The sequence below is a fragment of the Heterocephalus glaber genome, unplaced genomic scaffold, assembly GCF_053883595.1.
Source record: "Heterocephalus glaber isolate CG9 unplaced genomic scaffold, H.glaber_assembly_v1.0 deba00001444, whole genome shotgun sequence".
NCBI lineage: Eukaryota > Metazoa > Chordata > Mammalia > Rodentia > Bathyergidae > Heterocephalus > Heterocephalus glaber.
Genome location: NW_028258297.1, coordinates 31,764,224 through 31,906,040, shown reverse-complemented (window position 1 = coordinate 31,906,040; position 141,817 = coordinate 31,764,224). Strand labels below are relative to the sequence as shown.

The 141,817-nt window shown below is 50.7% G+C and overlaps 1 protein-coding gene, 1 long non-coding RNA gene and 1 pseudogene across 5 annotated transcripts; 2 read left to right on the top strand and 1 right to left on the bottom strand.

Annotated features, from left to right (window-relative positions):
* Positions 1 to 55,035: 55,035 nt before the first annotated feature.
* Positions 55,036 to 60,132, bottom strand: LOC110346645 (uncharacterized). Its single transcript, XR_002390806.2, has 2 exons — positions 59,455 to 60,132; positions 55,036 to 59,293 (listed from the first exon to the last, which is right to left on the bottom strand). It is a non-coding gene; the product is annotated as an uncharacterized LOC110346645 (long non-coding RNA).
* A 376-nt stretch (positions 60,133 to 60,508) lies between these two features.
* Positions 60,509 to 140,939, top strand: Prmt8 (protein arginine methyltransferase 8). Of its 4 annotated transcripts, none has more exons than XM_004869350.3 (10): positions 60,509 to 60,964; positions 93,717 to 93,902; positions 105,251 to 105,406; positions 108,439 to 108,502; positions 119,161 to 119,303; positions 119,874 to 119,961; positions 129,295 to 129,410; positions 133,877 to 133,964; positions 139,302 to 139,423; positions 140,074 to 140,939. In XM_004869350.3, exons 1-10 carry the CDS (start codon positions 60,890 to 60,892, stop codon positions 140,155 to 140,157), a joined length of 1,122 nt encoding a protein of 373 aa, XP_004869407.1. In that variant the 5' UTR covers positions 60,509 to 60,889; the 3' UTR covers positions 140,158 to 140,939. The 4 variants fall into 4 exon arrangements, with proteins under 4 accessions (XP_004869407.1, XP_004869406.1, XP_021103820.1 ...); XM_004869349.3 differs by having other exon boundaries at positions 60,521 to 60,964; positions 133,814 to 133,964; XM_021248161.2 differs by lacking the exon at positions 60,509 to 60,964 and adding an exon at positions 61,083 to 61,439 and having other exon boundaries at positions 133,814 to 133,964.
* On the top strand, positions 124,021 to 129,288 carry LOC110346625 (myb-binding protein 1A pseudogene; annotated as a pseudogene).
* Positions 140,940 to 141,817: the final 878 nt, after the last annotated feature.

Below are 141,817 nucleotides of genomic sequence, written 5' to 3'. Positions count from 1 at the left end.
CTTCCCTTTCAATTTCATTGAGGAGTTTAAACAGTGGCAATAGTTCCTCTCTAAATGTCTTGTATATATATATATCCCAATCAGATACAGATACTAACAGCATATCACAGATCTAGAAAAAAAATCCCAAAATTTATACGGAACCAGAAGAGACTCGGACTAGCCAAAGCAATCCTGGGCAATAAGAGCAAAGCAGGAAGCATCACAATCCCAGATTTCAAATCATATCACAAAGCTACAGTCATAAAAGTGAAATGGCACTGGCTCAAAAACAGACGTGAGGATCAATGGAACAGAACAGAGGATGTAGAAACAACTCCAGGGACACTGTCATCTGATCTTTGACAAAGGGCCAATAACGTACACTGGAGGAAAGAGACTGTTTAACAAATGTTGTTGGGAAAACTAGTTACACACATGCAGAAGATTAAATCTAGACCCATATCTATTACCACGTGCTAAAATAAAATAAAAAAGAATGAAAGACCTGCATAGTAAAACAGAAATAATCTGCTGGAGGGTAAAATATGTAAAACTCTGCAATATACAGGCAGAGCATTTTTTGAATAGAACACCAATTATGCAAGAAATAACACCAAGAATCAACAAATGGGAGTCTATCAAATTTAAAAGTGTCTACACAGCAAAAGAAACAAAGAACAAAGTGAGGAAAAAAATCCACAGAATGGGAAAAATTTTTTTTAGATACTCCTTGGACAGAAGACCTATGTCTAAAATTTATAAAGAATTCAAAAAAATCACCCCCCCAATAAACTCAATCAAAAAAATGTGCAAGTGAAATAAGTAGACACTTTTCAGTAGTACAAGTGGCCAATAAATACATGAAACAATGTTCGTCATTTCTGGCCACTAGAGAAATGCAAATTAAAACAACATTGAGACTCCATCTTTCTTCACCAAGAATGGCCATCATCAAGAAATCAAATAATAGGGGCTGGGGATTTTAGCTCAGTGGTGCTGCTGCCTGCCTCTGCAAGTTCAAAGTACCAAGTTTGATCCCCAGTACAAAAAAAAAAAAAAAGAAATCTAATAAGAAATGTTGGTGAGACTGTAGGGGGACAAGGGGGTCCTCTCTGCTTCTGGTGAGAATGTAAACCAGTATATCCACTGTGGCAATCAATATGGAGAGTCCTAAAAAAAAAAAGAAAAGAAAAGAAACTAAAACTAGAAATTCAATTTGACCCAGCTATTTCCCTTCTAGACATCTTCCCCAAAATCTTAAAAGCATAATATCACAGTGATACAGCATGCCCATGTTTATAGCCGCACAACTCATAATAGTTCAATCTTGGAAGAAGCCTATATGTCCACCAAAAAATGATTGGATAAATAAAATGTGGTATTTATACTCAATAAGATAGTACTCTGCCATAAAGGGGGATAAATATGAGTCTTTTGTAGGAAAATAAATGCATCTAGAGACCATAATATTAACATATAAGTCAGACACACAAGCTTAAGTATTCATTTTCTTTTACATGAGAAACCCAAACTATAAATAATTTAAAGATCAAAATAAAAGATGTGTGATAGGAATCAGGGAGATAATTTTTTGCAGATGGGATAGGGCTCTAGAGATGGGGGAAGGGAAGGGTAAGTAAAAAGAATTAAAATGTGTTGTGTACTTACATTAACTCCCTAAGATGAATACAATCTCTGTGCATGGCAAACATCTCCAACTGAAAAAGAAGAAAGTCCCATGTATTTACATGGTAAAAATAAGTAAATTAAAAACAGAGCAAGACCCTTGAATCAACAGGTGGAAGGCACCATCCCACTCCCAGAAGAAATGGTCAGCCAGCGGAAACGCTGCTGTCCCCAAACCAGGCTGAGGGTTTAGGAGGAAGCTGATGAACCCCAAGAATTTAGGGGGAGACAAGGAAATTGGATTTCAGCTGGAGAGAAGTGGGAAATGGCAGGTGGGAAAGAGGTAGGTGCAGACCAATCGTGCACGGGCTGAGGGAGGGAGGGACCTTCTGGACAGGGCACAGCCTCTCCCTGTGTGGCCAAGATGAACAAATTGTGCTGTGTGCGGCAGAATCTGTGAGCCAAGTGAAAGAGCATCAGAAACAGCCATTATAATTATCTTCCAGGAAATATGACAGGCTGTTGTAAGGCTGAAGCAGAAACAAGTGGTTGGCGGTCCACCTGTGAATTCTGGGCTTCACGATTCTAAGACTGATGTAAAGTACTCAGCACATGAGTGGAATAAAAGAGTGGCCACACCTGAGAAGGGACTTGAGGGGCCTGCAGATGGGCTTCAGGCAGAGAGGACGAGTGAGGGAAAACCCAAGAGAGGGGGCATAGAAGAAGGAGGAATGTCAAGATCCACAGCAGAAGAGAAAAAAGAAAAGAAATTGCAGAAGATAACTGCAGACAGATATTGCAGAAGAGAAAAAAGAAAAGAAAAATATATGCATATACCTGGAGATTTTCCAGAATAAGAATATTCCAATTATAAGAGTCATAGAAAGCTGGGCAATATAGCTGAAAATACAGAAATTTAAAAAAACTCACTACTAGACACATCTACAGTGAAATTCAAGAACATAAAACTTCCAGAGAAAAAAGACAGACAACTCAGAAAAAATAAAAACAAAACAAGAATCAAATTAACATGCACTTTCTCAACAGAAACACTGGCTTGCAGAAGAAAACAAAATACTATTTCAAAGTGCTAAAAGGAGCTGGAAGAATAAGAGGTCAATCATAGCAACTCTAAACTGCAACCAAGGAGGCAGAGCTTAAAAAATTAACTTCTCCCCAGAAAAATCTCTGTGTAAAGAGGAATATATATGAAAACACAAAATATAATGAACAACAGTGGAAGCACCACAAGTTGAAATGTGGAGGACATAGCTAACAGACACCTTGAGGAAAGTTTATAGCTTTAAATAATAGATTTATCATCCAGTAAAAAAGATTGAAAACAAATGACCCAAGCACCCAATTCAGAGATTTAGAAAAAGACCGACAGAATTATAGGTGTAAATAATACAAAATAAAATAGTAAAGATGAGGACATGATCATCGAAATGATGTATCAAACTAGAAGTGTGTTCTCTGAAAAGCAAATCTCTGGCAAAAATGACCAAGAAGAGATGACATACAAGAAAAATGAAGTACTAAAAAGAGGAAATAACTGCCTACACAACTGATTAGAACCACAGAAAGCAAAACATTTGAAAACCTGCATACAATTTTGAGCTGGATGTATTGTCATGTAATGCAATGAATAGAGAATCTGAGCAGAACTACTACCATGGATACTATCGAAAACTAACAAAAACTATTCCCATCCTCCTTGGAAAACAGGCCCAAACTACACTTTTACAGGTTGACTCCATCATAGGTTAAAGAAACCAAACTTTCAGAAAAGAGGGGGTGGGGAAGAGAGAGAGGAGAGAGGAGAGAGGAGAGAGGAGAGAGGGGAGAGAGAGAGAGAGAGAGAGTGGAGAGAGAGAGAAGAAGGAGGAGGAGAGGGGAGGGAGGGAAGACTCTGCCTTATTTCAGGGACAGGGGCACTAGGGATGAACTTGAGACTCAAGAGGGCTGCTCCACTGAGCTAAACCTCCGGCCCTTTCAATTTTTATTTTTGACGTAGGGTCTCACTAAGCTGCCAGGCTGGCCTTGACCTTGCGATCCTCACTCCGCAGCATCCTGAGTAGCTGGGATTACAGATATGTGCCACTGTGCCAGGGGCCTGACTTATTTTTATGATGATAATATAGCCTAAAAGCCAAGATCAGATAAGAATGGAAAATCACAGTCTATTTTATTTGGATTTCCTAATTAAATATTAACTCACTGAACTTATGAATGTATTTAAAAGTGTATAATGGACAAGAATATTCACTCTAGAAGTAAATTTAGGCACGAAGATCACTCACAATCATAAAATATATAAAAGTAAATGGCCATACAACTGGGAATAGGACTTCTAATTTGGTGAAGTCGTATATACGGAAAATTGACTGTGAACATATACACCAGCAGGGAAACCATTAATTACTTTAAAAAGTAAAGAAGAAGGGGACAGCAAAATACTGTTGCTTTTCGCTACACTGCTGGAGGTCCTGGTCAATGCACTAATTTAAAAACAGGGACTAAGTAAAAAAAGAACAAGAGTGGAGGAGGGAGCAAAAAATCAGCTTAAGACAATAGGACCAAGAAGCAAATCACTACACTGACAGGAAACATCAGCAAAATTATTGGCTACAAAGGCAACTTAGGAAAGTCAACAATGATCTTTATAATTATAATCTAGAAGAAGACAAAAGACACCATTTTCAGAGGCAACAATGACTATGAACAATCTAGGCAAGTGTCTTAAGAAAGAATGTGCAGCACTTTAAGGACAAAGGTTGCAATCACTTTTTTTTTTTATGCTGCTGGGGATTGAACTCGGGACCTTGTGCTTTCGAGGCAGGCACTGGAACCTCTGAGCTAAATCCCCAGCCCTGCAATCACTTTTAAAAGGTTATTATAAGACTCAGGTAATGAATAGGTGAACCATGTTTATAACTTAATATTAAAAGTACAAATTTTCCTCACACTAACCCATAAATGCAGTGACTCTTCAGCAAGAATGTACAGTAGAATTTGGGGACTGGCCTAAAGCATGTATTCTAAAATGTGGGTGAGATAATAAGGGTCTGTCACTTCCTCAGACAGTTTGGAAAAAGAGAAAACAGAAGGTTCACCCTACTGCTTGCTGTGGACGTGCTACACCTACCAGGCTGCTGTCCAGGTGGGCTGCTAACTCAGACAGCAGACATGACCCCTGAGCAGCGACTCATGTACCGTTTGTGTGTACACTGCACCCATGCTTACTCAGGTGAGTCTGTGACTTGCAATCCTCCTGCCTCAGTCTCCTGAGTAGCAGGTGTGTATACCATGCCTGCAGATTGTGATAGTATTGAAGATATGTGTAACTTTAAAACTGATGAGGAATAGGGACTACCGCAAATCAGGAAGGAGACGACACTTCAGAAAACTAAGCAGAGGACAGGAATTCGCAGAAAGTTGCCAGATACACAAAGAGATGCTCAGCTTCACCAAAGACGTGCAGAACAAAATGAGACACCACCCTCACCCAGAGGCGAGCAGCCAGTGGAGGCCCCATGAGTGGCTGCCCAGTGCTGGGGAGGAGGATGGGAGCTCTGGAGACTGAGCAGCCCAGAGCAGCCGCCGGAGAAAACTCAACCAGGGATGGCCACTGCCACCCTGCTTCAGATTGCAAAGTGCTGTATGACTGAGAGACCCCTCACCAGGGCGTGGAGAGGTAAATCAGGCCAGCTTGGCCTTTTCCTAAGCACTTACTATGTGCCACGCATTTCCCAAAGATCTTTTGATGCATTAAAACTCATTTAATTCTGCAATGTAGGAATTGCTGCAGTCTCACTTATGTGTTAGGAACCTGAGGCACAGAGTGGTTAAGTAACTTGCCAAGCTCACACAGCTAGTGAGTGGTAGAGCTGGGACACGATGGAGGGAGCATGGTGGACACACTACTCCCATCCCCATCCGCAGTTTTTATTTCTTGTGGTTTCAGTCACTCCAGGTCAATAGCAGTCTGAAAATATCAGTGGAAAATTCCAGAAATAAACAGTGCATATGTTTTGAACTGCCAGTCTGTGAGTAGCACCCTGACAACTTGTCTTGTCGGCTCTGTCGCCCCTGGGAACCGAGTTGTCCCTCTGTCCCAGCTGTCCATACTGTGTCCCCTGCCGCTGGGCCACATGGTGGCCATCTGGGTTATGGCACTGGAGCATCGCAGTGCGTGTTTAAGCCACCTTTCTTGGTGGCCTACGCCGTGCCGCGGTGCTGCCCCCCTGGCCTGGCCCCATCTCATCACAGATGCTGCAGCGTCTCACAGCAGCTCACAGAGAGGCTGGCTGAGGACTGTGAGATACAAGGCCACATTCACATTGCTTTTCTGACAGTGTGTTGGCATGGTTATTCTGCTTTGCTATTCGTTATTGTTAATCTCTTTCAGTGCCTAACTTGTAAATGAAACCTGAACATTGGTTTGCACATCAGCAAAAAGACACAGTCATTCTGAGCTCCGTCTCAGGATGCATCTCCCAAGGGGGCACTGGGCTCCTCTGCTGCCTGTCGGTCAGAAACCACGAGCTAGGTTTAGGACATCTTAAAACCGTACTATTGAATGAAAAAGTGAGATGCCTAATGTAATACCACGTTTTTCTGTTTTCTTTTCTTTTTAAAATTTATGTTTATTAGCATGTGTTTGTTACATGATTACACTCACGGGGGGAGTTGGTGACAGCACGCGTAGTCACAAAACAGCGGCAGGATGGAATTCCAAGGATGGGCATTTGAATGGGTCCACCTAGGTGGAGCGGAGGAGGAGGATGAAAGAAAAAGTGCCATCACGTCAGGTGACATCAGGACTCGGACAGCATGGCCCAGGAAGCCACCTCCATTCGAACCCACGTGAGGCATGTGAGGACCCCAGCCAGATAACTCAGAGAGGAGGAGTCTGACCAGAGTTCCCCTCCACTGACCCATCCACTGGGCGTGAACAAGACAAGGCGACAGCCGAGTGCAGATCCTGTCAATTCCTGTTCACTTTGAAGTCTGTCCCCGTGCACAAAATCAAAAGCAGGCCAGCGTTCTCCTTACTGTTCTAAAAAAGGCTTCTGGGCCTCTTTCTTCACTGCTATTTCCTGTACATGCTAATTTTAACATAACCCTGAGCAGCACGAAATTAGGGAGCAAAGCTATTTAAACACACACACCACGAAGCGGCTCTGCTTCCAGATGCACCGCCGCTTTAGGTGTCTTTCCCCCTCAACACTCAGTGTGGCTGATGTCGCAGACATTTTCAAAAGATGCGGCGGATGGCAGACTGCATGGAAGCGGGTGTCTGGGGAGTGTGAGTGTGTGAGTGTATGTGTGTGTGCAAGGCCCGGGGTTCTGAGTGTGGCTGGGACCCCATCAGCTGAGACTCCCCTGAGGTGAAAGGGTTTGCACACAGCCAGTCTGAAGTGCGGGCGAGCTCAGACCGTGGGGGCAGCACCTGCTGCACAGGCCAATGCTGCAGCTCCGCAGAGGCCCTCGCTCTCGAGCCACAGAGGAGTCTGCACTGGCAGCCACTCTGGACAGAGTGCATCGCCCCGCTCTCTCCCTTGCATGGGAGAGAGCGAGGCTGGGGAACAGCCTTTCCAGGGCTTGCCGTCCCTGTCCCCAGTCTGTCTTTTAAGCACTGCCTGCCTGGTGCAGGAGGGAGATGAAGATGTGTGAGGCTCAGGACGCCCAGCCTGGAGGAGTGCTGCCCACCTGTGCAGCGCCATATGGCTGTGGGCAAGGACACTGACGCGTCTCTCCAGCTGCACCTTCTCTGAACCTCACGGCTCTTGCGTCCTGTCCACCTCCTGGGGTGGGCAGCCATGCATGTTTCTGCTATGGAAAACCAGGAGATTGGTCCCAGATGAACCCTGTGTCGCCAAGAACAGACATCTAATGAACTGCTTCTCAGGGGAGTGATTCTGGGGTGTGGGAGGCAATGTTTGGGTGCAGGGTGCAGAGCCCGCAGCTGGGGCTGGCAGAGGTGTGGCCTCCGTGTGCTGTGACTGTGAGTGAAGGGCACTGGCCTCCTCTACTCGCCTGGGACAGCTCCTTGCCTGTCCTCGCCCCTCCCCGTTATTTTGTGGTGATGTTTGGGACCCAACTGGGACCGACTTCATCTTAAAGTCTCAGAGGGACACCTGCCTTTCCTTGCTGCACTTCTCAGTCCAATTTGTCTTTGAAGCTCACTTGATTTTTAAACACCTTCCTACAAATACTGTGGAATACGAGTGACTTTCAAGTTCATGCCTTTGAAAGGCAAAAGCTTTCCATCTTTTCAACATCCATCAGAGCCCTGGTAGCTGTGCTCTCCACCCCCCCCTTTTGTGAGCTGCTATTGTCAGAGTGTAGGCGCTCTCTATTAATAGACTAAAGATTTCATGTCTCCAGTGATTTTTCTAAGAGGAGACTGTCACGCAGCCGATGGGTTCAGCCGTTCCTTCTCGCCCTGACAAGTTTGGGCTGGGGGTGCACAGCCGTAATCGGGTTAGGGGGCTGCTAATATGATTGGGCTGCCTGGAAACACAGAAGCCATGAGTCAGTTCGACATCAAGGTAGTTATTTCCAGCCGATCGATGGCAGCTTCTCCCGACCTCTCTGGGCCTGGGTGATGGGAGAGGTGTGCTGTGCAGCCAGCTGCTCGTTCTCACCTCTGGGGCCTCCTCTTGGTGGCAGGGGACCCTTTGTCTTTGGAGGCACAGGCTTTGCACCCCTGCTCCTGGGCAGCCCGGCTGGTGGGGCATTCTCCATGGATGGGGAGGGCTTGGTGGCTCAGTTCCGTTTGACTCAGTTCGGCAAATTCGGACTCACCTCCTGATGTCTTGTAAGTTAGGAATATGAAATATGCTTATTCTGGAGACGTGAGTAGGAAGGAAGGCCATCTTTCTCCTCCTTCTGTCCCTCACCCACAGGATATCCAGTGTTGCCCTGGTACTAAGGTCTATGCTTCTGCAAACAGATTCACAGATGTAGGACTTTTATCAGAAGAAAAATGGGATAAGACACATCTATTTGTTGCAACTTCTCCTTCACCCCTTAATCATATAACAAAATTTTCTAGGCTCATTGGCCTGGTGTGGTGGCACACGCCTGCAATCCCAGCACTTGGGAGGCTGAGGCAAGAGGGTTGTGGCAAGTTTGAGGCCAGCATAGGCTGAACTGCACAGGGAGGCCTGTCTCAACAAACTGAAAGACTTTTTTCCAGGTTCATAGCATATAAATCAGGCTCATTTCCTTTTTAATATCTGCATTTAATTATATACTGTCAATATAATATACATAATACACTGCTGGTGTACGACGAAGTTATTTCAAGGTGGTATTTTTTCTGCCTCAGCTACTCTTTCTAGGAGTAAAGTAAGCTTATGATATAGCTTTGGAAGTACACAGAACTGCATTTGAATCTCACCTTACAGGCCTTCTCTAAGATCCTCTAGTCTCTGTATCTTTGGATGTAAAACAACGGCAGCCATAGGCTCACAGTGACACAGTGAGGATCGAAGGAGGTGATGTACACCAGCTGTCTAAGACGGAAGCAACTCGGGGTTTGCAAATTATCCTCCAGCCTGCCGGAACCCTCACTGCTGCCCCTCCAGGGCCTGGGGCTCTCTGAGAGATACAGGCCTCGCTTGACCCGAGTCCACGGTATCTGCAGACACAGGCACAGCCTCCTTGGAGGGGTGGAGCCTGGGGGAGTTTTGGGCAGCCTAGGAAGGAGGTAGGTGTCCAGCCTCTGCAGTCTGAGGAGCCCACTCTGAGGGGTCCTGCTTATCGCAGGGGGGAACGTTGTGTTCAAAGACATGGAGCTTTGGAGAAGGGGTCTTATCTGAGGTCTTCATGCAAGGAGCACCCCTTGCTTAGTCATGGTTTCAGGCACCAACTGGCACACTTGTCACGCGGCTTGTGGGCTGCAGCCATCGCCACCCTTGGTGTGAGTGCCAGAGCCTCTCGTGTTCTCCGGAGGGCTGCTGTTGTCATCTGCCTAGGTGTCCTTGATTCTCAGTGATTCTCTGTAACTCTCAAGCGCCATAGACGTGGCCTTGCTCTGTCAGCCCTCTCTGTCGAGGAACGAAGAACACAGAGTCTGGCTATCAGCCCCTGCCAGCTTGCTGCCCTCCTCCCGTGCTTGTGTGGGCCACCTTCCCCCACTGCCGAGGCATCACCATGGTGATCTGGTAGAGCATCTTCCCGCCACGGTCAGGGGGCAAACTGGGTTTCCCCACGGTCTCACTTTTTCTCCCAGAAGGCCTGGGAGCATCAGAGAAGGGTCCCCTTGGAGGCCTCCGCTGCTGCCCAGCTGCTTCTCCATGCCTGTACAGATGATGCCCCTGCTACCAACGTGCTCAGGCTGATCTGTGTGCTCAGGATGTTTGGGATCAGTGACCCAAATAGTGGGCCACAGACTGGTTTCAGGGGCTTGTTCATGGTGAAATGAGAAAATATGAACAGGGTGATGAATTTTCATAAAGCTAAGCACATTCAATTTATGGGGCTGTTCTTTAGCTTTTGAGATTCAGAGATTACTCTTTTGGCATGAAAGTGTCCTTTAAAAACGTTGGTGGTTTCTTTTACAAATGGAAGCATTTAATTTTTATTGATATTTTAAAGTTAATTTCTGTGATTTTTTGGCTCAAGAGCCCTGTTCATATTACCACTGGACGTTAATGCTTTTCATATTGACTTGCAAGATATTTTTATACTTGAAAACCATTAACCCCTAAGGAAAATATTTGCAAAAATAACATATATAACACTTAATCGTGTGTGCTTTTTGATATGTACTTTCCATCATTTGCATTCACCTTCAGTTCTTTAGATAATAGAAGCAGTAAAAATAAATCTAACTGCATTCTAAATTTCATCTAAAAATGAAATTCTTGTATGGTTTGTTTTCACTTAACCCTTGGTAAGCCTTAAATTTATTGGGTCCCTTTTCCTGCATATCTTTATGTCCTTACTTGGACAGATTAAAAAGTAAGCACCCTATGTGGAGTTCCAAATTTTTAGGTTTTAATTTTCTGTGAAATTCAAGTGTGGTCAGCACCACTCTAGATGATGCATTTACCTTCCTCCTGGGGCACACAGAACTCAGCACATTGTCTCTGGTCTGTGCACCTCGTGGAGACTCAAGGGATGCTACTGACACAGCCAGCTGTGTGGCCCTTTACTCTGTGATCCATTAAAAACAAACCAAACTAGTGTATCTTCTAATAACATCCTCATTTCTCTAGAACCTTAGACTTGCTCTTTCACAACCTACATGCCAGCATCTTTCTTCCCTTTAGAAAGACTAGTATGTTTGTGACACTAATAAATATGCTCACCGTGGGTAATTACAGGTACATATTCCATCCTGACCTTTTCCTTCAACTGCCCTCCTTCCGTTCTCCTCCCATCCCCAGTCCCCTTTTCCTGGTTGATTCATGAGCATAAAATTCCATTGTTAGCTCATGGTTTTAATGTTCATACTCACCAGTTGCTATTAAAATTTGCACTTTGCAATGGTCACTAATTCAGTGTTATAACTTCAGTTGCAGAGACCACTGTCGCCATGGACCCGAAGTGGCTCATGTGAGAATCAGGTGGGGTGACTTCCAGGTGGTAACCAAAGCACAGTGACTTCCCCTTGGCCTTTGTTGCTAGATAAATCTGCTCTCATCCACCAGACTGCTCTGTCATGTGAGACTGTTCCCCTTGCTTAGAAACATCTGCGTTTCTCCCCTGGAACCGGGGTACATAAGCAGGGCTGGAGCAGGGAGTGTAGGTATGGAGCAGAGTGCCTGGGCTCCGCTGAGCCTGAGACAGACAAGCAGTGGGCAACCAAGACAGGGACCCGATTAAACTGCAAAGAGCCCCGGGAACATCAGAACACATGGGCAGAGGGGCCCTGAAGTGCCCTGGGAAGCTGGGGGCAGGGGCAGCGGAAGTCTGTCCCCTCATGCCAGAGGCCCAGCAGCCATATGGCCCACACTGTTTCATTGTCTCACTTTTGCTCACACACCAAAGCAGTCCACGAGCTCACTGAAGTCTGGCTATGAAGCCCTGAACTTGGACACCTCCAGGGCGCCCTCCCTTGGAGTCCCTCTCAGCTAGCTAGAGCTCTTTTGTGTTATTTCTGATAAAGTGTGCTAGGCTTCTTCCCACTGCTCTGTCTGTGGGCTTCACACTTCATGGCCTTCAGGACAAGAGCCCAGAGGAAGGGCAGGGGCGGCTGCACCACCTAAGTGGAGAGAGCCCTGACGTGTGGCCCTGCAGGCTCTGTCCCTGGCCGGCATTCTGGCTGTGTGGCCTGGTTAGTCGCCTCTTTGCCAGCCTTACCCTTCTTCATGTGGCCAACAAATGGGTTGGTCTCCGTACAGTGGGAGCGCACAGAGCTCCGAGGTGCGAAGCCAAGATGTTAGTGCTTTTGGGGATGTTTTATCTTCTAAAGAACTGATCTGGACTGTGACGGGCGCCTGTGCCAGGCAGTCACTTAGGGTTTGCTATGTGCCACTGTCGATAGTGGCTCCTGGCCAGTTCATTGGGTTTCAGCACATGGCCACAGTTTGCAATTCAGCTGTGCTCCAGCAAGATGCCACATCTGCTTGAACCAAACTGACCTTCAAAAAATGGATTCCTGGCTTAAAAGATTCCCACAAAGAAGTGTATGGGTTGAAGAAAATAGTAATTATGAAAGGATGAGGAAACAGCAAGACAAACTTGCGTGAAGTTTCACACCTGTGATCCCAGCTCTCTTGGAGGCTAAGGCAGGAGGATCACAAGTTCAAGCCCACCTGGGCAACTTAGCAACTTAGTGAGACCCTGTCCAAAAGTAGAAAATAAAAAAGGGCTGGGGTTGCAGCTCAGTGACAAAGTCCGGGGTTCAATCCCCAGCACTGCAAATAAATTAAACAAACAAATAAAGAAATAAATGCACTTCCTCTTGTTAACAACGCAGTCTGTGTGGTGTACCTACTGTGGCATCGAGAGTTCTTTTTCAGCTCTGACAGTCATTAAAAGAAGGCATGAAAATAAAGGGAGTTTTTGCATCGATGCTTCAAAAACACAATATTTGAATTGATACATCTCAAAGTGTAACTCCAAGGTTTTAAAAAATGATACAAATTCTATCACTTGACTGTTGCTAGGGGTAAGACTAAGGGCTCGGTGGGGCTTCCGTCTTTTCCATCAGAGTGCCATGGGGAAAGCTCTGTATCATACAGAACTAGTTAGTGCTGAGCTGCTGCTGATGCAATCGTCTCTCTGTTGCTTTCATTGACAGCCAAGTTCTGCCTAAAATCCCGGAAACCGCTAGTGGCAACCACCTGTCATGGATATCTAGGGAGGAGAGCAAGCTGAATCCCACGCCAGGCACTTCCGCAACACTCAGGGTCTGGGACAGCTCCTGTTGATGCACAGCCGGAAGGAGTCCCTGCCAGGGGCTCCAGGCTGCCACAGCACACCCTGCACTACCAGAGCCAGTGAAGATCACCACAAGCCTGCTGGCTGCTAGGAGGGCTCCTCCCAGATGTGCCTGCCTGGCGGGGAGGACAGAGTGAGCCAGAGCTCCTGGGCCCTCCACCTTGGGAGCCCACTCCCTGCCCTCTATTTGCTCTTCTCCCTGGCTGGACTGCTGGGCTCTCACCACTCTCTGCAAGCACACGTGAAGGGCCCAGCCCTGAGCAGGCTGAGTCCACCCCACCTGCCTGCGGAATGAATGGGTAGGTGAGCAAAGGAGGGAATGAATGGAGGGTCACACCTTGTGCCCTGCAGGCAGCCAACAGAGGGTCCATTAGGAGACAGCTCCTGGATACAGAGAACATTAGCAACAAAACTGAAACATTTAGCAAGCATTTCACATTGGGTGGCCATGTATGCCATTCTTCAAAATTTGCCCTATGGGTTTTCCCTAGGGATTCTTTGCCCTATGTGTGTAATCCATAGGGCAAGAACTGTGTGGGAAATAAAATTCTCTTATGGACATCATTTTCTTTAACGACGTTTCAGTAAATTTAGAAATAAGCAGCAAGAATGGAAGTAAAACTCAGCAACTGTTTTGCACAAATATTTATATAGAAATTACAAGCAGAGGTCTGTGCATGCCCTACAGAGGTCCTGAGTCACGTGGAAGACGCCAAATCACCCCGCTGCAGACAGGCAGCCACCTGCTTACACACTACAAAGATGCAGAGGACACCAGACCACCAGACCAAGGTACTGAGTCCGACTGCTTCCGGCCCAGAGGTAGGGGCTTCTGAGCCACCATCCCACTGCTCCTGGTCCAGAGGAAGGGGCTTCCTGGTCACCATCCTTCCCGCTGCTCCCAGCCCACAGGAAAGGGCTTTTGGGTCACCATCCCTACAGCTGCTCCGGCCCCCTGTCCCACCTCTCCCAGCTCAGAGGAAGTAATCTGTGCAGGTGCTAACAGCCCCCTGCCCCAGTCGAAATGAGAAAACATGTAAATAAGTCTCAAAACCAGACTTCCAGATCACCTACAGCAACCCCAAAGGGAAATGAGATGGAACACTCTGATACTCAACCACCTGGACCTACTGAACTGGCAACAAAAGGGGATCTGGAAAAAATGAAATCAGAAATAATTTCTCAGATAACAGGAGAAATTGTGCCCCTAGTGAAAGACATGATTAATAAATCTAGAGAGGAGCTCAGGAACATGATGGAATCCCAACATAAGAAACAAATAGAATCCATAAAACAGATGCAAATAGATTTCCAGGACATGAAAAACTCCATTGAAAGACCACACACCAGAATGAGCCAATGTGAGGACAGAATTTCAGATATAGAAGATAAGATTGCAATTAGTGACCAGGAAAAGAAAAATTGCTTCAAAATTATAAGGGAACATGAGAAATCAATCCAGCAGCTGCTAGATGATGCAAAGGAGAATAACATAAGAGTGATTGGGCTCAATGAAGAAACAGGAGAGAGTGGAGATGACATAAAAAAATCTCTTCACAGAAATAATGGCAGAAAACTTCCCAAGCAGGGGAAAAGAGCTTGACATACAGATAAGTGAGGCATATAGGACTCCAAATAGCCTTGATCAAAAAAAAAATCTACACATAGGCATATCATTGTTAAGATTCCAGAAACACGACAGAAGAACAAAGTTCTCCAAGCAGTCAGAGAAAAGAAACAAATCACATACAAAGCCCATCAGAATCACAGCAGACTTCTCAACGCAAACCATCAAGGCAAGAAGAGCTTGGAGTGACATATTCCAAGCCCTAAAAGAAAACAGCCTCCAACCCAGATTGATGTACCCTGCAAAACTAGCTTTCAAAATGGATGGAGAAATAAGATACTTTCATGACAAACAGCACCTTAGGAACTTCATGAATATCAAACCAGCACTCCAAAGAATTTTACACAATATCCTAGGAAGAGACATTGAGGGTCACAACCCCAGGAAGCAAAGCAGAATGAATCCATCTGGCATGACAAGAAATTAAATGTAAAGGGGGAGAACCCAACAAAAAGAAAAAGTCATGGCAGTGACAAGTCAATACGTTTCAGTTATAACCATCAACGTTAATGGTCTCAATTCACCAATCAAAAGAAATAGACTGGCAGAATGGGTCAAGCAGCAAAATCCAACAATATGCTGCATACAAGAAACACACTTAATTCAAAAGGAAACTCATAGACTGAAAGTTAAAGGGTGGAAAACAATACTCCATGCAATAGGAAGCCGAAAAAAAGCAAGAGTAGCTATCCTCTTGGCAGATCAAGTAGATTTCAAACCAACACTGATTAAGAGAGACGAAGAAGGACACTACATCCTTGTAAAGGGAAGAATCCAAGAGGAAGAGATGACAATCATAAATATCTATGCACCAAACACTAGTGCACCCAGCTATATAAAACAAATACTAACAGACATGAAAAGTCATATATGCACTAATACAATTGTAGTGGGGGACCTCAACACCCCACTGTCACAAATAGATAGATCAACTAGACTAAAAATAAGTAATGAAATACTAGAACTCAATTGAACTCTTGAACAAATGAACTTAACAGATGTTTATAGAGTCTTCCACCCCACAAAATCAGAATACACATTCTTCTCAGCTGCACATGGGTCATTCTCCAAAATAGACCACATACTCACACATAGAACATGTTTAAATAAGTGCAAAGGAATTGAAGTTATCCCCTGTATATTATCAGATCATAGTGAGATGAAATTGGAGATCCAGAGCAAAAGAAACTCAAAACATTTCATAAACATGTGGAAATTGAACAACACACTTCTGAATAACCAGTGGGTCACAGAGAAAATTAAAGAAGAAATCAGACAGTTCCTTCAATTAAATGACAATGACAATACAACATATCAGAATCTATGGGACACAATGAAAGCAGTCCTACGAGGGAAATTCATAGGAGTGAATACACATATTAGGAAAACAGAATGAGCCCAATTAAACAACCTGATGCTGAACCTCAAGCTTCTAGAAAAAGAAGAGCAGGACAACCCCAAAGCTCATACAAGGGAGGAAATTATAAAGATCAGAGGAGAAATCAATGCAATAGAGACCAAGAGAACGATACAAAAAAGAGTTGGTTCTTCAAAAGAATCAACAGAATTGACAAATCCTTAGCCAACTTTATCAGAAAAAGGAAAGAAAAGGCCCAAATCCATGTAATTAGGAATGAAAAGGGTGAAATTACAACAGACTCAGCAGAAATACAGAGGATCATCAATACCTACTTCCAGAACCTATATGCCAATAAGATGGACAACACAGAAGAAATGGACAGATTCCTAAATACATATGAATTACCAAAGTTGAACCAAGAAGACCTAAAAACTCTGAACAACTCAATATCAACCAATGAAATTGAAAACATAATTAAAAACTTATCAACTAAGAAAAGCCCAGGTCCTGATGGCTTCACTGCTGAATTCTACAAGACATTTAAAGAGGATCTGCTGCCACTACTGTTTAAACTCTTCAATGAAATTGAAAGGGAAGCAATACTCCCAAATTCATTCCTGGAAGCAAGCATCACCTTGATCCCCAAATCAGAGAAAGACCCAACTGAAAAAGAGAACTATAGGCCAATCTCACTAAGGAACATAGATGCAAAAATTCTTAATAAGATACTGGCAAACAGAATGCAGAAGATCATCAAGAAGATCATACACCCTGATCAAGTGGGATTCATCCCAGGGATGCAGGGATGGTTCAATATATGCAAATCAATCAGTGTAATACACTATATCAATAGAGTCAAGGACAAAAACCATATGATTATCTCCATAGATGGAGAAAAAGCATTTGACAAAATCCAACATGCATTTATGATAAAAACCCTGCAAAAAATTGGAATAGATGGTCTCTACCTCAAACTGATAGAAGCCATCTATGAAAAACCAACAGCCAGTATCATACTAAATGGTCAAAAACTGAAATCCTTCACACTCAAATCAGGAACAAGACAAGGATGTCCACTATCACCACTCTTGCTCAATATAGTTCTGGGAACATTAGTCATGGCAATTAGACAAGAGAAAGAAATAAAAGGAATAAAGATAGGTAATGAAGAAGTCAAATTGTCATTATTTGCAGATGACATGATACTCTATATAGAAGACCCCAAGAACTCCACCAAAAGTCTTCTAGACTTAATAACCAAATTCAGTCAAGTAGCTGGTTACAAGGTCAACACAAAAAAGTGAATAGCTTTCCTCTACACCAATGACAGACTCACTGAGAGAGAAATAGGACAAATAATTCCTTTCACCATAGCATCCAAAAAACTGAAATACCTAGGAATCATCCTAACGAAAGAAATCAAAGACCTCTTCTCTGAAAACTATGGCACTCTGAAAAGAGGGATTGAAGATGATATCAGAAAATGGACAGACATCCCCTGCTCCTGGGTAGGAAGGATTAATATAGTGAAAATGGCCATACTTCCAAAACTGCCATATAGATTTAATGCAATTCCAATTGACATCCCAGCAGCATACTTCACAGACCTTGAGAAAACAATCCAAAAATTCATTTGGAACAAGAAGAGACCCAGAATAGCAAAAGCAATTCTAGGTAACAGAGACATGGCAGGGGGTATCACAATCCCCAACCTGCAACTATACTACAAAGCTACTGTGATAAAAACAGCATGGTACTGGCAAAGAAACAGACCTGAGGACCAGTGGAACAGATTAGAAGATGCAGAAACAATGCCAGAAACACTCAGCCATCTCATGTTTGACAAAAGAGCCAAACACCCTCACTGGAGGAAAGATAGCCTCTTTAATAAATGGTGCTAGAAAACTTGGGTTTCAACTTGCCAAAGATTAAAACTAGACCTGTATCCCTCACCATGCACTAAATTAAAGTCAAAATAGATTAAAGATCTAAATATTACAATAGAAACTCTGAACCAGTTGCAACAGAGGTTAGGTAGAACCCTTGAAGACATCGGTGTAGGAAAAGATTTTATGAACAGAACCTCAGTTGCTGGTGAAGTAGCACAAACAATCAACAAATAGGATCTCTTCTTATTAAAAGGCTTCTGCACAGCAAGAGAAACCACCAGCAGTGTGAAGAGACAATCCACAATGTGGGAAAAAAATCTTCACCTGCTCTTCCTCAGACAAAGGTCTACTATCTCGAATCTATAAAGAACTTAAAAAGATCAGACCTCCCAAATTTAAAGACCCAATCCAAAAATGGGCATCTGAAATGAACAGACATTTCTCACACAAAGAAGTAGAAATAGCAAATAAATACATGAAAACATGTTCAACATCACTGGTCATTCGAGAGATGCAAATGAAAACAATGCTGAGATTCCACTTCACTCCAGAAAGAATGGCTGCTATCATGAAATCAAGGAATAACAAATGCTGGCGGGGCTGTGGGGAAAGAGGAACCCTGCTCCACTGCTGGTGGGAGTGTAGACTGATGCAACCACTGTGGAAATCAGTATGGAGATACCTCAAAGAACTAGGACTGGAAGTCCCATTTGACCCCGCTATTCCACTGCTGGGCATCTTCCCCAAAGAATTAAAAGAATCATACCACAGTGATGTATGTGCACCCATGTTCATAGCAGCACAGTTTGTGATAGCTAAAACTTGGAAACAGCCCAAATGCCCATCAACTGGAGACTGGATAAAGAAAATGTGGTTTTTTTATAAAATGGAGTACTACTCAGCCATAAAAAATGAGAAATTAGAGACATTTATAGCTAAGTGGGTGCACATTGAGGCCATACTCTTAAGTGAAAGAAATAGGACACACATGAATAAATTCTGAATAGTTTCTCTAGTGTGAGAAACTGAAAGTGTAAATAAGGACTAAACGTATAATAGGTAATGTGAAATAGGAAGAAAAAGGGCAAAGGGGAAGGAAGTGGGAGGGCTAGGGGAAAGGATAGAAGGGAATGGGATTAATATGAGAAAATGGAAAAATAGGAACAAAATCTTTGTAAATAGGGAGGAATGGAGGGGTTGAAAGGAGGGCTGGGCAAGGGTGAAAAATAAGAACCAAGAGAGACTATGTAAAGGTGCAAATTTCCAATGATGAATGTCATTATATTGTATACCTAAAATGTACCAATGATTAGAATGAATAATCGAAAATATAAAATAGGAAGAAAAGGTCCAAAGGGGTAGGGGTAGTGGGAGGGGCAGGGGAAAGGAAAGAAGGGAAAGATAAAATTATGAGAAATGGAAAAAATGGAAATAAAGTCTTTGTAAATAGGGAAGGGTGGAGGGTGTGAAGGGAGGGCTAGGAATGGGGAAAAAAATAAGAACCAAGATGCATTATGTAACGGTACAATTCCCAATGAGAAATGTAATTGTGTTGTATACCTACAATGTACCAGTAAAAGAATTTAATAAAAAAAAAAAAAGAAAAAAGAAATTACAAGCAAAGAAAAATTCCGCTTTGACATCTGCAGAATGGAGCTAGTGTTCAAAGAGGACTTGCAGCATTTAATACTTAAGGCTGAAGATGGAAATCTGGAAGTGGATTGGACAATTGGGCATCCAGTTTAAAAAGCTGAAAATGAGTGGAGACATGATAAGCAAACCAAAGCAGTGGAAATAATCATGGAATGAGGTGCTTTAGAACTCAGTGACTGTGGTTGGATGACACAGTTCAGAGCCCATTATAGGGTGGCTGTTGTTTTTTCTTTTAAATAGGAAAGGCAGAGATACAAGTCATAAATGACAAAAATATAAAACCAAAGACAATGAAAAAGGAATTCAGAGCCTGACTTCCAAACTCGATCCAGGGAGTGGAAGGAAGCTCCTTGCCCTGGCCGGTCACTCCCTAGTGTGATGTCACCTGTACCCCATGTGAACAGCCTACTCCTCCTGGTGTGGCACCTTGCTTTCCTGGAAGGGGAAATAGAAAATCCCCATCCAGCCTGAAGGTGGTGGGGGTGCCAGGGCTGGGCCTGGAGAGTGGCGAGGCTTGGTAACCCAACTGGCACCGCCTCTGGGACATTTCCTGGACTGAGGAATGGGAGGCCACCCTTCAGTCTCTTTTGTACTCTCTGTGTATCTACTACAAAAGATAATTTTAAGGAAAAAGATGACAGATTATGAATGGAGAGGCCTCAACAGGTTGTTTGTTACAGAGGCCTCCTGAGATGCCTGGGAGTTTGTGGATTGAATGGATGATTGAGTGACCAGACAATGCCACTGATGGCAGCCTTGAGAATGACATGCAGCCCTGTGAATTCTGCTGAAGGGTTTCCCCACAGAGCTTAAAACCCTAGGGAAAAAGCCTCAGTTCCTGGGCGTGAACTGGCAGTGGGTCCTATGAAAGCTTCATATTTTAGAAGTTATTAATACTGAAATTTATCACATCCCCAAATAAGTTGCTAATGACCAACCCCCAAACTTGCTTGGCTTCTCTTCCCCATCTAGCTCAATGGTCCCACCATCCACCTAAGATCCTCTAGGAGTCCCCCCTCCATTCCCTTCTTCAGTCTAGCTCATTTTCCATCAGATGACCTCTCCACAAGTACCAAACTGTTCCTGGTACCTCCCTCTCCTGGGCCAAGGCCACCTTCATTTGCCTGCACAGCTGCCACTGCCTCTTCCAGGGTCTCCACAGTTCTGCTTCCTCCACTCCAGATGCTCATTACTTTCTGATGTAGACCTATCTGCTCCCCCCACCCAGGGGACAACGTTCCCAGGGCTCCACAGATTCGTGATAAGACCCAGACTCCTCCCCAGAAGGCTCCTGCCACCTGTTTTTTGGTTTGTCCTCAGTTTGTCCGAGACTGTGAGCTTCCTCTCCCACATGCATCCCCACCCCCTAAATCCAAGAGAGTGGATTTCCTGTAATTGGCTGACTTCAGTTTAAGCATCCATCATCTCTTTGGCCCCAGTGCAAGGTTTCCCCCATCATTCTCTCTATGGCATTCCCCTGATGTTATAGACAAGAGATAATTGAAAAGTCTGCGTGCATTTCCACGCATGCGTAGACATGGCCGATAGAGAGTCCTGTTGTCCTATTTTCCCTTCACTGAGAGTCCAGACCACAGTTTGGGTTAATGTCCTTCCTTATCAGAAGTGCTATGAAGCTTTTCTTCAGACATGTGGATCAAAGAATGCCCTCTTCCCAGGTGTCCAGGGAGCAGCTCATCCTGGGTCCCTCTGGCCAGGCACTGGCTCTGTCCACATCCTGCCATCTCGGTCTCTGTGGAGTCTTGGCTTGTAGGCCTCTTAGGGGATGGGCAACTAGGGAAGGACCCTTGGCCCAAGTAACAGTCTTGGGACTCCTGTCATCGGCAGCCCTGGAACTCGCCTTGCAAGGACAAAATCCCAGGGACATGAAAGTCACCCACTTTGCATTGCTTTTGCAAAACCAAACTTTCAATTTTCAATTGACACTTGACATAGTTTGTGTCAGTCCATGTTCAGAGAAAGTTGTGGAGAGAAGAAGTCTAGAGGCAAAATTTAGCTGAGAGAGGAAGAGACAAGCATCAAGGTCTTGGGCCAGGTAGGCTGACTTCCGTTGAAGGAGGGAGTCTGACACATTCAAGAGAAATTGCATGGACCACTAGATAGCGTGGGACAGGAGAGCAGAGCCAGGAGGAGGTTCAGGCAGCTCGCTGGCAGGTTTGCCTTTTTCTCACACAGTGCTGTGGGGGGCTCTGAGCCAGCTGGGGACAAGGCGGGACAGAGCTGCCTTGTGTACGCTGCTTGTGGGGCCTAGAGCACAACCTGTAGGCCCCCAGTCCACCCTGGAGAAGGTCAGGGAGGTGGAAGGAGGGAAGACTTGGTGCTGTGGACACACATGGTTGTTAGGAAGGGGAGATTCTTAGGGAGGCTAACAGGTTTGAAACCATGGGTTGGATGACTCACTATGTGTAGGAACCCCTACTTCTAACCAGAACAAGAGCATGAACAATACACCCATGTCCATCCAGTTTGTCTCATGTGTCCTCTTCCTCGTCACTGCCTAGACAAAATGAGCATGAGAGGGACAGAGCCCCCAACTGGACGGGACACAGTGGGCAGCTGTGGCTTAGTCACTGCCCCCCCCCCCCGCCCCTGGCGAAGGAAGGCTGAGTGGGTGCCACACCTTTTGTTTTATTATTAGTCACCAAACACAGGTAAGTTGCTTAGTAAATGCCACATCGGGCACTGCTAGTTAAATGAGTTACTGTTTGTGAAGAGCTCAGAATGTGAACCAGCACTGCTTGCTAGCTGCCTCTCTAACAATGATGGCGTTGATCATTGCAGCTATGATGCTGCCGGCACTGCCTTCTGGGGCCTGGGAACCAAATGGTCTCAAGGCAACTCCAGGCATCCAGGCTGTGCTGACCTCTGCCTTCTGTCTCCCCAGAGGTGGGAGAGGTGCAGCTCCTGTGTGCAGCGGATATCTGGCACTGGTGTCTTCTGTAACCGAAACCTTCTCTCATGCACCATGTACATATGCATCTATGCTGCAAACCATACCCATCTTGGCAGCATGAGAACAGGCTTGTCTGCAGCAGGTCTGCAGTGAGGCTTCTGGACAGCTTAGTAGAGCCGTCTCTGAGGCACTTGCCTCCTGGCCCGGTTGAGGGGAGCCCCCAGGGCTCCATGTGGATTAGAAGCTGATTGATGGGCCCTCCCTGTTGGGCCCACTCCCTGGACAGTATGGAGGGGGAGTGTCAAGGCCCTTGTGGGACATGTGGCCTTGGTAGCCCCACACACATGCTCTAGTCATGCTCATCCAAGACTGCCACACTAGCCCTTTGGTTCTTGGGGAAGAGGAGGTGAGCCTAGGTCTCTAAGCAGGAGATCCTCTGCTTCAGCTGCCCTGTTCTGGGCAAACATCTGTCAGGCACTGAGACAAGAGAGGAGGGCTGCAGGTCCCCAAGAGGCACTTTTTATTTTTCTTCTGAGCTAACCTTTGCTTACCAATGACCAAACAGGAAGTCTGACACTGCACGTGGGCAGTCTGCCTGATTCCTTTACAAGCAACCTCCCATACCCTTAGTGGTTCAGCCTGTGTGCTGTTTCCCCTCGTGCTGCAGCATAAATCCAATCAAGTCTCTTCTGCATGGTGTATTTGTGTCCCTTTGTTATTTCTTCCTTAAGTAGAGCATGCCGGGCTGGCATACTAAGTGCTGATGCCAAAAGTGACCAGTGGCTAGGGCTGGTAGCACCACAAGTGGGTAGCACCAGAGAATAGCCAAGAGCGATGGAGAGTCGCTGGACCTACCCCTCCAACCTGTTCCTGCCCCTACCTAAACCTCCTTCCCACTGATTCCATGTACCCCCTTGTACATTTCCCTTATTCCTCTAGTGAAAGTGTCAGCCATGTCCCTCTTCCCTGCTAGACGGGAAGCTTTCAGGGAACAGCAAGGGAACTTGAGTCGGGGGCACTTCCCCGCAGCCAGCTCAAGTCCTCACCCCAGGAGATGCCGCCATCGGCCTCCCGTGCCTCGTGCGGGCCCCTGCTCGAGATCAGGCCAGGTGCTCCCCGTCCTGGGGAAGAGCCGTGCGTCCCTGGCACGCCTGCCGTGACAGCTCCCTGTTCTCATAGAGGCTGATGTGTAGGGCTGCTCACTAAATGTGTTCTATAATCTTTCCACTCTCATCCACATCGAGTTCTTGAAACATTTTGGTCTCAGAACCCCTTTATAATCTTAAAAATTATTGAGGACATCAAAGAGCTATCTTTTGTTTATGTGGGTTACATCTATTGGTTGTTATTGTATTACAAATTAAATGGTGAAATTATAAAAACTATTAATTTATTTCAAGATAATAAACCCATTATATGCTCAAATAAATGTGTTTGAACCAGGGATTTAGCTCAGTGGTGCTGCAGCTTGCCTCACAAATGCAAGGTCCTGAGTTTGATCCCAGGAACTAAAAAAAATGTGTTTGAATCAAAAGACTTAGCTTGAAGAGTGGCATTATTCTATAGCAGGCTTCCTGGGCGCGGTGCTCTGAGGCTCCAGACCTGCGCCCTCCTTTCTGCACACTGCAGCTGTCCCAGCACCTCTGGCGGCCGCCTGGATGTTGGGAGCACCCTCCTCCTGGGGGGTGGCCAGACAGGCGCCCAATGCCCCCCGCAAGGGGAGCGAGAAAACTCACTGCAGGTGAGAACCACTGATTATTTTGCATGTCTTTCTAATGTCTTCATTAATAGAAGACGTGGGGATTCTTATATCTGCTTTTGCATTCAGTCTCTTGCAATCTGCTATTTTGATAAAAGCATATGATGGAATTCCAGCCTTATACATATGCTGCACAGAGTCGAAAAGGGAGAAGTACTTTCATAACCTTTGTAGATAGTTGAGATTACTCTTCTATGAGACTACACCAAAACTTGGTGAGTGGTGGTTTCATAAAGGTCAGTTGCAATGTGGAATGAAAAAACCACGATTAATAAGCATTTTCTAGTCTGCTATGTCACTTAAAATGTACTGGTTTATCTTGGACTTTTACTGGATCTTTACTCATGTAAGGCTTCATAACACCACTCATCAGGCATTTGGGAATCATTTAGACAGGTCTTAAATTTTGATACATCTCAATAAATACACTAAAAATCTTATTAGAAAAAATGTTAAGTATAGGAAGCTATCAAAATCAGAGCAGCAGATGCTGGTTTTCCAAAATTCCAGTTTACTCTTGAAAGTTTACATTTTATCACTGACAAAAAATACCATCACCATCTTCCTTGAAGTGATTTTCTCACTTTGTTTTGAGACAGTCACTGCTGAACACCAGGTATGCACGGTCAGACTGAGTTGCTCTGCAAGGTAAAAGTCACAATGTTTCACGTACAAAGAGGCTTTCCGGATCAGCCACCACTAGGACAGCCACGCAGAGCCTTCCCTTGAGATAGGCACTGCTCTTTGAGGAGGAACTCAAGGGTTTGATGTTACTTCTCTTGTTCTCATAGAAGATCTTGTAAAAAGTGTACTTAAAATTGAGGTTTAAGAAAATTAAGAGTGTTTACTGCTTTATCAAGGGTGCTCGTAAATGGACCCAGCTTCCCCTGCTTCCAAGAGTGCCTAGCTGTGAAGACTACAACCATGGCTAGATAATTCTGCCTTGACTTGTGCCAAGGCAAACCAGCTGTGTCCACCAAGTGGCGGCCCAGTGGCAAAGGTAAACAGCATCTCAGTTTTATTATGAAAATAGTTTTGATCTCACTGACTTCCAAAAGGTTTTGGGACCCCAGGGTGTGGAGAATGCATCCCTGGTGCACCCCAATGTTGTCGTACTTTGCTCATGAGTCAGACAGGAGACAGGATGAGCTCCATTTATGTGACTGGGGAGCGAATTGTCCAGAAATAGTCATGGATTCAAACTCTCAGGCTGGAAGGAATGCTGTGCGCATCTAAGCCTCACCCCTTCAGTTTTGAGACCATTTTAGCCAAGAGAGAGGAACTCGCTCAAACTGCATAGCTAGGTGTGGCAGGACAGCCCCAGAACCTGGGTCTTCTATTCCCAGTCCAGGGCTCTGTCTACCCTGCTATTCTCAAGCACTCTGAGTAGTGTCTGACACAAGCCCACTGCATGGAAAAATGTCCTTGTTAACTCAGCAAGACAGTGTTTTATTATTGGTGGCAAATTCACTGTTGGTTTATAAGTCTGTTTTTCCAGCTAGCATTCAGGAGGATATTTGCTCCAGTTGCTTGACCCACAATTATTCTGGTTGATAACCAGTTGTATTTAGCTATGGCTTTGTGCCCTTCCACTTAGACCTCATATAGAGTTGATTTATCAAGAGAGCCTGGTGAATTTTTCCACATAATGTTCATGATGACCTAAGGAATCCACTTTCCAGCTGCATGTTGGCTCACTTGAAGGAAGCCTTTTCCATGGTGACAGCCTCCCTCAGGTCATCTTGATGTCACTAATTTCCTTGATCCCTAGCTTTGACCCACTGTGCTTGTGCTTTCCAGAAGAAAACTCTGGCCATTTTTCTCTGTCTGGCAGGTGGGGAATAGAGAAAGACAGATGTGGCTTCCCCACATAAATAAGCAACAGAATCCCAAGTCAAGATTATTGATGAGTGAGAATGAGAAGTACTTACCAGTGATCTGCAGTCTTCTTCAGGGAGCACATGCCAGGTCTGCTTGGCTTTCAGACAGCTGAGCTGAGAAAATGAGGCCCTTTTCTCGTAGTTGCCACCGAACACCACAAGACAGCTTACTGGCCACATGTCACAGCAGAGGAAATTGTTAAAGTAAGTCTGAAATGGAACTTGAGAATTCTTTCTAGCCATAGTTTGCTTGATTTGTCCTACTAGCACAGTGTCCTCCCTAGAATGGCCCTGGGCTGGGGACTGCCTGCCCAGGTACGGAGGCTGGTCTCGGCCCCTCTGCTCAGTCCCAGCACTCTGCTTTGTTGGCTGATAACTAAGGGCCATGCATTTTAGGGTGCTGACATAAGGGGAGCTTTGTGCCTGGGAGTACCTTGTTTCTCAGACAATCCTGCCACGGTCCTTCCTTCTATGGTGCCCCAGAGCCCCCGGGCCCTGCCGCTGGGTCAGCTGTCCCGACTTCTGTCGGACTGGGCTGGTTTTTCTGGGTCAGGTCTTCGAAGGTGGTGAAGACTTGGACTACAGTACAGGTTGATGTTGGGAAGTGTTCAAGGCAGAGGAGCACTAAAGCCACAGCACTGGTAGCTCTGAGAAAGCCCTGGCTCTTCTGAGGTGACTGGGGAAATTCCTAAAGACCCAGTGAGCTGCCATCTCTAAGAGTGGGAACTAAGGGAGCCCAATCAGAGCACTGCTCAGCAATCCCCGGGACCAGGAGGTAGAATGGTGCTTTGGCTGGCTTTTAGAAGAAAAGAAAATACACCCACCTGTTCAGAGCTACCAACCCGATAGTACAGAAGAGCTGAACCCTTGCAGGGAGTCTTTAAAATATAACAGGACAGCGATAGCAGAGGGGCCTGCACAGGGAGGCTGTGAACCAGGGCGCCGCTCCTGAGGGGAGCCCAGCTTGTGAAGGTCGTCAGGAGTGAGGAAAGCTGCTGCAAGGGGAGGGAACCATGGCTCATTCCCTCCCCTCCACCCCCGACCGAGTCCCCCTTTCATGGCCTAACACAGTCAGCCGTCTCCTGAGAGCTGGTCACGCCTCAGCGGCCATTGATGGCATCCAGCGGTGGATCCCAGAGCGCAGCGGCTTTGAGGCTGGCTGGGCACTGGAACTAGCAGCTGAGGGAGCTTGAGGGAAATGCAGAGTCCTGGGCCAAGCCTTGCCACATCCAAGTAGTCACCTGGCATGCCTTCTGAGCTCAGAGGCCTTGGTTCCCCCGGGGACTCACATGCTCCGTTCCATGTGAAAGGGGACGTGTGTGGGCTGACAGCTGGTGAGCACAGGGTCGAGGGACGGGATCAGCAGTCGTCTCGCACCTCTGAGCCCATCTTTCTGCAGTGAGGGAGGCCTGGGCCTCCGCCAGCCACTCGGGGAGCACCGGGCCTCGTTCTGTCTGCCCCAGTAGAGCCCAACTCTGCCGGATGCCCAGGCTTTGCCTCTGGCTCTGTCTTGCTGCCTGCCCCACCACAGCTGCATACTGCGCCCTGGGGTTGTTGTCCCGGGGTGGCCCAGGGTCAGGTGTGCTCTTGTCCCCTTGCTCCTGTGAATGAATGTCGCTGCGGCCTCTCATGAAACTCGTGGTATCATGTGCTTCCTGCACTGGCCACTCTTTCAGGTATCGACAGTTAGTGACACATGCAGGTCACCTGGGGGTGGGCCCATTGTAAGAGCACTCAAGGGACAGGGAGCCAGGCAGTGCTTGCACCCCAGCCTGCTGGGGTAGCCAGACTGTTCGGGGCGCAGAGAACTGAGACTGTGCTTCTGCTGCGCCCACCACCTGCCAGAGGCCTCTCCTGGCTCTGTCTGTGTTGGCCCTGTCAAGTCTTTTTCCTAATTGCCTCGAGGAAGGGCTCAGGGCCCTGCACCCAGCAAAGTCACCTCCCAGCCTGCTCCACTGTGAAGTCCCAGACGACATCCAGACACCCGTAGCTGGGGTGGTGGTGTCACAGGGTACAGAGCATGGTCACCGGCCTGTGAGGAAAGGCTTGTGGCTGCCCTCTTCGGGTCAGGGTTCGTGCCTGAGAGGCAGCTTTGGCTTCGGGAGAAGGCTGCTGGGGATCTAGGTGAGCAGGGCACAGCCTAGGGCCAAGTCACCAGCTTTGGTGGCACGTGTCCCCGATCCCTCCCGGGCTCTCCGCTGTGGCCTGCTTGCTTCTCTGGGTGCCGGTGTGTGGAAAGGCTTCCTGATGTTCACAGTGCCTATCCAAGGCTCAAAACAACTCCTTACGCTCAGAATGGAAAGGAGCTGCTGGGTCACCTTACCCTCCCCTTGCTGAGCTGCCAAGGGCCTGGGAGCCCAGACCCAATGGTGTTCCACCCAGGAGGCCTTACATGAGGAAGGCAGTGGAGGCCAGAAGGCTCCCTTCAGAGTCACAGTTACTCATTTAGAGGGGAATATTTAAAGTTCGATGGAAAATGAACCACCAAGGTTAATCAAAGACCACATTGTGTGAAAGCTCTTTAGAGGAGCGGTGTAGAGGGTAGAAAAGCAGCCACAGAGGAAGTCACTCACTGCTTAGTGCAGGAGGCAGGGAGGCGGGAGAGTGACGTGCTGGGCACTGGAGAGGGTTCCCACTGGCTGGTACCAAAGCAGGGGTCCTTGGACTTGCCTGGAGGCGGGCATTCGAGCAGTGGGGGTGGGGACAGAGGCCCCTTCTCGCTGGAGCAGCCCTCAGGCTGGTCTCAGGTAGCTCACTGACCTCTCCCCCACCCCAAGTGCACTGACTTGCTCCTCTGCCCTTGTCCCTCCCCATCTCCCGGTTGTGAGAGGGCTGTTCAGTGGGAGTCCTGCTTTCCTCTCCCTGCCCTGTGCCCATCCTGTTCTGCCCTCCACACAGCTCCATGGGGAAGGGGCACACAGCCTGCTCTTGGAGCTCTGTTTTGGGTGCATACCTGGCCCCTCTCCCTGAAGGGTCTTGGGAGGAGGTGGAGTGGGGCCTACCCCTCTGAAGATGGCCTGCAGCCTCCTGTCTGCTCTTGGTCTGACAAGTCTCCAGACAGGTGGAGGGGAAAAGGCAGACAGCATTTGCTCTTTGAAGATACAAGAACCTGAATCTCTGGCGGTAGGTGACACGTCCGTCTCACTGTCCCCCATCAGTGACATCAGACGTGGGCAGGGTTTCGAAGTTCCAAGGCCAGGTCTGTCTCTTGCTAGCTACGTGTCATCTGGCGGCACTTCAGCTGCTCTGAGCCTGTTTGCTCCCCTGTAAAATGAGGACAATGAGACCCATCGCACAGGGGAACTGTGAGGCTAAAGCCAGAGAATGCCTGTGCGCTGTTTAGCCTGGTGCTTGGCGTGGGCTGGTGCTCAGTCAGAGTAGCTGTCTCTCCGAGCCAGATTTCCCTCTGACCCTCTCCCAAATGCCAGCATCGCCACCACCGCAGGGCACCCAGCACCCAAGGGAGAAGCGGCTCGCCTTAGCTGCCTTTCCTCTGACCTCACTGTTCTCCACGGCTCCAACTACAGGTCCTGCGGTGATGACTCAGGGGACAGAGCCACTTGATGAAATGCTCTGGATCCCAGATGGCTTTGAGAATCTAACAAAAGCTAGGCATCCCCTTCCCAAGAAGAAAATGAACACTCATGTTATTTGCCACCCTCCTGTTCTCTGTAGAATTTCAAGAGACCCAGAAACTTGGAATCACACAAAAGTCCTTTAGCTAAGGCGATGTCAGGACATGTGAGCCTTCTGAGCAATGAGCAGAGCGCGCTATTTCCACCCACAGCCCATCTCTCCCTTGAGACGGCTGGGGTGACCTTCTGGATCCACCCAATGAGAGACGCTGCAGAGGAGCCCATGTGGCGCTGGAGAAAGAGCAGCAAGCCACTGCTGAGAAGGGCTGGAGCACCAGTCTCCTTCCTTCCTTGACTAAACATCCAGGGAGGGAAACAAAGGGTATCGGAAGGAAAGAAAACCCTGCAGCAGGGAAGTAGAGGAACACTGGAAACGGAAGATGTGGGCTCTGCTAATGCAGGCTGTTTCCACGGGGTTGGTGTGGTGAGGTCCTGCTGCAGTGAGGAAGGTAGCCGGCCTCACTGACCCCACCTGCCTCAGCAGGCTAAGGCCGGAGAGGGTCCCCTGTGCCCTTCTCTGTTCTGCAGAGATGTCCCGGATGATGAAGCGGTCCTCCAGTGTGTGGTGGGGCTTTGCAGGGCAAGCTTGGGGTCCCTGAGCACCATGAACTGCTGGCCTGGAGCTGGCGAGAGCGGAGACAGTTGCAGGTGACCTCGAGGGCACCCTGGACCCGGCTAGCAAATCAGGCCAGCCTCCAAGTCCTCAGCTCTGCCGCTGAGAGAGTATCCTGAGTTTGCCAAGCACAGCGTTGGCTCTGTAGCCACCTTGACCTTGATCCTATCTTTGCTGCATCAGAAAACTATTTAAAAGTATATGTTGTCAAAACTACACATCAAAAATCTGGAGAATATAGAGCATCGGTATATAGGGGAATAATATAGAAAACCAATACACAAAAGAAGAAAATAAAAATTACCACCCACCTCCTGCCCCAGGTTCGGATACTGTTGACACTTGGGTAGCTCTTTCTAGCTTGCCTTTTCCCTGCTCTGAAGAGCAGCATTTTAATAATGTATCTTTCTGCTTGTTGGGGCTGTTCCTTGGCTTTCCGGTTTAGAAAACATCATTGCTGCCTGCTGATGGAACCGTGCAGCTGCTCTGTGTGATGGTCTCATGTCTTTCCAAGAGAGATGCTTCTCCTTCCATGCTTCACCCCAGGCAGTGGAGACTGGGGTGCTGGGGCAATGTCTAGTGAACCAGGTAGATGGATCTCCTGGCTCCTGACCCCTAACCAGGGTGAATGCCAAACAAAATTTCACTTTGGCAAGAAGACACACATACACGACGCTTCCAGAGCAACCCAGGATCTTTCAGAGAATTACGCTTCTGCTTCTGCCATGAAAAAATCAAAACAGCAACCAGTCCCAAGGAGCTTTACAGTTTGCTTTTGAGGCCAGCAAAAGTTTGGGCAAGACTTGCACTTTTCCACACAACGTGTTCCATCTACCTCCAGTTCAGACAGCTGTGCCTCTTCCTTTTTGACAAGTGATAAGCCTAGTACCCACGTGGGCTGTTCCTGTGGCTTTCGTTGTTTTCCCCGTGGCGTGGCTCTCCCGCTAGGCCTCCCTGTGGTCAGTGCCCAGTTGCTCTGTGTCCAGGTGCCCGCTGTGCTTCAGTCCCTTTGCCTGTCTGTTGTCAGGGGAGTTTTCCCCAGCCTCTTGGGGAAAGCTGAGCCCAGCTTTCCTTACAGCTTCCTCAGGGGTCTGCACTCCTCTGGCTGGTGCTCACTCACTTGCTTTTCTAGTTGGGAGCTTTTCTTTTCTTGAATAGTGAGTGCATTCGTAGAGTGCATGGGCTCAATAGTTTATTTCTGTTAGTATGGCCTGAGAACTGGTGGCAAGAGCTACGATCCCAACTCTGTCCTCCAGCCAGATACCTTTTCTGGAGTTAGCCTTATTTTGGAAATCAGAGCTTAGCTGGATGAAGTGTAAGGACTCCTGGGTAAACTTGCCAGACAGTAAGCGACGGAAGAGCCCCAGACGTGGGCTAGTCTCATTCTAGCTGCCTCAGGGATGAATGAGAGGGTTCCCCATGCCCTCACTCTCCCCCTGACAGAAAGCCTTTTGCCTGTGTATTAGGTATGTTTTTAAGGCATCAGTGAAAGGCTGGGGCTTCCTGCTGCCAACTATCCCAGCCTAACATGTTCCTGCATCTGCCCCTGCATGCTTTGGCCAGCCCCGTGTGGCCTCAGAAAGCCTCTCTAAGGGCAAATGCATTGTGTTTTTCTGTTATGTAATCGGGTCCAGGCCTCTTGAACTGTACCCGCAAATTAATGCAAACAACATGCAAAATTTGTGAGGAGAGTTGGCAAAGGAAGACCTCTTGCAGCGAAATGCAAGCTAATGCCTAGCAGGAGAGAGCTGCGTGTGAGGGTACCGGTGAGCGCCGAGGCAGAAGGATGGAGAGGAGGCAAGGTTAGTGGAGCCTGCAGCATGAGCGATGACTGTTGGTTCTTCTTTCTGTCCAGCTTGGAAGTAGCCAGTGAGGGGAGAGAGGGTCAGGTTCCCTGTCCCTCCCTCACTACAGGGACCGCATCAGAGCTGGACTGAGGTAGAACTGACCCAAACGGGATGCCGCACTGGGTACTGAGGGTGAGTTTGAGAAGGTCCCCAAACCCTCAACTACACCTGTTGTTACATTTATAACAAATCGTGTCACTTTATAGTTAACTTCAGATTAAAACATTGTTTGTTTGTTTGTTTTTGGTACCGGGGATCAAACTCGGGTCCTTGTGCTTGTGAGGCAGGCAGCAGAACCACTGAGCTAAATCCCCGGCCCCAGGTTAAAACATTTTAATTGTCCCTTTCGAGGTTAAGCTTTGTGAATTTCACTCTTCTGTGATCCTTCTTTGACCACCATAAAACCATTTACGTTTAAAGCCTTAAAAGCTGAAGTCTCTTTAGCGGTCATTTGCTCGACACCTTCAGCTCATCTATGAGGTGACCCAGATACCACGGAGTGCTCAGCCCAGTTCGTAGGCCAGGGCCTCGAGTCAGCAGCGCCAGACTCCCTGCAGTCCAGATCCCATTTGAGATCTCCTGGGGCAAATAACAGTCACTTTAAAAGCATCAAGAGTTACTTGATGACTGTGCACCCACTCCCCCGGCATTCCTGAGAAATCATGTGGGTTACAGACAGCATTGGCTTTTAATTGTGCTTTTCAAAGACCAGGCAGTTGGTTGGGCTGCAGCTTACACCCCATACTTGTAAATAAACTCTGGGCTGTCCAGCGCTGCCTGCCTAGGTTTTGTGATCACTCTACCCTCTGGCTTTTGATAGGAAATGTTGCAGTTAGGGTTATGGGACAGAAGAGAAAGAAGAGAATGACAGAGTGGGGCATGCGGTCAATCAAGGTACACACATTCAGCTCTAAGTGCATTCCGGACGTTTGCTTCCAACTTTACCCATTATTATCCCCACTTTACAGATTAAGGAAATTGCGGTTTAGAGAGAGGTTAAGTAATTTGCCCAAAGTCTTATGACTAGTAAGAGGATCCAGGATTCAAACTTGGGGCTTCCTGATTGCAGCATTTGTCTCCTCCATGCTCACAAGGAAAGGGCATGGGCAAAACCCAGGTTCCCAGGAAGTCTCTAGCTGGCTGCCTCAGAGAGTGGGTCTCCTCTATTGCCATGTTTCCACAATTGGCCTTGCTGGGGTTTTCAGCACCACAGTGGAAGACAAAGCAAGAAATGGGGAGGGACATTCCCAGTCTTGGTCAGGACTTGGTCCATTTGCCCATTTTTAACTGGAGCTTGGAGACTGGGGTTTCCCAGCAGGTGTGGCCTGAAGGTGCTGGTGCTTTGTTTTTGCGCTGCCCAGATGCACTTGGTGTTTATTTGTGCATCTGATGTGCATTTCTTAGACACCTCTGTCAGGGATGGAGCCCGTGAGCCAGCATCACCACAGACCCAGCGAGGACAGCTCAGACTCAGAGACCTGTCGCCTAATTCCAACAGCGGCTTCTGTAGGTGCTCTAGGGCCCTTTCTATGACCCTTTATCTTTCTCACTTCTCAGAGATGACTTTACCAGCAGGAACCTAATATGTAGAAATGAGGAGGAGATGGAAAAAGTTGGGCTGCTTAGCGTTTGTGCTAATTTTTTGTGAAGGATATGGAACCCAGAGACTAACAAGAGGCCTTGGCATTATTTGCAAATATCTCTTCTCCTTAGTATTCCATTTCTTGGGACCAATTTAGGCTAATGATGTGTTATGGTTTAGATCCAAAATATTCTCCAGAGGCTCACGAGTACCGTATTTGGAAGGTGATAGGCCATGGGGGTTCCTAGCTGAAGGTGCTATTAGGGGATGAGGCCTCCTAACATTGGAGGCGGTCTCTGGGGAGTGACCTGGGAAGGTGCATTCTTGTCCCCAGCTCCTCCCTTTTCTCTCTGCTTCCTGGCTGCCACGGGACCAGCAGCGTTCCTTCACCAGGCCCTTCTGCCTTGGAGCCAAAAAAGCATAGACTGAATCCTCTGAAAACTGTGAGCCACAATAAACCACCTCTCTTCATTAAATTGTGGATGTCATGTATTTTGCTCCAACAACAAGAAAGTGACTAACTTATAATGTAAGGGCCAACTGTCCACTTAAAAGTCCATCCCAATGCCCTCGACTCAATCTCAGATCTAACGGCCAGGTGCCACTTGCCTGCCCCAACGGAATTAACAGAAGCTCCCAACAGCCCCTTCTAACCTCCTGGGACAGAACCGTGCCATTAACAGACACATGCTCCCCTTTCTTCTGAAACAGCCTCCCTGCTACCTTGGAGTAAGGAAGCCTCTCATCTGTAGTCCATGCATCCACTAGAGTAGAAGCTGGGGCTGTTCATTTATTCCCGTCAGGAAGCCTCTTTTCAACATAAGTGTCTGAGCTGACCCTTTGAAGACCACCTGGCAGGAGCAAGCAGAAGCCAAGGAGGGTGGGCAAGGAAATGATAGTATTTTGGAAGGTTAGTAGCACCCTGACTGGGCAGAAAGTGGCAGAAGCAGGTTGAAGTAGAATAAATGTGTTTGTTCGGCAGAGCTACTAGTCCTGTCCTCAGATCTGCAGGCAGATGGAGAAGATATGGAGAGCATTACTCACTGCACTGGTTAGGGAGGACAATGAAGGGTGCAAGTCTGCGGAATGCGGATAGATACAGTGAGATTAGCAGAAGAAAAGCCCTAGGGCTCAGGACTTGGTTACGATAAGATGAGAGCCATTCAAGGAGGATGGGGCCAAAATCCAAATCCTGAGCAGCTCTGGGAGAATTCATGTCTGCAACAATGACACTACCCCCAGAATTTCTTTCTAGTTGCTGGCCTTGACTGAAGACCATGAATGCCTGGGTGTGCTCGTGAACCTATTTTCTTGGGCTTTTGGAAGATTTTCTCTGGCTGAAGATTATTAGGTAGATTAAAATATCAAGGAAAGTTGTAGTTGCAAGAAGTTGGACTTCTGTAAAATTCTGGCAGAGGAGAACACTGGTCGTTAGTGTCCCTCTGCTCTTGCCAGGTGGTGTGCTCTGGGACAAGCCACTTAGCCTTTCAGCACCTATGTGGCAGGACTAGTTCTAGTGGTTACAAGGGACAATAACCAGGCAAAAGATATGCACATTGTATAGAGCTGTCATTGCTTCCTAATGGTAATGATTCTTTTTTTTAACCCCTGGGATGGCCAGTTTTGCACATTCTTGCCTAGAGAAATTATAGGCACAAAGTAATCCTTCCATTTCTGGGGTTCTCCTAGAGGTTACTGGGGGCTGATCTGCCTGATGCTTAACATAACTAGACCTGTGGGGCTGAGGAGGCCTCCCTGAGCAGCCCCGAAATTCTTGGTTATGAATGAGTGGAATGGATAAGGGAAAAGGGGTCTTTCACAACTTTTGAGAGCAGTATGAACGGAGAGTTATTTTTGTGCAGGAACACAAGCAAACAGCATGAGCAGGGAAAGATGTACACCACATCTCACCCATTTAAAGCAATAACTGAAGGGAACAAAATTATACAAGCAAAGAAGATTGTTTGCTTGTTTGTCTCCCCACCAAAAATCCTGGTTATAAAATGCACACAAACCATGAAGATACTTGATACCTTCCTCTCCTAATATGATATGTTTCTTATTCTTTAATGTGTTTAAGGAAAAAAATCCTAAAAATAAAGCAGCATCACACCTTCATCAACCTGCCATCTCATTTGAGCTTTATGTTTGTGTTCAGTTGAGAACATCCCAAGATACCATCTATTCTCTCTTCTGCAGTTGTTGATTTTTTTCCTGGCATGGGCTAGGGGAGGGTGAGTGTAGTTTTTCCAAACATATATTCATTCATTTGCTCCTTATTTATTCAGAGCTGAGCTCTCTGCTAGGTGGGGACAACAAAAATAAACCAAAGAGACTCTGCCTTGAAGGGCAGAGAAGACATACACCCTAGTGTCTGCATTTGGGCAGGCAGGGATTTGTCAAGAGGGTGCTAACAGGTTTGGGGACCAGAGGAAGAGCAGTTATTCTAGGAAATCTGCTCTTCTGGGCTTAGCCAGAGTGCTTGCAAAGGAAATAATGGGCAGTGCTAGCAGAGGGAGAGTAAAGCCACATCCCAGCTGGCCTCCACGATGAAGTTAAGGATCGGTGACGATTATTCTGAAGCATAAGTGTAAGACCAAGGGCCTTACCAAACACTCCGAGGAGCTGATTGCAGTGAAGAACACCCGGGAAGGAACACACCGGACAAGTGGGAAAGTAAAACAGACCATTATTAGTCTGGCCAGATGTCACTCCCAAAGCAAAGTAGCTTAGAGAGGCAACTGGCTGAGAGTCCGAGGCTGTTTTTATAGGGGGTTGCAGGGGAAGTTAGCAAGCAGAACTTACAGAAAAGAGAAAAAAAATGTTGATGGTCAAAAGATGTTTGCAGATTGTTCTATAGATAGCTGTGTCCGGAACATCAGTTTTGGACAAACAAGGAGTTGGGTAATTCACTTAGGAACTCTATGTTTGTTACAGATTTTATCTAGTGTCCCAGAACTAACAAGCACATTTTAACCATTAACTCACAATCAGTCACTATGTTGGGGCTGGGGGAGCTTTTATGATTACAGAGTTATGCGGTCCCACATAAGGAGCAATCAAAGCTTTGTGGGGAGGAGAACAGTATGAAGGGCTATTGATAGATGCTGAAACTTGCAATCTCATGGTTGAGAATGAACTTGGAAGAAAACTCAATGAGTGGATTCAAGGATGCCTCGAAGGAATCCAAACAAAAACGGCAGTTTTGGCTTGCCCTCCTGGTAATATGTGTGCTGCTCCCTGCTCGTCAAAGTTTGCTGTTAGACCTTGAACAAGTCGCTTGTCTCCTTTGGGCTCCGGTCTCCTCATCCGTAAGCTGAGAAGTTGCACTGGCTGGTCTCCACAGGTACCTCCAGGCCTGACTTCCAGGCCCCTGTGAGATTGCTAGGAGTATGTCATGGCAGGTCTGCATTCCCCAAGTTTCTTCTCCCTTCACTGACAGTGAGGAGCCAATGCAACACACTTCACTTACGCTCAGAGCCCTGGTCAGATCTACAGCCCAAATTCCAGCCCGGCCCCGCCTTGGGCTCCCAGAGTGAACTAGCACAAGTCACCACTCTGAGCCTCTGTTTCCTTTTATAAAAAGTAAATGCATGAATGTGTCAATTCCCTCCAACCAAAACCCTGCGTTTGGCTGAGGGAGGCAAAGTCAGGGCGTGGAACATTATTCTTCGGCAGTCCGCTCAGAGTCTGCTGCAACTCTGCTGATCGGAGTGCGCAGTGCGGAGCTGGGGCGCAGTGCCAGCTACCGTGGCTCTCTTGTGGCAGGGGAGATGCTAGCTTCTCTGGCGTGACAATCACAGTGGCCTTAAAGACCCCAGAAGGCATCTATCAACCAACTGCAACACAGGCGATTATCAGAAACAAAGGAAAGGCTCTCTGGCCCCTGTAACAAGAGATCCAGGTTATCAAACTTAGATGAAAACATATCTCAGAGCCCACCCGGCTCCGCTTCAGAGGGCCAAATGGCTTTTACTTTTATTGATTCACATACTTTCCCTGCAATACTGACATGCAGACAGTAAGAAATGCTTGCTTTTAAGGGTCCAAGGAGAAATTAAGGGCTGTGTGGTCATCCATGTTTAGCTGACTCTGGCTAATGATTTGTAAACTGATTTGCTAGGTTCCTAAGATGGCAGTTGAGTCATTTATGCTATCTGTTAGAGTCGGGCTACATTTTCACTTGTGTTTGTGCCTGCGTGGAAATTGTAGCTTTCAGATTAAGCACGAAGGAGTCTCCCGAGTACAGTACTCTGAGTTGCCTCTTCTGGAGGTGTCTGAGTCTTCTTTTGGGGGACACTGGATCCAGTGGAGCGGCAGTAATCAGAAACATCTGAGGGTCTCTTAACAGTTACCCTGAGCATACAGAGTGAGTTCTTGGGGTGGCAAGCGTGTGATGGGTGGTGGAAAGAATTACCAATATTAGAATAAGAAAAGGCAGGCGCTCATGTCAGAGGACACTGTCAGAGGGACAGCCAGGCAGTTGGCAAGAAAGGAATTACACTGTTAGGGTGAGAGGTTGGGGCCTTTACAAAGGATTGAAGACAGGGGAAAGGGTCTCAGCCAATGTAGATATCTCAGGAATGCATTTTCTTGGGAATCCTGCTTCTGCTTAACCTGGGAACACCTGCATTGTAACTAAAGTTGTAAATGAGAGTTGCAAAGTGACCAGGTTATTTACTTAGGCCTCAAGGAAGGCCCCTTCTCACTGGGAGAAAGGTCTGTCTCTATGTCTTCCCCTGTGTCACTGTGCTGCCTGGTGACGACTCAGTACCCGCTGGGTAGGACAGATTTAATGCGGGCACTTTAACCCTTTCACTGCTAGGGGTTAATCACCACAGCAACTGTGCTCCTGCCCCAGCTTCCTGCTCTCCAGTTGCTGCACGTCCAGCTCCCAGCTATGGTGGGGCTCTCCCAACTCTGGAGATCTGTTACTTTGCTATGCAATCCCCTAACCATTAACCTGGGTGAATGCCTTGGAACTCCCAAAAATGCCCTTCCGAAGCCCACCATGATGGAATCTCCATCTCGACCATTTTCACCCCAAACTTACACTTGAAAACAAGCCTAGAGGAACCACTCCCAGGCTGAGGCAGTGGCTTCCTGTGGGGTCTCTCGGCAGGTCCAGGGAAGAGGCAGTGGCGTGTATACTGAGCTCTGGGAGACTGATCACATGGAGTGGAGTCAGGGAAGCAGGAGGGGTGACTGTGTCTTCATGGAAGAGCAAGAGGGAGTGGTGGTGGGTGGCTGTCCGCGTCACACTTCACGGGGTGGGGGACAGCCTTCACTGGGGGCTGTCCAGCTGATGCCGGACTCCTGGCAGGAAAGAGAAGGGCAGGAGGCCAGAGTGGACACCAGTGGGGTGTGGTGAGTCCGGCTCCCCTGCCACCCTCCCCCAGCAAGCCCTGACTCGTGCGTAGAGGCCCTGATGATTTATTGTACGCACAGATGTGCCTGGAAATCGAGAGGCCCCCACGCCCCAGGGTGCCACAGATAGTGAGGCAGATTGGCAGAGCACTCTGCCCCCCCCTCCCATGGCGTCCAGCAAGATGGAGCCCCTGCCTCCATCACCCAGCAGGGCTCTAGTGAGCAGTCCAGCCACACTCCAGGACCTGTACCTCAGCTTCTCCATGGCTTTGACTTGCCTATAGCGCTCCGCTCCTGCGTGTCCTTTACCTTCTAGTCACACTCACCAGCAGCCTTTGCTCTAACACAAACTTCTTGAGAGGATTCAGTGAGACTCAGGACACCAAGGCCCATGTCCGTGGCTGCTTGCACACTGATCCCCCATTCCTGGCTCAGTTTCCACCAGGCCAGGAGGAGGACGGAGCAGGGAAGCTGTACTTCCTGTGTGGGTGGGGGCTGGTGGGCGATGGTGATGAGGTAGGCGTAGGCGCTGAGGAGGCAGAATGAAGGCGCAGCAGGGACCCTAACATGCTTAGGTGCCCTAAGCCCGCCTGAATTTTTATCCCAGCACTGAAGTGCATGGAACATTCCTGGAGGTGCTTTGAAAAGGTCCCAAAGGCCCCTGCAGTGTGCAGAGTACAGGGAGCCCCTAGGACTGTTTAGGTCACAGCCAGTAGTTGACAAGAGAAGAGCTGCTTCCTTCCCAGCCCCACCCCCTCTGCTGTTCTGTAAATGGGAACAAGGGGAGGAGACTGGCGAGGTTTGTGGGGTTCTTCCGGCTGTAGAAGGCAATCTGAAGATTGCATAAGAATGGGTCCCACTGCATCCCATCTGCCTGATGCCTCAGCTCCTTGGAACCTTTTCCTGTTTATGCTAAATATAGCCATTCTAAATCTCGAGGCAGAATTGGGAGGCTAGTAAATGCTTCCATGTTGGGTGGATGGACGGATGGACAGATGGATGGAATTGTGAGTACATTCTCAGTCCTTCAAAGCAGGTGGAGCAGGAGAGCCCATTATAATGGGTTTTTGCTCTTCAGGCCTGGCTTAAATCTCGGCTCTGCTCCTTTCAAACTATGTGACACAGGCAAAGGTTGGTCGACTTCTCCAAGCCTCCTTTCTGAGACTGTAAAGTGAAAATAATGCCCACTTCACAATATTTGGGACCTGCAATTGACTCTGAATCTCTCTCCCTGGGGGCTGGCACAGTGATAGCTGTCATCACTGGCCCAGCATGGGGGTACGTGAGCGCAGGACCACCTCATACTCTCCATGTGGGTGAGGGTGCACAGGTAATGAGGAAAGGCAGCACTGGACTGTGGCTACCGAGAGAGGGAGGGGAAGGGCGGGCTTCCTCCCACCACCACTCCCTGTCTGGTCGGCAATGCTGTCGGCAGGGGATCTAGACCTAGCAAGGCAGGGGTGCCCAGAGCAGCTCCCGGATGGCTCCTGGCTAAATGCCACTGTCTCACGCTGTGGGCTGCGGTCTTGGGACCCCCAGCTCTGGGCAGATCACCCTCTTCCAGAGGATGTGATGTGCTGAGTCGCTTCTGTCCCTGTCACCGGTCCTACGTGCTCTGCTGAGTTACCTCGAGGCCTGGTCCGTGGTGCAGGGTGTCACGTTCCCATGCCCGCAAGGGACTTCTGACTCCTCCTTCTCTGGGAGCTGCCTCAGCAGCACCTGTGCACCTGAGCCAGCCCCATGCCGCCTCTGCTCAGGAGGCGTCTGAGCATTCTTAGTCCCAGGGTGGCACAAAAGTCCTTCTTCAGTGTCTGGCCAGCTGCATGTCCTCCTCCCTCTCACAGCGATGGCAAACCCCTGCAGTCTCCTCAGCCTGCTTCCCAAGGATACTCCCAACCTCAGCTCCCGGCAACCTCCCTTCCACCCAAAGCCGAATCCTCCAGGGGCAGAGCCTTCTAGCCTGCTTGCTCCTCCTGGCCTCTTCTCCCTCGCATGCTAGAGGGAAGGAAGCCCATCCTCCTTGGCAGCCCTGAGCCCCCTGCCCTCTCCATTTCAGATCTGAAATATTAGTCTCACAGCCAGCTCTTTCCCCTTGACAGCTCTCTCACCAGAAATCCCAATGGCACCCTGTCTCCCGCTCGGCTCTTGTGAAACTGGCCGTTTCTGCTCCTCTTTGCAATCAGAGTCCCTGAATGTCTTCGGGTTGTTTCTGTGACGTCCCTCTCTTCACTTGCTTCCTTCCCTCAGGACCATTTTTTAAAACCACCGGGGCCAAACCATGCTGCCCTCGGGATTTGGCCGAGTGGACCCTACTTCTCAGACCTACAGTGCCCTAAAGGCTCCTCTGGGGAGCCCCATTGCCTGCTCAACCCTCAAAACAATTTCCTGGCACAACTGCCCTGGCAGCGCTGCCCTGGGTTCCCTGCTGCCCCTCTGGCAGGCCTGGCTTCCCAGCGTCCCCTTCCTCTATCCACCCCCTGGAGGCTGGAGCTTTCTGGCCTCTGGGGGCTGATTCCATCATCCCCAATCCCCACCATCTCCTTGGGAGGGGACAGGGGAGCTGGCTCCCTTCCAAGCCTCAATGGATCTGAAGTCCCGGGCGGTGATCCTGAGATCCAGGTCTCTACTTGTCTCCCGGGAGCCAGCCTCGGCTAGCCCACAATAAAATCCTCCCCAGCCCTCCAAATTTATGTCTTCCCCTTTATTTTCTCTCTTGTACCCACCTCATTGGCCAAAATGACTGATACACAGACCCAAGTCTGCTTTGCCTTGGCTGGGCACGTTCTGGCTCCTCCTCCCTTCTTTGCAGGCTGTTTCTCCTGTACGGCCATCTCCAGCCTGGCCCTGGTCCCTCTGACTTCCCTTCCCACTCTCTGTGGAGCTTTGCGTCTCTTGCATCAGCTTGTCCACTGCACGGAGAGCTGTCAGAGTGAGCATCTAAGAATGCAGGTCGGCTCCTTCCTCCTGCTGCACATCCCTAGGGCTCCGCAGGTGCCTTCAGGATGAAGATCCAGCTCCTTGGAGGGGTGGCTGAGGTCCTTCCTGTCACCCGGGGCTCCCATACGGGGAGTGGGGCTGGCTGCACTCATGCTGTGTGTCTCTGAAGCAGTTGCTCGGCCCCTCTGCACCTCTGTGTTCTCATATGTCTGACGAGGACGACATGCCTGCCGCCCCAGCTCCAGTGCAGCTTCCGGCCTCTCCCGAGCTGCTCCTCCCCAGGAGCAGATGTGCTCTGACCTCCACCAGCCTACATGTTCTGCAGCCCCCACTGCTTTCATGCCAGTGACTTCCTCCTCTTTGCAGGGCTTGGCCCTCATCATCCTCCTGTCCCCTCTCTCCACATTCTGCTATTTCGCTCTGCGCCTTCGGCATCCCTTGCAGCAGCCGGTCATCAGCTCCCCTGACCTGGGCTGGCCCACTCTCGGGGCAGCAACCAGAGGGAAAGTCTGAGAGCGAAGACCTGTGCCTGCTGTCCTTGTGCTCAGCAGGACGTCTTCAGGAACCACAGGCTGGAGCTTGCTCCTGAGCGCCGAGAGGCTGGTCGCTGCTCCTGCATGTTCCCACAGCCATCTTTCAACTCCTGTAAGCCCACAGTGCTTTCCCTGTGGCAGGACTCTTCAGGGCAAGGGGCATGTCTCATTGTCATTATGCCCTTAGAGCCTAGCGTGGCACCTCAGATGGACATGTGTTGTGCTGAGTGAACCAGCACAAGCGAGGTGTTCTCTCCAGCTGGTATCCAAATTCTCTCTGTTTACGCATCTTTCCTGCTTTGTTCCTTCCAGTGGTGGGAATTGTCCAGTTGCCAAGATCCCTGGCAGCACCATGCCCTGTGGAACTGCAGACTCACGTTTTATCACTGACTGCCAAATCTACGCAGAACGCGTTCCACTTCTGACCTTTGCCCCATCTACCCAGTAGCTGAGGAGGGTCCAGGCTGTCCTGGGGTCCTGGGCTGAGGTGGTCACGGGACGGGGAGGACTGGGGGTAGGAAGCAGGGAAGATGGGGGAGGGAGAGTGCCTACATGGTTTCCTATTTGGGCTGACTGGAAGGATGGTGAACACTTGCCCCCAGGTAGGGGCTGTCAGGCAAGGGCTTAGATTTTGTTTTTAAATTAGTTTTCAGGCAGGGCAGAGTCTCTGAGCGTTCTTCTCATCAGCTCTCGAGTGAACCTGTGTGTTGGCTGGTGGAAGGGTCCCTGGGCCTGCTCACCAGCCCTGCCCCATGGTGCTCACTTCTGGACAGTGCTAGCCTCTCCCGAGGTGCTAGAGGTACTGAGGTTTCCACTGCTTCGGGTCTCAGCGGAAATGGAGATAGGCGGCAGTCTTCCCTGTGTGTTATCCTGCAGGAGCCTGAGCAGCTCCAGCTGCACAGTGGGCGAGGCCGCTCTTCCAGGAAGACAGCCAGCAGGCCACCTGGCCAACTGTCCCCAGAACACTTGTTTGTGCTGCTCTCTGTCCTCTCCATCCTGTGGGCACGTGAGGTTCATGCAGGGTGAGGGGCAGAAAAGTCACAAATTTTGAGTCTCAAGTTCCCTTTTTAGACATCCTTTTCCATGTCAGAGCTTTCAAAGTTCTTTCTTACAGTTTGCTAAGAAATGGGGTCAGACTGGATGCTCAGCAGCACATAGGATCTCGAGGGAAGACCTGGTTTTGGTACTGGGCAGAAGACCAGCTTGAAACGAATTGCATTCATGTTTATCCCAACACTGCTGAGTGTCCAGGGCAGAGTCAAACATTCCAGCCCTGGGGGAGCCAGGCCACTGGCAGGGACTTAGCTGTTGATGGGCACCATCCTAGGTTTGGCACATGTTGGCACTTCTTGCAAGGGAGGCAGGGTACTGGAATAAGAAAGGCTGGGCCCTTCCCTCTGGAGGGCTCTCATCCACATCGGGGCCCAAGCTCTGGGCTTGCAGGCGATGGGAACCTGAGCCATCTGATCTTAGCCAGGCCGTTTCTATCAAGGGGGCCCGATTCCCGGCTGGAATTTGCTTTGTTACTGGCAGGGACATAACAGTGAACCAGGGAAGTGCCGTGCGTGGGCCTCACTTAGGCTGAAGGTGCGCGGGTGCCCTTGGACAAGCACTCTCCTTCTCCCGGCCTCATTAGCACACAGACACCCTCTCCCTCTGCTCTTCCTCTTGCGGCAGGAGTTTAGGTCAGGACCCTGCGAGGAGGTCACAAGATGAGGAGGGCTGGATGAGTCCTTGAAAAACCACCATCTTCTCCAGCAGAACCTCTCTCTCCCAGGCTGCATTCCTGGGAGTCCGGGCGGCCCGCGAGCCCCTTCTCCAGGCTCCCCAGCAAAGTGTCTGGATGGAAGCATCTGGGCATCAGCAGGAGTCCTTCTGCTGGGTGACTGACAGCAGGAGGAAGGCCCCGAAAGAGCTGGGCCCTGGGGTTCAGGCCTTGGAGACAGCGAGCAGCATTGGAGGAGAGTCTCTGCCCTGAGTGGTTCTGTGCAGGAACTACCTGCGATGTGACTGACTCTGGGTGAAAACTAATCTCCTTACATGGGTGATGAAGATGTGAGGAAGGCTATGACACCCTCAGACTGATGCTCTTGAAACTGTGGTTTGTTTATAGGGCTTCCTAGTTTAAGATTTCTCTAGATAGTGAAAAGCAGCAGGCTTTCAAAGTTAAGGTTAGCAAAAGAACTTGAGACGTGTTCATTCATGCATGCACACACGCATGTGTAGGTACTCACGTGTGTAAGTGCCTTCTAGTGGGGCTTAGTACTTTGACCAGGTGTCAAGAGAGAGAGGAAGTAGAAAGCATGGCTGTGTCCTCATGCAAGGGGAAGTGGCTTGACTTCTCTTTATTTATCTTGTTTGGACATGAGGCACCCTGGCTGGGGTTTCATGCATCAGACACTCTTTGTTGCCTGGGAATTCTGAGACATTTCATTTGGACACTTGTAATGAAGGCCTTTAAAAGATGCCGTCCTCTGCCCCAGAAAACAGAACTTGCAGGACACAATTTCCTCTCTCCTTATGGTTTGGTCCTAACTCAACACTTCCTTGGCTGCTTCTCAACTTTTTCTAGTGGCTTGTGCTTTTTTCTTCCAAAGCACAGGCTGTCATTTCTCATTGTGTAAGGTTCACGTTGCTCCTGTACTCTAATTGAGTAGAGTAGGATCAACTTGTGGGAACAGAGAAGTGCTTTTGTTTAATGAAGACATTTTTAACTTTGTATCTAACTTCAGATTAATAAGCTGTGGTTTGGAGTTTGAGTGTTACATGGGTAATGTGACAGTGAGTCTCTACCTTTCTCAGAGTGTTTCCCTCCCCATCTCATACTCTGTGTTGTTGACTGTAACTACAAAATGAGGTAGTAAAGTGAATGACTCTGTGTCTAATGCTGTGAAAGTGTAAAGAACAGAGTCCTCATGGGCTGGGAGGGCCCAGGAAAGGTTTTATGAAATGAAACTTAACTGGGCCTTGGGGACAGGAGAGTCCCTAGCAAGCTGAGAGAATAACAGCCACATTATGGAGAAAGGACTCTTCAACAGAATCAGATGGCATCTTTATAAGATGATGTATATGAGTACAAATGATCACATCAACTAATCCCTATTAGTGGCTCAATATGTCTTCAGTGGGGTTAAATGTGATAATATATCATCCATCTCGCATTCAGGGTTTCATTCTATAGAACCTTGGCTTGGGCCTCTCTACATTCTGTAGGAAGCCATAGTGTACCTGCTGCCCTGAATGCTTCCTGGCAGGGAGGGGGAATGATGACAGAGAAAAGAAACCTCCTCCACCTTGGCTTTCACTCAGATGACAAAAGATTAGACAGTATCACCGCACTTCTATGAGTTCTTCAAAGGCAAGGACAAATACTGGTTTCATTGCCTTCATGGGCTGGCAAAGACCCACTCCACACCCTAGAATCCAACCTTTCCTAGTACTTTGGAAGATTTACAAAGTTGGATTTGAAATCAGGAGCCACTAATAGGGGTTAGCTGATGTGATCATTTGTTATAAGTGAAAAATATTGGGATCTTTTTTTCTAGTTATCATGGGGAAATCTGGAACAACAGAGAGGAGCCATGAAAAGCTGCCTACTCAGCACCTAAAATCCTACCAAGTGCTGCATCCACTTGAAATAGTGGAGGAGGCATCTTGAACTCAGTCACTAAGTCAGTGGTTCAAAGTCTACTTTTCAAATGTGAAAAATTTTAAAGTAAAAGTTACAAAGAGACATTGAATCCATTCATTCATCCAAGAAATATTTATCAAGAACATATCATATCTTTTGGCTCAAAATGGGGGACTAAGCAAAATTGGCAATCTCACCCTTCCCTCCTAAATCCTTAAGAATGACACAACATGCGCTCTTAAAACATAAACAGTGCTAGACAGTAGAAAACAAAGGCTGTTGTGACATATCAAAACCATGAGAAATCCTTGAGAGCTTGAAAGTAGGCAAAATCAGAAATTATTAAAGATAAAAGAAGACAAAAAATTAAATAGTATGACCAAGTGCCAAGTAGAATGGATGAGAAAAGACCTACAACCAAATACATCATGATACTGAAGATGAAGAAAAACTACCAGAAATGAGGGACAAAATTTCCAAAGAGAAAGAAAACGAAGAGAGATTGTGTACAAAGGAACAAGAGTAAGAGTGACGCCTGATTTCTCCCTGACAATGCTAGATGCAAAAAGGCAATGGAGTTGCAACCACAAAGCTGTGAGGATGGGGAAGATACTGGACTTGCAATTGTATACCCAGTAAAACTGCCATTCAAATGCATGGGTGAAAAAGTCACTTTGGACATCACAGATTCAGAGTTTCCTATCCACTGGCTCCCATGAAGAAAAGCACCAATGATCGTAAAAAAGCTAAAACAAAAGAAGTGGGCATCAAGTATCCCCTCTTTGCCACTGGCACACACTTCCGCCCTAGAGAGACCACAAGGCAGTCTGTCTTGATCAGGTCCCTCTTGAGTGAGGGAAAGTGAACTGACCTGCCATGGCCCCAGGACAAACGGCGGGACAGGAGCAGGCACCTGTGCAGAAGCTCTCTTTGCCTTGCACTGCTCCTGAGGGCTCACTGGATGGAAGTATGCTTGTCAGGGGCACTGGCACCAAGCCCTGGCTTGTCCCTCTGCCACCTAGAGTGGTATGGCCACTGGTTTGGTCTCACCATTCTTCTAAATAGGTGTTTTCTGTCCCCCAAATTCTCAGATCCATGAGTGTTCAAAGATGAGGCTTGGGTGACTATATCTTCCCACAGACTAATATTCTAGTTTGCAGGAAGCACACCTCGGAGACTTTTCTATTTGGAAGCTGCACTGAGGCAGACTTGGATAGCTCAGAACAATAGTTGTCTGTCCCACTGAGCAGAGGGAAGCATGGCCTGGACCTCTGGGAGCCCTTCCCAGTGGCCTGGCATCTTAGCACACTGCCAGCCCTGCTGGGTAGAGGAGCAAGGCCAGCCAGGAAGAGGGACTGACTGTCTTGGGAAGGCAAGAAAAGCACATGGTTGTAGGTGGCTGGAAGCCTGAGGGTGAGTGCACAGAACTCTGCTTGATAATCCTCCTGGGTAGAAGTGACAATGAGGGAGGCTACAGGTCACTAGAGTGCAAAGCAGGGTCCAACAGGTCCTCCCCACATCCCCTGGCAGGCCTCTCCACAGGGTGGGTTTGAAGTGCTCTAAAAGTTGATGGTGTTATAGTATTCCTCCCCCTTGGATTTCTTTGGGAGACACAAGTGAGGCCAGTGTTTCCTGCACAAGCTTGTGCTTCCCTGGTGTCTTCTGTAGTTCTTAGCCCACCCTGGTCCATGTGGAACAGGGCCCTGGCCAATCCTCCCTTTGCCTAGAGGGGTACCGGTCTCTCTGCTCATCCCTGAAGGAGACCAGAGACTGGGCCTAACTGGCCGTGAACTTGGCTAATAGTTTTCAGTCCTTTTATTATAACTATAGCCTGCAATCTGGAGGAGGCCCTCCAAGCTATGTTGTCCTGTCCCCTGGCTCCAGGCAGGGCTAAATTAGAGTTGTTTCCTCCGATAAACATCCTCTTGGCTTTTTTATCTTTAAAATACCCCTGAAGAAGCAGCTACACAATGTCTCTTGGGAAGGCTTCCTGCATTTCTTGCTATTGGTCAAGAAAGGTTCAGTTGCTTGCTGCAGATCTTGACTACAACCTAGGCAAGGACCAGCACCAGGGTCTCCTACCCCGAGGAGCACCACATGCCTGTGCTCTCTCGCTGTTCTGCCCAGGAATGAGAAGGCCTCTTGGATCTTGAACTTGCTGCAGAGTTCTTTTATGTTCTGTGTGAGTGTGGGGCTCAGCCCTCAGAGTTTTCCTTCAAGCTTCAGGCACTATACACATGTTAAAAATTCCCAGAGCACAGACAGGGGAAACTGTGGTAGGGAGCCAGAGGTGAGAAGTGTGAGAAGGCTGGGAGTGGAGCAGGCTGTTGTTTAGGGTTACCTTGCAAAACGGGCACCCAGAAGCACTGGTCCAGAGATGCATCTCCCCAGGACGCCCCTGCCACGTGCATGGATACTGGGCTGACTCCAATAGGCATCTTTCTCCACAAACCTGCTGCTAAAGCAAGATTTCTTACAAACCTGGCTTGAACACAATATTTAAAGACCTCCCCCAAGACCATGAGCATCGGAGCCACCTTAGGGCCAGGTGGTGGTATTTAGAGCTGTCTCTGCACCGCCCCCCCCCAAAAGAAAACTGACTTGGAAAAAAGTAGAGTTGGTTACTGTTGAGGGCCAAGTGTCCACATCCACGGAGCTCAAGCTTTCTCAATTCTGTCTTTCTTCCCCTTACTCAGAGAGCTGGGGACTTTGCTCTACTCTAAACGGCAGTTGCAGGGTTCACAATAATGGAATGGAAGAATCAAGCGACACCCACAGATTAAGATTAAGCTTGTCCATGTGCCTCTCACTGCAAAGGGAGAAATGAAACCCAGGATCCCAGAGAACATCTTGCCCCAGTTTCTCAGGGTCTCTGTTATGATCCCTACCTTGAAGGTCTTCAGCAACACGTAGCAGAACTGGGACTAGACTTTGTGCTGATTCCAGTTCCGTGCTTTTCTCTTTCTTCCTATACTTCCATGCTTTCCCTGAAGCCCACAGGACAGGGCAGAAAAATAATTATATACTTGTAATATACCCCAGTATAACATGACTTGAAAGACTGCAGGGTGAACTTCTACTCTAAGATCATAGTGGCACCAGACTGTATCTGTTGCTTGACCTTCCACCATTAGAGATTCATTCTCTTGTAACTTGGAAGTTGGGTATTCTTCCAGTATTTCCTCATGTGGTGGGTGCAGACTCACCAAGAGTTGATAGCCAATAGACTCCAAGAGCTGCTTCTCCAGGACAGGTGATTCCCAACAATGGTGATGCCGGGACAGGGACATTCTGGAATTCATTGCAATGAGGATGGATTCAGAGCTCATGCAAGATTAGACCCCCACGCTGTCGTAGACATTCAATAAATGCTACCACCTGCTGGACCAGGTGCATGAGACAGACTGTGACTCAGGTGCATTGAAGGGAAGTTTCCTTCACAGCCCAAGCAAGTGTTCCAGAAGCCAGAGGGAAAGACAGGCTGCTCGGAGGATGCCTGGCCCAGGGTTTTCTGCATAACAAACACCAAGACTTTGCAAGAACTGGCCCTTGTTCACCCCAAAGACTCCCATTAAGAAGTTGACTGGTACTGACGCTTTTGTGTATGGCTGAAGAAGGGAAATTTGTAGGATTTCCCCTGAGTGGAGGACAGAGGAAGAGACCCAGGTGAAGAGGGGACGATGCGTCCTCTGACATTTGCAGTTTGTGCCCTCAGAGAGGAATGGAAGAGTTGAGGCCAGAAGTGGAACAGGCTGCTTCTCCAAATGCCCTGATGGTGGCTCTGAACACAGGCATGGGCCTGGGGATCATCAGACCTGCTCATGGCCCTGCACAGCTCAGTATCCTCCCTGGACTATGGGCAAGAGCCAGAAACCGCAAGGACACTGGACACTGTTAGACCTCTGATCCAAACAACCCCCAAAGTCCCATGTGTGAAAGGTGACGGGGCCATGGGGAGCTACACTCATTGGTGGATTCAACAGGAACATCAGGATGTGTCCCAGTTCCTGGCTCCTCCTCTCTCTTTCTGTGTCCTGGCTGCCACAAGGTAAGCAGCTTTCCTCTGCCACGCTCTTCCACCCTGATGTTTCTGCCTTGGAGCCAGCTGACCAAGGACTAAAACCACAAGCCAAAACAAACCTCTCCTCCCTTCAGTTGCAGGTATCAAATACTTTGTCCCAGTGAAGGGACAGTGACTAAGACACGAACTAAGGGGAGCTGAAGATGGGGAAGATGACTCCAGTGAGTAGATATGATGTGGTCCAACAGGGCCTCCTAGAAACCCTTGGGAGACCTTTACAGGGGAGCGGTGGTAAACAAAGGATTCTGTTGCAAGAGAGGTCAAGAAGAGGAACTTTGAGGGCTGGGAATTTAGCTCAGTGGTTTCGCCGACTGCCTCGCAAGTGCAAGGACCCGAGTTCGATCTCCGGTACCAAAAAATCCAAAAAAAAAAAAAAAAAAGGAGGAACTTTGAACAATTATTACTTAGTGTGACATAGGCTCTAGTGGCCTGATGACACCTGGTGACACTCTTAGATCATTAGGTCCCAACTGAGACAGACAAGGTCCAATATTTCATCGATCCAATCTCTTTCCTTCTTATCCACTCCAATTTAGGCTATGGTTGTACAGAACCGGAAATATGTTTCCAACTCCGTCCAGGAAAGGGTGGCAGGAATAGTTTCAGGACTCTGCAACCCAATTAGAAGGGAGGAGAAATGCAATCTTCACCTTAGGTGACTTGAGATAAGATGAGGCAGAAAGAAGAGGGCAAACTTACTCTGAGGGTTCTGGCTGGAAACCATGACACGAACCCTCCAGGGCCCGCTTATTGGACCAGGGTGAAAAGACACAGGCTGGGTGCAATGGGATGGAGAATGCCAGTAATCTCAGCTACTCAGGAAGCTGAGGCAGGCAAATTACAAGCTCAAGGTCAGCCTAGACAAGTTAGTGAGACCTTGTCTCAAAATAAAATGAAAAGGGCTGGGGTATAGCTTAGTGGTAGAGCATTTGCCTAGCATGTTTGAAGCCCCAGGTTCTATCCCCAATATTGCAAGAAAACAAAAACAAAAACACTCCAGATATTTAGTTTAAATCAATCTCAATGTGCAATAGGCTATCCTGTTGCATGGGATGACAATACATTGGTTAGAAGGAAGAGGAGAAGGGAGGGAGGGTAGTGAGAGACAAAACCTGATCTCTCCTGCAAGTTGGAAAAGAGGGCATGTCTGAGAGTTACCTCCTCAGTCTTTACCCTCCTTCCCCTCCATCACCCTCTTCCCAAAGTGCTGGGTCTTCTCTCCCTTCCTGGGATTAATCCCACATTTCTCAGGATGCACTAACTAAGACTGATGCAGTTGGATGGCAGATTTGGGCACCGTATAAGCTGAAATTTTCCTAAAGCTAAAAACAAAACAAAAGAAGCAGTATCTTGCATACCTGCAAATATATTACGCAACCCAGAGCGACACCAGGAGAAAAGTTATCGCTAAGCAGATGTGACACACATCACTGCAACGAGAATTCAGGTTGATAGATGCCATTTGGGTGGAGGTGGCCTGTCGAAATCCATTGGTGGGTTGACAGACCCTTGGGCCTCTGGGGTTGGGGTGTACTTTTTGCAGTTGTCATGTGCCTGAGAGAAGAACAGTGGATCCAGTCTTGCTGAGTTGATTCACTGCATCCAGCAGTGTGCGCATTAGTCATTCCATTTTGAGGGGCCTAAGAGGAGCCTGGTTCTAGGCTAGGTACCTTATAACAACCCCAAACAGCAGGTTTGACCAGGCCCACCACTTTTTGCGGGTGGGAATTTGGGGTCTCAGAGAACTTAAGCAACACATCCCAGGCCAAGTCATACAAATGTCACAGTCCAGATTTAACCCAGGCTTGTGGGGTCCGGGACACACGGGCTGGGCAGGGGTAGCCCCTCCTCTGTGTGTCCCCTGGCTCCTTAACCCTTTGTCACTGAGTTCTTCCCTCTCTGCAAGCCATCTTTCCTGACCTGTAAAGTAGGGTGAGAATGCAGGGTAAGGCCTGCCATGGTGGGTACTGGGCTGCAGCCCACATCCTGATAACTCGAGGCTCTGTGTGCCTTTTGTGGGGCTGGGAAGAAGAACCTTCATGGCAGAGGAGTCAGCCCTTGATCTGCCGGTCTCTGCATCCGGTGGGGACACCTGGCTGCTGTCGGTCACCTCTGCATTTGAGTTAAACAGATGCCAGGCAGCTCTGAGAGGCTGTGCCTGTCTGCTGCTGCATGGTTTGAAATGTCACCTAATCTTATGCAGTTTTTCCCATGGAATAACTTTAACTGCCCTAACCCCACTTTACTTAGACTTTTGGTTGAGAGCTTGGCAAAGATGGTGACTGGTTTTTGTTTCTCTGCAGGTGGATCCCCACCAGGTGGCCGCTTCCATGAAGGACAGCACAGCTGCCAGCTGGCCGCTTTGCAACCATTCCTGCAACCCTCGTAGTGTACCCCAGGAAGCATGTTAATTTGAATCTTCTGAAGTCCAGAATCATAAGATAGGTAAAAATTCTCTTTGTCTGTGTCCAAATACATAAAATGCACCAAATAGAAGTAAGTTTTGGATGGTCTGCTGATTTGGCTTATTCGTGCATTGACAGGGATTGCTGGGAGCTGCTGAGCTGCTGGGGTCACACTGACCTGCCTGTGTGTGGAGGAATTCACTGTCCCCCTAGGGAGCTCTGCCCCAACCACTGATGGGGAGACCAAGTGACCTCTGCTTCTAATGGTTCCTGGCTTGGTATTTGAGGCTGCTAGACTCAAAGATTCTCCTAAAAAAAAGACCTGGAACACCTCTTAGCCTCTGGGGCTGAGCAGCAGCCCCAGGCTGGGTGAGCACTGTGGTCAGCACCACCTGTCAGGCCTCCTCGCCAGCCTCGGACCCCATGGAGCTTTCCCTTCCATCACTCCCAGAGGCACGAGTGGGAGAGGCTCCTCAGCTGTCAGCCCTTGTAGGTTTTGCTGTGAAGTGCTTTGGAGCAGCCTTTGTTGAGATTTGGATATGGGCAGAATCATAATTCACACCACGTATAAACCTACAAAGCAGGAAGTGGAGGTAGAGCTCCCCTCAGACCAATTCCTTCTTAAAGGGGAGGAAATGGGCCCAGAGGTCAGGCGGCTTTCAGAGCCCACACAGCTCTGCAGAGGCAGAGCTGACACTGGTGCGTGGCCTGCCTGACCCCCATGTGGTGATGCCTTCTCCATCCCATCTTATCTGTGCTGGGATGGGGGAAGGAAACTTCTCTGCCCTAGGACGCTGTGCCCAGGGCTGTGCCGGACACTTTTGCACCAGCTGGTCCTGCCTTCACAGCCTCAGCCCTTGACTGCCGGCGAGCCGTTGGCACACAGCAGAGACCAGCATGCTCTTCCCCAGGCACTGCTGAATGTGTCCTTCCTGTCCCCTTCCTCATTTGGCCTCCTTCACACTCTGAAACACCATTCAGCTGGGAAACTCAATGCTCCCCACCCACCAGGTGGGCTGCACGTTCATTGACTTCCGTCACAGGAACAGAATTTTCAGAACGCATCAGTAAGAGGTGTAAGAGGAGTTTTAGGCAGAATTTTAAAAGCACACACTCAAACAAATAGAGTTCATCCTGGAGAGAGGCACAGCGTGGTCTGGAGCTGGGAATATTTATGTTTTTGGTGGTGGAGATCTGTGGAGTGTGTGAGTCTACAGGAAGTTGGGGCTTGGTCTACAGGAGAAAAGTGATGGTCCATGCACAGGTAGAAAGAGATGTCTCATTTTATAAGGATGGCCTGTTTTATAGGAGGAAGGCAGGGCCCAGTCTACTGTGCTGTTTAAAGATGGGTGATCCAAGATGTTTTGCCTGAAAACATTCTTTGAAACTTTTGAATTTGTGTTTCTGACCGTTACTTTCTCAACTAAGCTCATCTGTTTCCTAATCTATCTTTAAGGGATTTGGGGCCTGAAAGAAGAAAGCATAACTGAGTTTATGGAGTACAGATGTGGGATAACCTTGGGGAACTTTGACCGAAAGTTGCAGTCTTCTTAAAAATACAACTTCAAAATTGCAAGTTTGTCTCCTTCCTACATTTTTATTTCTTCTATCCTAGCTCATGTTGATAGGCTAAACTGACAGGATTTGTGTGGTAAGTTTTCCTTGGGTTAAGGAATAATAAGTGGGTCACATTTACAGGCAGCTCTGAATACAGAAAGCACTGTGCTGAAAGAAAGGCTAGCAGGCTCTTCCGGGTGAGGGGCTCCTGCTAGGCACTGGGTATACAGTGCTATACTGTGGTTCACCCATGCTCTCCTTCAGTACAGCCTCTGAGGAAAGGGACCTGGGCAAACCCCTCAGGCTGGGCATCTTCTGTAGCACATCCACCTGAGAGATAGGCAACTGATGCTAATTTTTTAAAATTTTTACTGTTTTTCAGATCACAGAACCTATTGGTAACATCAAATTCAGTTCTGTTGCCCAGAACTAAAGTGATCTAGTCTATAACAACCTCGCATAAAAACATCCCGTGCCTCGGTGTCTTTCCCCTGGCACTGGGATGCTCCTGGCATAGAGACGCCTTCCAAACAGGCCTGAGTCTTGTATTTCCCTGCTCCGCCCCTCAACAGCCTAGGCCAGCAGGTGTCTTTGCACTCGATGTTAGGGTAGGCAAAGGAAGGAGGGGTGGGGTCTTGCCTTCCAAATGTTCAGGCTGAGATCTAGATCTCAACTTGGTTAGGAAGTGGCAGGCATATTAAAATCATACCACTTTCGGGAACCTGTCATGGAAATAAAAGCTCCCATTTACAAAGTATATGTAAAAGAACATTTATTGTACTATTGCTTAGAATGACAAGAAAACAAGAAAAACTTGAAAGTCCATCATTAGGGGGTGGTTTAAAAAAGTGTGACTTATCCACTCAGTGAGTCACACGGCTTTATAAAAATAATGACTTGGACCTACATGTAATAAGCTAGAAGGAGGCTTAATTGTTTAATGAGGAAAGCAAGTTTCTTTTTAAAAATTAGTATATGTTTATAATACATAACAATTACATTCATCTTGGAGAATTGGTGCATATACATATCGCTTCTTAATCATTTTTACTTCCTCTTCCTCTTGCCCTTCTGAGTAATATATGATTCCATTTCTATACAACATGTACTAACTACACACACACATACACACACACACAACTTACTTCCTGTGTATATATTTGCATAAGCAAAATTTTATATTAAAAACATCTGACAAAGTTTAAATTTTTTTTTTTTTTTTTGGTACCGGGGATCGAACTTGGGACCTTGCACTTGCGAGGCAGGCGCCGGAACCACTGAGCTAAATTCCCAGCCCCAAAGTTTAAATTTTTAAAAATCTTCTGGGAAGGGAAGAAAGAGCACAAAGTAGTTGAATGGTCCAGACAGGAAGTGGACAAATGGCAGCTGCCTCTGCCCACTGTGCACTTCCAGGTGGGGCCACCCTGGAAATGGCGAAGGCCAGCCCCGCACTAGGGATGCTCAAGCTGTGTCAGGATAGGGTGTATCGAGATCAGCTGCTGCAAAGCCTCTCACTTGTAAGTTTTTCGCAGGCCCAGGAACCTTGGGGTCTGGCTAAAGAGCGTGTCCCAGCCACATTTGACTGGAGGCTACCATGCTGCTGGTGTAGGACTTACAGCCTCCAGGGGCTCCTTGCTGTATCAATGGATCTTTCTTGCAGGGCTTACCTGACTATTAGCTATTGATTATAGCTGCATTTAGCCAAAAGAACCAATCCTTAAGACCCCTAATGGTCTCTGAGTCTATCAGAGCACTTGTTGTATTAAAGTTAGTTAAGAAGATGTGTGCCACCAGGACAGGGTTGCATTTTTTTTTTTTTTTGTCTTTTAGTCTAGAATGCTAGCACATGATTGGCTATCATTATTGCCATATAATGTATCATAGAAAAATACGTATTGAGTTAGTGCACTGGACTGATGGACTGGTGAGTGAATGGCTTCGGGGGATTCAAAAGAGGTTATCCATAGAAGATGAGCCTCTATGAGCACTCTGAGAAGGGAGAAAGGAGTGTACAATCTCCACTATGCAGAAAAATCTAATTCTGCTGTGATGACATTTTATAATATTTCAGTACCTTTGGGGCTCTGTTTCTGTACTTCCCCTTTTTCTAAAGAGGTTTGGGTCCCATCAAAGGCCATTGGGAAAAATATATGTAGATGTCTTTTGGGTCCTCCTCATCTGAGAGAAACAGAATTTGACTTTTTAGGCTCATAAAATGCCAAGGATTAAACTATCACCACAGAACTTACAAAATGCTTCCCAGATGTTATTAAATAAACAAACCACATAGCATTATATGCAACTCAAATCCTCAATGAATTGATTTAATCAAATATCAGAGCAAGGAAGAAATAACATTCCAATTTTAATGGCAAAAACAAAAAAGAAAAAATGAGGCTCAAACTGCTCTGCAGACACTCATGGCAGTCTCGCAAGCTGTTCTTGGGAATGGAGTTTAAGAAATACGTGGCCTTGGGTTAGGGAGAAATGGGGCTGCAGAGACTTCTGTGCAGAAATGCCCAGGTGTGTGGGGCTGTGTAGATGCCAGCCAGGTAGCTTCGGCTGCAGGCTTGTCGTGGTTCCTGCCTGGCCAGACACTCAGCACTCCTGGGTTAGCTGCCATAAGGTGGTGCCGGGTCGTGGGGCAGAGGCCTGATTCTTAGGAGGCTCAGATTCACTGCAATGAGCCCTGGCCCTGAGTGGGGGGTAGGAAGCCAGGTGAAATGTCCTGTATATGTCCCTGTGCTGCAGCAGTCACACTGGAATAAGCCGGAGTTCTAGTTCTCCCAGGCGGCATGGTCCCTGGCCTAGGGAAGCTGCATCCTGCTTCTGGGTCTCTAAATTTGGGGAAGCAGCAAAGAAAGGGTTGGTTGGACCCTGGAGTTGAGCTGTCACACAGTCTTCATGGTCTGGGGTCCAGCAGGAGGTGGGTGGAAGCTTAGCGGTCCAGTCTACCTCTTCACATCTTAGCCAATCAGTCCAGCTGAACCCTTTGAGCACCTGGAAACGTGCTTCGTCAGTGGCATCTCAAAAAGCTGGACAACTTTTCCAGTTCAGCTCTTTCCGATGGTCTCATTCCAACCTTCGCCTGCCAGCTCACCCTGTTCCACTCCGCGGCTCCCGAGAACGGGTGCTTTGTTAGGCTCAGACCTTTCTAGATGCGAAGACTTGGGGACTTGAGTGCTCTGCCTATCCTTTAGAGAACTTCTTCTGCAGTTCTGTAGTCTCCAGATACTGTTGTCCATCTGTCCTTGGCCATGACTACCCGTTAGAATTAGAGTCATTTGAACCCTGACACCTAAACTTCACTAAATCAGTCCCTGGGGACAGAACCAAAGCAGAATAGTTTCCTGTGGATTACACGGTGCAGCCTGAGTTGTTCCCTGAACCCAGGCAGCTTCTTGAGGGTTGTGTTACACCAGCAGACATCCTAGATTTCCATCCTGGCTCTTGACTCTACCCTGTGGGCAATTCTCCAGGTTCTGCTTTTTCCATTTGTTATACGGGGACAGTAATAGTACCTACCTCAGAGAGTTATTGAAAGGACTACATGAAAACATATGGAAGTCTAGAAGAGTCTATGATATGCAAATGTGCTCCGTGAAGTTTAATTCATGTGCCTAGGGCACAGCCTAGCACACGTTAACATACCATTGACAGGCATTACTCAAAGCATATTACATGTATGTTTAATGTATTTTGTTTTGTTGAAGGTCTAATATAAGAAAAATAACATAAGCAAGTTGTGACTTCAAGACTTCTTTACTGGGTAGCATCTATTGCCCCAAATTAGCCCACACCCTGGTGAACTCTCTGTGCCTTTGTCGCTCCATAAGTCTTCAAAAGCTCTACAAAAGTTCATATATATGAAAGCACCCAAAGTGACTAGAATACAAACTCGCCAGTCATCAGTCCAGTGTCTTTTGTTGCCTTTTGTCAAGCCTACATTGGGTATATAGAGATGTCCAGCTGGCTCTATGTGGAATGATGAAACCAATCCAACCAGGTAAAAGCATACGTTAACTGTACTGGTACAAAAGAGACGGACCAAGCCTGAGTGCACCTGGCCGGTGAGGGAACAGTGCTACGAAGTGCTTACTGTGTGCCAGGCGCTTTTCACACATTCCATAACCCTCCAAGGCAGTGTTCAAGCAATCTCCAGCTGTATGACAATGTAGTTTCTTAAAGTAAGATTATTTTGCTTGTGAATTTGTAGGTAGGAGGCTGCAGAGTGGGGCAGTAGCTCTCTGTCCCAAGAAGGCTCAGCAAGGGGCCCGGAGAGTCCACTCTCAACATGGCCCTCTGCGTCCTCCCCTAGCCACTGTGGGACCACCCTGTTGGCGAGGCTCTCAGACCCAGGCCAGTTCTGGGTTAGCCCGGTCAGAGTGGAAAGCTCTTGCCATAGGAATACAGCTCTCCATCTCAGCCTCTCCACTCCCCATTCCAAAGGGAGCCCTAGCTGTGCTTGGGGAGAAGCCAAACAAAGCAAAAGATTTCAACAGAGAAGGGAGGAAACACACCCACTGGGTTTCTCATAGCAACATAATCATGCACAGGCAGCAGCCTATTTCGGTGGGAGCCTGTTTCAGCTCCCTCCCCCCTGGTTAGTCACAGAATAGAAGGCACAAGCAGAAGGAGTGTGGGGTGGGGGAAGAGTGGGGCTGGGGCCTGGTGACCGGAGCCTGGTCTCAGATGCTCCCTCTGCTTGCTGAGGGACCACAGGCAGACATCCTCCTCCCTGATCTCAGGGTCCTTCTCTGAAAACCGGGAGAACTGGACCAGAGAGCTGTGGGGATCCTGTCTGTTCCGATTTCCTCTGATGATACAGTTCCGAGTCTTCTGTAGGGGACCAGGTGTCTCACAATCTTTTCTCTCCAAGAGGACGCTCAGAGGTTCAAGTAAGCAAACTAGATTAGGCCCCTTCTTCTCTTCCATTATTCTGCATGAGGCAGAGGGTAGGGACGGCTGGTGCTGCTGGGGCCTTTGGTCACTGGCCCCCAGCTCTACTCCAGATCCTAGTCAGAGAGAGGGGACCGGTAGGGTGGTGAAGGTGCTTCTTTCATTTGAATTTACCCCCCCCCCCCACTCGTGAACTCAAGCCCTTGGCTGCTTTTCCCTCGTCCTCCTCATTCTTCGTCTTCGCCTCTCCCTGTCGCTTGCTTCTGCCTCCACTTACCACCAGGTCTCCTCTCTGCCCAGGACCAGGTGACGGGGCCCCTCTGGTGCTACGCCCGGTCCTGGCCCTTTTCCTCAGAGGATTCTGAGGTTAGCTGAGGACACCGGGCTCACACTTCCAGGCTATCGAGGGTGAGGACAGAAGTAAAGAGGGCGTTCAGAGCAGATCTCTCCGGTGAGGACAGCGGTGGCTGAGGAGAGCGAGAGCTCTCAGCGCCCTCTTCGAGGTCCCTGTCCTTGACCCGGCGGAAGCTGAAAGTGCGGCTCTTTTTGGTCGACCTGGCCGGCCCAGGCGGTGGGAGCGAGGCGGTCCGCTCCGCCACCCGCCAGAGGCCGGTGAGAAGCGCTCGAAGTAAGGAGAGACGCGGTGTACAAAAATTCACACCTCCTGCTGCCGCCCAAACTCCCTTAAAAAAGGATCGAGAACCCTAATGGGTACGTGACACCCTCCCTCTCTCCCATAAAAGGGCCTTCAAAGCTGGTGGTGGAGGAGGGGCGGGAGGGGGCGGAGAGGCGGCGCGAGGACCGGGCGGCGGGCCGAGCTAGGCGGGCGCCTCTGTCCGCCTGCACCCCGGGGCAGGCCGCGGCCCGCAGTGGCCTCACCGCGCCGGGAGCCCCGGGCCCGGCCAGGGACAGTGCGCGGAGAAAGCCGGGCGACGACTGCAGCGGGCCAGCGGGGAAGGAGTTAAGGGCCCGCCCCGCCCGGACGCCCACCCCCGCCCCCCCGGACCGGCGTTCACCGAGGACGGAGCCCGGAATCGGCGGAGGAGCGGCTGAGGCGGAGGCCGGCGCGGCGAGGACCTGGCCCGTCCGCGGGAGCGCGGCCCCGGCGGGCGGAGAGCCACGCGCGCCCCGCCTGCGCTGCTGTCCTGCGCGCGCCCCGCAGCGAACGCGCCGCGCCGGGGAGCGGAGGCCGCCGAGAGCCCGCGGGCCGGGCCGGGGCGCAGGGGCGCAGGGGCGCAGGGGCGCCGAGCCGAGCGGAGCCGAGCGGAGCCGAGCGGAGCCGAGCAGAGCCGCCCGGCCGGGCCCTCCCCGCCCCCACTCACCGGCTCGGCCCGCGGGGACGCGGGGACGCGGGGCGCGCGGTTCCCCCGCCGGGCGGCAGAAGTTGAGCGGAGTTGGCGCCGCCTGGCCGGGTGGACTTCGCGAGCCTGCGGGCCGCCTCCCCCTGCGCGCCCGCAGCGCGGGTGGAGAGGGGCGGGAGGGGTCGGCGCCGGGAACTTGCAAGTGTTCGAAGCAGCGCGGAGCCGGCGTAGGAGAGAAAGCGAAGTGGAGACGCGGGAGCACTCGCCGCGGCCGGGCGCGCGGTCGGCGCCGCGGAGGGCCGGGCTCCGCTCGGCTTTTTTCCTCGCCCATCCCCGGCTCTCCCTTTAAAGCGACACCAGCTCCCTCGCTTTCTCTGCTGTCTCTGAGGCGCCGAACCCTGGCTGGCGCTTATGGGCATGAAACACTCCTCCCGCTGCCTGCTCCTCCGGAGGAAGATGGCGGAGAACGCCGCCGAGGGCGCCGAGGTAAGCGGGCGCCGGGGCGCACGGCCACCGCCCCGGCCGGGCCCGGCCCAGCCCCCGCCCCCGGCCCAGGCCGCCGCCCCGCGCCGAGTGCCAAACTTTCCGGCTTCATCCTGCTGGCTGCCGCCGGCCGGGTGTGCGCGTGTGCGCGCGTGTGTGTGCGCGTGCGTGTGTACGTGTGGGGGGACGATGCAGGTCTCAGGTCCCCTCCCTCTTGAAAACGCACAGGAGTTGCTCGCACCCTGCACGCTCGCTCTCCTGCCACCCGCTGCCCTGCCCCTTCCCCCGCCTCCTGAGCTGCGCCCCCGGCCGCGTTGGGCATCGGGGTCCCGGTCGGTGCCGGCCGGTCCGCCCCTGCACGCAGCCCCGCGAGCCTCTCCGGCCGCTGCTGGGCTCTGCCCCCGGATCCCGAGGCGGTCCTGGCCGGTGGTAGGACTCGGACACCCCACGGACCCCCGGCCCAGATGAGGCCGGAGAGGTGCGCAGTATTGTGGCGCGGGGGGCGCGGGGCCGCGGAGCTTCAGGACCGAGGACAGCGGCCGCGCTGCCGCAGCGGGGGGGGGGGGGGGTCGGGCGCCGGACGCGCCGCCGGAGCTGCCCTGCCTCGTCTCCGCGGGCCGAGCCGCAGTCCTGCTGGGCGCATCGTCCCGCGCGCTCCGGGTGCGCCCCTTCCCGCCTCGCACCGCCAGCGTCGCGGCCACCCGGCCGTTCCTCGAGCTCTGGGCACCTGTGGCCTCGGAGGCATCGGCGTGGACAGCCCCTTACCTTCCCGGAGGACCGGAGCGCCGAGTGGGGGCGGAGTGGGCCAGGTGCGCCCGGCCCTCACTCGGCGGCAGGGAAAAGACTCGGGAGCAAACTCTGGGCCGCTATTAATAGCCGGGCGTCTGCGGGCTGCCGCAGTTCACAGATGGCCACCGCGTGCGCGTGGCGCGCGTGGGGTAGGGTGCGGGGTGGCTCCGCGTCTTGCTGGAACGCTGGAAGGGCCCGGACCCTGCCCGGTCCTCTCTCCTGGAGTGCGCAGCTCCGCGGCTAACCCAGCCCCACGGCAGTCAGCGGAGCTGAGTCCGGTGCCCTCCGGGACTGGAGGTGGCGCGCCTGTGGAGCGCGCCCTGGGCCGGGGCTCCTGCGGGCTCCCGAGTCCAGGCAAAGCCGCGTGCGCGGGTCCCCACCCCACTCAGACCAGGGCTCGGCGCCCAGCCTTTCCCTGCCCCCCCGCCCTCTGCGCGCCCACTGGCGGAAGAGGTTTCCAAAAATAGCTGCTCCGAAGCCAGGTGGCTGGCGCGCTGGGAGCTGAAGGCACTGGCCCACTGGTGCCCCATCCCACCCCACCCCTGGCTCGTTTGCTTTTAAAGAAAGAAAGTTTTTGCGTGTCCCTGGCTCCGATGGCCCGCCTTCGCGCAGTTTGTGCAGACCCTGGCTGGCTCCCGCCGCGTGCGCTGGCGCCTCCACCCCGCGAGGGTTAAAGGCGTCGGGAGCAGGCGGCGCGGCGCGCGCCAGGCTATTTTTACTTGCTTCCCCCGCCGCTCCGCTCCCCCTTCTCAGCAGTCGCACATGCCAGCTCTGCTCAAGGCATCAATGAAACAGCAGTAGAGGCGGCCGAGCTCTTGTGGGCAAAAAATACCCCAGCCGCGCACGGGGCACAAAGGTGGCGAGGGCAGCATGGGCCCCAGCTGGGGCCCCTAGGAGAAAGGGGCGGGCAGGCGGCGGCTCAGCTCTCTGGAACTTCCTCAGAGAAGGGGTAGAACCAGGCTTGGTCAAACGTGCGCAGCTGAGGCATCCAGGCAGCGTGACTCTCACTTGGTTCTCCTCCAGGAGCTGGCTGGTTTTGGAATGAGCCAGGAGGAGAGTAGGGCTTCCCAGAGTGGGGTACTGTGGGCTCCCTGCATGTGGGGTGTGAGCGTGGTGGGGTGGGGAGGCAAGAGCTCCCTGGCCTGCAGCTGAGGGTCTTGGTCTGGGCAGGCAGTTCCCCGTCTGCTGTCAGGCAGGCTCTCTGTGTGGGAATGAGTAGGTGGGAGACCCACCCACCTGGCCCCTGTCCTCAAGGAGCTCACTGTCCAGGGGTCAGTTGTGCTGCGTAACCTGCAGCACCCCTTTCTGCTGTTTGCTGGTGTTGTATGCAAGCTCTTTCTTTCATTCCATTCTCTACAGTAATCCTTCAAGATAAGCAGAAGTTAACGTGCATTTCCTGTCTTCTGAGGCCCAGGTCGGGCAGTTTCTGGCAGTCAGCCGTGGGTGAGCCAGGCTTGGTGCATGGGTTCCCCCACCTTAGTTAGTTGCCCTTTGCTCTGCCCTCTAGCAGGGCGCCATGTGCGATGGGAGTGGACAAAGAGTCCCAGGAGAGGAATACTTTAAAGGGTGAGGTGCAGTGGTGGGGAGCAAGGAGGGTGGAGGAGGAGTTCTTTTGCAAGGGAACCCCAGGGAAAGATGCCCATGCTTTGGGCAGGAGGGAGAGAGTGATGAATAAAGTGACCTTGGTGTGACCACAGTCCCCTGTACTCAGTGAAGTGTGGAGTTGGCATGGGCCCCCCAGGGATGGCCCTGGGTGGCCTGGAGTGCATCTCTTCCCTGCTATCCTGAGCTGATTCTGCGAAGTATGGGAGCTGAGGAGAGTGATGGCCTCACATGCGGCCAACACGTGGAGCTGTTAGTTCTGCTCTCTGGGCCCCTCCAGTCGCTCCCCTTCCTCAGCTAAGGGCATCCCCACCCTCTGGCAGCCTCTGCGTTCCTCTCTAGGTCTCATCAGAAGCCGCGCCCATGGCTTCCTGAGCTGTCTAAAGAGCCCCCAGTCCTGCCCCTTTGCAGCTGCTGCCTGAGGCAAGTCACTCGCCTCTGCCTTCACTAAGGCATTGGCTCCTGAGCTGCTGGCCCTGACCAGGCCAGCCTTGCCATCACTCCTTGGCTGGCTCTTGAAAGCACAGATCTGCACATGTCCAGACCCTTCTTCCAAACTTTGGACGTTGCCTCGTTCCCTGCAGCAGACAATTTCCCTAGGACAGCAGACAAGGGCTTCAATACCTGCCGTGCAGTTCTCTGCAAAGACCGCTCACTCCAGACCTGAATGTGTCCTACGCTCTTTCCTCCCACTGGAAAATACCTTCCTGGACCGCAAGACCTAACTCCAGTGTCACTTCCTCTGGGCAGCCTGCCTGCCTCTCACTTTTCTGATTGCAAGATAATTGTCCTTTTATGTTTAGTCTTCCAGTTCAATAAGGAACATTTTTTGTATATTGTGTTCTTAGCACAGTCTGACACATGGTAAATAATACATGTGGTTCACAGAGTTGATCCACGTGATTGTGAACAAGCTCTTGGAGCCTTCTGGCTTTCTGAAAATTGGGGTTTCTGTCTCCCACACCTCTGCGGTACTTAAGTTACTGTGGACCTATAAAAGTCACAATGCATAAAGACTCTGGGAATCAAAGTGTTGCAGGAGAACGCTTTGGTTTTTCATGTACCTATTCACTATTCAGTAATTACTGCCTCTTACTATGGGGTGTTCCTCTGAATAGCAGGTTAAATGCATTAATCGCAATGCCCACTTAGGAACCATGGGGGATAATGGGCCCTTGTGAGCTGTCCTGTCCTTACTGGTTCTTGGTGAAAGGCTGGTACATTTTTTTGTGATGACGGCTACCTGATTAAGGTTTCATCACCTAAAGGGCAGCCTCCAGGGGTGCAAAAAAGAGAGTCCTTTTGGAGACTGTTTTTTGAATGTTCTTTGGCTTCTTGGCCCAGGGAGAGAGAGTAATAATGGGTTGAGAGAAATCCTGCATTATGACCGCCATGTCAGGAGCACCATTGAGTGCTGCCTGAGCTACGGGGAGACTGAACCGGCCTCTGGCATGGTGTATCTTGGTGGTGTTGGCTAATGGAACCTTCACTTTCAGCTGAAATGCATGGTCCCATTATACAAAGGTCAGGGAACCGAGGAAGAAGGGAGGAAGAGGTACTGTGCAGGTCCATTCTGGAGCTAGGCTGTCTGGTTTGAAATTTAGCTCGGGGTTTGGCAGATGTGTTGTTATGATGAACCAATTGCTTGACCTCCCTGGGCCTTGGAAGGTTGTTGGGATGATTCGGTGGGTTAATCCGTGCACAGGGCTAGGACGTTGCTGTGTTTGTGTGAATGCTTAATAAGCTTTTAGGAGTCTTGCCAAGGAAAGTGCAAACCGGATGGGCTCCCCCACTTCTTGTGTCTCCAGCCAAAACAGTCCATAAACCATTGTCCACATCAATTTTTCCTTCCTTGGCAAACACTGATTTCAGTCCTTAAGTGAGCTCAGGAGAATTACAAAGATGCCCCTATTTTTTTCTGGCAAATTTGGTTTTGCAAAGAGTCCTAAATTGGCTTTTGGCTGTCAGAGAGGGGGGAACACAGCACTCCCATCTCCAATTCAAGAGTGGGTTTTATTTCTTCCTCTGCTGAGTGCAATGAGCAGTGATTCTCACATGCCAGTGTGGAATGTGCAAAGTCTGTAAGAACACTATTTACACCTTGGCGTCTGTGTGCCAGCAGGAAAACATGAGCACTGTATGAACAGCGTGTGTGTGTGTGAGACACTGGAGCGCGGTCCCTTAGGACCTGACTTGGGTCAGGACAGACAGAGCAAGAACAGGCAGAAAAGGACCTGACAAGGTCATCGTGTCCATATTCCTGCCTCTGAACTCTCTTGACTCAAAATGTGAAATTGCCACATGGCTTCTTGTTAAAAGGCTTCAGAGATGACAATGTGCCCAAACTCTCAGTGTCTCAGTAGTCAGGAAACTTCGCTTCGGGAGTCTGCATTCCAGGCACCTTTGTTTAGTTATCCGGAGTGGGGACAGAAACTCCTTGGTGACATTTCCAATTTGGGACATGTGAGGCTCTCACCTTCTTTACTAGTTCTGTTCCAAACACCGTCAAACTCTTTCTGTGATAGTCTGTATTAGCTTTCTCAGAGAAGGAGTGGAGAGGGGGCATCCTCCATTACCTGGGCCTGTGCATCTTTCACACACCAAGTGGCTCTTCTTCACTCATTATTGGAATTCCCTCGAGCATCACAGCTTTTCCCAGGTTTGTCATGGGTGAGCCATAAGGAAAAGATTTCTTAAAGTGTGATTTCATAAGAGTGAACAGCGGGCATGCACACTTTCATTATGTCACTTTTCATTATGACACCTCCTTTACTTCTGGGCCAATGCTTCTCTACATGGAGCATAGATTTATTAGTGTGTGTGCATGCACACAAGGTGGTTTTCTGGTATATCCTATCTGTACTCTCCTGTTTCTCTAGAAGTCCTAGGAATTGTGCATGATGAGAACCCTTTCCCTCCACATATGCCTTAAAATGCTCACATTATGCATTCCAGCATGTGGAACACTATGTGGTCCACACATACTGTCCCCATTGTACAGATGAAGGCCTGAGGCCTAGAAAGTTAGTGTAACTTACCTACGATGCCAAAGCTGGTAAGTGATGGAGCTAGGGCTCAAACTCTGGCTTTCAAATGACTGAGACCCATGCCTTCCCATCCACTGGTCTGCAAAGCCATGAGATGACTGCAGCGGAGACTGAGGATCCGAAGAGAATGGGTGGAGAAGGGGACAGGAGTAACTGGAGTGCTCAGTTTGTAGAAATCTAGGAAGGGATCCAGCCCCACATTCCTTTTCCCAGCCCTTCTGTTGCTGCCACCCTCACTCCGAAGTCCTCAGGACTGTGCCCTGTGACCTTGTGGCAGCATGGCTGTCTCCTTGCTCCCTCCTCACCCCTCATCCCGTGGCTCAGCGCCCCCAATGGTCAGGAGCCAGAGCTCCCATCTGAGCAAGTGCATCACTCTGGGAACTGCCTGAGGCCATCAGCATGGTGCCTGGACGGTGCCAGATCCTGAACATGGATGGAAGGAGTGCCAAAGCCTGCAGGACGGGCCCACTTTATCGCCTGTGTTAGTTTCCTAGGGTTGCTCTAACAAAGTACTACAAACTGGGTGGCTTAAAACAGCAGAAATTTATTCTCTTGCAGTTCTGGAGGCCAGAATCTGAAGTCCAGGTGTCAGTAGGGTTGGTTCCTTCTAGAGGTTCTGATAGAAAATCTGTTCCTTGTCTTTCTCCTAGCTTTGGGTAATTGCCAGTTATGCTGGGCATTCTTTGGCTTGTAGCTGTATCATTGCAATGTCTGCCTCCATCTGCACATGGCTTCTTCCGTGTGTGTGTAACTTCTTCTCTTCTTCTTTGAAGGATGCCAGTCCTATTAGACCAGCCACCCCTTCAAATTCAATATATCTTCATTTTAGCTCAATTATATTTACAAAGACTTTATTTCTCAGTGAGGTCACATTCACAGGTACCAGGGGTTAGGAATCTAAAACCTCTTTTAGGGGGACACAACTTACAACCTTACTCAACACATGGTAAGTCCACTGTTAGTTGGCCGGTAGTCTCTGCCTCTCTCTCTCTCTCCTGCTATCCACATCACCCACTGGCTTCCCATGCTCTTTATCATGGCATTTTCCTTGGACGGCAGCAGTAATTATAACAAGAACTAGCATTTTAATGTCCATATTATGTGTTGGGTGCAGTGTTGAGTGCTTTGTAAGCATTGCCTTATTGAATTTTCACAACAATAATACAAAGCAACTCTTCATAATTGCATTTTGCCCTTGAAGAAACGGGAACTCACATAGTTCATTGTGTTGGCCGATATCACAGAGCTAGCAGGAAGCAGAGTAGACTGCTCAGAGCTGCATGGTGCCCTGTGCCGACCTGGGCCTCTGCTGCTCTCCGTCCGCACTCGCAGCCTCAAGCCTGTCTCCCTCTTTGCCCAAACCTGGCCCTCCCTCACCTGCCTGGACATTCAGGAAGGAACTGGCACATTTCCAGACGTGAGAAAGGGGCTAGGACGAATGGGAGGCCTTGGCCTGTAACAGGCTCCTATGGGCTAGATCCTGCTTCGTTCCTGTTTATGTGCTTTGTAGTAACCAGAAGAATTATTTTAGTGGCAGAATTTTGGGCCTATTAATAGCTTATCCGAAGAGCTATTCTGGAGGGCAAGAGGGACAATGAGTCCCTTGGCACCATCTAAAAAAATTAAACCTGAGGCTCCTGCTTTCTTGGCTTTGTGTGGAGGTTGAGTGCTGGCTCCTCTGCCTGGAAGCAGAGACCTCCTTGCTCCCGCATCCTGGCTTGCCCCGGTTACCGCATTGATCTGTGCCTGGTTTCACCGTGGGTGATAGGACTGTATGGCCTTATCCCGTAGGGTCACTGTGCGAATTGCACGAGTTGTTTCAGGTCAGATGCAGGTCTGAATCACAGTAAGTGCTTGAGAGAGGTTAGCTGTCATTAGTCATCAGGGCTTACCTGGTGGTGTCCCAGAGCGAGAGCAGATCCAGTGAAGGGTCTTTCTGGTGATGCTGGCTGGGAGAATGGGAGGCACGCAGTTGAGGAAAGGCCTCTCTGACTCAGGTCATTCGTCCTCAGGCCAGCCAGCCAGGGCCAGGACCAGCCTGGAGCCAAGGTTCTGTGGCACCCACGCCAGCGCTCCACAGTGCCCCTGTGCAGAGCTCCCCCATGAGAACTGAGGGCTCTCTGTGGTCCCACACTAGTTCACACTGGTCTGTGGCCTCCCGCTGTCACATCTGCAGTCACAGCTACGTGAAACCTCAGCTGTCCTAACTGATGTGAGGACATGGGGGCTGGGAGTATCAGCCTGCCAGATTAAGGACATTTGGAAGGATCCTCAGTGTCCCAGACGCCTTGTGTCCCTCTCAAGCTTGCTGCTTAAAGAGCACATGTCCTAGTTCTTTATTATCGCATGGGTGGCAGACTTTCCCCCATGTTCCTACTGAGAGAAACTGAGGCACTGGAGAAGGAGAGAGAGAAGAGGGTTCCCAGCCTCACGGAGCAGACTGGATGTTAAACTCTCTGCCTTCTTGGCATAAATCCTGGAGATTAGATGCTGTGTGTGTGGCCCTACTGGAGAGAGCTGGTCCAGACAAGGCCAAATTGGGCTAATCCCACTTCAAAGCGATGGCTATTAGCAGTCACCAATTAGAGCTGCTTTTGTCACTCTAGTGTGAAAGATAATCTCCTTTTAGCCCAGTAAAGTGGAGACCTTTTAAGACCGGCCTCACAGAAAATGAAAGGCTGCAATTCCTCCAGTACCTTACATCCAAGGACTTCATCTCTCACTGACAAGCAGTTATGACAGCAGTTCTCCAGAGAGGCTCAATCAGAAGATTCCACAAGTGAGTGCAGCCCGTCGTAAGTGTAGACAGGATCCTAATTAGGGCATGTTCTCTATTAACATGCATTAGTTCAACTTCTCCCTACAGTTAGGTACTAGGAAATTGGGGACTGTTTAATGAAGAAGAAAGAAAATAGACTTGTACGTTTTACATGCCATGCTAACTTTCTTTTGTTAGGATCTCTTTTTACTTCACCCTTTCCCCAAGTTGAAACTGTAGGCCCTCATTCTAGAAGGCTGAGGCAGGAGGATTTGAGCCTAGCCTGGGCAACTTAATGACTCACTGAGATCCCGTGTCAAAAGCTGGGGATGGGGCTGCAGAGAAGTGCAGTGTGAAGGCCTTGGGCTGGGTCTCCAGTCCTGGAGTGGGCTGGGGTGGGGAATGCTGTGGGCTTCATGTGGTGTAGGGGAGAGTCCTGGAGTCAAGCCTGAGTTTCAGTCCCATTTTCAGCCCTGTGGCTCGGCAATCCAGTCTGCAGGGTAGGCTCAAGGATTCACCTTACTAACAGGCTAAGACATGCAGAAGTGTGACCGGCTGGGTATGTGGCTCTGTGGCAGAGACACACAAGGCTGTGGGCTCCATCTCGAGCCCTGGAAGAAAACTTGGCAAATGCCCTCTGCACTGGCAGTTTATCTGCTCAGTTTTGCTTTGAGGGGGAAGTTGTAGCTCAGAGGAGGAATAGTTGGGTGAGAGTGGATTTGAACCAGCTACTCCGGCAGACCGGAAAGGGGTAGCACAGGTGCAGGTGGGGTGGTATCCAGGCAGCTGAGCTCCTAGGTGCCCGGAGCATAGTACTGCAGTCCAGGTGTGTCAGGGCTTTTGCAGCCCCTAGCATGTGCTGCCTGAGGTGCCTGTTGACCCCTGGCCCCCAGCTTCCGAGCTAGTGCCAGGCTGTGCAGTCTCGGCACAGGCTCGTGTTAGGGTGAGTCTGGTGGGAAGAGACTTGTGTCAGCAAGGTTGTGCACTCCTGACTGTGTAGCTGACGGCCACAACTATCAGTGCCTCGGCTTCCTCTGGGGCTGGTTCTGGGTGGCCTCCTCCTGTCCCCGTGTTCCTGCCCGCCGATGATCTCCACTCTCTTGGCTCCTGCTGTGGCTGAACAGAAGCTTGAGAATGGGAAGCTTGGTCCCCAGAGGGTGGTGTTGGAGCTGGTGCAGACCTCTGAGGTGGTGAGTGAGACCCGGGCCTCTCACAGGGGAGACTGAGCACTCTGCTTCCTGTCCGAGCTGTGACTGCTTCCACCATGATGTGCTGCCTTTGCTCCGCACCAGAGGCTGAGCCAGTGGACAGCCTGGTTTCTGACCCTGATCTTCCAAAGCTGTGATCTGGATATGCTTGTATCTTCATTATAGTAGCAAAAAGCTGACGACAGCGTACTGGGACTGCAGACTTTTCAGGGTGTCCCCTCAAGTCCTCCCTTTCTCTAACCAGACGCCCCTTCTGCCATCCTCGTCTTGCTCAGCACTAAACCACCAAAGCTGCAAACCTAGATCCTCTCTCTCCCTCTCCCCAACAAGACCTGTTTCTCCTCTTGTGCTTAGTCTGTCCTCTGTGTCCCAGGCCTGCCGTGGCCACCTGGTTCTGGTCAGCCTGGTCACTGGAGTGCCTTCTGGATGTGCTCCACATACCACTCTTCCCTTGCGTGGCCTGCTCTCGCAATGGCATGGACACACATTCTAATGAGGAAATCTGATGGTCCCTCTCCCTTAAGACCCTTTTGTGGCTCTTCTGCTATTCTCAGGATGATGCCCACCTCCTCATGTGGCCTGTGGCCACTGCAGAAATACCCTGAAGAAATGCCTTTCCATTTGTTTCTGCCCAGCCACACAAGTACCTGCTCTCTTCCTCATACCCTGGGGAAGTTCATTTTCCTTCAGATCTTGACTCAGAAGCTGCTGCTTCTTCCAGTAGGCCTTCGTGGCACCATCTCTCACCTGGTCTGGCTTAGTTCTCCCTCCTGTATTACTGTGTAGTAACAGGGCACATACTGTGGTGTTCTCCGGGTCCCTGTTTCATGGTCCGAGAGCCAAGCACACGTTTTGTAAGAGTGGGCACAGACTGTGTGGTTCATCATTGGTCCCCGTACCTGCCGCAGAACTTCTACAATTCCAGTCTGAAAACCTGTTCAGTGAGTGGCTGTTGCCAGCTGCGTGTTTCCTGTGTGGAGATGTCCTCTGGATGAAACAATCACATGAATATCTGCTTATTTCCGGTTGATATGGCCCTAGCCATATCAGTCAACAGGATCCCAGGAGAGAGTAAATCTCAGGGGTCACAGCTGTCATCCCCCTGAAGACACATGGTCAGCATGAACTGCAAAAGAAGATTTTCAGATGGATAAGGGGAACCGGAAGGGCGGAAGTTTCAGCAGAATCTGGGCACTAGAGCTTTGCCTGGGGCAAATGAGAATCCGTCGGACTTTGGCAGCGGAAGTGGCAGTGGAGACACCCCGAGCAGGGCTCCCCAGTTCCTGGACCACAGACCAGTACCTGTCCATGGCCAGCTTCACCTACATTTGTAGTTGCTCCCTGGCCTGCTGACAGGTCAGCAGAAGCATCGGATTCTCCCAGGATCAGAACCCTCTGAGACCTTCTGTGAGGGGTCTGGGTCGTGTACTCTTTGGGTCTTGCTGAGCCCCACCCCTCCCTCCTTCCCTGTCCATGGACAAACTTTCTTCCACAAAACTGGGTTCCTGGTGCCAAAAAGGTTGGGGACCACAGCCCTAGAGGCTCCCCTGAAAGCCTGGCTTGCCGCAGGTTTAGGGTTTGGAACAGCCCTGCATTTTCCCACTTGGTTGAACCCTCATTCTGGGCTACACATGGAGGGAGATGTCCCAGAGCAGCAGTCTGAGCCACTCCGAGGCTCAAGTCCTCTCTGCAGGGTGGACTTGTCTCCTGCTCCCCACAGGGCCCTGACCTGTTCCACTTCCGCTTGTTCTTGGTGCAGCATTGCCCTGCAATCTTCTACCTACAAGGTTAAAAATAAGATGTCCCTGCTTCAGGATGTGAAGAAAAGCAGGCCAACAGCATGGGCTGCCTGCACTGCAGGGCCTGGGCTTTTGCCCATGAGGCCAGCTCTGTTGGCTTTTCTTGGAGGCTCTGCCAAGCTTGTACTACCCCTTTCTTTCTCTGCCTCAGAGATCCAAATCCATAGTGCGCCTTTGTCCATATCCCCACTGCTAGGGCATGACTTCCAGGCAGGGTGTCGGGGGTCTGCCGTAAGCCCTGAGGAGAAAGTGCCTGCACCGTCCTTGGTCCTTCACCCCAGCCCTCTGGTCCTCAGCTGACTGCAGAGGACCAGGCACCAGAACCCGTGCTCCCGACTCAGGTGTCACAGGCCAACAGCTGGGCCCACAGCCAGTCACAGTCCAAGAAGGGGCTGGGCCATCCCCACCCAGCTCAGCACATGGGGCTGCCACTTACTCTGGCAGCAGGTGTCCTGATAGGTAGGGGTGCTGCACAAATTCCGCTTGTCCTTCAGCGGAGCCCCCAGCGCAGTGCTATGTCTTCTCCCTTACTGAAGGGCTGGGAGCTGGAGATAAGCCTGCCTCTCCCAGACATGCCTGCATCTGCTAGATTTGTGATGTGGAGCACGAAGAGATGTTTCCCTGCTCGGTGGCAAATGGCACAGAAAGTGGAGGTCTGGGGAAAGCAGGGAGGTGCTGTCAGTCTGGGGTTCAGCTCCGTGGGGCGCAGGACTCCTCAGGGCCCCTGACCCCAACTGAGGACCGAGGGCAAGCAGCCCGCAGGGTTATTTGTCTGGGAGGGAACCTTTGTCCAGAAACCTCTGCCTTCTTTTGGCTCTCCGCCCGCTGACCTTTTCCCTCCTTTCCCCTCTCATCCCCTCTCGTGGGCCTCTAGGCTGCTAAGAGCAACAGCTCTTCATTTTCCCAGGTGGGAGAGACTAGGAAGGGTTTGCTCTCCAAGTGGCAGCCCTAGCTGAGATCTGTACCTGTTTGCCGCCAGTTGATGCATAACTCGCCCGTTCTGAACGTAGAAAGGAGTGAGGCGGCAGGCAGAGTTGAGCTTCCCTGCCGTTAAAGCCTTTCTTCTCTGTGCCCTCGGTATGCAGGGCTGGGCTATTGCTTCTAAAGCACCAGAGCCTGGCTTCTCTCCCAGGACCCAGGGGTGAGCCAGGATGCTGCATCCCCTTTGGGTGCCAGCGCAGCACCAGCGGCCAAGCTCCAAACTGGGCCTTGGGAGTAATGAGAGCACTGCCGTCCCTGCAGTGACCCAGCTCGGACACGGCTCCTGCCCCGCCTTGGAGCCCCGTGTGCCTCACTGCGTCCTCTTGGCCTTGTCTCAGCGGATCCATCGGGCATTAGATGCCATTGGCCATTGCATTCACTCCATGCCTCTGCTTTTCAGGCTGCTCTCATTTGGTCCCTAAATGTCCCCGAGGGCTCTGTAGGGGCCTGATCCCTGCGTGGCGGTGCTGCTTTCAGGAACTGGGGCCAGTGGAGGAACCGAGGAGTCTGGGGACATGCTCTTCAGGGAGATGTTGGGCCCCTGGCCCCTCCCTCCCTTTTCCCTTCCCCACCGCAAGGAGAACACACCTGTCCTGTGCCTCCTGCTCTCATGTGCCCCCACGCACACAAAGCAAAAAGGCCAAGGGACCACGACCTCTGAAGCTACGATCCAGAACAAATAACAGGAAGGTGAGTAACACGATCCTGCCTCCTTGGCTGTTCTCTGTTGAATCTTCATGTGGATTTTTCTTCCTTGCTTGAAGGTGCTGCCTGCAGCTTGCTGTCCTGTTTGACCTCATCCTCTTCCAGGTCTTGGGAGATTCAGACCTGTACTCTGGCTGGCTTTCTCTCGGCCATGGTTCTGCAGGCCCTTCTGACTCAACATGACCCCTGCTGGACTCCTTAGCTCTGCTCCCAGTGAGCTCATCTGCCTTTGTCCTTGTGTGCCCATCTCCCTGTGGGCACTGCCTTTCTCCCCTTCATCCCAGCCAGAAGTCAGGAATGAGAAGAGGCCTCCCTCAGTCTCAGCTTTCTTCCTCCAATCGCAGCTAGTTCATAACAAAATCCTGCTAATTCCTCTTTTCATTTTTCAGTGCTGGGGATCAGACATGGGCCTTTGCACCTGTCAGGCAAGCGTGTTCTGCTTCCGTCTCCTTCCGTTTGTCCACACTGTCTTGCCAGGGGATGCAGCTGGCTTTCTGGTACTGTTCTTGCTCTTTGAGTGTGCTCCCCATGCTGCCCCACAATGCCCGGACTCCAGAGGTGCAGGACTTGCTGGGGGGACATATGGATGGATAGGTGAATGAAAGAGTGTTGTGGGTAGAGTTCACCCACTCAGAGGGCCCTGGATGGCCTGCAGCTGGCTGGCATCGTGTGGTACCAAGGATCACCCACCTCATTGGGCCTTACTGGCCACTGAGTAATTTTAGGTTCATGGGACTCAGGGAACTAGGGTTGGAGTCCTATGTGGCAGGTCTTTCCAAGACTTTTCGTCTCTGGTTCTCAGTTGCTCTGCCTTTACCATACAGCACCCTCCCCAGGAGGAGGATGACTATGATGGAGAGGGAACCTGGAGAAGTGGCTGAGGCCACAAGGAGATATTTTATAGTTTCTTATGTGAAACATTTTTCAGTCCTTCCAGCATCATGCAGTTCTCCCAGAAAATCCTAATGGGGACCCTATGCCTTCTTTGTCCCTCTTTGCCTCGTGACAGAGTGGGTTTGGTCTTGAGGATTCTGGAAGCTTCTTTACAGGGGTCTGACATCTGAACCGAACATAGTATGTACCTGCTGAGCAGGTCACTCCTCTTTCAACTTCCCTGGCTGGGGTAGGGTGCTGACAGGGTGACCACTGTGGGTCCTATGGACCAGGGCCCCCCCCCCACCAGCAGGCTGAGCTTATCTGTATTCACAGCTGCTCCCCACTGCTTGTATTACTGCCTGAGCTCTGGCTTCTGTCAGGCCAGCAGTGACATTAGATTCCTGCAGGAGCAGGCGCCCCACTGTGAGCTGCGAATAGGAGGGATCTCAATTGCAGGCTCCTCTGAATCATCCCAAACCTCCCCTCCCTCGGCTCCATGGAAGAATTCTAGAGAATTTCCCTTGGTGCCAAAAAGCTGGGGACTCCTGCTATAGACTCTTTGGTTCTGCTAATACTGTCTTATCTGAGGACAGGGGATGGGGGTCAGACACTCACAAAGGTCCTTACTGGGCTTCCATCTGTTAACTCTGCTCCTCCGGTTGCAGTTTGTGGTGAACACAGCTGCACTCTGATAGCATGGTCTTCTCTTTCTGTGATGGGCTCCCTGCCTTATCTTCAAGATTTCATTCCACTCAAATCTTTTTTGAAAGCCAGCTGTGTGCCTCTTCCATGTTACTCTTCCCACCACCAGTCCCTTTCAGGAGTTCTGGAGCAAAGAGCTGGGACAGGAGCAAAGAGCATCACATTGCAGTGTCGGGCGGTGTGTAACGGGCTGTTTTAGTTCTGTCCATTGCCTCTGCAGTCTCCTCAGTGTATTATTCTGTGGTACTTTATCCTGTCTAATTTTAGATAGTGAATATTATGAGCCTAAAGTGACATCGTATTTTGAAATCCTTCTCCAGTCTCTGGATCCTGTAGGATGAGGGGCTCTGTCTGGCAGGGCAGGATGATCGTGCCTGCCCTTGGAGAGGAGCTCTGAGCAGAGGGTACTTTGTCCAGCACAGAGAGCTGGCTGCAGGGCTGTGTCAGGTGGCCATGTTTATTTTCCAGTGAGTGCTAAATTCATCCTGCCTTCCCTGCTCCCCATAAGGTAGCCTTTTGTCCCCTACAGAATGAGAGTATTTCCCTTTGCTCCCAGGTTGTGCCGGCTTGGCTCAGAGTCAGAACTGGCTGGCTCTGGCCCCAGGGCCACCTGGCTCACTTTGCCAGGAATGCCAGGGACCGAACCAGTGCTGCATGTGGCTGGTGTTTGGGCTGTAGGGTGTGGTCTGTAGAGCCTTCCTGAATCCCCTCCCTCTTACTGAAGATCACCTGTGTAGGTTAGGTTAGGGGCTGGTCACTCCAAAGTGGCAGTGTACAACAAATGGCAGATGGAGAGGCCCCTTTTTCCTCTCCCTCCCTCCCTTCCTTGGCACTGGGTATTGAACCCAGGGCCTTTGCACTGAGCTCCATCCACAGCCCTTTTTATTTTGAGCCAGTGTCTCTCTGAGTCACTAAGGTGTCCAGGCTGGGTGCAAGCCTGTGATCCTCCTGCCTCAGCCTCCCAGAGTGTGGGGATTGCAGCCCTGTGTCGCCATGCCTAGCTGTGGAGGCTCTCTTGTAAGTGTGCTGTCATCTTATGTCTGCCTCTCCACTTTGCTGTCTGTCACCACCTGGTCTGTAGGGCTTTCCACAGAGCCAACCTGCCTGGTCCTAGCACCTCCAGGCCTCCGGCTGTCTGAGTTCTGCCTCTAGGGGGCATCAGCAGGAGGCCAGAGTGGCGGGGGGGAGAGTGTGGCCAGGACTGAGCTCTCTGCTCCTTCCCTGTGGGTCGCTGTTGACTGATTCTCCTGCAGAGCCCTCCCAGCTCTGGTCCCGGCAGCTTCTCTTCTTTGGCCTCTTACTCCGGGGGTCACGGTGCTGGGGCTGCTGCTGGGCTCTTGGCCTGGGTCAGCTCATTTGGGTCTTGGTCCTTTGAGGAGACACTCCTGATGTCCTGATTTGTGGGTGAGGAGGAAACAGGCCGTTGGGCAGCGACGTTCTCAAGCTCACGGGTCAGGTAGCTGGTCACAATGCAAGCGTCACAGTCCAGAACCCAAGGCCTCCCTGGCTCCCTGCGTGGCCCCTGCGCCTATCACAGCGGTGTCTTCTGGGCCTTGTTCGCAGTCCAGACTCGGTCCCCATCCCAGGCCTCCTGACTCCGACAGAAGCTGAGGGCCATTGCGGGAGGGTACCACATGACGCGGGCGCAGGGCCTTGGGAGTCACCACCCATTGCTTGCTTGCGGCAGCCAGGCTCTGCGTGCACTGAGAGGGCAGACGCATTCTCCAGCCTGCCTGGGTTGTGGGCTGCCTTAGGCACCATGCGTTGCCCTTGGTTTTGGCAGCTTTGCTCTGGGTTTCCCAGTGGTTGTAGGCAGCCAGAGCCCAGGCTGTCCGCATGGTTGGCTTCTCAGGGCTGTGTACCTATGCACCCTGTGTGTCTCCACTGATCTGCTGCTCCTCCTCGCCTCCCACTCCCTGCTACGAGCACAGTGGTGATTGTCATGGGAGGCCTGGCTGAGCCTGCCGTGGACGTGTCCCATTGGCCTCAGGGACACCAACTTTTGTGAATCCAGTGTCTGCTCGTAAGCTGATGGCACGGGGCACGGGTGCCTCTCAGAGGAGGCCCCTCTGCATCTGCTCCAGCCCCTGCCCACCCAGGGAGGTGCTGTCACTGTGCCTGTGCCTGCACTGCGTGTTCATCTGTGGCTCCACGGACTCTAACAAGTCCGTCTCCTTCTACAGACAGAAATCTGAGGCCAGGGAGATGAAGGTTGACTCAAGGACACACTGTGAGTTTGTGGCAAAGAGGGGACCAGAACGCGAGCTCCTGATCCAAGAGTGGGACTTCACTCTGTTTACCAGGGCTTCCACAAGCTGCCCAGGTGATCTCTTCAGGGCCATGTCCTCGGCCCCACTACAGGGAGACTCTCCAGGGTCGGGAGATGGGCTCCGGGTGGAGTGATTCCACCTGGAGGGGTCAAATTTCTGTGTTCAGGTAGCAGAATGGAGAGTGCTTCCCAAGGAGTTCAGAACACTACTCTGGGGCTGGAAAGGATGACCTTGGTCAGGGTATGTTCTGGGCTGTGACTCTTATTGCTGGCCAAGTACACCTCAGGAACTTGACCTTGGAGCAGCACAGCCTGAAGAATCTGTCAAAACATGGGAGGCAGTTTCCTCAGGCTGAAGGCCAGGTTCTTCCAGTTCCAAACTCTATGACTTTGAACCAGTTACTTTTTTCCGCTGGCTTTCACTTTTTCTTATCTATAAAACGAGAGTAGAGCTAATGACATAAAATTGTAAAGGCACGCAGCATAGGTCAGGCCAACAAACAGTGCCTGTCGCTTTGTTTACCCTCAGATAAAAGAAGAAAAGCAGATCTGTGTTGCAAGTTGAAGCTAGGCCCAAAGGAAGCGGAGAGAAACGTACAGGTCCCGTCATCTGGGAAGGGCCTGGGAATGGAAGGGAAGTGGAGCTTGCGAGCTCATCCTACACTGAGACCCAGGACTGGAGCGGAAGCCGCTGAGACTCTGAGTCTCAGTGTGTTCTGCAAGGTCGCTTGTCCACCTGTCCACCCATCCCTTCCACCAGCCGCTCTCATGTTTATGCTGCCCATGACAGGATCCCAAGTGCCATCGAGATGAGGCCCTGGTTGGAGGAGTGTTTATATGGCAGAGGCAGACAGGACACTACATTTACAGGGGTATCAATAAGATTGCAGGAGGGCTTCCAAGGGAGGCCCCACAGAAGGGAGCCTTTGAGGGAAAAAGCCAAAACTTGGAACTTCACTGTGCTGCAGGCAGAGGCACAGGAAGGGCAGGCCCAGAAGGCTATGAACGCCACTCTTCCACCCTGTCACATTTTATCCTAACACCCCCAAACCGCAGGCCTTCTGTCATGTGAAAGTAGAAGTGCTCCCCTCTGAGGCTTGTCTGTGGTCAGCTGAGAGTGGGAAGGAGCAGTGACACACCCAAGGGGAGATCCCACGATTCCTGATAGGAGATCCTGGGTCCTCTGACTAGCAGCAGCTGCTCCTGGAGTCTGGCAAAACACCAAGAGCCTGCACTTCTGCTGTGTTTACCTTCACTACGTGGCAGATCCCACATGTCCTGTAACCGATTTGCTCACGAGGGTCCTTGAATTGGTGGGGAGCGGTCGGTGGGGAGCGGTCAGAGGAGACCTGCCACGGGAAGGAGTGCAGCTGGAGTTGGTGGAGCTGCCCGGGTGTGATGAGCAGGAGAGAGGGAGAGGCTGCTGTTCTAGGCAGAGGAGCAGCAGGCACAAGGCCAAGGCCCTTCTGGGCACTCAGGACCCCAGTACAAGGCAGGGTACCTGGGCAGCACTTCGGGAGGAGGAGGTGGTGAGACTGTGGTAGGGAGGGGAGGACGTAGTGTTTGGCTAACGAACTTAGACTTCACTGGCAGGCACCCCGAGGCTCCACTGTGTGTTCTGGCATCACGGATCAAGTAGCTGCAAGTAGCTGCCAGTAGCTGCCCTGCTTGGGGCCTTGCTTGGGCTCTGGAGCACCCAGCCTCCTGAGATGAAGCAAGGTGGAGCAGGCTGTGCAGGAAGGGAGCACTTTGGAGCAGCACACAGTGGGGCCGCAGTCCAGCTTGGGTGGTGAGGATTCACCCTTTTCACTGTGTGCCCCGAGACTCCTTGCAGGGCTGCCTGGCACGAGACTGAGTTGGTTACCTCTACAGCGCTGCTTGGCACTTTTCTTTGCACCCCCAGCCCCTTGCCAGTCAGTTAAGGTGTTCATGCATGCATCCATCCTCTGGCTCATTCATTCATGCATCCGACACAGATTTACTGAACACCTGTTCAGAGCCAGGCACTGGTATGATGGCAGTGAAGAGCCAGATACTGCCAGCAATGACAGAGCTTTCATTGTATGGGGCAGACAATAAACAAAGATGAGAAAATTGCATCAGGAGCTGCAAAGACTTCTGAAGAAAAATAAAGCAGGTAAGGGAAGTGAACCTGGTAGAGGTGGGGATGTTTGCGGATAGCGGAGCGCGGCTGGCGTGGGTTCTCTCTCAGAGTGGACTAGATGCCCTAGTGAGGAGGAAAGTGAGCCATTCAGACATCCGGGAAAGCAGCTGATGCGGTGTCCAGTGGTGAGAGTTGCGTCTGGAATGTGGAAGGAGTCCAGGGAAGGCCAGGTGAGGGGCCAAGGAGGCAGGGGTGGGAGTTTGGAAAGAAGTTTAGGGCCCCGGAGCTCCACGGTTGGCCTCATGCCCTGGGCCTTCCTTCTGACTTCTTTGTAGGCACACGGTGTCCCTCTGTTCCTTCTCCAGAGCTGGAGACCCATCCGTGGATATTCCTTTGGGAAGTATTCTTTTGGACTTATCTTTGTTCTGTTTCCCATCACTATTAAAGTGCAGTTTCTCCCTTCTTTCAGGAGTGAGGGACGGAGGGCTGAGTTCACACTAAGGTGCTTATTTAACCAGTAAATGCTCACAAGTCGCAATTGGGAGCCTTGTGTAGGAGGTGATTGGGTCACAGGGGCAGCGTCCTAGTGACTTGCTCGCTTGAGGTGCAGTCTGGTTGGAAAGATAGGCCTGGGGGTGTGTCCTGGAAGTGGCAGCTCCCTCGCGGCTCTCCCCTCCTCTCTCTGCTTCCTGTTCACCAGGACCTGACCCATTTCTCTGCCAGGCCCCTGGCACACCACGCCCCTGGTATGCTGTTTCTTCACAGACTGAAACATGAGCCGAAGTAAACCCTTTTTAGGTTGTGAGTGTTGGGTATTCTGTCGTAGCAATAAGCAAAGTGACTGGGACAGAGAGTTTTGGAAGTGATAGAAGAGGCTGAAGTGGAAATCTCCACGGATGATTTTTTTTTTCTGGTACTTGGGATCGAGCTCAGGACCTTGAGCTTGTGAGGCAAGTGCAGCACCACTGAGCTAGATCCCCGGCCCTCCATCTATATTTTGTAGGATTTTAAGTCCAGTGGTGGCTTATTTTTGTGGTTTTAGATCAGTAAAGAAATTGAATTTGTCTATTTTAATCAGATTTTTCCCTCCAATTTAAAAAATTTTGATAAAATACTCCTACATATCATGTCAATTTTCCATTCTTAACCATCCTGGGCATAGCTCCCAGTGACATGAAGTGCACTCATGTTGCTGTACCATCAATGCCATCCATTTCCAGAACTTTCTTCATCTTGCAGTACGGAAAACCTTAAACCCCTCAAACAGAAACTCCCCATTCCCTCCCCTCAGCCCCGGCAACCACAGTTCTACTTTCTGTCCTTATGGTCTCCATTACTCTAAGTTCTCCACACGAGGGTTTCCACAGAACGGTATTTGGCTTTGTGACTGGCTTGTTCCACCTAGCGTAATGTCCTTGAGGTTCATCTGTGCTGTAGTTTGTCAGGGTTTCCTTCCTTCTTAAGGCTGAATGATGTTCATTCTATGCAGTCCTCATATGTTGCTTCTCATCAGCAGACACATGGTTTGTTTCTATGTTTTGGCTATTGTGGATAATGCTGATATGGACATGGGCGTACAAATATCTCCTTGAGAACTTGTTTTCAATTATTTTGACCATAAAATCTAGAAATAGAAACATTGTATCTTGTGGTAATTCTGTTTTTAGTTTTTGAGGAATCACTATAACATTTTCCAAAGTGTCTGTAGTGTTCCACAGTCCCACAAACCGCATACAGTATTCCCATTTTCTCCACATCCTCACCAGCACTTGTAATTTTTTTTTATAAGACATGTATTAGTTATCTTCTGGGTAAGGTCGAGTCCCTCTTGCTTTAGACACACTTACTGAACCATTCTCGCTGCCTTCTAAAGTAGTTCTGGAAGTCCTCTTCCATAAATGTCTTTACGAGGTATGGTTAAAAAACCCCGCAGTGAATGCTGCCACCAAAGGTCACACAGTGGGAAGGCAGGTTCCTGAGAACAGTACGCTTTATCTTCAGTTACCTTATTTACTGGAGTTGGCACCGTGAGGCTTCTGGCTCTTCCCCAAAGTCAAAACTGTCATGAAAAGTAAACCCTGAATGGACTCAAGATTTTGAGACACCTGTAGCAGCACACCTAAAGACACTCACAACAGAAGGACTTGCTGAACTTCAGAAAGCAGCAAGGAAGATGGGATGCATGTATTCGAAGTGAGGGAGAGTATTTTGAGGGAGATTAGTGGCAATGTATCTTTTATTGTAATACATTTTTAAAAATTTAAACACTTTTTTTTTTTTTGGTACCAGGGATCAAACTCGGGTCCTTGAGCTTGTGAGGCAGGCAGCAGAACCACTGAGCTAAATCCCTGGCCCCTAAACATTCATATTTTTTATTGCTCCTAGTACTCTGGCCTTCCTTTAATTAAGATTAATGTGGTATATCTTTTCAATTCTTTTACTTTTAATGTAGTTTTATATTAAAATTAAGTTTCAAATAGAGGGGTGTGTTAGCCAACTTTTCGTGGTGGTGACAAAATACCTGAGACAGGTCAGCTTAAAGGAGGGAAGGTGTATTTTTGTTGCTTTCACGTCTGTGCTGGGGCTGCGCATTACAGCAGCAGCATGTGGTGGAGCAGAGCTCTTACCTCAAGGCAGCAGAATCAGGGAGAAAAATGGGAAGGGGTCAGGATTCTGGGTCCCTTCAAGGGTAGGCCCCAAGGATCTGCTTCCTGAGCGAGGCCCTGCCTCCTGGGACAGCCACTATGACATGAGAGCCACCAGCGGGACCAAGCCTCCCCTGGGTGAGCCTGGGGGCATTTCAGGTCCAGACTCTAAAAGAGGCACACGGTTATCTTTAAAAACCTAACTCGACCACCTTCTAACTGAGGTATTTCAACCATTTACATTATTGATGTAGCTGGTTTAAAACTACCATCATTCTATTTGTTTCTAAGTCACTGCTCTTTGTTACCTTTATCTTCTTTTTCTATCATATATGTATACTGATCTTACAGTCTACCTTCAAGTAATATTATAGTGCTACATTACATGTTTGGTTTTAGTCCTCATTATAGGTACTGTGATATGTGTTTCCCTGACAGCCTGGCAATTTTCGACTGGATGCCAGACATCGTGAATCTTACTTTGTTGGGTGCTGGATGTTTTTACATACTTTGTATTTCTAAGATTTGTTTGGGGTGCAGTTAAATGACTTGTACAGTTTAATCTTTTTTGGGTCTTGCTTTTAAGCTGCTTTAGTCTGGGGTGATTTTCCACTATTGAGCGGAAAATTAACAACAATAAAAATGTCTCCTCTGTGTATTTATCAAATATGAGGTTTTTTCATTCGGGGCAACAAGACCATTGAGGGCCCTGTAAGCACTGCGGATTAGTCACTCTACCCTTTCAGGATTCTTTTCCTGGCCTCAGGTAATTATCTGCCTGCATACTTGATTAGTTTTAACTGAAGACCTGGGGCACTCCACAGAACTCCAAAGGCTCCTCTCTGAACAATATTCTGCCCCCCAGGACTGGGCAAAGTCTAGCTGTCAGGTTGTCCCCAAATCCCCACTCCTGTGTTTTCCACTAATGGAGATGGCTGGCTCTGGCTGGGTTCCCTCCAGGGACAAGCAGGGACAATCATAGGCTCACTTTATTTGTTATCTCTCACGGACCACAGCTATTTGTTGCCCAGTGTGCAAGGCCTTGAGAATTACTATTTCTTATATTTTGTATGGCTTTTAAACAATTATTGGAACTGCATCGGAGTACTTTAATCTAATCAGAATCCTGGAATCTGTACTGGTTAATTTGGAATAGACCTGGATATTACCCAGTGGCTGACATTATTTCTTTTAGCTGGAATGGCACCATTTTTCAGTGAATACTTGTATCAGAATCTCTGATTAAAGGAGCCAGTCAATTCTCCTAAGAACCCGGGTATAAATATATTTATTTGAAGTAATGGGTTTTGCTAGAATTAGGTGGAATGCGTTGGGGATCCGCAGAAACTTCGTGGGATTCTAGATCGAGTTGTGTGGCTGTAATCTTGGCCAGCAACTTGTGATTTTCTTCTGTCTTATAGCACGGTTGGTAGCTGCTTTCTTTCCCTTCGGCCATCAGCATAATGGCCAGTTTGGTGGGGACAGAGGGCTGTGGGGGCTCAGCTGCTGGTCCTCACCAGCTGTGCTGCAGTTGGGCAGTGGCTCTGAGCCCTGGTTTCAGTGCTGCACCAAGGCCTCCCTGTTGGGAGAACATCCAGCGAACACACTTGAGTCTGCACTTGAAGCCACTTGTGGGCTACATGGCTGGAATTAGGAGTCTTAGTACACATAGTTTGTGTTTGCAAGACATTTTCTTCTGAAACCCCAGGGCTGAGACGCTTGTGGGTAAGGGTGTTTGGAGTACTGCTGCACCCTCCAAAGGGTACTGGGCGTTACTGGGATTCTGATGATTATTCCCTCAGTTTTGTCTTCTCCCTGCCACTTCTCTACCCTCTCAGGAGAAGTTTTCTGATTGCTTGATGGGAAGGCGCCTTCATCACTCTTCTTTCATAATATATTTATGAAGGGCAGTGACGAGCCAGGCGAAGTGCAAGGATACTGTAATCAACACATCTTTATTGAGTACCTGGCTCGGTGCCAAGTATTGAGCAGAAACAAAGACATTGGAGATCTGCGTACGAGTCTGAAGGAATTCACTCTCGACCCTGACAGTTGCCTGCAGTCATTTACCCACAAAACCAAACACAAAAACCAACAGCTTTGTACCTACGGGTGCTACAGGGGTCAGAAGCAGAGCAGGAGAGTCCCTGGTGAAGGGGGCTGGAGAACATGACTGACTGCTAATGATGGCCCTTCTGAAAGAAATCAGTCCCTTCACACTCAGAGAGCTGGGAGTAAGAGGACAAAGCTGCAGCATAGAGTGGACAGCATGGAGAGGGTGGAGCTCTATGGGCAGCCAGGGCCACGGTGTCTGGTGCCAGTGCAGAGCCCAAAGAGCATCACTGCACGGAACCAAGCGGGACAGTGCACCTTGCATGCTCCTGCATCAAACTGCAGGGCTAGCTCTCAATATTCCACAGTAGCCCTGTACAGGACATATGACCATTGCTGTTGGACAGAGAGGGAAGCAGAGCCTGAGGGTCTGAGGCTCTTGCTTAGTGATATGAATCGGAGAGAAGAGACCCATGAGCCAAACCACAGGGGCTCTGCATGTGCGGCAGGGTGGGAGGGGAGCAGGAGCAGCCTCTCTGCTGATGTCCCCAGGGCTGGAGTGACCCCACGGGATGAGGGGACCCTGCCCTGGAGCTAACGCAAGGCCTCACCCTGGCCAGGCAAGGGTGTCTCTCTGTACATTGGCCCATGAAGGGGAGAGGAGCAGGAGCCCAGCTCCCTGTAACTCCTTCCAGCCCAGGCAGAAAAGGGACCTGCTCTCTTGGGGGGAGGACAGGGAAAAGGAAGGGTGCACTGGGAAGCCTGCTTTTTAAGCCCGTTAAAGAAGAGCCAGGAGCCAAGCATCCGATTAACCTGACATCTCTTGCAGCCCAAATATCTGAGGATATAAGAAGGGAATTTAATATGTGGAGGCCTGGGAGAAAAGTGACTAATAGTGGAAAACAGCCCCAGTTTATTTAAAAAATAGGTCAGACTGAGAAAATCCAAGAGACACTTTCCCAGCAGTTCCTGGTGGAGGAGACAGAGGGAGCGCTGTGTGGAGCGGTGCCATTTTGATTTGAGGCAGGCCGTGCTGCTGTCCTGTACACAGCCGGAGGCGGGCACCATGCACGGCCACAAGCCAGGCTCCCTGACCCAGCCGCTGGGCACCCTGGTGACAACTGTGCTATTCGGGGACCAGCCAAGGTTGCCATGCCTGAAGGTGGCATAGCCCGCACCAGTCCCTGCTCCTCTTTCTGCTGGGGAGAAGCCCAGCTGCCTCCTCCAGAGCCCGTGGCCGGCGCTGGTGCTGCTGGCCCTGAGTGTGCACTGTTGGAGCTCTGGCATCAGAGGGCATGGAGAGGGTGGGTGGCCATGGGACCAGTGTCACGGGCATCGACCGTGAGCTTGCTGTGTGCAGACTTCGGTTCTCACCCCACAGGGCCTGACTCGGGTCCCGGGTGGTCTGAGTCCTGCCCCGTGGTGGGCCACACACATCGGAATATCGAGACTGCTCCAGGCAGCACCAGGTGGTTTCCTGCAGAACACTCGTCACTAGATGTGCTGATAGATCTCCCAGGAAGGAAGAGTGGCACCGCCATGCATTCAGGGGCCCAGATGCCCCCGTCCCTTCTTGGGGAGTCACAAGTCATTCCAGCAGACTGGAGAGTGAAGGCCGTTACAGAGAAGGACCTCAGCTGGCTGCCCGGCACACTTCTTTAGTGGCCGGGTCCATGGCTGCAGGGTGAGAAGTGGCAGCAGGACCCCGGGCTCTGGCACTGGGCCCCTGGGAGGCTTGCTGAGCTCTGCCTGCCCTGGGATGCTGAGGCTGGCCGCCAAGTCCAGGGAGCACGCTTTGAGAGCCACTCCCTCCGAGCCCTCCCTGGCAGCACCCTCGTGCAGCACACAGAGGGGACCGGAAGGTGGTATGAGTGTGCAGGCGCAGGACCAGGAGAAGGGTCTTCTGGGAAGCGCAGGCTCGAGGCTCTCAGGCCTGTGTGGGAACTGCTCTGCCGGGGCCAGATGGGTGAAGCAGCAGGCGGTGGCCGCTGCGGGGTGCCTGGCCCCTCCCCTGGGGACGGAGCAGGGGTCTAGAGGCTTTTGTGCCCGAGAAGGCCCCCACTGGGGCCATGAGGATGGCAGTGGGTGCCGGCACGGAGGCAAGTGGGGGCTCTGGACACCCAGTGCAAGACAGCGGCTTGCAAGACCCGCAGCGTCCAGGCAGCCAAGGCCCTCCCCAGACTCTTGGGGCTCTGGACCCGAGTAAGAGACCACGAGCTAGCGCTGTGTCCTTCGTGAGGTGAGGCCACTTCACCTTGCTCTTCGGGGACTGTCCTCCTCCCAGGTGACAGAAGACATGGGTGCCAGAGAGGAGGGTGGGGCTTGGGCCATCTGTGCCCCGGGTGGCCCTGTAGGCCACACCTTGGAGATGTGATGGAAGCCCTAGCAGAGCCTGCCTGGCATTCCCCGGCCAGAGTGCCGTCCTCCGGAAAACTCTTCCTCTCTGAAGACAGAAGCTGGAGGAGCCCGCTCTGCACGTGAGCATCCGTGTGGGGCTGCAGCTTGCACTGCCTCAGCAGTGAACTCAGGTGACACGGGGAGCCAGGGGTGCTGGTGGAGGGGCTGGGTGTGAGGACGGGCGAGGTGGGCAGGCAGAGGCAGCTGTGGAGACGGCACGGGGCCTGGGCAGAAACGGCCCCAAGCCCCAGCCGCGGAAGCCCTGTTCTCCCCTCTACGGCTCTCCGAGCCAGGCAGCTGCTGCTGCTGCGGATGGACGGTGCCGCTTAGGAAAAGCTCTCTTGACATTTTGAGTACAGAGCAGGATTTGGCTCCTCTAGTGGAGCCTCTTGTTCTCGGGAAAACTGTTTTAAAGCTTTGGCTGGTGCTGGTAGGAGCCATTTATAGCCAAGAAGCTTGGGCTCGTGCCAGCCACTTGGTGCAGAAAGCCAGCTGCTCCCACCCTCTGCGGCCCCCTCTCCCCGGGCCCACCACCCCCTGTCGCTGCTCTTCCTCGTCTCTTCCTCCCCTCCCCACTTCACCTTTCCCACTGTCTCAGAGCTTTTCAGTTCCAGCTCCCCGCAGCTTGCTCCTGTGACCCTTTCCTTACGAGGTCTGTTTCTCCCTCGAGGCCCGGAGCCTGTCTGCTCCCTTTTATGCTCAGCCACCTTGGACGTGCCTGCCTGTGTCCGTCTCCACTGGAGCAGTCTCTTCTGCTCGGTCCTGAACATGGCCCAGCCTTGCCACCACTTCTGAGCTTGGCCTGGCTCTGACAGAGGATTGGTTAAGGCTTGGACTCAACTGAGCTCTCTGTGGCATCGGTGTTAGGTGCGCGGGCTTTGTCGTCAAACAGATACTGGTTTACATCCTGGCTCTGTTACTTGCTAGCGCTGGGCTCTGGCAAATGACTAAAGTGTTGTTAAGCTTTAGTTTTCTTGGCTGGAAATTTCAGCACCTCCTAGAGCTAGTATGAAGATTCAGGAAAGGAAGTTTACAGCCGACTTAGCACTGGGGGCCTCATTCGGGGTGAGGTCTGTGAGACCTCCTCATCCTTGTCCGTCATCTGCCCTCGTTGTCAGAAGGAGATGGGTAAGGTCCAGAGTGCTCTTCCTGAGTCCCCACCCTGCCTGGCAAACCCCGTCTGTCCCATGAGGACCAGCCCCATGCCCCCACCCCAGCCCCTCCTCCTGTCTCTGTGCCCTTCTGTAGCCTCTGTATCCAGTGGGCCTGAGCCTGGGCCCCAAAGGGATGGGAGGATGAGGCACACCTGCTGAAGAGGCCTCGGAAAGGCCAGCCTGGGGACGGGCTGTGTTTGAAGTCCTGGTAGCAGGTGGCATTGAGAGTAGAACACAGAGTCACAAAATCTGGCAACAGGCAGTGATTCCGCATATCAGGAGACAGACTGCAAGAGGAGAGCCGTGTCCGAGCCCTCGGGGAGGTGGGGAGAGAAGAGCGAGACAGGGCCCCTCCCCTGCACTGGGCCACCGGCACCCAGGCAGGAGCGCGGTGGCAGCGCTGGACAGCAGGGCGGGCACAGCCAGGACTGTTGGACGGCAGGGCTGGGAGCAGGGTGAAATGTCCGGGAAGGGACCCTGGATGGAATCACTGGGCCATCCCTGCAAGCACCACTCCTGTCTTCCCAGGTGATGATGACACAAGGCATTTTGAAGTTCAGAGACTTCTTTCCCTCAAGGGCTGTGACTGCTCAGTGTGGCCCAGGCCGGAGTCAGTTTTTTCGACCTTGCCGAGGAGACCTCCGACCTCCCCAGGACAATCGCCCACGCTCCAGACCAGGAGCGAGCAAGCAGATGAACCAGAGGCCAACCTTTCAGCAACCACGTCAAGGCTGTGTTTGTGGCTGAACTGTTTTCATGGCGAGGTGCCTGGGTTCCTGTACAGGTTCCTACTGTCCTCTATACAGGGCTCCCGCATCGTGCCTCTCCCTGGCAGGTGTGTCCAGCAGGCATTTCTGGAATTGAAAGCATCATCCTCTGTAGCCGGATGCCCTGGGGTTGGGGCCACTGCCCTTTCTCGTCCACTCCTGAGAAAAGCTCCTTTGTCAGCCCACAGGGTGCTGAGCTGGACTGGCAGGAAGTGGCCCATGGCTGTGGCTCTCGAAGCCAGTCCCTCCTTCCAAATCACCCATCACTTTGCCCTGTGTGATGTGGCCCGTGCAGATGTGTTTTATGTGAGCTGCTGCAGACAGAGACTCGGGGAGCCCCATGGGGAAGAGACCTTAGAATCTGAGCTGAGCGATAGCACAGGGTGCCGGATGCCCTGTGACCTGGACTGGGCACAACTCCTAGCCCAGCGAGGAGTTTTTCTCTCCCTCATGCGCTCAGGTGGAGGGGAATAAAAAGGACTGATGTGTGATGCGTTTATGTATCAGCTTCCAGTGATGAGCGTACTCACTGCAGGGCGAACAGATTAATCAAGTAAGTGAAAAATACAATTCACTGGAGCCACTGCAGAGTCAGCAGCACCACCACATTCCTCGGGCTCCACGGGTGACCGCGCTGCCGTCTGTGCCCTGTCCTCCAGGGGCTGTCTTCGCCTCAGCCCTTTCCTGCACCCTGGGGTGCAGCGCGTGGCCAGCTCGGCTGGAGGGGTGAGGACACAGTCGCCTATATCACAGTTGCTCTTCCTCTCCCAGCCTCTCTCCCTGCCCACCCTTGCCTGCTGCTGCCCTGGGCCTGTTCCTCGGGAGCCCTTGCCGTCTGTCCCTGTCCCCGCAGGTGGCTTCCAATCAGAGCAGCAGCCTCCACTTCTCTCCGGAGGTCTGGGGCTACATAGTCTTTGCTTTTTCAATATTATTCTTTTTCACTATTTACAAAAATGGTGTGTGTTAATGGCATATATTCTAGAAAATATAAGCAAGCACAAAAAGGGAAGAATTAACTATTCATGACCCAACGCCCTATGGCAGCCGCTGCCAATTCTGGGCCCTTCCTGCATCTCTTCTTGTGCAGTCCTCGGGGAGTGGGTGGGAATCACAGTGGCCTGTGACTCCTGTGACTCCTCCACATGGGGAGTTGCTTCGTGAACACCTACTGAATGCCTGCTACAGCAGGGCACAAACAGGCTATAATTTTTAAAGCACAATCACACTGTGTATTTTTTCCTACTTGTGTCCCTCAGCCAACCCTTCATTGCACTTGAATATTTGTGTTATTAAATGCTCTTTACATAATATTTTCGATGGCTGAGTAGTATTCTTTGGTGTGGATGTGTCATGGTTGATTGGATCAGTTTGGTTTCTGGAACACCTAAACTGACTCTTGTTTTTCCCATGACGAACAGCACCATCATAGAATTCTTCCACTACATATGTAGGATGGTCTACAATTCTCTCCTCATGATAAATTAAAAATTGCAATCATGTGTTAAATCACTTATAAGGCATTTTATCAAGCTTCCTTCAAAAACTTTTGACCTATTTACATTTCCACAAGAAACTTATACAAGTACCTGTTTTTTGGAAAGCCTTACAAATCTAGAGATTTATGCTATAGCTAGGGAGAAGGAAATAAGTTTTTTATTTTGAATTTACCTGGTTTCTAGTGGGGTTCAGTGTTTTTATTGGATTTTAATTTGCCATTTGTATTTATTCTTGGTTCACATTAAGTTGGGTACTAAGCCCTTTCTTCTTGGCATGTCAGGGCCCTCTCCCTGTGACAGGCATTAACTGCTGTCTGCTGTGTGTGTCAGGAGATGCTCCTCCATTTGTCATTTGCCTTTCTCTTTTGTTTATGGTATTTATTGACTGGAACTGCTTTAATATCTGCTTGCTAGACACCTTTTCTTATATGACTCAATGACATTTCAAACTCCACATATCCAAATTGAAATTCATTATTTCCCCCACCCCAACCTGCTCTTCCCGCTGACTTGCTTATTTCTGTTAATGTCACCACTATTTTCCTACTCACCCAGGCTTGAAATGTGGAAGTCATCTTTGATTCCAGCTTCTCTCTTCCCCCATGTTCTGTCAGCTGCCAACTCCTATAGATTCTATTTCTGCAGTTCTCTGGCAGGCAGCCCCTCCAACACCCCAGTAGCTCTCATTCTCATTATTTTTTGCCTGGGCTTTGAAAACAGCCTCCTCGGTCCACTCCTGGCCTCCCCAGCCCCAGTGCCTCTGCTTCCCTTCCTTGCCCTCCCCTGCATGCTGCTGCAGCATTCGTCTTCCAAGGGCAGAGCTCAAGCACAGAACTCCCTGGTCACAAACGCTGACAGCGCCCTACTGTCTGGGTATTTAATCACCACCTAGCCTGACCACAGTTTCTTTCAGCCCGATCGTCCAGCCGTGCTGCTTCCCAACAAGCTCACACTCCTCCACCGCTTCCCACCTTTTTGCTGAAATCAGCTCTTCCTCTTTGATTCCCTCCCAGCATCTCCCCCTGCCAAAAGCCATTCTAAAATCTCCCCCTTACCCTGCTGCCAGCTATCCTGGGATTTCCTGACTCTCCAAGCTGAAGTAAAATCTGTCTTTTGCATCCTCCAACAAGTTCCTTGCATGTCTTTTGTGGAACACCCCTTATTCCAGCTTCCAGTGTGGCCCAGGGGCTGTCAGGGTCTGGAAAGCAGCCCTCGGAGAGCGCGGCTCCCCTGTTCCTGTGTCTTCCCACACCCCCTGCTCTGGCAGGTGCTCTGTGGTGTTTGTAGGACTGAAAGCAGAGCCTCTGGTGGCTGAAGGCTCTGGATCAGAGGCCACTGCTATTTCTCACTCCTTTGCAGCCTTCTGGAAGAGGGCGTGTCTGTCAGCCCACAGGTGGAATACAGTTCGCTCCGCAGGAGGCTGATGTAGGCCAGGAGCGTTGGCCAGCAGGGGCTGGCCCACAGTCACCTTTGTCCAGCACCTGTGGCTCCTGAAGTCAGTGCGCCCACCCCAAATCCGCTCATCTTTTAGCTTCCTACTGTGGGTGGCACATAGCAGACACTTTGTAAATTGGCTACTGGGGGAAGCGACCCCAGGAGCCTCGTGGAAAGGGGAAGTAGGACTGAGTTGAATGATAGCTCAGGGTGCTGAGGCCCTGTGACTCTGACCGTGCACAGTGCCTGGACCAGCTTGGGGGTTTTCCCTCCTAATGTGTTTAAATGGAGTCGGTACGGGGGTCAGCCATGCAAACAGAGCCTTCTTCAGCGCTAGAGGTGGCTCTGCAGCCCACACGGGAGTGTGCAATTGACACAGTCTATTTTTAGCCTCCTGGAGACCGTGACCAGCATCCTGGAGCCGAGGGGGGCACCTGCTGCATGCTAATGAGGCAGCCCTGCTCGCCTCTGCTGCCAGCCCAGGCGCTTGCTGACCTGAAGTCTGATGCTGCTAAAATGGGAAGTCTCCTCATTTCCCAGAGGCGGTAACCTACATACACCAGGCAGGCGGGACCATCACCCCCAGCCTGCTCCCCTCGCCCCAACACTGGGCACACTGGGGGCTGTGCTCTGGCTTGAAGGAGGGTGGAATCATTGGATTTCTTGATCTGCTCTGTCCTAGGGTCCCATTTCTTTGATAGTAAATCTGACCTGACCCAGCTCATGGATGAGAAAATTGAGACACAGAACAGGGGTGTGATTTATAAGATTAGAACAATAGTAGTAATAATAGCAAGTCCAATGAAATGCTTACTATGAGCCAGACAGAGTTCTAAAGTTTTTACACCTATAAGCTCATCCAAATGTCTTGATGATTCTTTCAGGCAGCTTTTATTACATGCTCTAATTTACAGAGGAGGAAAATGAGGCATGGTGGTGACAGGTGAGCACCCAAAGTCACATAGCCGGTGAGTGGCAGAGCTGTGGCTCAGAGCCAGGTCACAAGGTCCTGGCGTTTGAACCCTCGATGACCACTGTTATCCACTGTCAAGATCTGTTTTTAACTATGAGCGCCAGGGTGGATCCTGGACCCCCGATTCTCAGCTACTGTGTTTCTGTCTTTCTCTCTCTCTCCCTCTCTCTCTGCCTATCTCTGTCTCTCTCAGTCTCTCTCCCTCTCCCTCTCCCTCTCCCTTTCCCTCTCTCTCTCCCTTTCTCTCTCCCTCTCCCTGGGGTCTAACTCAGGCCCTTTTGCATGCTAGGCAAGCGCCCTGCCTCTGAGCTGCACCAGGGCCTGTGTTGAAGCTTTGTGTACTGGGTCTCTTGGAGGCCAGGGAGAGGAAGTGTTCTGCAGTAGTGTCTGAGCTTCCCTCTGGGCTCCAGGAGCTCCCCAGCTTTGTCTCCGTCTCTCTCCTCTCAGCCTGCAGGATATGGCCCCCAGACAGTGATGGGCAGCAGCGGTGGGAAGCTGCGCTAGGAAGTGTTAAGAGTGTCCAGAGGGGGCTCCGCCTCTTAATGTCCCACTGTCTCCTACACAAGAGCCCTCAAGGGACGAGCCACACCCAGGACCACAGCAGCCTTAAGGCCAGGAGGATCCTCCTGGAGTCTACACCCTTAGCCACTGCTCGAGCTGTACATCTTTTTGTCAAGGATTTCCTGTTTCCCTCTACAGGAAAATGCTGTTTTCCCCCATTTAACAGCTATGGAAACTGAGGGCTAAATCACCTGGGGTCACCTAGCTCATAAGAGCTGCTGGGCTCAGTCTGGTCTGGTTGGTTCAGTAGCAGCAGGGCACCTCCCTGCCATTCTCAGCTATCAGTCTGACTGAGTGGAAGCGGGGCAAGGTTGCTGACCCCTCAGAGGGCTGCTACTGTGGCCAGCTGGGCTCTGGGAGGGAAATGGAGGGGAGAGAGACCCTGGAGGGTGGGGCCTCCTGCTCCACTAACCCCAGGCCCTTTTACCTCCTGCAGGTGAGCAGTCCCCCCTCCCAGACCCCTCAGCCTGTGGTCCCACCCAAGCCCGTGCAATGTGTCCATCATGTGTCCACTCAACCCAGCTGCCCGGGCCGGGGCAAGATGTCCAAGCTGCTGAACCCAGAGGAGATGACATCAAGAGATTATTACTTCGACTCCTATGCTCACTTTGGGATCCATGAGGTAAAACACCTAGGGGCTGGGCGAATGGTGCATACAGAAGCTGGGTGTGGTGGTGCATGTCTGTAATCCCCTCACTCTGGCAAGCAAAAGCAGAAGGATTGAAAGTTCCAGGCTGGACAACTTGGTGTGACTCTGTCTCAAAAGAAAAATTTTAAAAGGCTGGGGATGCAGCTCAGTGCAAAGGACCTGTGCTCAACCCCCAATACTGAACAAAAAAAGAGGCAACGTAGTATACTCAACATCGTGTATTCAGATGTATGTTACGCTGTGCCATCGTAAAGCGAATTCTCTCAGTGTCCCAGGTTTCCGGGCCCCTGTCCTGTGTACCCTCTGGGAGGGTGAGGGCTGACCCGGAGCAGGTGAGAAGCTCAAGTGTGTGTCCATGTACCTTGCCCTGGTTAGGTCTCCGGAAGTTCTTAGGTCTAAATGCCTGGAACATGTGTGCTAGACATGGAGCAGAATGGAGCCTCCCGACGAGAGGCAGCTCTGCCACGGAGGGACATAATGGCAGCCACAGCCTGTACCCCATTATCCCATCATGCTCCCAAGCCACTCCAGACAATCAGCTAGCACTTACTGTCACTAAGTGCCAGGGAGAGATCCAAGCTCACTATACGTATCATGTCACTTAATCCTACTCACCTGTAAAGAAAATATTTCTGTGATCCCCTTACAATATGAAGAAATTATTGAAAAAGGAAAGCATTTGCTTGCTATGTAACAGCATTTTCAAGGCAAGTCTCCAAGCTCTCTCTTCCATTTAGATACTGCAGTAATCTGCCTACTTCCAGGGATGGCACTGGGTTCTTGGGAGGGTATTTTGACAACAGTAGCCTGCATTTGTTCGTTAAGTAGTGCTTACTGAATACTGGGTGTTGTTGCATACATTGTGTATCATTGGCTCAATTGTTCTTCATGTTAACACTACAGGTTAGCATGATTGTTTGTCCCATTCTATAGATAGTCTTGGATCTCAACACTCAGATCACTCCTCATTATTTATGATATTTCTTTGCACAGAGCTTGGCTAGTGAGCACAGAGCTAGAACTTTAAATTCACATTTTGGTTCCACGGACTTTATTCCTAACCACCATGCAATACAGCCTTGAAAATAATCTTCCTTCCTCCCTTCCTTCCTACCCCAGCCCCATGGAATCATTTGTTCCTGTAGCCCATCTGGAGGTAGAGGGTAGAGGAGCCCTCAGTTGCTTCTGAAATAGAATTCGGCCTCATCTGCTCCAGGAAGGCTCAAACTTTGGTGAGCTTGCCTTGAGCACCACCCTCTGTATCTAATCACTGGGCTGGGGCCAGAGCTCAGTTCTAAGGTCCTCGCCCAGGAAGAGAGCTGATACCATGTGATGGCAGATGGTGAACTGCTGCACCTTCCTTTACTCTGCACCCCTTTGAGGTGAGGATGGTGGTGCACAAGGTCCTAACCTAGGCCTGTGTGAGGCTCTCAGAGGGAGAAGACACTCTCTCAAAAGCTATATCTCCTCAAGACCCTATTCCTAATTCAAGGACATGTCCATGGGAGAAGTTTAAATGGCCTGTGGCTCTGGGAACCCACTTCTGGGCAGATTCCTGGAAGAGGGACCCCAAGCATCTCCCTTTGGGGCTCCTGAAATTCCCTATTAGACAGAACCAACTCTGACACACACCTCAAGGCCTCCCATTTCCTGGCACACGTGCCTCACAAAAGTCCCTCTGGATTCCGTGGCAACCCTGGACATGCTCTCCCGGGCTATTTTGATCTCCGAATTTCTTCAGGCTTTGGAGTCCTAGCCTGGGGCCCAGTGCTTGGTATGCTATCTGCTTTGCAATGGTATGTTGATACAGCTGCTAATCCAGCCTCTCAGGGGACACCTGGTCAGCACAGGACACCAGAAGGGTATGTGGACACCAAGGGCCACCAACTACCGAGCCAGGTTCCCTCAATTTTGCAAGAAAATAAAACTTGAGCATAAAGATATATAAACATAGTGCAAATGGAACAGCAGACTAAAGGATGAGCAGATCATGGTGTCCTTAGCAAATTAGACCCTTCTGACTGGGAAGTACTTCTGCACATCTAGCTTAAATCCCTTCTGCTGCTGCTCCAGGCCATTCTGCAGCCTGGATGCTAGGGAAATGCATGGGTCCTTTGATACAGGAATGGCTAGAGAGCCCTTCTTCTCCTATAAGACACCCCTCCACCCTGTTTTCGGTCTCCAAGATCATCTAGCATGAAAGGCTGGGGACATGGATCTGTGCAGCAAAAGGGTCCTCTCATGTCCTGTTATCAAGCATCAGGGATCTGATTGTGCTAGACAGAAGGCAGCAATGCCTTCCCTCCCTCTGCACAGGGCTTGATTTTCCCATCCAGGGAAAGTGGCCTCTTGGCCGTCCTCTCCCCAGGGGTGATGGGGCGGCACTGCTGGCAGGCGATTAACAGTGCTCAGTGTATGTTTTGGAAACATGGGATGATGGAATGGCTGGAGCAGTAGATATACAAACAAGGAATGGCCACAAGGTAACGCTGGACACTTCTGCTCATGCCATCCGACAGCCCTTTCTGAGATGGGCAGCACCCAGCTTCTGGAGGGCAGAGCCCAGCGAGAGGAAGTCGGCAGTCTTTCCAACCCAACCCTCTCTGAAGAGAATGAAATCCTGAACTGGAGCAGAGGTGACAAAGGTGTGCATCCTGGGGCTTTCACCTCGAGAGCAAGGACAGCTCCATGACCTACCAGAGCCCAGCTCCGCTTCTCAGCCACTCTGGGTGTCAGCACCGCCCTTGGTGCCTTGCCTGGAGCAGAGACCCAGCCAGTGTGGCTGTGCTCCCAGTGCTTGGCCGGGGTGCCATTCTCGTGGCCGGCCAGCTCCCTCCTTTTGACAGTCTTGCTATAGGTTCTACTGAAATAGAATCTCTGGGGCCTCATTTCCTGGCAATTAGTGGATGAGCTGTCCTAAGTTCAGTGGGAAGGAAAACTGAGAGGCAGAGTTGTCCCCAGCAGGGACTGGGAACTGTTTTCAATAGGGTGGTGCCTTCTCATGTGCACTGTCTCACTGTCTCTGGATTGTGGGAATGGCTGAAGTGTGGTGCAGGAGGGAAGAGAGCTTTTCTTAGCACCGAGTAGGTAGGGGAGGCCTTGCAGTCACCACCCTGTCCTCCCAGCATTTACAAGGGCTAAAGAGGTGACAGAAATCAGTTAGTTGAGTAGGGCAAGTGGGGCACTCCTGATTAGCAGTAATAGTATCACCAGGGGTACTCAGCCAGGCCGGGAGAGGCAGCTAGGGCCTTCAACTGTGGCTATGGTTGGAGATCTCTGACACTTTTGTCCTTACAGTGGGCCCTCAAGTTATAACAGGCCTGACACATGAACAACTGTAGTTACAACCAGAATTTTAGTTTTAACTTATGAACAAAGTCTTGAGTTACAACCCAAATACCGGCTGCTTGTACTTCCAGATGGTCTCAGATACAAATTTAACCCTTACAGAGTTCTGGAAGGAACATGACAACATCCTTTCCTGGGTGGGGTTAACTGAGAAATCCTGGGCCCATGTCTCTAAGGACACTGAGACCTGCCTGTGTACAGGAGAGGGACTTTGATGGCTGTGGAGAGGAGCCTGACCCTTCAGCTGATCAACTTGAGGTACAACCAGCCCTTGGGAACGAATTGAGTTTGTAAGTCAAGGGGCCACTGGGCCCACTGTATTTTCCTCCACTGCCTTCTTACTCTAAAGAACTTCCTTGGATAGACAAAGGAAAGAGCTGTGGTTATCAGAGAGATCCAGAGCTGACACTTGTAAGAAGTATACTGCACTTTAAAATCATTGTGATAACCGTATGAAGTAGGTGCTATTCTGACTCCATCATCCAGGTGAGGAAACTGAGGCACAGAAGATGAATGAGGTTCCTGAAGGCTCAGCAGCAGTGAACTCGTGACTTGACTGCAGGGATCCTGGCTCCAGCACCCGCATGCCTCACACTGCTCCGACCTCCTGTTCACTGAGCATTCTTGTGCTCCGTGCTCCGTGCCAGACCCAGGGATCCCGTCTTGCACTCTGTGCTGTTGGGTCTCAAAGATCTCCTGGGGAAGAGGGGCTTGAGCTCCCTCTGAAAGTATTTAAAGCTGGACGTGAACATGATCAAATTAAACCCCGGCTTTATTTGACTTCTAATGACATAAAAGATAGCAACTCTGGGGCAGAAGAGGAAGTAGTAGCTGGGCTTCAGAAGGGTTACTGCTTCCTTTACACCTTCAGTATCTCGCCAGAATCTCCCCCGTGATCCACCCTAACTGAGGGAAAGTGAGTTCTGGGCCATGCCGTTCAGCTTGGCCTGGGAGACACATGGGTGTGCAGAGCTCCAAAACACACGAATGAAGCAAGGCCTGCAGAGCTAGAGGGGGCAAAAGACAACCCAATCACAGGCAAGGATTTGTAACACTGTTCTGGTAACTGATAACAAACACACAACAAAGTCAATAAAGATGTAGAGAATTTAAACAGTACGAGCAGCTTGACCCAATCGTCCTGTATGGCATTCTTGAACTACAGAGGACACGTGGAAGCATTCAGTAGGGGGGTCATCAGTCAGTCACAGGACAAATCTCAGTCAACTTCAAAGACTGAAATCATGAAGAGTAGCCTTTGTCCTGGTCATAATGAATGAAATTGGAAGCCAAAACCAGTGTTATCAAGAAAAGCTCTAAATAACTGGAAATTAGGCAGCACTCTTCTTAATAATCCATGGACCAGGGAAGAAAACACAAGAGAAAATATTTTGAAATAAATGACAATAAAAACACAATCTATAAACATTTGTGTGATGCAGCTAAAGTAAATTTTAGAGGGAAATTCATAGCTTTGTATGCTGATATTAGAAAAAAAGAGAGATATACAATCAATGATAAAAACTTCCACTCTATAAAACTACAGAAAGACGGACAGGTAAGACTCGAGGAATTAAATAATTAACCTGGTAGCCAACATTGATGAAATAGGAATCAAACAATAGAGAAAATGCCAAAAGTTAATTTTCAAAAAAGACGAACTGAATAGAACTCATGTAGAGCAATTAAGAAAAAAAATCAGAGAATACACAGATTATATCATAAATGAAAAATAAATGACTTTTGCCACCACTAAGGAATGATCAATTACCTCTTCTTCATTTGTACTCTCAGCCTTATCAAATCTCAGTTTTGAATAAAGAATCAGTATTTCTTTAAAAATATCACGAGTGGAGATGAGGACATAGTTAGAGATCATGCAGCTATTCAGTGGTTAATGAGAGGAAGTTATGGCTCATAAATGTGACATGTTAGATGAAATAGATAAATTCATTGGACAACAGATTTTCAAGATAGAAAGACATAGAAAGCTAAAATAGCCTATTATCAATTAAGTAAATTGAATCAATAACTTTCACCAAAAGGAAGCACACTCTAGAATATGTGGTTTTACTGCTGACTATCAAACACTGAAAGAAGAAAATACCAATGTCATAAACTTTTCCAAAAAATGTGCAAGGAGAGAACAATTCTTAAGTTATGATATGAGCCCAAGTAACGTTCATTACCAGAGAGGGTGAGAGGGTGAGAGTGTCCCTCATAAGTGTAGATACCAATATCTGTGACAAAATATTGACAAATAAAATCAAACAGTATTTTAAAAAGTTAACAGTGGGCCGGGGATTTGGCTCAGTGGTTCCGCCGCCTGCCTTGCAAGCACAAGGACCCGAGTTCAATCCCTAGTACCGAAAAAAAAAAAAAAGGATAACAGCACAGCAAAGTGCTAGCTCGACTGTGAAAACAAATCAGGTGGGTCCAACACATTAACAGAATAAAGGAGAAAAGTCATATATGATCTCAATAAATGTAGAAATCGCATGTGGCAAAATTAAATGCCAATTCATGACAAAAGCTCTCAGTTAAGAATAGAAGGAAACTTCTTCAGTCTGATAAAAGACATTTACAGAAAGCCTGCTGCTAAAATTATACTTAATGGGCACATGTCAGGCATTGGAACAAAGGAAAGATGTCTATCTTCTGCAATCCTTCTCTACATTTTGCTAGCAGTCCTTCCCAGTGCATTAAGGCAAGAGGAAAGAACAATAACAAAAAAAAATTAAAAAGAATACTCTTAAAAAAGAAAATTGAAGAAAATTGAAAGATATCCCTTGTTTCTGGATAGGCAGAATCAACACTGTCAAAATGCTGTACAGATTTAACACAATCTCAATCAAAATATCAATAGCATTCCTCACAGAACTACAGAAAGCAATCCTAAAATTCATATGGAACCAAAAGAGACCCAGAATAGCAAAAAACAATCCTGGGTAACAAGAGTAAGGGAGGAGGCATCACAATCCCAGATTTGAAGTTATATTATAAAGCTACAGTGATAAAAACAGCATGGCACTGGCATAAGGACATGAAGATCAATGTGGCAGAAAAGAAGCAGAAACAAGCCAAGCACATTTACTATTTGATCTTTGACAAATGGGCCAAAAACACACACTGAAGGAAAGACAGCCTCTTTAATAAATAGGACTGGGAAAACTGGCTGTCCACATGCAAAAGATTCATTCTAGACCCGTATCTGTCACTAAACTAAAAAATGGATCAAAGAACTAAATGTCAAACCAGGAACACTTAAGCTTCTGGAAGATATATAGGTAAAACTCTTGATGTTGTAGGTGTAAACAAGGACTTTCTGAGCAGAACCCTGGCTGCACAGGAAATAATGCTAAAAATCAACAAATGGGATCACATCAAATTAAAAAGCTCTGGACAGCAAAGGAAAAAACCAACAGAGTGAAAAGACAGTCCATACAATGAGAATTTTTTTTGGCCAGCTATTCCTCAGACAGAGGACTCACATCTAAAAGAACTTAAAAAAAATTATATCCCCCAAAATAAAAGACCCAATTAAAAAATGGGCAAGTGAAATGAATAGATGCTTCACAGAGAAAGTACAAATGGCCAATAAATACATGAAGAAATGCTCAACATTAGAGAAATGCAAATTAAAACAACACTGAGATTCCATCTTACACCAGAAAGAATGGCTGTTATAGTCAAATAAAAACTGCTGCTAGTGAGGCTGCAGGGGAGAAGGAGCCCTTCTTCATTGTTGGTGGGAATGTAAACTGGTACAACTATGGAAACTGGTACAGAGCCTCCTCAAGAAACCAAAACTAGAAATTCCATTTGACCCAGATATTCCCCTTCTAAGTATTTCCCCCAAGAGTAGACCTCATATTACAGTGATACCTGCACATCCATGTTTACAGCAGCAGCACAATTCATGATAGCTAATGCCATGGCCCCCATGGCAGAAGTGTCCACAGAGTGAGAAATGATGGTGGCAGATTAAGAAAAGACAAAGAGAAATAAGCTGGGGCCAAGTGGGGCTCTACCTCTTGATGGGAGGGAAAGACCTCAGGCAACTGCAGCGCAGAGGTAAGAGAAGCACAGGGGGAGGTAAAGGGGCTGGTCTGTAACCAGAGCCGGAGAGCAGCTAAGGTCTACAGCACATCATGCTTGATGTTTTTCTGGCGAATGGGCTGGGAGGAAGACAGCCCTCTTCTCAGCCTTGGTCCACCACATCCTCTTGTCCACTGTTCTCCTGTGGGCCCTGCCTCATCCGTGGGAGGAAGTAAACAAGATGCATGTTCCTCCTTCCATGAGGGGCCCTACCTCATCCACAGGAGGAGGTGAGTTAGACCTGGCCCTGGTGATCTACAGTGCAATGCTCCCAGCAGGCAAAATCTTAGAAGCAGCCTATATGTTCATCAACAGATGAATGGATAAAGAAAATGTATTTACACACAATGGAGTACCACTCTTCCATAAAGAAGGATAAACTCAAGCCATTTGCAGGAAAATGGATGCACCTCGAGACCATAATGTTCAGTGAAATAGATCAGACACACAAGCTTAAAACATCTCATGGTTTCTCTTGTGTGAGAACCCAAATTATAAAAAGCAAAATAAAATATAGATAACAGGAAGTAGAGAGAAAGATATTTCTCGAATGGGAAGGGGATCGAGAGGAGGAGGGAAGGGAAGGAAAAGGGATGAAAAAAGGAATTAAGACATCTTATGTCCATGCACCAACTCCACACAGGGAAGGTAAACATCATGTGCTGCAAACGTGGACTAGTAAAAATAAAATAAAATAAAATTCAGGTAGAAAAAATAAAAAGCATACAGATAGAAAAAATAAAGTTGTCTTTATTCATAAGTCACAAGATTTTACATAGAAAAATAAAAAAGTCCACAAAAACCCCAGAAAATTCTATTAGCATTAATGTGTGAAGGGAGCAATATTGCAGAGTACAAGTCAGTGGGAAATAATATTTTTAAAACATCATATGCAATAGTAAATTTAATGAAGGGAATTTGTAAAATATTTCAGAGAGAAATTAAAGAAGACCTAAATAAACAGAAATCGATATTATGTTCTTGGCTTGTAAAACTCAATTTTTCTAGAATGTCAGTTCTCCTCAAATTTATTTAAAGATTCAATGCAATTCCAATGAATACCCCCAGGTATTATTCTGAATTAATAAGCTGATTCTAAAGTTTATATGGAAATACAAAAGACCTAGACAAAAGAAAAATCTTATAAAATAAGAAGTAAGTTGGAAGACTTTCAGTCCTTTATTTCAAAGTTAACATAAAGCTGCAAAAATCCAGTCAGGATAGAATTGGTATATCAATTCCATAAACGGAAAGTCAGCTGGTTGTGAGAAAGGCGTCAAGGTCACTCAGTGAGGGCGATCGACAGATAGTGCCTGAATTACTTCTTTGTATAAGAAAACCACTGACTCCTTGACTTACACCTTACACAAGAATCAATGTGAAACGATCCAGAGGCCCAAAGGTAGAAGTTGTAGCTGTAAGGAGGCTCTCCTGTGATCTTGGGGCAGACTCCACAAGGGACAAAAAGTACTAATCCTAAGTGAAAAAAAAGAAACCCTGAAAAATTACTATATATCAAAATTAAAAACAAATTCAAGCTACATTACTAAGAAAAAGGAAACAGTTTGGGAGAGAATATTCAATATATTTTGTATAGCTAGCAAAAAGGGCTTGTTTCTAGAACCTGTCAACTCCTACAGTTCAGTAAGTACAAAAGAGACTGCTGAAAAGGGGAAGGAAGTGGGAGGACTAGGGAAAGGATAGAAGGGAATGGGATTAATAGGAGAAAATGGAAAAATAGGAATAAAATTGTTGTAAATAGGGAGGACTGGAGGGGTTGAAGGGAGGGCTGGGCAAGGGTGAAAAATAAGAACCAAGAGAGACTATGTAAAGGTGCAAATTTCCAATGATGAATGTCATTATATTGTATACCTAAAATGTACCAATGATTAGAATGAATAATTGATAATGTAAAATAGGAAGAAAAGGTCCAAAGGGGTAGGAGTAGTGGGAGGGGCAGGGGAAAGGAAAGAAGGGAAAGGAAAAATGGTGAGAAATGGAAAAAATGGAAATAAAGTCTTTGTAAATAGGGAAGAGTGGAGGGCGTGAAGGGAGGGCTAGGAATGGGGAAAAAATAAGAACCAAGATGCATTATGTAAAGGTACAATTCCCAATGAGAAATGTAATTGTGTTGTATACCTACAACGTACCGATAAAAGAATTTAATACAAAAAAAAAAAAAAGAGACTGCTGAGAAAAAGATAACAAAGGACAGGAACAGATATCACAAAAGAGATAATTATGAAGAGCCAACACACACATGCAAACATGAGCACATCAGTATCACCACGAAAATGCGTTCCGTCTGGACAAGCCTCCCGTCCATGTCCATTAGAATGGCCACCAAGGGAAAGAGAGATGGACTGAGTCCCTGGAACGTGGAGCAGCGTGAACTCTCAGTACTCATGGAACATAAAACGGAGTAACTATTTTTGGGGAAAATGGTAGCTTATGAAGCTAAACACACTCCTACCCTAAGAGCCAGAACATTCAGTCGAAGGTGTTTAAGCACATAAAATAGAGATATACATCCCCCTAGATACTCATACAAGGGCGCTTATAGTAGCTTGAGTCATAATAGCAAAGCGCTGGAAGCAGTCCCAAATATTCATCAAGAAGAGATGGGAGGGAGGGAAGAGAAGGGGTCATAAAATAAATCTGATGTGTCATGTGCACATGCCAATTCCGCACAATGAATGTAATCATTACGCACTGCAAATAGGTACTAATAAAAATAAAAATTTTAAAAAGTGAAAAAGGAAACTGTGGTAAACTTATAAAAATGGAATACTGTTTACAGCAAGAACAACAAAAACGAGCAAAGTCTGGATACATGGCATAACATCAGTGAAACTCAAAAACTTCATGCTGAGTGAAGGAAGCTGGGCTCCCAAGTATACGGATGCCATGGTTCCATTTACACCAACATCAGTGATGGGCAGAGGAAGCAAACCGGCTGCACCTGCATGCAGAATGCCTGGGCCAAGGGATGCTGCTCAGCATGGCTGTGCATTCATGTGCTGCACAACATCTCAGTTGTGCTGGGCTGCATGTGTGACCGTGGTCCGGAGGTCACATGATGGTGGTGTCGGCCTCTTAGCCGTGAGACGCTCACAGGATGGCCTAAGGACACATTTCTGTGTGTCCCAGCACTGTGCTTTCATTGTGTGAAAATTATGCTCTGTAAAGTTGATTCTTTTAAAAACTCAGCCCAGCGCAGTGGTGACGAGTTGGCGGAACGCGTCTGCTGATGCCTTGAACAGCCGGAAATCGCTGCCTCACAGATCAACCGTGTCCTCATGGGACTAGAGATGAACTTCACAGGTTATCTGGTCCTCTCTTACTGCAAAGCACTTAATTCTAGATAGAAAAATATGTTTTTTTATCTTAGAAACAAACAAAACAAAAAGCCCATTGAAAGTCTCCTTAAAAACCTATTAAATGACCTTGGTGGGAGTTCCTCTTCAGGTCTGACTGAAATCTCTGATGCTGTGTTGAAATGATCTTCCCTTTGTTCTTTGGTAAACTGGAGATTCCCTGGGTCTGGACATGGTGCCTCTCCTGGTGGTGCCAAGCTGTCTTTCTGGGCAGAATTTTTTGTGTGTGGTATCGAGGATTGAACTCGGGACCTTGTGCTTGTGCGGCAGGCACAGTACCACTGAGCTGAATCCCTGGCCCTCTGGGCAGGATTTTAAAGGTGGGGTTGGGAGGCTGCGGTGGCCTCTGCCCAGCTGTCCTACAGTGCTCATGTGTGGCTCTGCCCGGTCATGCTACTGTGGCTCTTGAATAGTTTCCTGGGTCTCGACGCTGAGCACCCAGGTGCCTCGGAGCCTCAGCCACGTTGTTGACGTTGTTTTCCTTTCCTTCCACTGCAGGAAATGCTCAAGGATGAGGTGCGCACGCTCACCTACCGGAACTCCATGTACCACAACAAGCACGTCTTCAAGGACAAAGTGGTGCTGGACGTGGGGAGCGGGACTGGGATCCTGTCCATGTTTGCCGCCAAAGCGGGGGCCAAGAAGGTGTTCGGGGTGAGCAAGCCACACCCTCCCTCATGCTGGCCCTTGCTCCTGCCTCTCTGGCCTTTCCCAGAAGCAAACTTCTGGGCCCATCTTTCTTTATGTTTTTGTGGTTCTGGGACTTGAACCCAGGGCCTCAACAAGTGAGGCAAGTGCTCTGCCACTGAGCCACATCCCCAGTGCTGCTCCATCTCTTTTGCTGGAGCCACAGCTTTAAGCAGAAGTAGAGAAAATCAAGTGAGACTTGCAAGAGGCAGGCAGGCTCCCTGTCGCACAGCATCACCTGGCCTCTTGCCCTGGGACTATGGACACTGGTGGAGGATTTCCGGCTCTCAGAAGGCCACTGTATGCTTATCCTCTTGGCTTGAGAGCAGTAGGGTGCAGTTGCAGATGTGAGGTCTGGTCACATTCAGTGTGTGATCTTGCACAATTCACACCTCAGTTTCCCCACCTATAAAATGGGCTGAATAAAGGTACCTTGCCCGTATGGTGATTGTGAGGGTTACACACACAGAAAGAGCTTGGATCGATGCCTGACACATGCCAAATGCTCGGAGTTTGTGGTTGAGATGGGGTCCTAGGAGAGGACAGGACAGGCTCCCCTTTCTCCTGGAAAGGCAGATCCTGCTGCTTTGGCCACTGTAGGGCTCCAGATCAGGGCAGAGGCTGACCCCATCCCCAACACACACAGCTGCACAGCCCAGATAACAAGGGGCTAACGGTGTCTGGAGCTGGAAGGAAACTGGACAAAAAGAGTCTGAGCTGCTGGCTGACATCTGAAAGAATGCAGTAAGATGAGAGCCAGAAAATGGGATTTAATCTTGGTCAAAATGAAAGGTAAACTGTAATCAAACCTCTGTCCTGGATGTGAGTGGGCCATCAGTAGAATTAGCATTCAGAGGCTTTGTTTTCTGTGCCTTCACTGGGCCAGCTTACAGCCAGGGCTCCTGAGTGGGTGGAGCTGCCCTAGGTCCCTTTGCCACCCCTCTTCCAAAGGCTGCTCCTGTGGTGCCTATGGTGAGAGTGCTCCATCTTCCCTAGTTCAGAAGCCTAGACTCATGCTAGCTGTGAATGCTCAGCTGAGACCTGTGTAGAGGGGAGGGCACCTCATGCCCACCATCATCATCATCATCATCATCATCATCATCATCATCTTCTTCTTCTTCTTATTATTATTATTCTTCTTCATCAGACAGTGAGACCTGAAGCCACAGGCCTAGCAGCCCAGGGGAAGGCAGGCTCTCTGGTGCCGACCCCTGGCCAGGATCTGCCCCTCAGGTCACTCTAACAGCCCCAAAGGTGGGCATTGGTGGAGACTGTCAGCAGCCTCCTCAGTGCCCCTCTGCCATGACTTCTGGAGGAAACAGTCACTTCCAGAGGCCCTGGGGCCATGTGAGGTGGGACCAGCCTTTGTGAACAGCCCAGCTATGAAAATGGAGACAGTTCTCAGCACATGGCCCTGGCTCCCAGCACCCCTTGGCAGCACATCTGGGCCTCCAACCCCAGCCTTGGCTTGGCCTCCAACCATGTCCATGAGGTCCTGATCTCAGGTGTGGCTTGCTAGTCTCTCAAATGCTTTGGCCTTTTACTTAGGAGATTTGAGGACTTGGAAAGACTTGCACAGTAAAAGGAACAAATTCTTTCTAAGATGGAGTCTGTAGAAAAGTTATGCTAGTCAGCTTTCCATGACCATAACCTGAGATAATTTAAGGAGAGGGAAGGTTTATTCTGGTTCATAGCTTCAGAGGTGTCAGTCCATGGTCAGATGCCTCCTTCGTTTTGGGGCCTGTGGCAAGGCAGTGGATCATGGTGGAGAGAGCTGTCACGTCATGGCCAGAAGTGAGTGAAAGAGGAGGAGGAAGAGGCTGGCATCCCAGTACCTCCTTCAGGGCATACTCTCAGTGACGATCAGCCCTCTCACTAAGCCCTTCCTCCTGATGCTTCCACCACTTCCCACTAGCACCAGGCTTTCAACGCATGGGTGCTTAAGGTACATAGAGCCAAAGCCTAGCAAGGGTTGAAAGCTAACTGCGTGTGCATGGTGGGGCCAGTCTTAAGACCAGGCCCTGACCTGGCATCTTCCAGAAGGTCCTCATCCAGAAATCGGCCCCCTCTACCCTAGAGTCTGAGTGCCTGGAAATGCCGGTAGAGGCTCAAAGCAGCTCCGGCCTGGCTCTGCCTAGCACACCTTCCCCCAAGGTCACACTTTGTAACTTCTCTGGCCAGGAGCATAAGGCCTGCTGGCTGCAGCACAGATGCTGGTCCCTCATCGTGGGCCACAGCTAAGTCTCAGTCTCTTGAGAGAGGGGAGCTGTACCTTTCAATTTGCCATAATTCAGTGTGCAGCTGTGGCCAGGCCACTGCTCCTTTCTGGGACCCAACTTCTCCACCCACTAGATTGGTGTTGGATGTTGTGTCACTCGGCTCTCCATCACTTTACAAACTAAAGGAGATGAACAACTTGCAAGGCAGAAAGGTTTATTTTTGGCTCATGGCTTCAGAAGTCTCAGTCAGTGGTTGCTCGCCCTGTCATCTTGAGTCTGTGGTGAGGCAGAAAGGCCTGGTGGAAGCACATGGCAGAACACCTCATGGCAACTGGGAAACAGAAAGGGAGAGGAGGGGCCAAGGTGCTCCCAGTATCCCAGTATCCCCTAGAGGTTCCTCCACCCTTGCCCACAGGCTGGAGATCAAGCTGTGGTGGTCACTTTCTCATTGGTGAGGCACAGTACCCAGCACCCTCTATTTAAAAGAGGTTTAGTTTGCTCATGGCTGCAGACCATGGTCAGCTGGCTCCACGGCAGAGACACCACAGCAGAAAGGTGTGGTGGAGCAAAGCTGCTCAGTTCACAGTGGCCAAGAAGCAGGGCGAGGGACAGACAGACCCAAGGCCTTGCCTGTGACCCACACAGACACACCTAGAAGTCGAAACCCCACCAGAACTGCTTTTCAATAGGTAGGCCCTTGGGGAACATCTAAGACCTGAACCGTGGCAGTTGTGCTATGGTTTGTTGACGCTTTGCTCCTTTGTTCTGTGTCTCATCTAGATCGAATGCTCCAGTATCTCTGATTACTCGGAGAAGATCATTAAGGCCAACCACTTGGACAACAGTAAGGCAAACCTCCGAGTGTTTCCCTCGATGGAGGGGGTGAGGGGACCTGTGACTCTGGTTTGGGTGGCAGAGACTAACATTAGAGGCAAGAGTGCAGAGCACTTGGACTTGGAGGGCGGAGGGGCTTGCCAGGGCCCCATTAGCAGACCGCAGCCCTGCTGCTGAGGGCCTGCCTGCCGTGCCATTCCCGGGTTAGCTTTGCCCCACCTCAGCTTTCAGCACTGCTGCTGTGTGGCTCACCCTTAGGTCCTCTGATCCCTGCTTGGCTCCAGCTGTAGGCCACCTACTGAACCTGCAAAACGGCAGCTATTCCCCTTCTTCCTCTTCCCTCTCCACAGTCCCCAGCCCTGTTGCTCATGGGCTGTCCTGGCAGTCAAGCTGCTCCTCCCAGTGGGCCCTTCTTCCTGCCAGAGTCTGACTACAGAGCAGTGCATCCCATTCTCTCATCTCACTGTTTCCCTGTGGACTGCAGGTTCTTGTTCTGCAGCTCCTTCTCTCTGGGGTCTTCGAGGTCTCTGATCTGGCGAGCCTCCTTCTGAGGCCTTGTGCTCCATGCTAGGAGGATGGGAACATCATGCTGGGTCCAGGGTGGAGTGAGGCCAGGAGCTCGGAGTGGAGAGGAGAGTGGCAGGTGGGACAGAGGCCATGGTCCAGGGAGCAGAATGGAGAGGAGACAGCGCTGGAAGGGGCAGGGGGCAGAAGCGGCTGGGAAGGGCAGGTCCAAAGAAGGAGCCCTGGTGCAGAGTTCCACTGGGTGGAAGGGTGAGCTGGGAGGGAATGACATTCCCAGAGAGGCCGAGGAGGCTGGGCCAGGCCCAGGCAGAGGAATAGAGGGACAGCTGGAGCAAGGAGGCTCAGGAAGGAAGAAGGCACCTGTGTCCATGATTGCTCCTGACGGAGCTGGGCACTGAGGTCACACGTGCAGTCTCTCGAGCCCAGGCATGAGGAGTCAGCTGTCCTGTCCTCCCTCCAGACAGGGAGCTGAGTCCCGGCGGTGGTCCTGCTGCCATGAGGAGCCTGCGTGGCACTCTGTGGGTCCGACCTGAGTGCCGGTTCAGGGGTCCCGGCCTCCACACTACCACATACCTACTTCCGCTGGACCTCAGCCCTGACCCTCACCCTGTTTGCTGCAGACCCCTTGAAAGGATGGGCAGTATTCACTCAACAACCTCCTTCAGTGCCCCTGGGAGCCAGGCTCTGGGGTAGAGTGGGGAACTGACATCCTAGAGGTCAGTGGGATTCCAGACACCAGATAAAACAGGAGACAGTCAAGAACAACCCAGGTGGTGGCCAGCGCTTTGCCGAGCCTTGATGCAGGGTGATAAGATCCAGAGGGCCAGGGGGCTGCGTCAGGCTAGAGCCTCGCTAAGAGGGTCCCATCTGAACTCTGACTTGAATTATGAGAAGGAGCGGGGTGACCAAGTATCTTAGTTCATTTTCTGTTGCTATAGCAGAGTACCTGAGGCTGAGTAACTTACAGAGGAAAGATTTAGTAATTTGACTCAAGGTTCTGGAGGCCAGGAAGCGCAAGATCGGACTGATACGTCTGTGAGAGACTTGCTGCTGAAATCACACCAGCAGGTGGAAGAGCGGCAGCAAGCACAGAAGAGAGGTCACATGGTGGGAGAGGCAGCCTGAGGAGCAGGGAGCAGCAGCGGCTCTCACAGTAAGGGACCTTCCTCGAGAGGGCTCTGCCCCCGGCCGAACACCTACCCTGGGCCCCACCTCCAGGACTGCCAGGTGCAGGAACTGGGGCTCCAGCACATGGAAACCACAGCACAAGGGGAGAGGAAGAGGGAAGCCCTGTGGGCAGCACACGGGGAGCACAGGGGCCAAGGAGAAGCCCCAGTCACAGAGCTGCATCTGATTTCTGGGAGAAAGCCTTTGGAAGGATTTTGAGCAAGGGCGTGTGCTCTGTGGGAAAGCAGGCAATGAGAGTGCTGCAGACACGTATTTGGGAGCCGCTGGCCCAGTGACAGGCTGTGCCATGGACCAGGCTGGTGGCAGTGGAGTGGAGAGAACTGATCCCCGTGGGACAGCTGGGAAATCGGGCTGAGAAGACCTGCTGCGGACGGACGGGCCGTGGGAATGAGGCCGAACACAGGAGCAAGGGCTGATCTTGTCTGGCCGAGCCGCTGGCTGGAGGCAGCTGGCTGGAGGCCGAGGGCTGCGGGTGGCAGGAGTGTGGGGAGATTGGGAGTGAGCAGCAGGCATGAGGGCAGAGGGAGGGCCGCTGTGCAGGGGCAGAGGCTTGTGGGACGGGTTCGGTGGAGAGCGGCAAACGTGGACGACCAGACAGGTGTTAACTGTCAACTGCACTTCTGATGTGAGCTAACTGGGAGGCACTAGTAACTCAAAGCGTATTTTATTTCAGAAAACCCCAACAGGTACTAAGCGGACATTTGAAAATGGCATTTATTTTCTCTTTGTATGCATAAATTTGATTACTGTTGAGCATTTATTTCCTCATGTATTTATATTATTACAAAAGAAGAAACTGAGAGCTTTTTTTGTACCTGCTGGGTTTGAGGTGTCCATTGGCCAGCAGGTAGACATGTTGGCCTGAGTCTGGAATTTCAGGGAGGGTCAGAGCACAGGGCCTACCCCGGGGTGCAGGCTGTGGTCACTCAGGCTGTGGCGCATGTTGGGCTTGCATCCCTGACCTGAAGCTGAGAGGCTGGGAGGGCCTGCCTGTGCCCCTGTGGCACCTGTCTTGTAGGGCTCAGGGCCGCCGAGCACGGTGGCTGTGCGCCTCTCTGCATTCTGGAGGCCTGTTCGGGGACATGCTGCTCAGATTCCAACCTCAGCTTGGGGTCCAGCATCCCGTGGCTCACGGGGTGGGGTGTCTTCTGCATGCTTCTCAGAAAAGTGCTTGATGTGAGCGGAAGGGATGGGAGGCGATACCTCCATCTGCCTCCTAAACCAGGGAGACAAAGGCTGGCTGGTTCTGAGTGGGCTGACACAACTGTCCAATCTCCTCCCAGTTCTGGGTGGTCTCCTCCATTTCACAGATGTGGAAATTGAGGCCAGCAGTGGCGAATGACTGTGTCGGGCCCAGAGTGTTCGGTCCTAGCTCTTGTTCTGTCCGCTGTATTGATGAGGAAGACTGGTGCATGTCCGCCAGTCCTACCCTTTCAGAGCGAGGCAGTGGGTGTGGATAAACAGTCAGATTTCCTCTCAGGTTGCCCTAGGGGTCTTTCTCTGTAGCATCTCTCCAACCTCTGAGGGCTTTGGAGTGCCCTCCTCCTCACTGTCTGTTGTGTTGCTGGCTCAGCCCGGCTGAGTGGCTCCAGGACAGGGCTACTTCCTGCCATAGACTGAGGCGTCTCAGACTGGATTCTGTGCCATTGAGGCAAAGGCTAAAGCCTTGTCCCCGGCCAGTGCCACCCCAGTGGCACCCCAAGGCTTGTGCCTGCCCCCTGGAATCCCTGGTAGCAAGAAGGGAGCTCCAGGCCCAGGGCCTTCAGGAAGCCACCTGCCTGGGGTCCTCCTCCTGGGGGCTACAGCAGGTGGGTGGAGCTGGAGGCCCCAGGGCCTGGTCCCTGCAATGGCTCACTCGGCCTTGGCATGCGTACTTGAGAGAGGGCGATGCTACCATGGGAATGCTTTTGACAGTGCCGCAGCGACTGTGGGTCTCAGGAGTGTCCACGTGGAGACAGTAATAACGTGAGCCTGAAATTCCTGCTGCCCAGGGTCGCTCCATCCCGCCCCACTGCTCCTCCGGCTGAGTTCCTCCCGGCGCAGACTCGCACTATGGGAAGGCTCCATCATGAGTGCGTGGCCCACACACACTTCACTGACTCTTCTTTGACTAAAGCATGAGTAACTATTCCCCTCTGTGACAAGGAAAGCAGCAGGCTGCTGAGCTGCTTAAAAAGGTCCGTTCTTTTGTGAAGACTGATATGGGAGTGCAGAGATTGATGGAATTTTTATAATTCTAGGAACAAAACATTATGACCCAGGCACTTCTCAGAAAGCTAGAGGAAAAAGGTGGAGCTTCCTTCCTCTTCTGTCTGTGCTTGTTTGGAAGCATCAGGGTCCTGACAACAGCTCTGCTGGTGAGAGCAGAGTGCCTCACTCCTCACCATGGGGAGGAGTCGGTGCATCTCCTCACCTCCAGGGCCTCTGCCTCTCTCTCCTGTGTCAGTGCACAGCCTTGCAGGCTGTTGGGAGACTCGAGGTAAGGCAGGAAACCTCAGTGCAGGTCACCTCCAGTTCAGCGCTCCCCACCTCTGTGGTTCTAAGAGCCTCAACTGGGCACTGCTTGATTCTGCATTCAAACAGCCTCCTCCCTGCCTGCAGTCCTGCAGCCCTGGATGGTTCTCTGAGGGCCTGTTTCAGCAGTGGGGAGCTGGCTGGTCAGCAAGCACTTCCTTCCGTAGGGGTGGATTCTGCTTCTCTGAAACCATCCCAGCATTCAGTTTCCTTCCTGTGGGCTGGCATCTCTTCTCCCCCATGGCCAGGCACATCTCCCAGCCCCTCCCCCTTTCCCGGGGAGGGCTTTCGGGTGGAGCTCCCTTCTTGGGCCAAGTGTGCTCCAACACCAAGGAGTCGCGGTGAGAAATAGGCATGGCCAGTCAATGGGGTTCGGGCGTTGACCTCTAACTGTGCAGCTCCAGGCCAGGGCAGTTGTAGAAGGCACCTTGTCCCTAGCTCCAGATCAACAGCAACCTGGGGTCTGTCCACATGCTGCTGCCGGGCCGGGCCCTGTCTCTTAGCCTGTCTGTGCTTGTTGGTGCTTTGAATCCAAGCTGAGTGGTTGAGATTGGTCACGGTGAAAAGGTAATACTTCTAAGTAGTCTTTGCTCCTTCCAAATCCACAGGCCAAGCCAAGCATGTCTCCACAGCACAGCACTGTATAAAACAACAGTATCTGGTGGGCAGCAGGCTGTCCGTGCGTGTTAGCTATTATTGTTATTGGTTCATTTGTTAGGTTGCCTATCAAAGAAGAAATAAGATTGGTCCTAAATGATCACTTTCAATGAATCTGTGCTACTGCCTCCTGGCTATTGCTAATTCTTGTCCTAACCAATGGTGAAACAGCTCATTAATAATCTCAGAAGCGAGTTACATCGATTCGTGCCTGTGAGTGTAACTGTCCCACTTGCCAGGCCCTGTGCCAAGTGTAAGGGAGTTAGAGGTTCAGCCTGGACGACCAAATCTTTGCTGTCAGGAAGGTTCCAGTCCCACGGAGAAGACAGTGTGAAGACAAGCCAGCCAGCGCAATCAGAGTGGGTACAAGTCGAGAAAGTAATCAGAAAGATCTGGAATGATTAAGAAGAGCGAGGGACTCATACAGGCTTGAAGAGCCTCTTCTCAAACCTGTCTGGAGTGACAGGTGATGTGGTGTCTTTAGTCTGAAAGCAGCACAGTGAAGTATGGACAGCAGGCTACACATCAGGACGTCGCACCCACGCCTCCCCTCCCTCCCCTCTCAGTCTCCTCTGCTCTCCCTCTTCCCTCCACCTCCCCTCTCTTTCTTCCTTCTCGGAGTCCCGTGTTAAACACTGACTGGCACAAGTCAAGAAGTGTGGGGACACTTCTGAGGAGACAGCTTTGAACCAGAGTCCAGGCAGCTGAAGCAAGCCACCCTAAGGGTGGGAGACTGTTTTGTACAGAAGGACTGCCGCACCACCCCTCAGGGTCTGCAAGGCTGGGCTCCAGGACCCCCTGAGGTTACGAGAGTTGGAGATGCTCAAGTCCCTGATATGAAAGGCACAGCTACACATAGCCCACATAGTCCTCTGTCTTTAACATCCGTCTGCACATTCCTGACACTGAATACAGGGTGAATGCCATTGGAATTATACTACATTGCTTAGGGAACCATGACAAGGAAAAAAATCTATGTTCAGTATAGACCCAGTTTTTTTCAAATGCTTTTGATTTGCTGTTGGCCCTCAGCTCTGGAGGGCCATCTTTGCCAGTCCCCAGAGCAGTGGCACTTTCTGCTTGTCCCCTGTAAGCTTCTGGCGTATGAGCGAGAGCGAAACCTGGGGAGATTGTGAGGAGAGCTGAGCCCTGCCTGGGGAGCCCTGCTGCCTGTCACTCCCTGCCTGATTTCAGGCCCCTGACCAGGTCAGCTCTCTTCCTGGTGACCCTTGCCCGGCCTGGCCAGGCCCTTGTGCCGGGATTGACAGGCGACACTACCGGAGGGTTCTGAGTGGTAAGTGATGTTTTGGGTGGGGAAGAGTTCCACAATGCTTTGGATGAACCACACTAGGTCCCCCAGTAAGTGCCCTGGGAAGAGAGATGCTGGCCAGTGTTGCCAGCCAGAGAAGGGCTCTGGCCAAGGCTGGAATGTTAGTGCTCCCAAGCCCTCAGGGAGCCAGACACGCTGGGAAGGGCGAGGGCAGACCGCCCAGGGCTGCCTGGCTGAGTGGGAATCCGGCAGCAGGGACACCAGGTTTTGGTCTGTACTGTCTGAGGCCACACAGCACCGAGGGCTCCCAGTGGCCTCTCCAGGAATAGGGTCTGTCTGCTGCAGGCATGTCCCATTCCCCAGGTGTGGAGGGGACTGGTGTTCTTTCTCCTGTCACCGTCAGCTCCATCTCGGGCAGACCCGGTGCAAGAGGCCGACCCACACGAGGGGACCTGGAAGGAAGAGTGGGAAATACGGCGGGGGCGGACTGCAGCACAGGTTGGTGGTTCCGACCTCGTGGCTGCTCACAATGGCCCTCTGCCTGCCAGCCCACCTGAGCAGCTCTCAGGAGAAGGAGGAGCCTGTCCTTTCCCTTCTCAGATTTTCCTCCCAGCCTCCCAAACAGTTGGTTGATGTCCATGATGATCCCCGGCAGCTGGCAGGTCGTTCCCCAGGTAGAGAGAAGGAGCCTTGGACAAGCTACACGGGTGGGTTTGGGCTCCGCAGCTAGGCTCCTCCAGACTCTGGTTGTCTTGTTAGGCACAGGGACCAATGAAACCAGCTACATGAGTCCCAAGGAAGGTTACCAAGATAATATATGCGAAGTCACTCTGCAAGCTACTTCTCAATGCTAGTAATATTTTACTATTCTAATTAGGACTAGTTTGATGATCTTTTGTTTCTTAACCCAGTGCCCTTTTGTTCAAAATTGCTTATTCATCCATCCATTCATGCAGTAATGAGTTTTGAATGTTTGCAAGGAGTCAAGAGCTCCTCCGCTCCTGGAAGTAGGAAGCTAAAATAGATAACCAGGAAAAGGAGCTCAGGCTAGAGGCAAGTCAGGCTGCAGAGGTGGGTGTGGGCATCACCAAAATCAGTGAGTGAGCAAAGTCGGGAGGGCATGGAGAGACGTCAGTGAGGGGCTTTGCTGTGGCTGAAGTAGCACGGAGGCCTCACGGGTCCCTCATACCCAAGACGCTTGGATTCATTTTTTGTGGGGTAGGATCTGCTCTCAGAAACCGTGAGAAACATAGAACAGGGAGGTCACTTCCTTCAGGCCCTGCAGGGTCATCTCCTTGGAATGGGTGTACTGGGGCTCCAGTGAGATTGAGCTGGCCTGATTTGATTTTTTAAAAAATCTAAATAAAACATCTAAGCAATGTCCTTCACTCAGAATGGGTAGATTTTATTCAAATGAAAAAGAAAAAAGTCCCCTCCAGAATTAGATGTCTAATTTGCCAACTTGAAGCTACAGGGCACAACTTCCCAATTTGGAGTTTAGTGCTCCCTGTTGTGCAATTAGTTATGATTGATCATTCTGAAATTTACAAACCGGGGTCCTGTCACAGCTGACTGGACAGACTTTCGGTCACCCTTGTGGAATAAGCACATAGCTCCAGAGAGAGACCTCAAGGCCAGCTTGGCTGGTGCCGTTTCAGTGGTGTTGGGTCCACATTGGATGTGGGGCAGCCAATAGCCACCCAAATCTCAGTTCTAGCAGCTTTGATCCCCTCTGAGAACCCTAGGGTGGAGGAGAAAGGGAATGTGTTGTGTGTGCCACACAAGTTCTTTGAGCCAACCCAATGCCATGTTGGCCATTAGCCCACCACACACGCACACATGCACACACACGCACACACACACACACACACACACACGCACACACATGCACGATCTTAAGAGGTCGCATTCTGTAGCTTGGGAAATCAAATTTGGGAGCACCAGGAAGACCACTCCCGATGATTCAACTGGGCAGTTGTATTTGGATTCGCACGAATAAGATGGCCTGCCTCTAAAGAAAATCAACCTCCAAACACTGTTGCCTTCCAGGATCAAACTTAGTATTGCAGGTCCCTCTTCCTGTTGCTGTCTGCCATCCCCACAAGTAAACCTCACAGAATGCCTTACCCACGGGAGTGCCCGGGGCACATCTGAAGAACCAGATGTTAGTGCCAGAAAGGATTTCTACTCCAAGCTCCCTCCTTTCATTTTTCCTAATGAAGATTCTGAGGTCCTGAAGGGGAGGAACACATTGGTCAGTGTTCTTTGTCAGTTGGAACAAGAGCATGAGTTGCCGCCCCCAGGTTCCCAGCACAAAGTGTGCAGGTTGTACACTGAGCAAAAGTACCTGGGCAAGGGAATGGGTTGGGTCTGAGCCCAGTCTACAACTGGGCTGAAGGAGGCAGGGCTTTGTCCTTTCACAGAGGTGCCATCTACTCACCAAGAAAGTATGGGGCCGCATCTGCTCCAAGGTGTCTGCATGTGAATAAATACAGAATGCTAGAGCATACTGGGCGGAAGTCAGGCGGTGGAGCGTCTTAGGGCTTTACTGATTCTCTTTGCAAGTGGAAACATTGAGTTCTGCTCCTCTGTGCCCACCACATGCATGCAAGTACCTATCCTCATCTATCCTCTCCATGTCTATCTGCCGCAGCCCATGCTGACCAGGACTTAGCAGGTAACGGATAGGAGTGGGGCACAGGGCTGGGGCAACATGCGCACATATCTGAGGGAGACCCTGCACCTGTTTGTCAGGCTGGGCTGTACGTGCCTTCCTGCGGTTTTCCCCAGTTCTAACAATCCTGTGCATGGAGTCACGATGGGCAAATCCTAGGTCTGAATGTCACCAGAGGAGGTCATGCACCCCAGAGGCAGGAGACACTGAGCAGCAGCAGGACTGACCCATAGCCACCCAGGGGCAGGCAGGCAGAGGGAAGAGCCATCAAGAAACGTGTGAAGAGCCCTCTAAACATGTTTGCAGAAGTAAGATGAGCCAGGCTTTGCATGCAGAAAATAAGGCAGGCACAATTTTGTCCACTCTTCTTCAGAATAAGAAGTAAATTGGGCAATTGCTTGCACGTTCCCAAACCCTTGATTTTGTTCCCTTGTGAATTCCTTGGTGCACTCTGGAGCCTGCTCTAGGCAAGCTCCCGCCCTGGGAGAGGGAGAAAGTCAGCCTATTGTCCTTGCTCCCTTTAGGAATGGGGCCTCACGAGGGGTAACCAGGAAGGTCATGCAGGCCTGGGCCAAGACATGTGTATGGGTGTCTGACTCCAGAGAGCAGAGGCTCTGACTTGACCCCGGTTAGGTACTAGAGGAGGAGAGTGAATATCACTGGGGGCTTCTAACGGGCGCCCAGCATCACATGACCCACCGTGAAGACACCAAGAGAAGCCACTGAACTGTGTGCCCTTTGCCATCCAAGGCTTTTTTGTTTGTCAAATCCTACTTCCAGCCCTTGTTCAAGCTTCTTGGCAGAGCTCAGGCACTGCATGACTTTTCAGGGGACCTTGCAGCACGGGGGTCTCAGCACGAGTATGTGTCACCTTTCCCAGGAAAAGTTCAGAAGGAGCCAGCCAGCCATCAATGTCATGTGACGCCATCAACGTCACAGCAGTATCTAAGGATGCTTTTGCTGTGATCTCTGCGGCAATGAATGCAAATCATGTCTTTGTCTATGTCAGTTGGTCCAAAACCCAGCTAGGTAGTTTCTCCTGCCTCAGTGGGACCTCAGGTCTTGGAAGTGACTTGTGAGCAGAGAGGACTCAGCACAGGACCTGTGTCTCTTCCCCTTCTCCAAGGTCAGTTGATGGTGGCCTTCTACAGAGCCTCAGCAATGGGCCTGGCACTTCACACATGTTACTCATATAATCACTACACTCCCTCTCCATAGATCTCACTTTCTCTGGTTTTTTCTGGGGAATGGGACATTAGTTAGGTCAAATCATGTGTGCAAAGTCTACAGCTATTAATTAGAGGGTCCAGCACTTAACTCCAGGTTTCTCTGACTGGAGAGTCCAGTTTGTTTCCCTTCTAGACACTAGAGAGGCACCATGGGTCTGGTGGTGAACAGATGCAGGAGCCATGGCAGAGCCCTCCCTGCTTTGGGTTTGAACTGTCACAGTGACTGACATGGAACAGGAGCTATGATGGCAATGTCAAGGGTCATAGCATATTAGGCTTGGGCTCTTACCACTGCCACCAGTTCGCTGCCAAGCCTCAGTTCCCATGGTCGTGAATTCGGAGAGTAGTAATGCTTACTCATACTACATGGCACAATGCTTGCAGGGGGCTTGGACAGTACCAGGCACATGGAAACTGCTCAATGCCTCTCCAAGGAAAACATTCAAATAGTTTTCAGTGATCTTCATATGAATTAGCTTGGTGAAACATTTCACATCCTAAAAGTAGAATTGGAACAGGGCTAACAGCTGGAGATCTGGCTCTGAGTGAGGTGCTCAGGGCTCCTGGGTGGAGTCCCTGCACAGTGTGGCCTTGGGGTTCTTATCTTCCAGTCATCACCATATTTAAGGGTAAAGTGGAGGAGGTGGAGCTGCCTGTGGAGAAGGTAGACATCATCATCAGCGAGTGGATGGGCTACTGTCTGTTCTATGAGTCAATGCTCAACACGGTGATCTTTGCCAGGGACAAGTGGCTGGTAAGTGCCCCGCATGCTGTGCCGCCTTGGCCTGCTGGCTGTCTTGCTGCTGTCCCCATGGCCTATGGCCTAAGAAAAACACGAGGACTTCAGAGAGGACTCGGGCCAGAAGGTCACCTCTCCAGACCCCTCTGTTTAAAGTGGGTCCGCGTCGGGGACAGAATGATCGTCCCTAGCTGTCAGAATTGCTCTGTAGCTCTGACCTTGGCCACTACTGCTATAGTGGAGCTGGGTTTTCTGCTGTGCAGTGGAAGGTCCATTCTGCTTGCCTAGACCTGGGCCTGCATGGCTGCTGGACAGCAGAGCTCTGTCACTATGGCTCCCTGCTCTCATTGCTTGCCCCACTTCATTTGTTCTTTTGGCTCCACCCAGGCCCCTCCACTTCTCCTAGCTCCAAAGTAAACATTAACATTGCCCTCCCAGCCCTGACCCTGGCCAAGGTGACAGCCTGCTGAATAAGGAATGCTGGCAAGTGGGTGCTTGTCTGGTGACTTTATGTGCAGTTCAAAATGTGATGTCTTTGTCAGGTGAATAGATTACGAGACCCATTTCCCCACAATTCATCAACAGAAACCTGGAGGGCTTATGTTTCCAGACCGGGCAGCTTTGTACGTGGTAGCAATTGAAGACAGACAGTACAAGGACTTCAAAATCCACTGTAAGTCACCTTTGGATCTTTGTTGAGCTTCTACTGCACATGTGGGGTGGGAGATGCTCCCGTGAGCCTGAGAGGAGCAGACAGTGTCCAGGACACACTGCAAGCCCTGTCGTGTGTGCCTCCTTCTGGATTCCTCTAGAACAGAAGTAATATGGCTGAGAAATGTCCTGAGGGCAGGGGATGGACTCGGGAGAGTAAGGGAAGAATCCAAGGGGCAGAAGCTGAGTTTATGCAGAGAGCGGCCAGGCCTTTAGCCGCTCAGCTCTCAGAAGTCCACCATGGCAAGTCTCCCACCCATGCTCCTTCAAAGGCCTGAATCTGTTACAGTGATAAGTAATATCGACTCTGCTTCTTGCTGGGTAATTCAGATTCTCCTCTGAGTTTCTTTAGCCTTTGCTTTGAACAACCGGTCTTGTGTGTGTGTGCAGGGGAAGGGGATTCATAGGTAACCTGACCTCAGATGCCCGGCTAGCTAAAATTGGTTGTTCTCTTAGAAAGATAAAGTAAAAGCAAATGGTAAAAATCCTCTCCAATATTTTATCTGACCCACAATGGACAGTTTTGTTTTATTTCATTTAAAAGGCAGCATTTCTCAGCAGCATAGCTCTGGTCCCTAATGAGATCACACCAAGTATATTTCGTAAGGTTAGACACAGCCACCTCTCCTCACCAGAACTGAACATGATAAAGGAGCAAAGAACCCGTCCAACAAGCACACTGTCAAGCCAAGAGGTGTAAGCTCCAACTGGGTGACAGGTTCAGCACCTCGGGGGTCCTGCTGGATGGGTGGGTGAGCCCTGCTTTTCCAGCTCAGTGCAGAGGGATTTGCAGCCTGAACAGGTTGGTTCTCGCCTGCTGCCCAAAGAACTGAGATCCAGTTTCACCAGCGTTGCTCCATTGATTCCAGCTATTGTCACCTAATTGTTAGCACCCCAAGGAGCCCCCAGGGGACTGTGCTCCACAAAGTGTGTGTTCACGTGTGTGTCTTTGGGATTCCACACCACACTAGGAGTGGAAAACCAAAGCAAGCCATTCCAGGCCAGGTGCAGGGAGGCCAGGTGCAGGGAGGACAGGAATGAACAGTTGTCTGAGGCTCTGTCCTCCAGAAACCCATGCAGATCTCTGTCAGTTTGCTGTCATTTCTAACATCTGACCTGTAGAGGAAGGGAAGCAAGTCTCCAAAAGACAGCAGCGAGAGCCAGGGTGGCTACGTGGCAGGCCGTGAGGTCAGCCCCTCTTGGCGTAAATCTTAGCTTCGCCATCTCCTAGCCGGGTAGCCTGAGCAAATAAGCAGTCCTTTGCCAATGTGCTGTCAGGAGTGTCAGGTGAATGGCATGTGTTAAAGGACATAACAATTCGCAGTGCTACTGGGGACTCTATAGGAGCTGCCTTGGAGAGGTAACTAAGGCCCTTACTGCTCATGGCTCTGCCGAGCCGGGTGGCCCTAGTGTCTGGGAATCTAGGACAGATGTCTTCTCATGGAATATTGCAGAAGGAACTGAACAGTGCACATTGTTCGCATGTGTATGTAAATAGGAGCTGCATTTTGGAGCTGGCGTGCCATAATGACTGAGCAGTGTTTTGAGGAGACTGTTTGGGTCCATTCTTAATTCTCACATCCACTGAAGCATTCATGAAGCCCCAGCTCCAGCACTGCTCTTTAAGAAGCTTCCTCCCGGTTTCCAGCACCAACATGGCTTATCCCTGCTGGTGTCCACCAGGTGGTATTTGGGACCTGTTGGGTGTGCACAATACCACGAGCCAGGCTGGCCAGAGGAGCAGAGGGCAGCCCTGGGAGAGCTACTCAGGAGCTGGCCTGCGACTGGAGATCATGTGGCTTATTCTGTGATTTCCCACTGCAATGTTCATAGCTTCTGGAAAAAAAGAAATAATCTAAAAGTCAGACCCCATTTTTTTCTGACGGAATGTTTGTTCTGGAGTATATAAAAAGATGCAAACAACCCAAAACAAAGTAATCCAACATTTAAATTTTAGTTAAAATGCTGTTGTTTCCTACTTAAATGTCTTTTGAAAAATTTTAAAATAAAGGAAGTAGACTCAATTAGAAATATGTTTCAAATCAACAGAGGTTTTTGTTACTCTGAATTCTAAATCAAAAGTAAAGCAGAAAGGTTGCTGGTTGCTAAGGAAACAATAAGTGGATTTCAATTGGCTCAAGAACCAGCTAAGAAGGATAAATCCTAAGTGAGGGCCAAGAATGAGACATGAACAACCCCTTCTGAGAATAAATTGCTTCCTTCCATTTCCTCTTCTCTCCTTTTCCTTCTGTTCCCTCCCCTCCATCTTTTCTCTCCATTCCTTTCTCAGCCATGTGCATTATAAGATACAAGAATGACTGAAATGTAGAAGCTGCCCCCATTTATTTTTACCAACTAATAGAGAACCCTAGAAAGAGAGAGGGGTGGCTCGCATGCACCAGCTCACAATAGCGTTTTGTTAGAAAAAGGAAGTAAAGCAGCAAAGCAGAAGTAACATAGCAGAGGATGTGCAAGGTGTAGTAGTATTTAACTCAGCAAGGGCAATCATTCTTTTTAATCCCTATTATTGAGATTTGTAGGATCTCACAATTGGAAGGAAACTTCGAGTATTTCATTCAGTTCCATGTCCTGTACATGACTGTCATTCAGTACTTGAACCCCAGCCTACCAGGTGGTGGAGCATGGCACCAGCTCCCCGATGGGGGGAGGCTGAAAAGAGGACTGAAGGAGGATAGTGTAGAGGTAGCTGTGCGACAGCGGAGGCGGAAGGGCTGCCCTCCTGGGCCAAGACCCTCAGGCTTTCATCCTCTGGCTCTACTCCCGATTCACAACTTTCAGTGCAAGGAATGGACCTTGTTCCTGAGAGCCTAAAATGCAGGAGAACATCGAGCACCTCCCTCCTGGGCAGAGGAGAGGGTAGCACCTGCTGTGCTTTGCGTGCTCTGAGCCCAGCACAGAGGTGGGTGGCGGGGCCGCGGCTCTCCCCGTGCACACTTGCTCCTGGATACTCTGTATTTCTGTTTCTCTGCTAGTTTTTGAGATTTTCTCCTTTACTTTAGTTTGACTTTAATGTGCCTGAGTGTTTCTTGTTTTTTAAAATCCTGATTGGAGTTACAATGTAACACTTGAGTCTATGGTTTTTTTCCTTTAGTTTAGGAAAACTTTTAGTCACCTATACATACGTGTGGTTTTTTCCTGCTTGATCTCTTTCCTTTTCCTTTTAGGAAAGATATGTTAGGTATTGTTTGACATTGTACTGTGGATCTCGGGTTCTTTTTTACATTATTATCATTCTTTCTTTTCTCATTAAGTTTGGGTCATTTTTATTGACCTGATTTCAAGACTGTTGATTCCTTCTTCTGGTATGTCCAGTCTTCTAATAAGCTCTTTAAATTAATTCTCCCTCTATGATATTGTGATTTTGATTTCTAGCATTTCTATTGGATTTTTTGAAAAATAGTTTCCTCCTCACTTATGACTTTCTCCATCTGTTCATAGTAATTGTCCACTTTTTCCACTAGATTCTTTAACATATTTTTTATAGCTACTTAAAATCTCTGTTGGATAATCCCAACATCTGAGCTGTGTCTGAGGTAGGTTCTATAATGGCTATTTTTTTTATACTATGTCATTTTTTTTCCTTTTTCATGTGTCTTGTAATTTTTAATTTATACTGGACATTGTTTGTAAAAAAAAAAAAATTAACAACATATGAATAATACTTGTGCCCAGAAAAGACTTCCTCTGACAATCTATTAGAATGGTAATCTGAGTCAATATAGTCCACAGTTATGGGCTTTCTTTTTGCTTAGTTACATTCATTGCTTCAAAATGCAGCCCTTTTCAAGAGCTAATTTTAATCCATAAACAAAAGATTCACAGGCCCCTCGGGTGTTATTTTTAACATTTTTTAGTGACAGTGTTACTAAACCTTGTTTTCAGTGACAATGTTTCTTTAAGTAGCCTTTACCTCACCCGTTTACTCATTCAATAGACAATTGGAACAAAAATTGATGTGTTTGATTTGTGTCTTCGCCAGTCTCTGCTCCACTTCTTGTAAATGGGGATAGTAGGAAGTGAGCACAAGGCTGTGAGCTCACTCAGAATACTCAGAATACTTTAAAGATCAAGTACCCACAAGGTTGCAACTGCCTGCATATATTCAGAGAAATCCAATGTCCTGGGTCCCAAATCCAAAGATCCTGATTCAGTAGCCCTGGCTTGGGTCCAAGAATCTGATTTTAAGAGTGTCCCAGAGCACAGCCCTACCCCTGTTGTCCAAGGAGCAGCTGCAGCTGGTGATGCAGGGAGACTTGGCCCGCCACTTCGGGGAGCACATGGTCACGGCTAAGCTCTCAAATCAGTCGAAGTTTGTCCCAGAGATGGCGAGTACGTGGGCACCTTCCTGGAGGGATGCCAGGATGACCCTGAGCGGCAGCTGCTTGTGCTAGTGGCCTTCTCATCCATCACCAACCAAGGACTCCCCATCATGCCTACCTTCGGGTGTGTCACACGGTTCCTGAGTCCCCAGGCCCTGCAGGACTATGTGGCCTGGCTGCAGGGCATGTTTCTCCAGCCCAGCCTGGACTCCTTGGTTGACTTCAGCACCGTGAAACAGAAGAGAGTCCAGGATGCTTCATTCAATACGCCTGAGCAAGATACATTCCGGCTACGGAAGTGGATTGTCCACCGTCTGGTCAGCCTTTTGGACACCTTGCACCTAGAGAAAGAGGAGGCCTTGGTCGAGCAGGTGGCCAGGTTTTGTTTGTTCCACTCATTCTCTAAGACAAAGAAGCCCACAAGCCAGATCCCAGAGACCAAGCAGCAGTTCTCCTTCCCTGTGGACAGCAGGACACGAGAGTTCTTCACCAGTGCCTTTTTCAGCCTGCTGCAGATCCTCAGCACGAAGTTCAAGCATATACTGGACCAAGCCCAGGGTGGGCAGCCCTGGATCTACCGCCTGGTGCAGTTAGCAGACATACTGTTGAATCACAGCCGCAACGTGGCCATCGTCACACCTTTCAAGATGCAGCAGAGCCAGGGCTGGGACCAGAGGCTAGAAACTCTGAAGGAACTGGAGGCCCGCTCCTCAGAGGCCAAGACCACTGCCTTCCAGCACCTGCTGCTCCTGGTGGGCATCCACCTCTTCAAGTCCCCCACAGAGAGCTGTGACCTCCTAGGGGACATCCAGACCTGCATCAAGAAGAGCATGGGGGAGAAGACCTGCCGTTCCTGCTCCAAGGCCATCAGCTCCCAGGAGCCACCATGGGTGGAAGTGATAGTAGAGATCCTGCTGTCCCTGCTGTCCCAGCCCAGCAACTTGATGAGCCAGGTGGCCCGGAGCATGTTTGGCCACATCTGCTCCCACCTGACCCCACGTGCCCTACAGCTTATCCTGAATGTGCTGAACACTGAGGAAAACCAGGATGAAGATGATGCCATGGTGGTCACTGATGACTCTGATGAGAAGCAGCTGAAGGATGCAGAGGATGACGGCTCAGACAGCGAAGACGAAAACTCAGAGAGTGAAGTGGATAGCGAGGGAGAGGAGAGTGAGGAGGAGGAACGAGATGAGCACGTGGACCCAGGCTTCCGCCAGCAGCTCATGGAAGTGCTGCAGGCTGGGAAGGCACTGGCCCGGCGTGACGAGAAGAATAAGCTACAGAAGGAGAAGGCGCTCCAGTGGGACTTCCAGATCCAGGTGCTGGACCTGATCGAGGTGCTGGTGACCAGGCAGCCTGAGAACCCTCTGATTCTGGAGCTGCTTGAGCCGCTGCTGAACATCATCAGGAGCAGCATGCGCAGCAGCAGCAGCAAACAGGAGCAGGACCTTCTGCACAAGACGGCCCGTATCTTCATGCAGCACTTGTGCCGTGCCCGACACTACTGTCACAACGTGGGCCACTGCGCAGCGGCACTGCACACCCAGGTGGAGTGACTGGTGCGGCAGGCCGGCCAGCAGGCTGACTCCTCTGTCGCCCTCTATTACTTTAATGCCTCGCTCTACCTGCTGTGCGTCTTAAAGGGCAATGCCACCAAGAAGCACATGCTGGAGAGCCAACAGTGGCAGGGAGCCGGCCCCAACTGTGGCCCTGAGGACACAAGCCCTCGGACTGCCAGCTGCCTGGACTTGGACCTCGTGACTCCGGTGTACTTGGCAGTGCTGAGCTCCTTCCTGACCAAGCGCAACAGCCCCTTCACTGTCCCCATGTTCCTCAGCCTCTTCTCCCAGTACCCGGTGACCTGTAAGAATCTGCTCCCCGTCCTGGTCCAGCACATGGCTGGCTCAACACGGGCCCGCCAGCAGGCCGAGGCCTGCCTGCTGCTCCAGAAGACCCTGTCTGCACGGGAGCTGAGGGTATGTTTTGAGGACTCTGAGTGGGAGCAGCTGATTGGCCAGGTCCTGGCGAAGGTCACTGAGAACCTGTGCACACTGAGGGAGGCACAGAGCCGGTCAGAGCACCAGAAGCAGCTGTCCTCCTTGGAGTTGCTCAACACTCTGTTCAAGATGCTCCATCATGAGAAGTTGACTGTGGACCTGACCACTCTCCTGGATGTGCTGCAGGGCCAGCAGCAGAGCCTGCAGCAGAGCCTACAACAGGGGGGAGCACTCAGCTGGCTCCAGTCGCCTCTACGACCTATACTGGCAGGCCATGAAGATGCTCGGAGTCCGGCGCCCCAAGGTAGAGAAGAAGGACACCAAAGCAGTCCCCAGTGCCTCTGAGAGCCCCATTAACATGAAGCAGAAGAAAAAGAGGTTCTTGCCAGAGACCAAAAAGCGTAAGAAACGCAAGTTGGAGGAGGCCACACCAGAAGAGGGGGCCACGCCAAAGGGAGCCACTCCTCTAGCCACTGGTGGCAACCAGCCACCCGGCACAGGCAAGAAGAAGAGAAAAAGGATGAAGGCCAAGGTCCTAGCCCAGCCCCAAGGGGATGGGACCCCTGCTGCCAAGAGCCCAGGCCCTGACACCCTCACCTTGAGCCCCAGCATCCCTGCCAAGACTCCAAAGCTCCAGAAGAAAAGCAGAAAGCTGTCGCAGGTGAATGGGAACACCCCAGTGTCCCCCACAGAGCCTTCAGGCAAAAAGTGACATCTGAAATCTCTTTCCAAAAAGGGAATCTCAGGCAAGTCCCCACAGTCTGCCCTGTCACGGAAGAGGGCAAGGCTGTTTTTGGTCAGGAGCCCCAGCCTGTTCCAGAGTGGGGGCAAGAAAAAGAAGTTGCTGAGGAAGAAGCTAAAAACACCCTGAGTGCTGGTGCCCACCCCCCGCCCCCACCCGCCCTGGTCCCAGTCCCAGTCCCAGTCCCAGTCCAGCAGCCCTTGACAGTCCTGTTTTTTCACCACAATTTTAATAAACAAGCCTAAGGCAGCAGCTTCTGGTTCCGAGGCATGGGTCTGTTGCCAAGCTGGGCCCCAGCACAGGTGTCACCACCCCTTGGATGTGCCCCACCCCTCCCTAAACTCACTGCAGGAACCACCAGGACATGATTTAAATAGGTTTATTTCTTCATTTACAAAAGGAATATATTTGGCTTCTCTCTTAAGATTCTGAGATTCACAATCAGCAGCTCTAAAAAATAAAGGAGCAGTTTGGCTTCCGGAAGGAAGAGGAGGCAAAAAAAAAAAAAAAAAAAAGAGTGTCCCAGCGGATTCTGAGACACAGAACCACTGAACCCAACTCCTTGATCTAGAAATAAGACCATAAAAGGATACTGATCCCTACAGGGTCACACAGCTTGGAAGGCAGCAAAGCCAGGGCTCAAACCACATGACAACGATCACAGGTGACAAGTCTTTCTTTGTGACTGGCGCTGTCCTTGCACTTAGTGTGTATTCCCCCTAACAACCCTACTCGAGGCCACAGAAGCTGCAGTGGCATTTCAGTTTCAAAGGGAAGAAACAGGCTTCGAGAGGCCTTATTTTTGTCTGAGGTGACACAGCAAAACAGCGGAAGAGCTCAGATTTGAGCTCCAAAGTGCGTGCCTTAACCAGCACGCACGCTGACTTGCAGGGTTTTGCCTGACACTGGCATTGAACTTCAGTTTGAGACAGCCCAGGGAGGGAGAGCAGGTGTGTGGCTCAACCCAAGGCAATGTGCTTTCATTCCTGGGTTTTACCTGGGGAGAGGACGGTGGCTACTCCAGATTTGGGGCGGGCTCCTGTGGCTCACGGAGTGGCGCCCTTCCCACATGTGGGTTCCAGCTGGGAGCTTGGCACCAGCCCTGGGAGACTGAATGGAGATTGACTGGCTTCTTATTCTCAGCCTGGAATTTCACAAGCACTCACCCTCCGGGTGATGATTACTTTTTCTGCCTTCTTTTCTCTCAGAAAGGTCTCTGTGTACCATAGAAAAGAATGTGAGTCAAAGAAGTTCTTCCATCTCCCTCCCCACACACCCACCCACTCTCCTCCACACACACAGGGACATGAGTTCCCCAAGGGACCATTTGTTTGATGAACACTTTAAAAGAAGACTTAATTTAGTAAGATTTTAGAGAAAAGCATGTCTCCCGCAAAGCATTTCTGAGCAGATGAATGAAGAGTTTCTGGGTGGGTTAAAGGCAGGCAATTCATCAGTGATAGCAATTACTGCCACCATGGAAGGGTGATCTTGGCCTCCTGCACCCCAGTCTCCCTCCTTCCCAACAGCCCAAACAGCACAGCTGGGATGCTTTGTGCCCCACGTGAAGGCTCTTTCTTACATGATGGGTGGTCAGTGTGCATGTTCCAGCGTGAGCCTGGCCCAGACCCTCCTGCACCCGCCCTGGTCAGAGGTGTTGGTTTGCAGGGGACCTGACCAGCAAGCAGTCGCTGTGATCTGAACTCTAGTCTGCTTCATTTTGAGAGTGCACGCTTCTCTTGGCTGCATTTCGTCTTCATCAGAGGAGAAGGGAGAGAGAGATGGGTCTTTTGGGGAGGAGACCAGAGGGAGTGAAGGCATAGGAATAGGGAAGTAGATGGCAAATAACAAAGTTCACAGGAGACTGCTAACTTGGAGGGGGAACAGGAACGTGGATACCAGAAAGAATAAGGTAATTTGGGTTCTGACCTTAACCCTGCTGCAGCCCAGCGGTGTGAACCTGGAGAAGTTTTTCAGCCTCTTGGAGCTATGGTGTATCTAATCATAAGGTGGGATCTGCCTTTTTTAAGAAAGAAAGATGAGAAAATGTGAATGAGCAGTGGACACCTTGCAAGGCTCCCGTGCAGGTGAGCAATTCTAGGCTGTTTGGGTGAGAGAACACAGCTGCTCTTGCCTCAGCCTGCAGCGTGCCAGCACTCAGGAGGAGAGCTTTGGGGTCCTGCGCCTCCTTGATGTCTCACTCTGCCCCACAGGGTGGGAGAATGTCTATGGCTTTGACATGACCTGTATCCGGGACGTGGCCATGAAGGAGCCCCTGGTGGACATTGTGGATCCCAAGCAAGTGGTGACAAACGCCTGCTTAATAAAGGTCTGTGGACTCAGGCTGGTGGGGCTGGGCATGCCAGGAACAGCTGTGCCACTCTGGAGAGCCAGGCTGGGGTGGGTCTGCCTGCATGGCCCCAGCCTCACGAGACAAGACCACCCTGGCCAGAGCCTGCACTCCAGGGGTGACAGGTCAAAAGCTGACATGGAGAAGGACTCCGTGGTGGCACAGCTGAGGGCAGGGCCCCTGCTGGGGGAAGGGGGGTCATAGGACAGCACCTGGGAGGCAGGACGTCCTTCTTGGGATGGGGCCCTTACCTCCCTGTGCTGCAGTCGTGGTGGTCGGCCACCTCCAGGCACACACCTGACCCCCCACGGAGCCCCCAGCCCACTCCTGGGCCTTGCTGCTGCCCACATCTCCTCCAGGATGTTCTTCAAGCTCCTGTGTGCTGGTTGGCACCCTCACACTCCAATCCTTAGTGCACTCATATCGTCACACATGCAGATGTGCGCAGGTACGGCGTGAAGGTCAGGGGTCCCCTTGGCCCCTCTTTCCCAGCCCCATCTCCTACCAGGTGGATCTGCTGCTCACAGGGACTCTTTCCACACTTGTCCTGTGTATTGGCATTTTTGTGTGCTCACATGTGGAGCCATCTAAAACTACTGGTATCTGCCCTTTTTAAATATAGAAAGTGATCCATTTCGTATGGCTGAAGTTAATTTTTTAATCTAGACATATGGGCTCATTATGCAAGTACGCTCAGCTGCCTGATTTTCGTCTCTCGTCTCTCCTGCTCTGGTCCTGTTCATGAGTTCTGGAAGTGTTGGGAGAGGGACTGGACCACATACAGTGAGACCAGGGGACCACTGCAGGGCCACTGCAATGCAGGAAGTCTCGGGCCACACCGCCCCTTGTCCCCATGTGATGTGCCATTTTCCCTGGATGCAGCCTCCGCAGGAGAAGGGTGGCCTTGCTGCAGACTGCCCTGGGGAACCTGGGGAGAAGCTCGGGGGCAAATAAAACTAGATGTCCCACACGGGTGGCATCGGATGCTCCCTTGTGGTGTCCCGGCTAAGGGCTTGGCTTGGGCTCTGAGCCTGGCCTCTGGATCCATGGGCGCTCACTACTCATCTCCTCCACCCAGTCCCTGTGCAGGCAGGATGTGAGCAATCATGCCGTTGATTTTGCCAGAAGGAGTCTGCAAGGGCGTCAGCTTGGGAATTAAATCCCCTCGGCTTACTTGGGCCCAGGTGGCTCTGTGCACTGGGCCCAGCCCCACACGTGAGCGGCCACAGTGCTGCTGGCTGTTTGGACTGGTTCTTTCCCGAGCTGCACCGTGTCTCCGCTGCTTCCTCCCAGTCAGGCACAGCGAGGGTGAGGCAAAGCGCCAGCCCATCACCGGGGGCGGGAGGGTGCACACCGCTCGGTCTTTGGAAGACTCCATAGGGCTCCGACTGACGGGAGGCCCTGGGACAACATCCCACCCTCCACTCAGCCTTCCTTCCCCTGGGCATTTTCTGAGGAGGATGAACGAGTCTCAGTTTGCTCCGTAATCAGAAGAGTCCTCCGTCAGCTCTCCTGCTGATGTGCCAAGCAACGTCTCGCCTTTGGGGAAAACATTTGCCCTTCTTCGAACACTTAATTGCTGTTTTCATTGCTATTAGCGTGTGGAGTGTGACACTTTATTATAGTTAAGGCTGTGTTTTGACCAGGCTTCTGCTTGTGGGCATCCGTCTGTAATGCTGGTCAGAGGTGGATAGCAGTGCAGGGGCCTCTGCTTCCTGGGGTCACCTGAGGCCGAGACAGTGGGGCCTCTGGTCTCAGGCTGCTCTGTGGACTCGGGCGGGCGAGGCAGGGTGAGGGCACTGAGCCTGAGGGCCTTTGTCTCCCCAGAGCTCAGGCACCTCCATCCCCGCCCTCACAGATGGCCCAGCCGGGCCCCACTCCCAAAGGCCAGCTGCCTCTATTGTTGCCGTCTTAGTCTTAGTGTGTCGCTGGTATTGCTGTGTAGCTTTTACTCTGCCTAGAGAGCTCCAGTTAAGATGCAGGTGTCTCTGGGACCCCCGTCCTTCATGCACACCAGACGTGACAGCTGGTTGGTGACGTCTGTGAGCAAGACTGTGGGAAAGGTTTCTGTGTGACGGGTGTGAGTGTGAGCACACTCATGCAGAGCACAATGAAGAGATGAGAGGAGTGAGTGGGAGAGGAGCCCATGTGCGTGGAAAGCCCGGGGGCCTCTGCAGGGACACGTGAACGACCCCTCGAGAGTTTGGTTAGGGGCAGTAATGAAGGAGAGGCCTGGAGAAGGAAGGAGACCCCATTCCTGGTAGGTGGATGTGTCCAGGCCACGCGCTGTGTGCGGGCCCCACATTGAGGGCACACAGGCCGGTGAGGTGCAGCTTCTGGCCCCACAGGGCTCTGCCCTAGTGCCAGGATGAGGATGGAGATGGTGAGGGAGGCCTGGTCCAGAAGCCAGGCTGGGCAGGGGTGGACACAGCCAGCCGAGCACTGCGTCAGTGCATCAGCAAAGATGCGGGTCAGCAAGACTCGCTCAGAAGGTCTGGACTGGAGGGGACTCATGGACAGAGTGTGGCTGGGACTCACTCTGAGGCCCTTCCTGACGAGCTGGGCTCTCTGTACTGCAGAAGAGGTTCAGGTGCTCCCATGGGTGGGACGAGGTGCCTGGCTTGCCTGTGGGTGGAAGTTGCAGAGACAGGTGCGGACTCTGGTCACTGGTTCTGAAGAAGGGGTGATGTTGGAGACACCCCGACACTGTGTGAGCTGCCTGGTAAGGTGAGGGGTGGCATCTCTCTGGGAGGGACTCACCGGAAACGCCGCCATGGGGTTCCTCAGGTGGCTAAGAGGCTGGGCTGGAAGGGATGTGCTTTGTAACCCCATCTACTTTGGGCCACCAGCCCAGGCCTCTTCACCCCTCCGGTGGTTCTTGCTCCTGTCTCTGGGCTCTAGAAACTCAGAGTAACTTACACTGGAAAGTAACTTCCCAGGGCTCTCTCATGCCCCAGCCCTGCAGCCACCCTCTTCCCAGCCGGGATCAGAGCTCTGGCTCTCCCAGGGCCCACTCAGCCCCGGCCCCAGCAGGCTCCTCTCCCTCCTCTGGCCACCTCTTTACCCACCCTAGGCTACTTGCATCTCCTTTCCTTTATTTACCCTAGGAGTACAGAGAGATAAAAGCCATTTACACAGTGCTGCTTTGCTGATCTTGTCTCCAGGTCTCAGGGGACCTCCTGGCTGCAGTCTGCTGCTTGCAGCATCCCAGGACAGTTGTCTATCACTTTCTCGAGTGAGACACAGAACCCAACACCCACAAGTTGAAGGAGGAGGGTTCATTTTGGCTCACAGCTTGCAGAGATTTCAATCCAAGGCAGTTGGCATGGCAGAGGGGCATGGCAGAGGGAAGACAGCTCAGGGTAGGGCAGAGGGAAGAAGAGAGATAAGGGGAGAGCTGGAGGGAGAGACACCCTTCCAGGGCACGCCCCAGTAATCCCCTTTTCTGCAGACCCCACCTTCTAACTGCAGTCAGCTCTGAGCCCTTCAATCCCATCCGATCCAGAACCTTCCCTAAGCCCCGCCCATGGGGTGGGCTCTCCCTGTCTCCGGGCTGCCACAAGGAGCAGCCAGGAGGGGCACAGCAGCCCTCTCTAACACTTGCTCCCCACGCAAAATTGATGTTCTGCCACATTCCTGCTGAAAATGTGAGAGTTATTAGTTCTTTGTGTTCTGTATTCCCCAGTCAGGACTGAAAACTCTCACCTCTTACTCTTCTCCTTGGATTTATTTTTCAAACCTGTGCAGCAGACTCCTTACAAGGGTTTGGCAGAGCTCCCTTCAGCTGGGTCTGTGACTGTGAGCTCAGGTTCCTGACTCCTGGGAATAACGCCTGCTGCCTGCTACTGTGGGGAACTTCACACACATGCGCGCATACACACATGTGCACGCACACTCACACACACACATGCACATGCATGAGTCATCTGTTCATGGAGCCCTGGGAAGACCTGAAACCACCCAGAGCTCTGTTGGAGTCACGAGGTCTGGGTTGCCCTCCTTGCTCCTCAGAATTTCCCCAGGAGAGTTGATGCTGACATTTAGGACCCCCTTGGAGAGGGGTGGGATGGAGGTTGCTCTGAGTAGGCTGAGGGACGAAGTGTCCGATCAACCCTTCTCCCCACCCCAGCTGCCCCCCAGCAGATTCCCTGCCCGATTCTGCCTCTCAGGCTCTGGTTAAAGCCCATTTGCACTGTTTCCCAACTGTCCACCACCCTGGAGTGGATGCAAGAGGTAATGTGGAGGTGGCGGGTAGACCTGGATGCCACTCTGAGAACAATGCCCTGGAGAAGGGCTCTGGGAGGGGCCTTGGGGTGAGGCTGCCCTGGGCCCTGTGTGGGGGGAGCCGTGCGTCTCTGGCATTCTCTCTCCTCTGGCTGCAGGAGGTGGACATCTACACCGTGAAGACTGAAGAGCTGTCGTTCACCTCTGCATTCTGCCTGCAGATACAGCGCAATGACTACGTCCACGCCCTTGTCACCTACTTTAATATTGAATTTACCAAGTGCCACAAGAAAATGGGGTTTTCTACAGGTGAGCTGCTCGCCCGCACTTCGCCGAGGCTCTGTGGCTCTGAATGGTGACCCGGGCTGGCTTTGGGGGTGCTGCAGGGGTCACCAGGGCCAGACACACCAGCCCACAGCTTTCCTCAGCTGTCGGCCCTGCTGGAGAGTGGGAATGTGGGGGGGGGGGCAAGGAGCAGCGGGAGGGAGGCTCTTCAGGTGCAGGTGGGTCCTGCGCATTTACTGAGCAGCTCTGTGAGGGCTGAGGCCCGGAGCTCTGAGACACCTGTGTCCCTCCAGCTCGCCTTGTGAGGATGCTGCCTACAAATAGGACCCGGGGCTTCTCCTTCCCCTCGTTCCCCTCCAGCCTTCCTCTGTTCAGTCCCTGCTGCATTCCCCAAAGATCCTCCCTACTGTGGTCCTTCCTTTTCTGTCGCTATAACAGAGTACTGGAGACTGGGAAGTTTATAAAGCAGGGAAGCGTACTTGGCCTCAGGTGCTGGAGCTACAGTGCTGGCATCTGGTCAGGCCTCAGACGTCATGGCAGAGGCCTCCTTGGGGTGAGGCAGCCAGCATGGTGGGCAGGGTTTGCGCACATGACAAGCCACCATGCTACCCATGAACCCACCGGTCCACCATGTGGGCAAAGTCCTCCAGGCCCAGTCATCTCAGAGACCCCGCTGGGGACCACGTTTCTAGCCCACGGACTTCTGGGGACGCTCACCCTGCAGAGGAGCCAAGGCCTGGTCCTCCGGCTTCCCAGCTGAGAGCCGAGCCCTGTGCCATTGCCACTGCACCCTGCCCAGCACAGCCGCTCTGAGCTCCCCGAAGCCCCAAGCTCTGGGATCTCCCTCCTCATGGCATGGGAGCGGGGGTCCTGCATCGGGACTTGTCTTCACCTCTCCTCCTGGGCTCACTGTCCGGGGCCACCAAAGTGAAGCACTGCACACAGGGACGTGGCCGCAGCTCCAGAGGCTGGAGTCCCAGACCAAGGTGTGGCAGGCTTGTTTCTCCGGGGGTGCAGATGGCTGTGTTCTCCCTGTGTCCTCCACAGTTGTTCTCACTATGTAGCCCAGACTGGCCTCAAACTCATGGTAGTCCTCCTGCCTCAGCCTCCCTACTGCTGGTATTACAGGTGTGTGCGGCCATGTCAGACCCTTGCTTTTTTTAAAAAATGTTTCCTCACAAGTATGCATGTGCTTTAAAAGCTACTGTTTGGCCCCAGTTGTTTTTGAACTTTATTCAAAGCACAGAGTATTGTATGCGCCTCTTCCCTGACCCCTCCACTGCTTCCTTCGCAGCCCAGGGCAGCCGGTGTGGGGGGCCAGGGAAAAGCAGTCTGGAAATGGTTCTTTCAATGGCTCTGACACCCCTGCAGCTCCAGGCAGACGCTGTCACCAAGGGCCACAGGCACCCAGGGTTCCGGCAGCGCCAGCCACGGGCACCACTGTCTTGGACATCTGGGTCGGGGGGGGGTGGGTACAGAGGGACCTGGGAATGCTGGGCTGTTGCTGAAGCAGCGAGGCTGCCAGGTGGAAGGCAGAAGCCCGGGAGTAGCAGGCCTGTGTTCGAGTCCAGCCTTTGCAGTAGTCAGAAGGTTAAGCCATTTGTGTTCTGAGTCTGGGGCCCAGCACCCTTTTTCCACCCTTGCCCTCCTGGGACTCTGAGTCGTTTTCCCAGGTCAACGTTTGTATTTTGGGGATTTTTAGGCAGGGTCTCACAGTGTGGTTCAGGCTGGCCTTTTACTCACTATGTGCCCAAGCTGCCTTCAAATTCTTGGCAATCTTCCTGCCTTAGCCTCCCACAGTGCTGAGATCACAGGTGTGTGCCACCACAACCAGCTTCAAAGATGTTTCTTGGTGAGTCTTTAATTCTTCAAAAGGCTTGCAGCTTGTCTAGCAAACATAATTTCAAATTATGGCTTCAAAAAGTTATTATATCCCAGCCACTTAGTCATTGGGAAGTGAAACAGGAAGCAAGATTCCATTTCCAAAAGCGCCAGGAAAATCTTGGAAGCGGCTCCTGCCATGTGTTCCCACCCCTATCCTTGACCGAGAGCCCCCATCCCATAATATCACCGTTTCCCTGACTCTTCTTGGGCTGCAAGAGCTGCAGGGGGAGGATGGACACAGAACTGTGCTCATCTGGTTGCTGTTCCCAGATTTGGAGCCGCAGCTGGCAGGCGCTCAGCATCCCCAGCAGAAGCCAAGGTGAGGGAATTTGCATCTGCACCTGGGTGCCGTGGCCAGCACTGCTCACATGCACTTCTGAGTATGGAGTGGAAGTTTTCTAAGATCTAGAACCCAGAGCCTGATGGGGATGGCGTGAGGGAGGAAGACAAGGGGAGGCCGCCGGTAGGGCCAGAGTGTGACAAGGAGGAAGCCGTCTTCGCGGTAGGGAAAGCTTTAAAGCAGCTGTAGATCCCTGAAGCCACAGACTGAGCAGGGGCATGAGGGGAGACTTGGGAGGAGAGCTGGATGTGGTCCACAGTCCTGCGCCAGCTGCTCACCCTGGGTACCAACGCTCTAAACAACCAGAAGGCAGCTTACCTTTGCGGGCCGAGGCACAGTGTGTGGGTTAGTAAAATTGTATAACACTGTGAAGAATAATGAACTAACTACTAGATGCAGGGCTTACAGCACCCTAACATGGGCCTCCTGTTGCAGGTACAGGGACTGCATAATTTAACCTGACAATTAAGGACACTTTACAAGTAAAAGGGAGAACAGAAGTAAACTAGAACTGCCCCAGGCACAACCAGGAGTTTGTTCACCCTCAGGATGTGTTCCCCTCCCCTCCCATCTCATGCTTAGTACCTTAGGGCCTAAATGTCACCACCTGTATTCTGCAGCTGCAGAGCCGGAACCCAGGGCCACAGTGCAAGTCTGTGGCAGGGCAGACTGGAAGCCGAGCCCAGTGCTGCCTAACAGGGTCTTTCTCCTGCCCCACCCGTAGAAGAAGGGCTCCAGCCAGCACTGTGTGCCTCCCTGCCTGCCTGTGCAAGGGCCCAGGTCTTGCACATCTGTCTGCTTTCCAGAATTACTGCGTTCCAGTTACTCCGAGTGCAGTCAGCAGTCCAGATTCCAGTAAGGACTAGCAGGGAAGACTGAGACACTGGCTTCAACAATCAGTCCAAGGTCAATGGATCCACAACAGACATGGGATGTTTGGGAGTTCTGCACCTTTGGTGTTGATGTTAAGGAAACACACATGACTTTTCTCCAGGCTGGAGCTGGCAGGATTGGGGGCCACCGTTGGAGAGAGACTCCTGGGGTTGCTGGCCAGCAGGTCTGAGCTGGGTGACAGAGGAGGCTACTCGGGTCCCCTTGCCTGAAGGTCTTTGGGAAGGGATAGACGCCTGTCTGAGCCAGTGTAGGTGGAAAGGGGCACGAGTGCTGTCAGCCACACACTGACATTCACCACACACAACCAGAATCCGTCTTTCTACAACTTATTTAGAGGTAGCTGGCCTGAAGCACATGGGAGCAGGTGGACTTTGCCTACAGGCAGCAGTACACCTTGGACGCCAGGGAGGCACAGCCTGCACGTCTGCGGCCCTCTTTTCCATCCAGTGTACAGGCTGTGCACTGTCCCCATGACCTTGAGTGTGCATTGATTCCCAAGGCACACACTGAAGGCTGCCAAGTCAGTCTGTACCACAGACACTGACCAAGCCAGTCCACTGAAAGTGCAAACAAAGGCAGATTCTTCACCCTAGTTAATACAGACCTTGGGGCTCTGGACAATCCCAGAGGTCACCTGGCAGACTCTGTGCACGACACCTGCACTCTCTTGGAATGGACCTCCATAGCCCATATGACTATGATACAGCTCCAGTTCTTCCTGGTGAGTTGAAAATTGCCTCTAGTAATTCCCAGTGACCAGGCCTTGTTCTACCCCCTAAGCCACATAGAAGCCTTTCTGTTGATGGATTTGAAAGGTCCTTATCATGTCATGTCAGTGTCGCATCATCTCTAGCACTGGTGCTAAGCAAAAAGAAGCTCTGGTTGGGGTGGGTAAGAATCTGGACCCGGAGGAGCTAACTGTAAAGTGGATTCTGCTGCAATCCAGAATCCAAAAGGCCAATGTGATGCAACTGGTATGGGGACAGTGAGGCATCACAAGGCGTCTGCTCTTTGGGTTCTTGCCATCACCCACGTATCCTCTGCTTACAGACTGAATGCTGTAGCAGGCGTGAGGACACGTAGCCCTGCCCTCCTGTATTCTTGTGGAGGATGCAGACAATCCGGGCAGAATGCGTTTGTACTGCAGGTGCTAACCATCATAGTGACTCAAGCTCTGGTGTTGCTGGAGCCCTAACCCAGGTTAAAGTAGCCAGGAAGGCTGACCTGGAGGGCTGAGGAAGAGACAAGCTAGTGAAGAGGGAGGGGAGAGTGGCCACAGAGGAAAGCGTAGCCGAAAGGCAGGACCTCTCACATATAGCTGCCACCCATGGGCTACAAGGGAAAAGCAGGGGAGGCACAAGCATCACTGTGGCCTTGGGCCCTGCAGAAGGAGTGATCTGAGCCTCACCACCTTCCCTAGTCCAGTCAGGCGGGCACTGCTGCAGGCCCACAGCAGGCTTGGCCAGGGTGCAGGGCTCTGTTGCAGGACACAGCAATAGGCACAGAAAGCTATTTGTAGGGTGGAAGGACAGGTATGCAGGGTGTCGGGGAACTGGAACACTGGCTTAGCTGTGGAGTCTATGTAAATGATGTCGTTTAGGGCTGGGGACCCCACTGCCCCAGGCTGGTAGCAGATCCAGGGCCTTAGGACTGGGCCACATGGCAGGAAGTGAGCAAGGGCCTGTAAGCCTGCAAGGTGTCGTCTGTATTTACGGCCTCTCGCTATCTCTGGCATCTGAGCTTCACTTCTGCAGATCAGCAACAGCAGCATTAGGTTCTCATGGGAGCGTGAGCCCTTCTGTGAACGGTGCATACAGTGGACCTAGACTGCACACTTCTTATGCAAATCCCATCTCAAAACCACCCCCTCTGCCTTGTGTCCATGCGAAAACTGTCTTCCATGAAATCCATCCCTGGTGCCGAAAAGGTTGGGGACCGCCTGTTTAGGGAGATATGATGGCCTGCTCTGTAAATCTCCCCCACACTGTCTGAAAGGCTGCTCCATTGGACTAATTAAAGCAAGAATATGAATGTGTAATATCAGCCTGTTTCTCTTCTGGTGCCTGGCTGAGATTGGCAGGCCTGAGGGATGAAGATGTATGGGGAGACAGATTGGGGCTGAGCCGGGCCTGGACCCTACAGGAGTGTGAGTGTGGGAGGCCCGGCAGGTCTGTGTGGATGCAGCCTCGGCCCCTCTGTAGACCTAGTTCTGACTCCTTTCTCCTCCCGGTGTCGCCCTTCAGCCCCGGATGCTCCCTACACCCACTGGAAGCAGACCGTCTTCTACTTAGAAGATTACCTCACTGTCCGGAGAGGGGAGGAAATCTATGGAACCATATCCATGAAGCCAAATGCCAAAAATGTGGTGAGTGGTGTAGCCAGGGTCACTGAGGGGAAAGGGCCCATGGAGCTGGTCCTCGTGCACCCCCAAAACCCTCTGGCCTGGTTCCAGGGTCAGAAATGTTCCCGGGGGGCAGTGCAGCATTGCATTTGCAGGTGGGCTCCAGCCTGGACCCTGAAGACCCAGCAGTTGGAGGCTTTCTCCAGGTCTCCCTCTGGACTCTTGACCTGGACAAGGGGGCATGGAGCATGGGTACTGTCAAGTAAATGGGTTCGGCCTCATTTGGGCTGAGCAGGCTTGGAGGTTGCAGTTTCTGGTGGCCTGGAAGAGGTTCAGGTCACATTTCTTCAGCTGACCTGGTGGATGGAGACGGGTTCTTTTCCAGCAGTGCCAGGTGTGGAACGATGCCCTAAAGTCTATGAAGTGCTTGAGGTGATGTCACAGAGGACTCAGAACCTCCCATCCTCCCTGTGTGGAATCAGAGAACATATTTATGGCAGATCAGGGAGGGTTAGGGTGAAGCAGCAGAATAGAGCCTGAGGAGTCCGCATGGTGAACCCCTAGCTGGAAACACGCCCCATGGCCGCCCTTCCGGGGCCAGGAGGAGGCCTGTGCCTGGGGAGAGGCCAGCTTCCTACCTAGACTCAGGCTCTGACCTTTCGCTCTCTTTGCAGCGAGACCTCGACTTCACAGTAGACTTGGATTTTAAGGGACAGCTTTGCGAAACATCTGTATCTAATGACTACAAAATGCGTTAGCACATGTGGGAAGCTGCAGAGAGTGAGCCAGAAAAGGAGCTCTCGCCTCGACCTGCCACGCCGTCCCCAGGATGCTGTGTGCAGGACTCCACACTTGAGAACCAGAGCTTTCAACTCTGCCTTGAAGATTGGTGACTCACCTGGCTCTCTCTCCCTCGAGGGCTCGGCCCGGAGTGGGGCTCCTGCTCCTCCACCCTGCCCCAGGAGCCCTTCACCAAGGGCTCATTGTCGCCCATAGAGAGCAACCTGTGGCTGGGGCCCCAAGGAGGGAAAAGTGCCCGTGTGTCCCCACTGTCCTCCTCAACGGTGACTCTCGGATCTTCCATGTTTTGCATGCTGCAGGCATCTAGGACAGATTGCTTCTACTAGAACAAGGAGACACAGTGTCTTTGATAGCATAAGCCAGACTGCGTGTGTGGTGGTGTGCGCGTGCGTGTGTGTGTATAAAGCCTTTGTAGTAGTTTACCCACAGTCGCCTGTATGTGCATGCATATACAGCCAAGTGGGTACATTCTGTGTTCCTTCAGAGGGGCGTGTGAGTGTGTGTGTGGGTGTGTGTGCGTAGAAAACACTTTACTCTCGGAGGAGAGTCTGTTGCTTTGGAATAGGAATTTGTTTTGTGACTAGGTCTCCCTCCAACCCTGTCCCTTAACAGATGTTATGCAGCTATGAAGCATTCTCTGTACTCTCTCTGGCCACCTTTTGAGTAGACTGTGGCTCTGAGCCCTGAGCATTAGCACCATAAACTCTGTGGGCGGTCAATAAACAAACCTGAGAACGAAGCACAGGATGTCTGTGTCCCTGAGGTTCTGGAGGGAGAGGGCTGGATCCAGGGCAGTCAAAGGCCACTGTGGGACAGAAGTCGGAGGGTGCGGGCCCTGCTGTGCTGGCCTTGCTCCCTGATGGCAAGTTCCCTGGTCAGAGCAGCTGGGAGGTCGGGCTGGCTCAAGAGCATCTTTTCTGAAGACTTCTAAGCACCCATCCTTGGGGATAGAAGAGGGTGCTGGAGCTGAGGGAGGCTCAGAGGGGCTGACAAGAATGCTCCAGGCCAGGAGACCATGGAGCCTACAGATCTGTCGGGAAGCATCCAGCTTTGGCTCACATGTGGTAGCTGAGTCCCTGCAGGATGAGAACAGTGCTGTGCAGCTAGGCTCAGTCAAGTGCACTGAGTTGGTTTGTTTTTGGGTTATCGTCGGCCTCAGACCCTCAGGCTCATTGTGCCTTCTCCTCTTGGAGAGACAGTCCAGGGCTGGGGAGGAACAGGGGCCATTTAGGGACAGTGGCTGAGGTGGCAATGGGGCTGGAAGCAAGGATGAAGAGGAGCACTCGCGTGGCTGTGCAGGGGAGGGGTCCTGGCAGTGAAAACGGAACCCTGTGATGTCCAGGGGTTGTGTCAGCTTCCCAGAGCCCTGGAGCTGGACACAGGCAGCATTAGGGTAGAGAAGGCGAGCAGTGCAAGTGGAGGCAGAGGGAGTCAGGACCTCAGCTCCAGTCCCAGTCCTTCTGAGCCCCGAATACAGAGGGTGAGCCTCTCTGTGCCTGGTGAAGAGCACAGTGAAAATGACTCAGGGCTTCTTTGTTAGAGAAACTTAAGAGGGAGCAGAGGCAAGTGTGTTAGAAAAGGCTTCCTCTAAGGGCCCCCAAAGCACACCCACCAGTG

Coding starts and splice junctions, on each gene's coding strand:
- Prmt8 (XM_004869349.3), top strand. CDS start 60,890: ATGGGCATGAAACACTCCTCCCGCTGCCTGCTCCTCCGGAGGAAGATG. Junction 129,411..133,813: donor CAAACGCCTGCTTAATAAAG/GTCTGTGGACTC, acceptor CTCTGGCTGCAG/GAGGTGGACATCTACACCGT. Junction 133,965..139,301: donor GAAAATGGGGTTTTCTACAG/GTGAGCTGCTCG, acceptor GTCGCCCTTCAG/CCCCGGATGCTCCCTACACC.